This window comes from Enoplosus armatus, chromosome 5 (genome assembly GCF_043641665.1).
Source record: "Enoplosus armatus isolate fEnoArm2 chromosome 5, fEnoArm2.hap1, whole genome shotgun sequence".
Classification (NCBI taxonomy): domain Eukaryota; kingdom Metazoa; phylum Chordata; class Actinopteri; order Centrarchiformes; family Enoplosidae; genus Enoplosus; species Enoplosus armatus.
Window position 1 is genome coordinate 25,222,360 of NC_092184.1, and position 144,179 is coordinate 25,366,538.

At 41.2% G+C, this 144,179-nt stretch overlaps 1 non-coding gene across 1 annotated transcript; it reads right to left on the bottom strand.

Annotated features, from left to right (window-relative positions):
• Positions 1-54,478: 54,478 nt before the first annotated feature.
• trnak-uuu (transfer RNA lysine (anticodon UUU)) lies at positions 54,479-54,551 on the bottom strand. The gene has a single exon. It is a non-coding gene; the product is annotated as a tRNA-Lys (tRNA).
• Positions 54,552-144,179: the final 89,628 nt, after the last annotated feature.

Below are 144,179 nucleotides of genomic sequence, written 5' to 3' on the forward strand. Positions count from 1 at the left end.
TCTACAACACTACTTACATTAACATCATCTTATCCTGAGAGAGAAACAGTCACGGCAGTCGGAGGCAGTCATGGCAACGGAGGCGGATTAGAAGGAACAAAAGCCTAAATGTTTTAACACAGCAGGTGATGCAGCACGGCAGATGTCAGTCTCACACGTGACACCGCTGAATAAAGGTTCAAGCACGCACTTTATTAATGTGTCCAAATAGTTTGCAGCAGACTCAGCTGCTTTAACATTGTGTTCTATACAGTGTTGAGTTGAAATGATGCAGGGCAACACATATCAGAAGCGGACGACGTGTGGAAACACTTGCTTCTTGTTTTCTATGTAAGCATGTTATCATGGGTCGACGTGTAAGCATAGCCGGAGTCCTATTTCCCAGTGTCCGTGAGTGTCTAGGCTCCAAAAAACACCACCATTTTATCACATTCCCTCCCTGGATAAGCCTAGCCATTGTACTTTAACTGCTTCTTCTGCGTGTGTGAAATGAAATGAAATGCTGGCATCTGATGGCCTTCAGAGACCGATATAAAAAGAGATGGAAATTATGAAATGTGAAAAAGACAAAATGGTCATGGTCAGAGTGCTGTGGTCCACACAGAAGCACCTCAGAGCTGCTCCAGCAGCTTCTTAATGACCCCCCCCACAGTAATGGAGCCCTGAACACCTGCAGCACTGAGCCAACGCAGACATGGTTTCCCCATTAGTTCCCGACCAGCAGACGTGTTCAACTTGGCACAGGCTGTGGGGCAAAGCTTAATGCATTACATGGGACACAGTCCTGTAAAGGCCGGTGGTCCCACAGATTCAGTCCCCTCACGAGGTGCTAGAAGCTGTTTAATGTTAAAGTCCAGACAATTCTCATTGAGTTCTTTTGCTTCTTCTGAAAGACGTTCTTCGTTGCTCTGATGTAACACTGTCCTTCCAAACGTTAGAAAGTGAAGCAGCCTTTTATAAACGTCCAGAGTTTGCAGTTTGCAGTTTGCAGCTCAACGGAAGCAAAAGACGAAGACAGATTAATTTGACATGGACTGTGTTTAAAATGTCCAGACACACTTAAATTGGATATTTTTTCTTCTATTAATTATTAAATCAATTCAGAATACATTAAATAAATGCATTAGTACTCTCCCTGAGAAGGCTTACTGAAAGCTGTCAAACCTGCTGTTTTTTAGTCTCCCCACATCTTACTGTGAATTGAGGCTTTTAGAAACCTGTTCATTTGAAAGGGATGAGAACTCAGTACCTGCAGCTAAACCCCTGGAGCGATCGGCATGAAATGCTGCTATTCTCCTTGTTTCACAGAAAAAAAATAAATGGGTTTATTGTTCTAGTGTTCTCAGTTGTTTAATGAACCACAGTCATATGACTAGTTCTAATTAGTTTAGTACCTTCAGCAAAAGTGTGCAAAAGTACCAATAATTTAACATCCTCAAGGGTTTTATGGCTTTTATATTTAACAGCCATCAATATGTGTGTACTGACTGTCCTCGAGGTGGTGAACATGAATAATAAACAGCAGGAGAGAGCGAGGAGGAGAGCAGATCAGCTCATCACTTATCACAAGATGAAACATAAAAACCAATAACCTTAGCTGTGAATACTTTAGAGGGGTTATCAGCATGGTTGGAGAGAGTCTTTATAAGATTCATCACTCAGAACACTCAATGTGTAAATCAGTTCTGCAGCTGATATAAATATATGAATGAATAGGAGAAGGAAGCGTGTGGTTTCAAATTGGATTTGAACAGGTTGTGCACAAGCATGAGCGGTGGAGGAAACCTGTGGTTTAAAACAGGTTTAGCATATGAAAAAATAATAACACTGTGGTCTTAAATGGGTTTAGGTGCTAGAAGGTCTAAATGTAGTGAGTTGAGGTGAGTGGCTTCTTGTGCTGGCAGGCCCTGCGGTCTGAGTCTCACAGTCAAACCAGCCTTTAACGGTTTCCATTTAGCTAAAAGGAGGCGATAGCTACATTAAGATTAGTGCACAGTGGGAGGATTAATTAAAGAATTATCTGGTTGAGCTTGATGAGAGGGGAGATAGCTTCCCCCAGCTGACCACGCAGAGGCTTTTAACAGGGACTATAACATCCCGTCCTGTCTGCGCTCCAACCTCTTCAGCTGTTTTATTACTTTAGCTGACATATTTCTTTAAGACCATGCATGGTCACACCCCTGGCAGTGTTTGCTTTCCTTCCAAACTGCTTGTTCACTTAACATGTTTCCACATATTTTGTCCACAATGTTCACTCCTGTCAACTAGAGATGGTTTAAGGTTTTTATTAGCCATGCTAGCAGCAGCTCTACGGGTGGCAGAGTCCACCACTTTGCTCCCGGCTGAAATATCTCAACAATTATCATATGGATGGCCATAAAATGTTGTACAGATGTTCACGTCCCATCAGGATGAATTGCAATCATTTTGGAGATGTCTTAACTGTTAATCTAGCAAAATTAAATTGTGTGCAATACTTTAGTTTATGAGTAAACAAAACTAATGACGTCCTCATTAGTCTCAGCTGTGCTTTGTGTCTTGTGCTAATTAGCAACTGTTAGCATGCTAACATGCTAAACTAAGATGGTGAACTGGTGCTGATGTTAGCATTTAGCTCAAAGAACCACTGTGCTAAAATAAGGCTGAGAGAGCTGCTAGCTTAGCTGTAGACTCTTGCGTGCACTTTTTTATGGTTATATTTAGGCAGCTCAAAGCAGTTTAAGTTGATATTAAGGTTCAAGAAATGTCAGACAAATACACACATCTAAAGTTGTTATAAAGGTGCTGAGCAGGTACGTACAGTGGGTTCATCAGAGCCTGTTTGATGGCACCTTCTGTGTTGGAGTGTGAATCAGAACGGTTGGAAGGGACGAATCAAGACCCTTCGTTTTTACAGAGTCTCTGTGATTGGCTAGTTACGGGCTAGCTAACCCTGATTGGTTAGTTTATTTGTTTAAAAAATCTAAATACAAAGGGACGGGTGTTTAGACACACATTTTTTTAAAGGAACCCTTCAATTAAATGTTGTGAGTGACATGCAATGATAAAAAAAACAACATTTCCTACAGTAGCTTTAAGGCAGCCTTTCGAAAGTGACACTTGAAACACAGAAAGTTCTTATGAAGAATAGAAGATAGTAGCTGCACAGTCTACAGAGGACCAGACATGTTATTTTACTTCCCCCAGGGGAGCTAGAAAAATGTAAAAACCAGAGGAAAGAAACTTATCAAAAGCACTCTGGGCCTCCTCACTAAAGGCTAATCTCTCCACTGTGCAGCTCTGCACTCTTATCCCCTGCACAGTACAGCAGTAATCACTCGCCTCCTGAACACAGACCAGATCCTGATGTGTCATACCTTAACCTCCTTCAACAAAGAGCCCTTTAGAGAAGCGCTTTCTGCCGTTCCTCCGGTAGTTTAAGACCCCCATCAGTCACTCCCTGTGTGGTCTGGCTCTAACTTCCCAGTCCCTGTGGTGTACAGTAAGTCTCTTTAACTCCCTGTGGTCTAATGTCCTATTCTGTCTGTGCTCTGTGTAGTAACACTCAAACACATTTATGAGTTTAATTCCCACTTTCATTGTTGCCAATTCTTGACAAATTGGCTCATTTTGGCTTTTTGTGTGTGTGCATGCGGAGTGTGATATTACAGGGGAGACTTTTCCTCATCTCAAAGACAACTTTCACACAGCAGCTGAATGCAGTTTTCATCTTTTCTCCTTCACACTGATCTTTCATAAGCAGTATGAAAAATCTGAAAAACACCTGATGTCTGATCCGTTTTTCCAGGGAAAAGCACGGACACAGGACTTACAGATGCCAAAGTACAGCCCACGCTGTTTGATTGACATGTGAGGTGCAGTGACGAAATACCACAGCAATGAGCACTTAAAGGTACCTTGTGGAGTTTCTGACCTCTAGTAGCACTGATCCATAGGTGGTGGTAATGTGCCAGGAAACGCTGCAATGCACCAGCAAAGGTGAGCTAGAAGAAGACTGCAAGCTAGTAAACGTGGATATAAATAATGCAGGATTCAAAATACTTAAAAATCTGCATTGCAATTTTTTTCATGAGGAATGCAATGCATTCAACAATTTTGTTAGACCTCAAGTAATCCATTAGTGTGGAATTACAGTTACAGTTACCAAAAGATGCCTGTAAATGTTTCTGCAGGTCTACACCAAAAACATTTTGGGTAATGTTGGTAGCACATGCTCACAGAGGAGCAGGTTTCTCAAACCTGAGATAAGGGCTTATAGTCCTATATATGTATCTGTATCTATAGATACATATATAGGAAATATTCATAAAGTAAATCAAAATAACCAATAAGAGTCCTCCTTAATGTTGCTGAAGGTTGTTCCTGAGAGCAACTTTTACTGAGGAACTAAGTAAGGAATTCTGCCCCTTGGAGGTAAACCCTTTACGATGGACAAGCTAACTCATGTCTGCAGTGATTGGTTAATGGGACCCCTCTGTGTCAGCGAAATAAGAATATGAGAAGAATAAGAAACCCCAATGCCGGACCGTCGAGACAGACGTCTGGTGTGTGACACGTCCATCACTGGACGCACAACAAGTGATGCGATGCGACGTTACGCGGCCGCTGTGTGTCGCTCTTTGGTCCAAAAACTTGGGAAGCTTGAAGGTGACCATTTCTGAATAGCAGCTCCAGCCGAGCAGGAGCAGAAAACAAGGTGAAAGACGGAAGGAGGAAATTAAATTAGCCTCACTCATCCCTCGAAATGGTTTTAGGCCTCGTGGGTTCAAGCTAATCTTTCAGTTTTCATTGGTCTGTTGTTTCTGCTAGTATTGTCCTGTCATGTCCACTCTTCATTTATTTATTGAGTTAGATTTGCATGTCTTAGTTTTCTCAGATGCCCGTACTGAAAAGGGTGCTCCACTTGTGTACTCTGTGTGCAAACTCAACATAATTTAGGATTTTAAACTGAACTGAATTCCAATGGAAACCGAGTCTCTCTGGAACACAGCAGCATGGTTTGATCAGTAGTTTGCAGTCCAGAAACACAAGTAACTGCTTCCAGTGTGGTGCCAGCTGATATTCACGGAGTAAAGTAAAGTAAGTACGACTGCGACTGCTCCGATACCATCATCTCCTTTTGTTTTTCTTCAATCAAGCAGCAGCCGTCATATGACTGAATGATAACACCAGTGGGCCTTAAGCTGTAGTTCTTCTAACGGCCACTAGATAGAAAAGTCAGACTGCGCTGAAGTGACCGCACCTCCACCTTCTCTTCTTAAATATTTCTTTACATAACTAATGTGTGTCTTTTACATATTTATGACATGCTTTTTTTCCCTTTAAGCCTGCTTTAATTGGTTTTTGTGGCCACTTGGGGGCAGCGCAGCACTGACAGATCACCTGATAAAGTTGATATTGCCGGCATGCGAGAAAACAGTACTCATCCAGCAGACACATTAGCATTTATTTTGAGTCCTGTTTCTCGCCACCAGACAAGTATAAGTTCAATATTCACTCTGCTTCTAGCTCTGTTCTAGCTCATTACCTTTGTGCACTAAAACAATCCATAGAGCGGACGGGAACTTCAGAGTTGGATTCGACACCTTTCACATTACAAGTAGTCCCTTAATCCATTGTTCATATAAAAAATATTGATTTGAGCAACTTTAAAGAGATTTGAAGGGATAAAGAGCAATGCACTGCTCATCCTAACTTATCTCCAACAGTGACTTTCAGTCCTCCTGTGCTCCGTACCACCGTTATATCTTTTTCACCTCCTCTCTTTCCTTGGATACTTAATTAGAGGTGAATGGCTGCTTTATTGAATTGTTGCTTAAAGTCTATGATATTAGCATTAAGCCTGTATTCTATTTACCACCTCAGTAATAAAGCTTATTAATTTCGAGTTCTCAGCGAGACCGAAGGTTTAAACAGGGATTTGAGTAAAGCCCACAGCGTGTACACAGCCACATCAGGAGTTTTTGGGAAGCTTAGCGTTGTGTTATTTCAGCTCTGACCACTATGTGTGTGTGTGTGTGTGTGTGTGTGTGTGTGTGTGAGTCACTAAGCTGTCTCCCATGTAATGAGAAATTGATTTAGTCATTCTGGTATTTATGCCTTTTCACTCTTTAAGAGTGTCATGGAAAGATGGACAGATGAGAAGTCAGTCCTGAACCTGTTTTAGCTTCACACAGTTGAACTGTCTGAGAGAGAAAATATTCATTTTGTTTATTTGTTCTATCTTTTTGGAGTTTGAATAAACAGTCCATCACAGTGTTGCAGTGAGGCAGCAGACTGGTCGATGGGTCGAAGTCTAATCCTGCTGTTTTATCTAAAACTCGATGTCGCACAATTTATGCACATAACAGCAACCAGCATCTTTTTATTCTTCAAGTTTATTTTGTCCAGCTTACTCATGGAATTACAGTGATTCTAGTTAATATCAGCGCAACACTGCAGCTGCTGCTGTGCGACATGGCTGGTGTGGACAAGGCACACATTTTGAATGTTAAAAAAAAGTTACTTTAGTTACTCAAACATTTTGTTCTAATTGAAACATTTAACACTGACCTTCAGAGCACATCGTACATTCAGCCTTTAGCATGTTTCTCTTGCTTGGAAGTTGCCCACAGTTAAGCATTTAAATTTGACAGACATGTATTATGGATGTAAAGTTTCCTCCTCTGAGCTGTGAAGCTTTTCTGAAGTGACCTTATTAAGAGCCTCCCTGCTGAGAGAGATAGAGGGAGAGAGAGAGGGAGATTTGGAAGTAGAAATGAAAGACAAATGAGAGAAAAAGAAAGTAAAGAAATATAAAGGCGAAGAGTCAGAAATAGAGCAGACTCTGAGGGCTTCATGAGTTCTTTAATGGACCAAATGCTGCTGACTGACGCATTTATTACACCAGGACTCGTCTTGATTCTGCTCTGCTGAGAGGGATGGAGAGATGAAGAGAGAGACACGGAGTAATAAAACAGAAAAAAAGATGTACAGAGAACGATTTTAAAGGCCAGACAACTATTACTGCATTTTTTCTTCTGCTGAAAGACAGAAAGATGGAGCCACGGGTGGATAAACACCACTGACTTTACATGTTCACTCATGAAATATCACACAGAAACACAACAGAAAAGCTGACAATGAAAATACTTCTGCAGGAAGAAAAGGACAGAGTAGACAGAATAGCAAAAACAGATGGAGGGCAGTTTGTCACTTTCTTATCAGTGTGTTTAAGCCAGCGTACACCGTCTTCATGACATGCTTTTTGCTCTAAGTAGTTGTGCATTGCTTGATATGACCTCAATTTTCTTAATTCTACCTTTCACCTGTTATGTTTGCAACCTGTGTTAACATTTGCAACCTTTCAAATGCTTTATTGAAAGTGAAAAAATAACCTGACCTCTAAGGGTAAGGGAGTTTGGTCACAGTTAGCAAAAAGCTAATGTTAACCGTTGGACTGTGATGGGACAGAAAACTTTGGTCTTGTGCATGAAATTCTGTCCGTCCATCCAGCACTGCACCGGCACTGACAGTTGTCACTGGATGTAAATCATGCATAATCGTCGCAGTAGAAAGCTGCATGCAGCAGCATGTCTGCTGAACACATGAACCAGAAGATACCAGACGAATGACTAAATGAACTACAAGACAACTGGAGAAACCCGCATTAACATCAGTGTCTTCCAGTAGAAACACTCAAATCTGTAGCGGTGGAAGTAAACGCAGAGTTGCTGATGCGTCGCCCTCTGTTGACTCTTAACACTCACACACACATATGCATCATTACTAACAATAACCCCAAGATTGTGCCGACTGCTTCGTTTCACACAGGCTAAATATTTGCTTTGAAAAGATTTTGTCGGGTGACAAGCTCATCAGTTTGCAGTTAATTTCATATCCAACATGCATCATTAGATACGGTTCACTGAGCTTCGCTTTCAGTTCAGCGTTCTTTGTTCTGGCACGATGATGTCGACTTGCTGCTGGCTGTCCTCCAGCACCAACATGCTGATTACCTGCACAGATTTAAGACTAATTAATGTAGGTCACTGTAGAAAGACAGCATTTATTGCCTCTCCGAAACTTTCCTCGAAATATCTTTATTTCTGTATCGAGTTGTGTTCATGTATTAATCCAATTTAAAAATGTGTCTGCAGCCATAAACACACAGTAGCTCATTAACTAAAAGAACCAGTAACGTTAGAGTGTATGTAAAGGAAAGAAAGACAGAGAAAGACAGAGAAGAGCAGTATTTTCTACATACATATTTACATACATGCTGATGTCTGAAATACTGTATGCCAGCTCTGAAAGACTGCATACACCTTCCTGGTGAGCAAATCAAACATGGCAGTGTGCTAAGCAGCCACCATCTGTCAAACAACATGCTTTCAGATCCTAAACAGCTGGGGAGGAAGTGAATTTGTAGTGAGAAAGAATAATTTGATCTCAACATGTGCAAGAGTTTTTTTTATTCACCAACAAGCATGTCCACCACGTCAGGTGCTAGAGGGGTTGATGTAAGAGGTAAGATAATGTGCAGTAACAGCTTTGAACAACAAATCATACATCAAAACTTCGTCGTTGTCTGCCTCACAAGAGAGAGCTGGTCAGAACAGCAGAGAACCAGCACATTATTCTCTGACAAGGCTGCAGTGACATTTTATGATATTCCAAACTGGCGGATTCCTCAGCCGGTGTTCACGGAGCTCCAAGAGAGGCAGCGAGAGATTACTGTAACTTCCACTGGAAGCTCATTGGTATTCTGCTCCTTCCCCGACTGTGGAAGTAGGCACAAATATAATGAAACTTCTGGTTGTGTGCAGGCATAATGAATGAAGCAGATGGAGGAGAGAAGAAGAGATGGACGAAGGAAGGAGGAGAACTATAAAATATAGAGAACTAAAAAAAAGATCACAAAGAGAGAAAGCGGACGGAGAAGAGAATGGAAAAATGTGATGAATGGACATAGGAAGGAAGGAGTAAAAGATGGCGGAAAAGAGCAAGGGAGAGATAAAGCATGGTATGAAAAATGGAAAGAATGGAAGAAGAGGGGAAGTGGACGGAGGGGTGGAAGGAGAGGAGATAATGAGTGAGAGAGGGAAAGAAAGTGGGAAGAAAACACGAGGAATAAAGGAGAACAGGAGGAATAAAAATGGTGACACGTGAAGAACCAAGGAGAGAGGAAGGGAAGATGAGAGTGAAAGATGAAAAATGAATGAGGAGGAAGAAAATGAAAAACAAGAGATTCGGGTGAAAGAGAGATGGATGCAGAGGAGCGGAGGAGGAGAAGGAGGAGCTGGCCTTGGCTCGTGTCCTTGTTTCCTTGTTTCTCTCCTGCAGATGAATAATTAATGGCAGGTTTAGCTTCCCATTACCTGCTGCCACACACACACACACACACACACACGCAAGCAAAGGCAGTGTGTGGACCGCATGTACAAACACATGTACACACACACACACACACACACACACACACACACACACACACACATATGCTTATATATCACACTAACTGAACATGCGATGAGACAGTCATCCTATGTGCTAATTCCTTGTTAATCACCGCTAATCTCTTTAACACTCAGCAATACTCACTCCTGCTCCCAGTACTGCTGTCATCCCAGCACACACACACACACACACACACACACACACACACACACACACACACTGTACAGCCTCACCAGCAGCCTCTAGAGGCTCATAACATTAAACATGGAGCATACGACATACTACACAGAGACATTTCATATTTTTATAAATAAAAAAGTTCCATTCCGTGAATCAACGTCCCAAATATTACAATACGTCTCCCACTGCTGGACCGTATCTTTTTATTAGTTTAGGCATCAGGAAACTCTTGAATTCTGGTCTGTGTGTAATGACTTATGGCTTATCTGTGTGCAAGGTTTTGATTCACTATAAGTGATCGTTTATCGCTGTAACCTGCTCATCACTATTGGCCTCCGCCCAGGGACTACAGAAGTGCATTATCCCTGCTAGATAAACAATAAATAAATAAAATAACTACATCAACTAATAACATTTAAATTCAATTCCTGAAACTGAAAACCCCGGCCCCCTGGTTGGGCTCAGTGATGTGACATGTGACCTGCTCTATATGAACATCTGTTATGATTGTCGCTATATGAATAAAATTTAATTGAGTTGATTGAATTCGATTGAGGTTTTGATGTATTTTGATGGAGGTTTCAAATCTGTTGTAGTTGGAAACGTTTTATTTGTTGTGTTTGCAGCTGAATCTAGAACAAAGCATCTACTTTTATCGTTTGATATTAAAAACATATTTTCCTCTCTTCATGGATGAACATCAGAATACAGAGTTTACAGAGTTTAGAAGTTGTAACTAATGGCCTCATTCATGTCAACAAATCAGTAATGCGTCATAGACCAGTTGTAAGCCATATGAGGAAGCCGTTTAAGCCCGACCCCCCCTGTGATCAGGACCTGAGATGTCTCTGGGAAACTGTTTGTTTTACTGCTGACTGTCTGACTGCTTCACTGATTTGTTGTTTGGAGGCCAACAGACTGGCCGGCATGATGAATGACGCCTCACTTTGACACTCTGGATGATTGTAAACCTGTGTATGTGTGTGCGACTGTGTGTAGGTGTGTGTAAGTCAAATCCATTATTGTGTTGTGGTCTGGGAGGTCCCACGTCCCCCTGGAAATCACTGCTAACTCCTGTTCATATATATACTGAACTGCAGTTTATTATACCCTGTTCTTCTGTCACACACACACACACACACACACGCAGCCTGCAGGATGAGGGTGCAGCTAATGTTTCACCCTAAAGAAACTTCAGCTCACAACAGTGGAAACTCCTGTCACAAACTTTTACAACGTTCCTAAATTTATTAACATCCATCAGTGATCACAGTTTATTGTAGTGCTCAAAAGATGTTGCAAACCTTCTAACTCAGCACAGAGATCCTCAAACGAAGACTTGCTCTTTGTTCTGTGATGCTTTTGAATAAAGTCAACATTTCACTGACATCTTTGGAGTCATTACTGGAAACTCATTAAGCTGCTTTCAAGCACATTCAAGTCTCTTTCACATTGTTTTTGATATTTTCTAAATGAGCCTATCGTCATTCTCATCTCGTGTTTTTTGTTGTCATTCTAGTGTTGAAATGAAATGTTCTGTATAAATAATCTATGACTTTCATGAGATTAAGAATGAAGAATTAAGTGAATAAACACAGTCTCAAAGCGTGAAGTATCATCGCCCTGCAGATGTTCCAGACTGTTTATTTGAGGCTGTGAGGCGTCGTATCTGCTGAAGGCCAACACTGGCCTGATATATCGGTCTATCAGCCTCATTAGCATTAACACAGAGTGAAAGATAAGAGAGCGACAATCATCTCTCATTCATGGCTTAATTAATTATTCGGAACTAATTCTCATATTAGTCCAGTGTCTGCGTTCTCTGTGTCGATCGCTCTCTCTCTTTAGCCAACACTTTGTATATTCTATCTCTCCCTTACACTCACTTTTATCTCCAACTGTGAGAATATATGCAGTATCTTTACCCAGCGCCCTCTCCAGCTCCTCCTCCTGCCTGTTCTTCTTCACTCTTTCCTTGCAGACCTCACTGCTTGGGTCCGTCTGCGCTTCCTATTGGCTCACAACTTGCTGCCACTGATGTATAAAACAACATAAGTTTAATGTCAAGGTTTATTCTTGAATTTGGAAGCAGTAGAAAAATAATAATCTTCATAAAATGAAGATAACTTGGTCGCCACCACGTGACAAATAGGTTTATAGTTGATACTGTAGCTTTAGTGTGAGAAATATTCTTCAGGTGAAATTAAATCCTGGCCTAATGATCAGACTGACCTGCCATGTTGTCTCACTTAGGGGGGGTTCTGTAATGACTAGTTAGTGAGGTATCCAGCTGCAGGACTGCAGCCCATTGAAGATGTAACATATTTAAAGGGGAATCCCTGCAATTCATAATGGGGGAGTCACAAGTCACACATTAAAAAAAGAATAGATGCAACAGAGGCCAAGACATGTCGACTCTTAGCTCCTAGCATGGTTCAAGCTTAAAGTCAGTGCAGTGCCCCTTTAACTGTCGCCATTTCTGTAAGTTGGATCACAACAACCTGTACAGCTGCATCCGTCTGGCAATTCATCTGTCGCCATGTTTCCTCTCCATTCTTAACTCCACCTACAAAGCTGCTGGTTTGTTCGAGCACTATGGGGCATATTTAACTTAATCTTCGGTCTTTTATGAGGAAGTTTGTAACTAATGTTAGTATTTAACAATTGTAACTTCAACCACAGACACTGACAACATGAGAGGTGTGTGTTTTCAGTTTTATTCCAGAGGGTATACATTTATTATTATTATACACATGGTTCCACAGCCTTAGACTAACATGAAAGCTACCTTGACCAACAGGCTAACATCCTGTCCCCAGGAGTGAGTTCTGCAGTTGGACCCGACCCCCCCCCCCCCCCTCTCTCTTCTTATTATTTTGTATTTATTTTCTCTCTCAGCATCTCTTCATTCTACCTGCTGGCAGACAGTCCAGCTGGTGACTATGGGAGGACGAGATAGAGAGAGAGAGATGAGGATTAGTGACAATCAATTAACTGTGGATAAAATGCAGTGAGTGGGAAGAGGACAGAAAGATTCAAAGAGAGAGTGACAACCAGCAGGGATGAGATGGAAGGAGGACACAGGTCAGAGACAGCAGACTATAAATAGAGCAATAAGAGGAGAGAGAACACAGTTGACACTTCTGAGCTATAAAAAGTCCTCTTCACCTCCATCATCCACTCACAGGTTCGCAAGAAAATGTTAGTTCTTTGCATCTAGATCAGCACGTCAGTCTACAAAGAGACCTGATCCTGCACCTGCCCAGTGTTAGCAGCTACTGTGCACAGTGATGATCACCATGGCGGGCCTGACTTACAGGGGACTTTTGCTTATTGCAGATTCTTCTTGTGACTCCGGTGTTTTGATGACACACCCGGATGCCAGTCATACGTGTAGGTGGAAACAGCGGTTCAGATACTGATTGTAATTTCCCACATGTCTTGAGGCCGTCTGCTCCTTTAGGTGTCAAAGTCACCCCTATGTTCAGTGACATTTCAAACGTTAAATGCCAATGATTTTCCATTGATTATTCCTCAAAAATAGAGGTTCAAATGAAGCACATTTCTTTGTGAAGTAGCAGAGGGATTCTGTAATTCCACCTGTTTCACTCTAACAAACAAACATAAGCTGAAGCCCTTTGGGCCAGTGTTCCCTGGCACTTGTACGTTATTCTTTATTGCTGTATTCTGCTGTGATGTTTTTGCCTAGACATCGTTATGATTTATTAAGACACACACTAATCAGTCGGTAATGAATGAATTAAAGCAAAATTATAGCCTCAGTTCTCGGGTTCTAACGGATCGGGTGAGACGCAGATATGGACTGGTTTTCGGATAATAAAGTTAATCAATCAAATCAGCAATGAGAGCAGACACATACCGTTTGATCCATTTTTAGATCAATAGATAGAGTTATAGTAGTGCACTGCATGAGGTGCCCAGGTGGTGCAGGAGAAAAAGGTCCAGCCCTTCAACACTGGGAAGTCAGTGAGGGATCATTGACTCATTCTAGTTGGTCTTCTAGTTCTTCAGTCTGCACCTTTATAGTCCAACAAGTGCTGCAGTGAAAATGAGGGAAATATAAAAGTAGGACTCTCAATATTAATTATGTCATTGTTTAACCTTCTTCTGCAGAAGCTGTTTTGGGCTTATTTCCGTTTCATTTCCTGATTTTACATACCTCTATTTAAAAGAAACAAAAACAAAATTGCCCACAAATGTTTTGTTTCACAGTGAACCCACTAAAATATGATTTTTTCAGGCTGATATGTAAAAGTTCTTTGGTTTTACAGGGCAATTAGTAAAACGTGTACTGGCTTTCAAATGGTAGAGAAAGAAAATGCTCAAAGAGCTTTTGAGCTTTTGCACTCAGTTGTAATAAAAAAGGAAGGAAAGTTGGAGGATATTTTCATTAATTACATATTAACAGCACATATAAACTTCTAATTTCACTTTTTCAGTCCTGCAGGGAAAAGAAATGTGAGTGCATTAACTAAAATGTAATTAAAACACATCATTTCTACACACAAGACTAGACACACACTTGTGTACATGTAGCCACACATTTCCTCACATAAACACACACACATTCCTTATTCAGAATTCTCCAGTTTTTGTCTCTCTGGAGTTTCTTTGTCTCTCGTCTCCCTCATTAGTCGTGACGAGGCGGAGGAACGCGACAAGGTGCCGATGATTAGCTGAAACTCTCAGTGTCAGGCGGGTTGAACAGCTGGGAATCGAACCATTGGCTACTTCAGTTTTAGGAATGGAAAGTGGACAGAAGGATGAGGAAAGGTGACAATAAAGTGAGTAGACTTATGAAGGGGAGGAGAGCGAAGGAATGGAGGAAGGAAGAGTAAGGAAGGAAGGGAGGAGGGGAGAAGGACATTAGATGGATTGGAAAGGAGGAAAGGTGTGGAAGATAGCAGAAGAGAGGAGAATAAGAACAAAGAGGGGTGAGGTAAGGAGGATGGAGTCAAGGAAAAGTACAGATGAGGTGAGCAGAGACGAGAGAAAAACTGCAGAAAAAGAGTGCCGGTGATTAAAGGAGGGAGGGAAGGTAAAGGGGGGAGGGAGCAGAGGGAGTGAGAAGGGAAAGCAGGCAGACTGTGAGAGGTTACATTAAAACACCATTTATAAGACTGAGAGAGAGAAATTGACATTAAAATAGCACTTATATTTATGAAATGTAGATATGAAAGATGGGGAGAGAGAAAGAAAGGGCTGTTGACATTAAAATATGTCATTTACATTTCTGTGCACAAGGAAAGAGAGGAGGGAGAAAAGGCATGAAACAAACATACTGGGTGGGGGAGTGGAGAGAGAAGAAAAATAAAACCAGTATTTTGTTTTAAAGAGCTATTAAACATTTCCCATCACTGATGAAAATGAGGAGGAGAGACAGGCTGAGATATACTCACTATTCAGTCTCTCGTAACAGTCAAGCTCCAAACACACTGGATTCCACAATTCCCACATCGGGATTCGATAACATCGCTTCATTAGACCCCCCCATTGCTGGTACACATCCATGTGTTTCATTTCTTCACACACTCAGATACAAAACGCAGACCCTCGAAGGGTCACCAGCTACTTTTGATATTACCTCGTAATACTTTTTGCAATACCTCAGATACATATACCTGCAGGAAGCAGGAAATAAGGGTTGAGTGATGTGAAGTGTTCAATCCACCCACTATAAAATATGCTGAAACATTTACATCTTCAGTAGAACTGAGAGTCATTACACACCGGCTAGTATTAACTGCTGGTTGCCTCTAAAACCACTTCTCACTTCATCAGAATTTTGCCTGAACCACAAAGCAGCCAAAGCAGCGTATCTACATCTACATCTCCCGGCCTCACTGATATGAATTGCAACTGTTGGGCTCATGGGCTCAATTTCTCAAGCTGTCATTGAAAATGCAGGAGCACTCACACGAACATGACCCTCACCATGTCTGATTCATGACATTTCTCACACAACTAGTGTAAGCCTATACCTGTAAGCCAGCTGATCAAATGCATGTCTGTGTCTTCATACTGAACTGATGCATCTTCAGTAGGGATATATATACATATTTTTTAATACACTTGAGGCAAAAAAAACAGTGTAAACACTGAGCGTTAGGTATGAAATCATCAGATGCTGTGAGAGTGTTCTGGAGATGCATACAATCAAAGCACGGCCTGCCTGAAGCGAGCTGCACTGGGGCAGAAAAGAGGCATTGCTCAACATAGGAAAAAGATGAAAACCTAAGAAAGATAAAAACCTTTCCACTGACACCATAGAAACTTTATTTGATTATTTCTCTTAAAGAGAAACCGAGTCCTGATGCAGCAAAAGACATCACAGCTTGAGTGTTTTAAGCAACCGCTGCTGTACATTACTGGCTCGTCCTAGTGCTGTCAGACTGAATTCTGGTTCCTCTGTGCTTCTCTGAACCCTGCTGTGGTTTAAAGCCAGATCTCTGAGTCCTTAATGCAGAGGGGATGTTATAAACAGTCTGCGATGAGTCTAAAAGCTCCTGCGAGGCTTCGTCTTTATTGAAGTCATCCCTGAATGTCCCTGTACTGTCAGGCTGCATTTACACATCTCCTCAGCTCTCTGCACCCCCACATGACTTTTAAATATTTGTCTTCCTGTCTTTCCTCTCTTCCTCTTTCATTTCAGCTCTCTCGCATGGTGATTCAAGGAACACGTTCATTTTTTCCTTAAGTTTAGCATTTAACTGATTTTAGTTTGGTTATCCCCCCAAAATATCTTACCCCTAGTGATGTCCAGCCATGCAGAGAATGTGCGTTAGGGATTTTGGTCGCTACTCAAAGGAGATGCATGGAATTTTGTGGACGGTCTATGGTCAAAAGTATTTCAATCTGACGTTCAAACCAGCAGTCTTCCCATTACTCTTCTATCCTCTGACCATACTGTCAGCATGGGGACTGTTTCCTCAGTGGAAAGAAGTTCCAGTGAAAACCGTCGACTACCAATGAGCTCTTTGCACAGTTTGGGACCCACATACCTGTGTTTTGTTTTGTTTTGTCTCAGCTTTTTCCCACCGCTGCTGTTGTATCTTTGCCAAACACAAACAGCATGGGATGAACATTTTTAGTAAGTCTCTCCCAATTGAATCCCGACACCCACTCGCACACCTGCTACTTATTCCCCAATCACCTGCCGACTGTAGTACGAGCTGCACACCGGCCCATTTCAACCTTCATCTTTTCAGATCCATCCCAGGCTTTTACTCTGCTCTACTACTACTTTTTCTGCCTGCCCAGTTTTTGACCCCTACCTTCCTTTTTCGACACTCTGCCTGCTTGTTTATGCTCCTTTGGACTCGGTTGCCTGTTTTGACCGTTTACTTGTAGCTGACCTTTGCCTGCCTTTATGATCGAGTAAAGTTTATTTTCATTTTGCTTTCCTTTTTTCCTCTTCCAAAGATTAAGTTTATTCACCGTATTGACACGGAGGCCATTTTCCCCTGACGTCACGCTCAGGGTGGGAAGCTCAAATGCTGTTATCACGTCGTACTGTTGTGTTCCAGGCAGCAAGTCTTACCAACTATTGTCTTTTCAGTTGCTGATCAATCGAGAAGCAGTGAAATGACAACGATTTTATACGACTTGCAACCTGGAACACAGCAGCACGACACTTAGATGTGCAATACATACATATATATATATATATATATAGACATACATATACATTGCTGTTGGATATATTTTTCTATTTCTAATTTTTATATTTTGTACATACTTTTATTTCTAAATTTATGCTGCTTTCTACTCTTGAATGGGAGCACCGGTACTGTACAATTTCCCCCCCTGATTCTGATTCTGATTTCAGGTATCTAATTAAGATAATACATCTTAGTCATATCGATAGTGATATATTCTTTATCTAGTAGTAACTCGTGATGTTCCTCTACATAAGACTCTTTAATAATTGCATTCATACAGAAAGTGGGAGTCTGTGGAGAAACCATGGTGAGTCTAAATCCTACAGTAACAATATCGCTGCTGTATGCTTTGTGTAATGACAGTGCTCAATCTCTTTACATAGCGATTATGTTGACGGATTTTGTTATTAAAGCATGTTTTGTAAAGCCCTAATGAGATTTGTAATCAAATGAGCACTGGCCTTATTTAACAGGCTCCACATCAATAATTTATTACAGCATCCGAACATCAAACAGCTCTTTGAGCTGGTGTTGGTGATTCTAACCTCCACTCCTCCCTTCCTCCCTCCCTCCTCTCTCTCTCCCTCCCTCCTTGTTTCAGACTTGTCATGACCAGTTATTTCTTTCTTGAAGATGGAAAATAACATCAGCAACATTTTCCAAGGCTGTGATCAAGCAGCGACCTTCCGGAAAATGTTCGAGCCCTGTTGTTTTTCTCTTGCTCTCAGGCTAAAGTGTTTGTCCGATTTCCGGCTCGTTATAAATACATTAACAGGCGAATCTGCAGCACTCAGATGCTCCTGATGGGTCTCGTCTCCACCTCCGACAATCTCAACTCATCCAGATGGTTTGATTGCACTAGAAGTCCACAGCCTCACCTACACACCAGAACATTACGCTGGTGGGAGGATGCACATGTTTGGTGGTCTTACTGTAGACCGTCATGATTGTGGCCCCAGGGGAAAGGCCGTGTCGTTACCTAAATCAAGACGGTTTCTTCTCCGTACAGGCAATTTCATTCCGAAATCAGGCTACTCTATATTTTTGTCTTTCAAGATGTCTCTCAGTTGGATAAACCGATCATAAAGTCAGAATTCTTGCCATGACTTGACCTTGAGACATTGGCAGACTACCCGACTACCCGGATCGTATCTAATGATAGCACCCCGAAATAAACCTGGTCTGAACTCTGTGACATATTGTTCACACTGTATTAATCACAACCCCCATTTACATAGAGCGATCCATGACACCATCAAGCAGAAATGAATTCAATCATTTATACATTTTGTAACAGCAGTGGAAGAAGCTGCTCAGTTCTGCTTTGAGATCTGCTCTGAACAGCAGCAGTTCAGCTTGTGACATCTTTTCCAAAAATCACATTGCTCCTCTCTGAGTGCAGACGTTTTTGGCAGAAACCTCTACCTTACTTACTTAAGCTTGTAATAAATGACTGTCTGTGTAAACAGCTGTGTAATAAAGCAGATAATGTACAGAGAGCAGCCTTTACTGCAAACCCGAATTCCTACACGGCCGGTTCTGAATCAACCTGTGAGGCCTTATTTAACCATAATGACCAATCTGCTGCACATTTCCCATTACATAATATAGTGGGAACAGCATTTAAAAATGTGCTTGCCTCATCATTAGTCCGGTTACTGCTGATGGCCATCAGCACTCATCTATTTATTTGTTTTAGCATTTCTGATTTTATTGAATAGTTGAGATTTAATAGTGGAGAGTGACTGGAAAGCTAAGAGAGGAATGACATGCGACAAAGGTCCTTTGACATGAACTGGATGTTTTGGTTACATAATAACACTCACGGTAGACTGTGTGTCCAAACTTGACTGGTACTGTATATACATATATTTTTATCTAAATCCTGTAACAGTACAAGTAAAGAGTTGTATTATTGAGTGTGACAGTTCAGGGACATTCAGGGATGACTTCAGTAAGGAGGAAGCCTCGCAGGAGCTTTTAGACTCATCACAGACTGTTTATAACATCCTCTCTACATTAGGGAACCAGAGATCGGGCTTTAAACCACAGGAGGGTTCAGAGAGGGACACGGGAACCAGGATTCAGCCTGGCAGCGCTGGGACGAGCCAGTAATGTACAGCAGCGGTTACTTAAAACACTCCGGCTGTGTTGCATTTTGCTGCATCAGGACTCACAAAGAGCTTCTTGAACAATAAAACAAAGCACTCCAAATCCTCCACGTTCAGTTACAACATGTTAGGTCATACCGTAATCCAAACAGGGTTTAGATCATCTGCCGGGTTGGTTGGTAGTCTTTTGTTCCAAAATCAGGGATTGTCCTTACAGAAAAAGAAGTGACAACTGAAGGAAAATGACATTCTTTTTGTAGTTTGGGATTTTAGTTATAAGTTGAATATTGAGGTCCAGTGGCATTTCTGTGTTCGCCTTTTGTTATTGCTGTGAAGATATCATAACTAAAACTCAACACTTCCTGCACACACGTTTCACACTGAAAGTCTCACAGGACGTAATCCCTGCTGTTACTGAAAGAACAGTCACGCTAAGAAGGCATTGCTTCACAGCCTGTCTGGAGAAGAGGAATAGTTATATAACTAATATATATAACTTTCAACGTACATGTGGGCATGTGACTTCGATTCATGCTTTCATCTCATGTCAGTCTGGTCGGTGGTCTTGCTTTTGAAAAAAACAAATGCTGAATAAACATCATGATTGTAAGTCAGTTCAGTAGTGGAACCACAGCATGTCCTTTTCAAAACAAGGAGACGTGCAAATTGCAAATATAATGTAACGCGACACAAAAATGGAAAGCAATGCTGAGTGATGTAAAAAAGGAATAACTGAAAAACTCAAACCAGCTGAACCTTATTTCTCTTCTTTTTTATGTTCAGTTTCTTTCGCATTCATTCATGACCAAAGAATCAAGCACACACACTGAAATTCTCTGACTTTCTAATGACAATGCTGTCAAGACTTAATTATTGTATGCCCCTTTAATTTTAGGCTGTCAATCAAAAATTAAAAGGGCAAGTAATCTAACTTCTATCAACTTGCATCGTCAATGAACGGAGAGCATCAAGCATCTCCATTCCTGTCCACATGAGAAACACAAGCTTGTATTAGATATTATCATTATCCATTAATAAAATATTTTCCTGAAACTGATTCAAACCACGGCAAGGAAAAAGTACTGTTAGACATTTACACACATAAAATATTTAAAAAAAAATTATACAGTAATTATACAGTATTTAAGCATTTTAGTTTGTGGCAAATACATTTCAGAATAAAAGACTCAATATAAATATGTATGTTCTTAAAAATGGGCTTTAAATTCTGCAACAACAGCAGCTGCAGATCTCTGGTGAGAACACGAGAGAGGAACATTCAGGGGTTTGTGTTTCAGTGCGGAGCCGCAGGGATTCAGACAACCTTGTAGGTACAGTAGAGGACATGGGCTGGGATATGTTACAGTGGGCTGGCAGAGTTGTTGAAAAGTGCTCCCCCCCCCCCCCCCCCCCATCTCAACCAGGTGCTGTCCTTTAAGATTGCATGAGGGCTTTTATTTCAGATACCCCCCACTTTGGGATTCAGAGGCGCTTGTAGAAACACGACAGTACATGTTCCAATGGGAGGGCAGACTTATTAAAAAGGGAAAAAAATCAAACAGTCCAGTCTTTCTAGACTACACAGTCTTCCTCCAGCATTACATACTTCAAAATAAGAAATAGGAGTTTCTCAGGCACTTGGTGAGTCTTGTTGATCAGGAACAAAACAGCAGGAACAGAGAGGGTGGAGATAAAGGACAGATGAGCAACACAGTGCAGCTCTGCTTTAGATTTCTTATTTCATTTTATCATTTTCCGTAAATCCATCATTTTTATGGTCTTTGTTTCAGGGGAATAAAACATAAAGTAACACCATCAATGTGTGCATACACGCACAGACACACACACACACACACACACACATAACTGGACCTTAGGGATTATGCAGAAAGTCAAATGAGTCCCTGGAGATACAGTTTAATAATCCAGAACCTTCCTGCAAGCAGACATACAGTACATTTACAGTCTTTCCATATAACATAAATGTACACCTACTTTGAAGGACTAGGTGTTCAAAGTAATGCACATCCAAATATGCTGTATATAAGGAATAAATTACAGGTTTCCTGATCAATTCTGTGTCCACCTGATAAAGAAAAACAGCAGAGATGTTCTGCATAAACACAGTTTCACTGTTTCTGGTTGAATATAAAATTTAGTGCTGAAATTATTAGATTAATCTCAATTTAAATGTGAGGATGTTCTCTGTTTTATGTCATTGTAAACTGAATATCATTGGGTTATGGGCGGCTGGTAGGACAAGTAACTCAAGACATCACCGTGGGCTTATTTTTTAACATTTTATACAATATTGATTGATTACAAATATCAGATTAAAAGATAATGAAAATCAGTTGCTACCTTAAAATTTTGGATGTTAACAGATGATTAGTTTGGTCATTTTAGGAACGTGATGAAGCAGCTGCAGTAGATGTCAGGTATAAAAGAAGCTAAACTCGGTTTATGGTTCAAGAATCTCTTTTCAACAGACAAATCTGCTGCCTGACAACATACATCACGACCATACTATTATTCACACATGCCAATTTCAAACTATTACTCAAAATAGCTCTTTATTCCCATCAACACCCACATGGTCTGAATGGGTAGTCATGGCTGCAGGGACATCACACTTTTCCACACTGACGAGGCGAATGCTGTCATCAAAAACAGGAAAAATATGCTTTCAATTCACACTTCCATCCGGACCTCAAGATTATAAAGATTCAATAAACAAATCTCCTTATTGTCCTGGTTTATTTGCTATTTTTACAGCCTCGAAGAGCACATCTTTGTTCCTGTTATCAAGTCATCATTGACCCTCTATTGGCACCAACACAGTAGTATAGTAATGCAGTAGTAGTTCCTGTATTGACACTTGCATTATTTATATCTGACACACGTCTTCAGGAAGAAAGAACCAGTATGTGTTTTTCCTCTGTTCAATCTGTCCTTCTGTTCAGGGTTTAAAATACTAGCTGTATGTGTCACATACAGCAACATAACTCCTCCATTCACACAGCCTATTTTAAACCTTATTTCACACTTTACATCCACTGAGTGCTTGACATCTGTTGAAAAGATGCATCTTCTGCTTTAGTTAAACGTTCACTCACTGCAGTTACAACTGTAAATCTGCCAGGATCCACACAAAGAGCCTGAATTAGATGTCGTGACTATGCAGCGTACAGTGTGAGTCCTTATGATCATGTGTGTATGTGCAGCCCGTCTAAGCTTATTTATCCTGAAGGAAGTGAGTCAGTGTGCATTATGTCTGCATGGACAGTTGTACGGCAGTTTATGTGAATGCATGTGTTTGGTATAGTCCATGTATTTTGTGTATGTGTGTAGTTCAGGGTGGACATGAGACACTCCCACACCACCCAAACAAAGGTCACTTTCAAAGAGAGCCACTGTCAAATAAGACTAAGCCTTGTCTTGATGAAAACTGTACAACAGCTATAATATATATTAGCAGAATTGGTTTTATATTCTAATCTGACAGGTTAATATAGGCCTCACAGGGCAACGTCTGAACGTCAAGACTGGTCCATAAACATGAGGCTACAGAGAGTACAAAAGGCAGTGTCCCTCGCTCATGTGACTTTAGTTTGCTCCACAATCTCTTATTTACTGCAGCTGTCCATCATTATTCCAGTTTCAGGCTCAACTGATGCCCTTTACCAAATATTTCTTCATGAGAGATTAAAGCTTTCCAGCATTTTGGGCAGCAAAGCTGCAGGAAAAACCACCCTTCATCACAAGCTCTGTGACAACATGGAGATTAATAAACGTTAGGTTATAAAGGTTATTCATTTCATGCAGCACAATCAGGATCTCCACTTCACCCTGCTTGGAGGATTGTGTGTGTGTGTTTGTGTGTGTTTGTGTGTCCTTCTGTCTTATTGAATTCAAATATGTATTCGAGTTATGCACATTTTTATGTTAATGGAGGCATTTGTCGTGAATGTGTCTCTTATTTCTAGCAGTAGCTTTCATAACCAATGATAAGCAGAAAAATGTCATAGTACCAGTACATTAGTGCGCTACGTGTGTGTGTGTGTGATTGAATAATTGTAATGACTTGTACAGCTCCTGATATAGAGAGAAAAATTAGACCTTTGTGAGTGTCCTTCCTACAACAGAGATGATTTTCATTGCCCATGATAAGCATAATAAAATGTCAACTTATCCATAAATCCTGCTTGTGTTGCCTGTGTGTCTGCTGAGATAGCAGCACAGCTCACATGGATAAAATGTGCAGTAAACAAAGTGGAGAGGCTTAGGTTTGGATTGCTGTGTGCTATTGTAATGTGTTTTCCTGTAGAATTAGTAATATTAATTGTGGTAAATGGAAAGTTGGCTAATAGACTAAGGTGCAGACAAACAAACAAATGTCAGGCATGTGTGTGTGATTAGCATGTTAGCTTTGCATTTGTTTTTCCTGCTCTTGCTTAGTTTGGCAATGTCCATGATGATGATTGAGATGGATATTGACATTCCTCCCCAGTCACCTTAGCATCAGGTTGTAATGATTAGTCGTGGTTCATCGGGCAGTTTGACATCTCTGACATGGTGCCCATCTTGAAAAATACAGTCTAGTCTTATCCTGGCAACAGTTTTAGTGTTGACATTGACGTCTAAAACACATCCAGAGATAATTAACATGTTAGACCAATAAAATAAATATGGAAGCTGTTGAGACATCGAAGCGACTTGTCATTTTTTGAAATGCCCAAATTTCATCAACATTAAACTTGAAAATGTTAACCCTCCCTGGTAAAGCTCATGCCAGGATACTGCAGGGTCATGGGAGTCTTTGCAGACTGGAACAAGGCTTATGATGTGTCCCCTGGGACGTTCCAAGCCATTGGGTCTTTGTATAACTGGAGTGAGAGCTGTATCCACATTCTCGGCAGGAAGTCAAGCATGTTTTCTTGGACTTTGCCAGGGTTGTGCCTTGTCACTGATTCTGTTTGTGATTTTTATGGACAGGTGCAGCCAAGGTTTGGAGAGTGTCTGTTACAGTAGCCTCAAGATTGCTTCTCTGCTTTTTGCAGATGATGTAGTTCTGCAGACATCCACACGGAGCTTGGAGTTGAGATCAGCATTTGATCACAATGCCTCCTGGACACCTCCCTGCAGAGGTGTTCTGGGCCCGTCCAATAAGCCACTAACAGGCCACAACATACACTGAATGCCTTGGCTGCCACCAACAAGAAAAGGACGCAGGCCTTACATGACACCCCAGCTTCAGCCGCTTCACTCTTCTTCACCCCGCAGCGTTACTCGCAGTCATTGAGTGGTGGAGGGGCAGCCCGGCATCCTCATCTGGTGTTAACAACTGCACTGAGCTCTGCGCTGGTTTTAGTTCATTTGGGTTAACACATAGATGCAGAAAGAAATGAACCCCACTCTCCTCTCTGCTATCTGCCCTCTGACAGGATCATAGTAGATAAGACCCGCCTTCTTGACGGTTGGCAACCAATCAATACACAAATGACAACCTGTGACCGTGACTCCATATATACATATATAGATATATGTAGATATATATCTATATATCTATATATATATCTATATATACAGCGTCTGGCCTGGGAATGCGCTGGATCCCCAAGGAAAGGTGGATCTGGATTAACTGCAGAAAATGGATGGATGGTTGGATACAGAAATGTATTTTGGTTGATCATGTTTTTCAAGTTTAAAAGACGCAGCGATGGGTTTGTCTAATCAGAAAGGATTTATTTTGATGTGTGAATGAAAGGGAGAGCTATCTCTCATCTATTGTGCAACCTACTGGAAAGGGTGTCTTGTCTCGGCTCTTGCCTCCGGAGCCTTGTCAGATCACAATGAGAGAAGTGAAAATTGTGTGTAATCTTACTCGCTTCTTAAACTATGAGCATTCAGATTTCCTTGTGCTCACTAAAATAAGGCTGCTGTGAGGAAACCGAAATGCACACATCCTTCCACTCCTTGTTTGAAAAACAACTTTTCTCTTGACTCCCTGTCCTCTTCCAATCCTTCTCTCCTCTTCTCAGACATTAAGAAGAATGTCAGTGCCCTTTCTTCCTCTCTGTTGCCTCCATGTCTGAGATGCACCTCCAGTGGCTCCCTATTGGCTGAATAACCTGTATAAGATCATTTTTGCCTAAGATCGAATTTGCCTCCTCTTTCTCTGCTTCCTTCCCTTTCATTTCTTCCTCTCCTTTACTTCGCCTATTGTTTACAGAGTTTCTCTCATCTCTTGGGTTTAGGCCGGTGTGCTGGGCTGTGTTTCGTGTCAAACCTTAGCGTGCTGAGGCGAATGGCATTCTGGGATTTAAGACCATGTCACTGCTTCAGAACACACATTAGATGAGGAGGGAAGCTACCCAGTCGAACGTTTTATCATTACAACTTCATGATATATTAAAAGCATCATATACAGGTTATTCAGGTAAGGTACATCTCAGACATGGAGGCAAACAGGAAGGAAGGACACTGACATTCTTCTTAAAGACCTGCTCAAATCAACTACTCATAAAACACTTGTATTATAATACAATAAGTCTTCAGCCATGCTAGCAGCTCTGTGAGGCTGTTAGTTGCTGAAATGTTAACAAAGTGAAAGTAAAGATACCACGTCTACCATGCTAGTTAGCATGCTAACATTTTCTTTCCACTCCTCCTTCCTTCCTTCCTTCCTCTCTCTTCCTTCCTTCCTTCCTTCCTTCCTTCCTTCCTTCCACAGCTGCCAGCAGCAGCTTTGTGCTTTTCGTGTTGAATGCTCACGTGTCGCAGCAAGTGGCACCATGGGAGATGAGACCAGGGCATTAGTCACTCACACTCACACACACACTCACACTCACACACACACTCACACACACACACACACTCACACACACACTCACACAGACACTCACACTCACACACACACACTCACACTCACACACACACTCACACACACACTCACACAGTCACTATTCTGAGTCACACATGCAGACATGCACATTTTCAGTAACACGCACACACAGGACTCAGAGTGGCTTCAATGCTTCAACACCACTCATCTCTCAAATATTTATGTGTTCTTTTACAGGTAAAGGGGGAGAGGGTGGGGGGGGGGGGGGGGGGGGCAGGAGGAGATCAGAGGAGACAGGAGACAAAGAACAGAGGAGAAAGAGAGAGAGCGAGGACAGAAAGAAGACAAGGAAAGCTGGGGGAATGTGAACGGAGGAGGTTCAGAAATGAGACAGAATAAAAGAGAAGTTGGGAGAAAAGAAGAATGAAACCAGATCAAACTGTTTAGTTGCTCTGTAAACAGACCCATTGCTCTTCTGTTGCACTTCTAACTCCTCAACGAGGGTTTGCTCTGGCGTTATGCTGCACTTGCTGTTACCACGGTAACCAGGGGTGTTGCCAAATCAACCAGGACTGAAATCTGAAAACTTTAAGCTTTGCAAAATATTTTTTAATGATCCATTTTAATGCCTATACTGAACTCCTGACCTCATGTGAGCTTGATGCCAGTCTGAGATCCTCCATTAGGGTTTTAGAGTTTCACCTGAGACTAGGCCGCCACCGTCATCTCTCCTGTCTACAGGAACGTTGTCTTCTGCCGTGGTGTTCCAGTGGCTGTCGTAGCCAGTTGATTTTGGATAGGATGTTTTGATTTCGGAGCGGTGAGGAGCCGCCTCTCTCTTGATTCGGAGCCGGCAAAAGTCCGTCAGATGGCGCGTGGTGAGCGGGGAGTTAAACATTGTTCATTTGCACATACTGCGCACATTGTAATGATACACAAAGCTGGTTGAAAATCAGCAAAGTTTCCCTTTAAGGAGATGAAAGGGTTGCCTGAGCAGTGACAGAGGGGCTGGCTGTGTATTGCTCAGATTCTGGCCAATTTACTGTGTTTTCTGCAGAGCACGTTAACGGTGCCAGATTATCTCACAGAGACGGCGAGTGAAGATAAGTGACAAGTGTTACAGAGGAGGAGGGCAGGACTAACAATTCGCTTAGCTGCCTAAAGATCAAAAGTTGCATTTTGTAGCTGTGAAGTCTTACATCACTGACATTGTAAACAACTCAAAGAGGACAGAGGGAGGAATCAGCAGAGAGTGCAAGAAGAGATGAAAGAGTGATGAAGATATTGCCGACTGCAGATGAGCAGCAGCGATGTGTGCAGCCGAGGTGAGAATAAACCAAAGCAGAGCTCAGTTGAAGTCTTTAAATCCATTGAAGTGTCACTCTCGACAGAACATAAACACATATTTTGCAGCACTTGTCCTGTCCCGTGCTGCTTGATGTGCTTTTGAAGCAGTGAGACTTGGTGTTGTGACTGAGTCTCTGTTGAGCAGAGGGGCTGCGGAGCTCCACCTGACCTGCTCTCAAATGTTCTGTTGTCAGCTGAGTCACTTCTTTACTGCTGAGCAAAGATGAGCGGAGGCAGCCAGGAGGGATTTAGTTCATCCCTAGCAAATAGATACCCCCCCACACATATACACACACACACACACAGAACAATGACTCACACATCACGTTTCTATGGCTGAGCCTTTCTGTAGTACATCACTAGATCAAGAAATAGATGTTTGAATTATAGTAAATGTAATAGTGGTAATATTGTGGTTGAGTATATACCGTGCAAATATGTGCTGAAACTGAATTTACAGATGTTCAGCCTAGCTGCTCTTTGAATGAAGTTATTTTAAAAACATGTGTAAAGAGCTTCTGCTGACTTTCTGTCTTCCATTCTGTGTGAATTCGTACGTCAATGTACAGGACAACATCACACAACTGGCACATCCAGGAGGTGGTGTTGGTGCAACACAGGTATTTTCTTTAGAAACGTTTTGCTTTTTTTGGGATGTAAGAGATCTTGTGCCACTCAAGAAGTTCAACAAAACGTATACTTATATAAAAATCAGAGCTATCTGAACGACTTGCTTGCTGTGGCCAGACTGGACAGTAGAACCAGTGGCCTCCATACAGTACCGAATCCCAATATGCTTCAGAAGGCAATGTTCTCGACTAATGTTGACGACTGCAGATGCAACAAACATTGTTTTTCATACTTTTTCTGTATGTTTGCATGCTGGTTTGGGCGGGTCTGTGGGTGCCACATTCAGATCGGATTAGCAAGTACACCAGCTGGAAGGGCTGCCAGACTGCATCCTGTGAAAAATGACCTGAATTGAAAGTATGAAAGTGCCTGTCAGACTTATGGCTGAATCAGTCAAAGGTGGTGAAAACCTTTCCCAGATCATTCTGGCCCAGTTTAATCCTGTGTATATTTATCAAGAACACAAACACCCTCCTCTTTAATGGCATTATTTTAACTCATCAAGAAAACACAGACAACCACACTCACAACTGTAGACACACTCATCTTGCCGATGTGCTTGAAGCGATGTATTGCAGTATAAAAGGAGTAAAAATAGACAGAGAAATGAAAGGGAATGTTTAATCTTGTGTTAAATCTGGAAAACACAAAAGGTGTTTTATCTTCTGAGGGCTTTTTATTCACTTATGAAACTCAAAGCTGAGCCTCAGATTCAGGACTTTTGTACAGAGCTCCTCTGTCTGCTGTGTTCAGTCACTCAGTAAAGTGAATGGACTGTCATTTGTCAAGGTGACGGTGGTGCAGACAGTGAAACGGGGGCAGCTAATGAGCAGATGCTGGCACACATGATAAAGAAACAAACAGGAAGTATTATTCAGTGCAGCATAAAAAATACATTACATTTAAACATGGTAACAGGGAAGTGGATGAGGGTGAATTTGTCTGCTAAACGTTGAAACGCCACGTTGGCGACGGAGCTTTTCAACGTCAAAAACCCTTCAATGAACACTAAAAGCTCTTTGGTTCTGGCTGTATTAGATTGAGCATTAGAAATGACTTGTTTCAACTTTTCTATCAGCAGTTCAGTTATTTCAGACACTAAAGTCTCTCCAGTCTAGTTTCAGCTGATGGATTTGCAAATATAGGTCATTAATATGCTTTAACTTCATTCCTGAAGTTTTGTTTCAAACTACATGGATCAGTGTTGTTCCTCGTAAATAACAGACTAAATGTTTCAGACGTTGATTTGAGCTAAACATTCTTGTGTGTGAGCTCAGAGTTTAGCTGCTGTCAAACTGTTTGCAGAGTTTTATCAGGACAGCAAACACCACAGCAGCTGATTTCACTAATTATCCTCAATCAAAGAGGGAGGCTTCTAATTAGTGAACTCAGCTGCTGAAATGCATGGCTGGAACAAAAACCTGCGGACTGTTTCATGGCAGAGGACCGGACCCTGCAGGGAAGATGGATCTGCTCTGACAGGCCTTTATTGCTCCAGATTCAGTACAGATGCTTTCACAGACTTTAAGTCAAAAAGATGTTAAACTCAAAAACCCTCATCTCTGACCTCAAAATGACCCTGAATTCAAAGACGAAGCATTAATAAATACATTTCTATGCCCCTAAGAGAAGCATAATTAAGCTTTTCTTCTTCCTCTTAACATAAATACAAAAACACACAAGCATGCATCCTCACACACACACACACACACACACACATACGTTCATCCTTCCAGCTTCCTTTTTCGACATCTACACACTAAAACAAAACAACTCAATTCACAGCTACTGGCGGCACATCTCTCTGTTTGGAGCGCGTCAGCTTTGGGAGGCGTCAGCAGCCGGTAAGCCTTCGCTGTGAGGAGTGTTTCGTCGGCGAGGATGTGAGGAAGCGCCTTCTCAATGCAGAAACAAACACAAAAAGTAAAAATGAAAAAGCTCGTCTTGGAAGTGGCGCTCTTATCTGCCACCTCAGAAAGCTTAATCTCATTTCCACACTTGAGTGTGTGTGTGTGTGCGGCTAACTAGTCTGTACTGTTTCCTCTTGTTCTGCCTCTTCAGAAGTCAACCAGGGAGAAGTTTATGAAGAGGCAGAAGGGGAAGGGGTGGGGGACCAAAAAGAGATGAAGGGCTTTACGTCTGCACTGTGTAACTTTTCTAATAACAAACAAACAAACAGGATGTTTTTATGAGTCTCTTAAGACGTAAATTCCTGTTATATGAATAGTCTACAGATGTCAGGGTTCATGTGACTGACAGAGGTCACATCATACTCGAACGTAATGTGTCATAGCTGAGGCGTCTTCCATTTGAAGTGGTCAGAAACTCTGCGTCCCAAAAAATGGATTCTCTTAAACTTAACTTAAACTGTAATGGTGCTTGTTGTAGCCATGAAGTTACTTTCTGCAAAACATTTGTTTGGGCTGAGCGTTATCCATGAAGATGGGTGACTGAATGGCTTGTTGCACCTGTCAAAGTTAAAAAACATCAAGGCTTCTGGTGACTAAATGATGATGGTTAGCAGTTTAAGGCCGAGTGCCTCTTTCTATCTCTTCTCTTGCTTCAAATTGACAACTTGCAGCAGCCACAAAGCTTTTGTTTTGTTTTGTTTTTGTTTTGTTTTTTTACAAAAAACAAGAGTTAATGAAAGCAGGCCAACAATAGAGCATGTATCTGTTCAGAACAATGCAGTGAATCAGGCTAATGGAAAAACTATTATCAGGCAACAGTGGAGAAGTCTGACAATCAATAGCCTAAATGTTAATGATGTAAATGAATCAATATGACACTGAGAGGGAGAAACAGAAGCAGTAATTGTGTTTAGACGTCAGCACAGCGAGGGAGGAAACTGTCAACTTTGCATGCACAAAATCCCCTGGGTAACAGGAAAATACACATTTGTACATTCTTTGTGAGAACCCTCAATGACATAATGCATTCCCTAAACTCGAACCACGTCTCAACCCTTGAACAGCACAAAGAATTGAGAACCTCTCTGAAATGTCTAAAATTGGTCCTCACAAAGAAGAAGCTCATAAACACTCACAATCAACCATGATGACCCAATATATTTGGATATATATATATATATCGTATGTGTCGGTTAAGGTTAGAGATAGGCTCAGGTTAAAGTCAGGTCAAGGCTAAGGCTTAAGCAACAGTTGTGGGTAACATTATGGTGAACCTCCTGTGGTTGAATGAAAGTCAATGATGAGATGCAATGGAGCATCATCCCGTCATGATGGGGATGCTAAGGTGCCCTAACGTAAACTGCTTTTTCTGTTCGGGGGGGATCAAGAGAACTCAAACTGGATCCTGACTGGGATCAGTTTAAACTCAAACTGAAACCGGTTTTTGAAGAGGACTCAGTCATGTAGTCATGAATGATCCGGAGCTTCCTGTTTTATGGTGCTTTATCTGTGTAGTCTGTCTAGTGTACTTGCATGGTTATCTCCACATCTACGTGGACAGGACATTGACATAGAGAGGCGTGTGTGTGTTGCCGTCGGTATTTTTCTCTTTGTGTGTATTTAATGTCCTTGTGTACAGCACTTAGGACACTGAGATTCGGTTACAGAGCAGCAACTTATACCCACTACCGACGAGGAGAAAGAAAGCACTGACGGGGGCTGATTCTGAAGCGATACAGACTAGACAGACAAGATGAACATCTGGCAATATAAAAAAGATGTGTTGGAAGAAACAGGTAAGTAGCAATGATCCCTTAAGTCTAGTTTAAAATGCCCTGTTATGTTAGATCTTTTTGTTTTTTCAAATATCCTCCAACTTATCGGTCGTATTTATCTCCAACTGCTGAAATCATAAGCATGTAAATTTCGGGTTAAATTTCAGAGAATTAGAAGATTCTACATTTATCAGTGTTGTAGTTTTCTATGACAACAAGGTTGAAACTGGTCTTTCCTCCTCTGAACTGACTCTGGTGCTCTGGTTGCAGACTTAGCGAGGGGAAGACGTCAACAACAGACACTCATCAAATAAACATTATTCAGAGCTCCAGCTTCAATGGGATATTAAAAGATCATTTCTCCCTGGCAATGATAACAAACACTAAATGCTTAATTAGGAAAATACTGAATGTTATGAGAATATGGAGTTATGGGCCTCTCTCTCTGCAGCTACTTAGGAAATAGTGATAATGATGTAGGAAATATTTATCATCATACAGCACAGCAGAACTGCGCTTAAAATTGTGAGTGAATGTTATCACTATGATGTAATACCACATGTTCAATGCTTTAATACTAGGAGAAATTACAAAAATAGAGCAGATATTAAAGCTGCATTTATTTTCAATGACTCAAATGATGAATGAATTATCACAGTAACACCACCTCTGCAGCTCTACACAGCTGTTTAGCCTTTTACCTAAAATAGTTTGGGTTTTCCAGCAGACAGACGAAGTTAGAGACAAGCCGGTGAAGAAGCCAAAACAGAGCTGAAGTGAGTTGTAGTCATAAAGGTGTTAATATGTCAGACCTGAGCGTCTGAAGCGGCCTTGAAAACGTAATCAGTGCAGTTTTGTGTTACGCTCCAGTGCACAAATGTTGTTTTTGAAAAGGTTGTGCTTTTACAAAGTATTTCTCTCTTAGAAACTGATCGAGGAACTGAAAGATATTCTGCCGTTCGCTCTCTGCTGAAATGCTGTTGCTCCAAAATAGAATCAAGACCAAACACATGTTCGGACAAATGCTATCAGTTACACAATAAAGTCTGTTAAAATCCTACTCCTCTTTTCTCTCCTGTCTTAGTAACTGATGTTTATGTACTCTTAAACTGACTGTGAGTTACAGCAGATAAACAAATCATCTAAATACCTCAAATGTAAAATGCAAATGAGCTACTTAAAGCTCATCCTACTGTTGCGCTCATTGTAAGTCTCCCTGCATAAAAATCCTAAAATGTAAATGTATAACAACCATAAAACCCCTTTGCTCTCCTGAGAAACACAGCAGCTTATCTGCGCTCATGGAAGCCTCAGTGACTTATGAAATAAACATTAGTAACAGCCACGGCTACATGAAGATATATTGGCCTACATACAATATGTGATGAATGCACTTTCCTCCTAGGCATGAAAATTTAGCCCTTTTTAAAAGTTTTGGAAGAACACTAGAGGGTGTATACACACACACACACACACACATTCACTTTTTGTCTTTCTAACCCAGTTGCTTACAACTACTCCTCCATACCCTGTAACATATTACAGCTTTTTTTTCAACCTATATTTGCTTTTTCCCTAAAATTGCAGGTCTGATTCACACTTTATTCCTCGGGGTTCACAAATCAAAACAAATGAGCCCTGCATTTCAAAGAATCAAGGCCACTCTCAAACTGTCGGTGAGGCTGATATCTTCAGTGAGCTTCAGTGCCTGATTTTCAGCGCTTTTCCTGTGAGGAGCTGTGGCGCAGTGTGGTGCTTCACACAAAACAGCCGTCTTGAAGTGCTGCCCCTCTGAAACCCCAAATCAAACACATTCAAATGCGGGAGATAAAGTGGAAGCGAACCTCCAGGACGTCGCTTTAACACAGCGTGAGCCCGAACCCTCCATCCCTCTGCTCTTTCCAACGAAGCAGATCTGACACGTTCAGGGGCCGGCCGCTCGTTTAATGATCAGACAAATCAGAATTGAATGATTGGGCAGATTATGTGCTAATGAGGGCTGCTGATGGTAATGAAGGAGGATATTTTAGATGCTCCTAATGAGGCTTTCCCCCTAACGACATTTTGCTGGGAGTTTCCTTTATCTGACTCTGGGTCTGAAGTTTAGGATGCCTTTAAAGAGGAGTGCTATTCAGCTCCTTTGAATGTTAATGTCTGTTAAAGTGACACTCCTCCCACAATCTATCTTAACTATCCTTTATGCTTGAAAGATGACTGTAAAAGATTTCTTAATGGGGAACAGCAGCCTGAGATTCATGTGAGAAAAGTATAAAACATCCACTGAAACGTCTAAAACTACTCCTCGAGAATAATCCACCTCTCCGCAGTCCATCGGCATAATCAGTTTGTTCCAAACACTCATAAACACTTCACACGTGGAATACGTACCATTGCTGGCTTCATCTATCTGTTACAGTGAGGCTTTTTGTAAATCAGACATAGGTGTCTTTTACGCTAATGTTCATCACGGCTTCATTCAGACATGACAGCACATGTATGGAAAGAGCTGCATGCTCACGCTATGTGGCACCCAGAACACCTTGTGTGTGAAAGTACGCAACAACTACTTATGTCACTTTTTTATATGTAAAAACAAGTGCAACACCAAGAAACACGGTCTGAAAGTGTGCATAAGGTACACACACTTTGCCTTTAGACACTGCCGCTCATTATGTCGTACGAATTTGGTTGTTTCGAGCATGTCCCACAGCCGTGCTAGCGCCTACTTTGAGCTAAATGCTAACATCAATATGCTAACATGCTCACAATGAGAATGTTAGCATGCCGATGGTATAACTTTCACCATCTTATTTTAGATTTGTGAATTAGGGAACATGAATGTCCAAATGAATCCAATAGTTGTTGATCTCATTCAAAACCACAACTCTCACTGGCATAAAGGAAAAGTCAGTAGGATATATCACGAATGGCTAAACAAATATTTATGCCAATCCATCTATTAGATGTTAACTCATTTCACTGGATAATTGAAAAGCGTATGCTGCTGTTGATGTGGGGGCAAAAGTCCTCTGAGGACCATATCTGTCCAACACAGGTGTGACATCTGTACACTATTCACAGATCAATTTAAAATACACTGTTGAGGTTGTGTGTTCTTCTTCTTCTCAGACTTGGTTGACTACAAGTTTGCTGTCTGCACTAAATGGGAGAAACAAAACAACATGTCTAAATGTCTTCGACTTCTTTGATAAATGGTGCAGAACCACCGGCACCAGATCGAGCTCAGGTGTGTTTGGGTGGATCGACAGATGTGAAAAACAGCTGGATAGTCTCACTGGTCTGGGACGGGGAGTGTCAAATGTAAAAATATGAGTAAATAAATAAAGACCTTAATGAGCTTCCTTTTTGTATTATCAGGCGAGTGTGACTGTCACAGCTAGAAGAAAAACAAAGAAACAAACTAAAAATAGAACAGCTTCAACAATAATGAACACAATTAATAAAATCAGCCTCCCATTAAATGTCAGCCGGGTTTTAGATCCTGCTGACATTACTAATAGCTTCATTTAACACCTAAATACAACTTGTGTGGGAAGAAAATGTGACAAGGGGAAATAAATGAATCATAATGCAAAACACTTGAGATAAACAGAGACTGAATTAATTAATGAAGCCTGCTGTGACACGCACTGCAGTGGAAAGGTGTCAAATTAAGACAGTAAGAAACTAAAATGTCGACATTCATTTCTTCTTTGAAGATGTGCTTAGCAGTTTGTTTTACCAGTTGTGCTTCTTGTAGCATCCAGACACTTTAATGCATCCAGACAGTTTAAAGAACACTTGAGTCGTTCCGTAGAGTCTCAATAAAGACCGGCTTCTCTGTTTGGTTGTGTGGGGGGGGGGCAGCAGCAAGGACATCCTCAATGCACTATGCAATCGGCAGTCTCTCTTATAGTGATACATCCACAAGGTGAAGTCAGTTCAGCAAAGAGTTTTACAGTAAATGCTTTGGGACTTACCATAAAAAAAAAGGTCATTTCTCACTCATAATTCTGCTGCTGCTGTTTCTGCTTCTGAAGAATCTGTCAGTGTTCGTCTGTCTGAACAATCTGACAGCCACTGCAACCTGTGTGTGTGTGTGTGTGTGTGTGTGTGTGTGTGTGTGTGAGAGAGAGAGAGGATAAAGAAAAAGGAGAGAGAAAGGGAGCTCAGGCTATCAAAGGAAAGGCAGCCAGCTGTTTCAGCTCAGCAGCTCCAACACAACTCAATCACTGAAATGGGTAAGTGTGTGTGTGTGTGTGTGTGTGTGTGTGTGTGTGTGTGTGTGTGTGTGTTGATGGACAACAGAAAGAGAAGAAGCTGAGAGAAAGGATGATGGAGAGAAAGAGAACTTGTATCAAAAGTCGGCTCACAACTCACAGCAGCAGATTGTTTTATTGTATGTTTGTCTGCTCAGCCGTCTGCCTGTCTGTCTGTCTGCCTGTCTGTCTGTCTGTCTGCCTGTCTGTCTGCCTGTCTGTCTGTCTGTCTGCCTGTCTGCCTGTCTGTCTGTCAGTGTTGATTCACTGAGAAGTTACTGAAGGCTAATACTGCTATATGTTTCTTGTACTGACGCTGCTGATATATTAGGCCTCTATTCGAAGTTAACAATTATAGACACTAAACTTGACAAATCCCCAAATTCTGCACTTTTGGTGAACACAGACGACGACAGCTACCTGGACTAAGCTAGGGTTAGGATTTATTAAGATTTGCATCTAAGAGTTGGTTAGTCCATCCTAATTCAAACAATCACAAATATTATTGAAGATAAGATTTCATGCTAACATGATAAACACCAGTATAATCTAACAGGGAGTAAATAATGACACGAACACACTCTCGGGCAGAGCGGGGGGTAAAACAGGGCTGTTAGAGCGAATCAGGAGGGGCGACACAGTGAGGAGAGGAGGAGGGAAAGGTTAAGTGGAGGGTAAATGAAACACGTGACGCTCCAGCTGTTCCATTCACAGCAGTGCGTCTGTGGCTCTCTGCTCTCCGTCACTCTGCCCTTCCTCTCCTGCTCACATTCGTCTTTCCTGTTTACTCTCCGTCTTCCTCACTGTTTTCCTCTGCTTAGTGACGCACAGACCGGTCGCCTCAGTGATCAGGGCGATTGATCGATTGTCATTTAGGAGCAACAGCAGCCTCTGGTTTTTGGTCCACAGGCACAAATCAAATCAATCGCATCACGTTTAAAGTCAGTGAATGATGGACACTGAAGTTAGTGGTCACCAACATCATTAACATTTAAAGCCCACTGTTTTAACCCCCTAAGACAAAATGTTCCAGCCAACTGTGCCCTGTTGTTTGGCCCCCAGGCCACGCGCCCTCTCCTCTGTGGCTGCATGTGCACTGTCCAAAACACTTAATGTGTCCATACTCTGGCTATCCGTGTTCGCATCCTTGCAGAAGTTAACCATTGCCGCTGTGATGTCTTTCTGTCCATACATACGCAGACAGAATAATGCACAGGCACACACGCACTCGACGTCTTTGAAGGGTAGAAACTTGAAAGCACTCATCTAAGATGGACAGCTGGCTGGAAGGACAAAGCAACCTTTTGGTTCAGGAGCCTCAAGACAATTTGAGCCAAACAAATCATATTAAGACTTCACAGCTGCGTCCAACGGAGAGCTGAGAGGAAACTTATGAAAAACACCCTGCTCTCATCGGCCCTCGAAGAAAAGTGAAGCAACAAGATGTCAGATTTTCAAGACATTACTAAACGCAACCGGCTGTGTGATGGCTGGGCACACACACACACACACACACACACACACACACACACACACACACACTCAGTGATCAGCTTCCTCTGAGTTACACACACTCAGCAAAACATACACATCACACCACCGCATCAGTTTTTTCCATCAGCAGTTTCTCCATCCACTTTGCTCTCTCTCTCTCATCACAAATACAGCTGACATGTGAGGACAGACGGGGAGGCAGATAGCAGTGTTCTTCTTTTCTTATGTTTGCTAGTTTTCTCAGTTTTCCTCTGAATGGATGTACACATATGTACATGTATGCAGATGTTGCCTGTAAATCTTTCCCTCTAATTCTAAGTATTGTATGTCTCTACCTCTGTCTGTCCCTTTGAACCAATGAACCAAGACATAAAACTATACATAAATACATATATATATATACATACATAACTTCATTACAAAATAAGATCATGGGATGTGAATATTAGTATCAGTAATTGGTGGAATGAATGGATGAGCAGGAATGGTGTATGTGCTGCAGACAGCAAAATGTTGGACCAAACCAACATAAAAAGCTGGGCGGTGTATATCATATAGGAGAGAGAGAGGTTCGCCCCCCCCACCCCCGACTGCAAACTCCTGCAGGAAAAGGGCCAATCTAACCACTGCAGGCAGAAAGTAGGGAGGGGTCGTAACACATTTGACAAATCTTGTGCGTTTGTGTGTAATTGTCTTCTTTGATTCATTTCGTTCTGCTATCTGCAAGTCTTGGATACATTAAAAACCTGCTTTTGCTTTTGTGCGCAAACCTTATTGGTGGTAATGAGAGCTTTGAAGTGGAGGCATACTTGTCACGCTGACGATAAAGCAAACAAATTAACTTCCACCACATCAAACAAAAACATATCTATGTGGAAAGTGGAGAATGTCTTTTGAGAGCTGATAAGTATTTGGGTACGTTTCTATTCTTTCTTGTCAGGTAACAGCCATATTTCATGCTTTCATGTGAAGACAAAAACAACGGAAATGGGCTTTATAAGATCCCAATATTGCACATCAGTTCCTGCTGGAACTAAAATACTTTTAAATTATTTTAGAAATATCTTAGAGAAACTTTTCATAAAGTCCGGAGTCACTTTTCAATTAGTTGTGGAAAAAAATGGACAGACTGCACCAAGCCTGTGGTTACTTCTGCAACACATGCATTTCCATAACTGTTTATCACATCATTCCTTTTAATGACGAGTGTGTAGAACTTTCTCGCAGCTTTGATATTCGCCAGCTTTCCTCCACTTTTCCAAATTCGCCACATCATAATTGGCAAGAAATTCCTTGGATGGAAACCAAGCAACAGACAGAGAAAGAGAGAATCTCAGGAAGAAAGAGAGAAATAACTTGAAATGTGGAGAGGGGGGAAAACGGGGAGAATTTGAAGCATCTGAGAGTTGGGCCGGCTAATTAATTTCCCAGTAGAGCAGCACATTTGCTGAAGGCCATGTAAACACTCTCCTCCCCTCCGTAGCATGGCTTTTAAAGGGATCAGCTGTCTATTTAGCTACAGATTATCGCTCTGTGGGTTTATCTCCTACCCTGAGAGCAGAGGAGAAGGAAGATGAGGACAATGGTACAGAGGGAAGAAGGGAGATAAGGAGCAAGTGAGAAGGGAGGGGGGGTGAAGGAGAGAAAGGAGAATAAAGAATAAGTGAGACGGGAAAATACAAAATAAAAGAAAGCAAATAGAACAGAAGAGTGAGGTAAAGGGGAGGCGATCAGACTGTGGAAATGGAGGGGAACTAAAAGAGCTAAAAGAACTAAAAGTGAGGAGAAGAAAGCAGGGGAAAAGTTAAATAAGGAGAGGCAGAGTACCCAAAATATATATATATATATATATATATATATATATATACAGTAGTATGCTTTCTCAAATGTACTTTCTACATAAAAGGCTTTGGACTGTGTTGTTACACCACCAACAGCCAAGCAAGAGAAAGCACAGGATGAGATTCTCCTGTGTGTTGACAGAGATGACTACAGAAGTACAAAATACAGTTTAAGGTCACCAACAATTTTGTTCATTAAACACTGGAAACTTGCTGGAGCATTTTTCAGGCCGGACGGCATAACTTTAAAAGACCTGGAGGAATAATGAAGGCAGCTATCCATGCATGGAAGAGGACATGGTTTTGTCATATTTGCCAAAATTATGCATTAGCTGCACATTGAGCCTGATGTGTCGTGTACTACTAACTTAGATGTGAATATTATGGTTTTGATAAATTAATATAACAGGGCTGGTTTTGCTTTTTGAGATGCGGGTTGAAATGAAGTAGTTTTCTTCAGACACTTGTTTTATTAGTGTGTGCGGACCAGTACATTTTGCTTGAAAAGCAGAGTGGACAACTGGCAGTGAATGATTGTTTGTGTTTGTGGCCTCTTTTTAAAAAAAGTGTAGGCTTAGGCTAAAGATCGATGATCAACTTTGTGGTCATATCATCAGATCTGCGGCTGTATGTCTTGGACAACTGTCAACTGATCACAACCCACCGTTGCTACGAGCCCTCCGATCCTTATATAACCAAAGTGAGAGCTGTGTCCATATTCATGGCACAAAGTCAAACACGTTTTCAGTGGCTGTTGGCCTCCGCCAGGGTTGTTCCTTGTCCCAACTCTGTTTTGGATCTTCATGGACACAATCTCCAGGTGGGGCCAGGGGGAGGAAAGTGTCCTGTTTGTGGACTTCAGAATTTCATCTCTGCTCTTTGATCTGTTGTCTTCATCAGACTGTGACCTTCAGCACACACTGGGGTGGTTTGCAGTCAAGTTTGAAGCGGTCAGGATTATATTTACCAGCAGATCTACGTTCCAACCCTCACCTATGGCCACAAGCTTTCGGAAACAGCGGAAAGGAGTCTTAATATAGTGGTTGGGCTCAACCTTAGAAGGAGGATAAGGAGCTCAAACATCCGTAGAGACCTTGAATTAGAGCTACTGCTTATTCACATTATTCACATCTGATCAGGATGCTTCCTGGGTGACTTCCTCTGGGAGTTGGGGTAGACCCAGAACATGCTGGAGGGATTATATATCTCATCCAGTTTGGGAATGCCTCAGGATTCCCAAGGAGGAGCTGGAAAAATGTTCCTGGGGAGCGGGTTAGGGATATGGATGAATTTATTTACAATGTCATGCTTCCTAACCTGTCCTTGCCTCTATCTCTCTCTATCCCTACATAAAGCAAAAAGTCAGAGAGACAGAGAGAGAGAGAAAGGAGTAGATGGGAGAGTTGCACAGGGAGGGGCTCTGGTTGGAGCAGATGTGCCATTTTTCCATCAAAGCCTCGCTGTACAACAGGAAATGAAAGACAACAAGACTGAACAAACAAATGGCAGATAAACAAACGAACAAACTGGTGCAAAAACAAACGCAGCAGGGGGGCTCTCATCCCTGCTGTGACAGCTGACATCCCTCCATCTGCACCCGCACTCCTCCATCCACTCCTCGGTTCATCAGTTCCACCTCGATCTGTCAGCTACACCACCATCTACACCCATCTAAGTCTCAGTCCATCATCTACAGTATGCCCCCAGTTTACTCCTTTATTATCTTCCCTTCAAGTCACTAAGAATAGGAAAGAGAAAAAAACAGACAAACAACAACTAGAATAAAACAGGTTGCAGTATGAGTACTCATGCTAGCAGCAGTTTTAGCAGTATTAACAGTAGTAGTATTTGCATTAATCGCAGTAGTTTTATGGTTGCTTTTAAGCCATCATGTTACTGTAATTTAAACTTTACTGTGGGTCAGTGGGCCAGTCTTTACAAAGTAATTATGCACAGTTAACTTCGTTCAAACCCACAATAGTTTATCTTAAATTCTTGTGGAAATCTCAAAGATAACAATTGTTAAGCTGACTTTGAGGTAAATGTGTATAAAATGATGCACTTCTGGCATATGTTTTCATAAACATTTCTGGCATACGTTTTCACCACTACCTTATAGGGTAACCTTTGAAATAAAGCTCCATCCACAGTCCCTACATTTACATTAATACAATCACCATCTTTGCCCAAAACAATAAAAGTTAACGAATTCAGTGCCCCGATTGGCAGCATAAAATCAACCTTTACGCAGATGACATATTGTTTTATTTACAAGTCTACCCTACACGTCATTACATAAATATTTTAACTCATTTAGCAACACCGTTTCTATAGTTTCAATTTACACAATAAACTGGAATATCAACTAGAAATCAACTATACACCCACTCACCCACTCAACACTTGTATATCACAAGACTGGCTGTGTGAGGCAGTGGTGTATTCTACTAGAGCATACAGTCTTTTTCAGTGATGAAATTGTTCCAGTTTTAAATTTTAATTGACAGTAAGCACTTTAGATACTATTTTTTTTTGTCTTTACAAACTGGCTAGCTAACACCAACTGATTTGGTAACATCTGTGAGAATGGGTGGAAACAGCAAGTGCATTTTAATTATACAAGTCTCAGAGTCCAGTTTGCTGCCCCCTCTGGTCAGTTTCCTTCCCGTATCTGGCATGTTATTTAACCAACAAGAATAAGCCAGGATGTGGGCAGTGTACTGGCTTCCAAATGTTAGTTTCTTGAATGAAATATTACTGAATATGACCTGTGTTCTTAAAACCTTTGTAAAAAGACAGAACTGCAGCAGGGACAGTTGTTGAACCTCAGGCTAGAGATTGCTGTGCCCTCCTCATTCCTTGCTCTTTTATTCCTCCCCTCCATCTCTCCTCATCCTCTTCCTTTGTTTTCTTATCCTCTGTTCTCAAGTTGAACTCCTACCTGAAGCTTAGAACTGAGACAGGGTATTTGTCTTGAACTTTCCTTTTCTCCTTCTCTTCTCTTTATATTTCTAATCTAGCTATTCCTTCCTTCATCTGGCTATAGGCACCTTTCCATCTTCTGTACTTTCCTCTCTTACCCTCCCTCTCTCCTTGTCTCTCCATCATCCAAACTCTCTAGCGTTTCTCTCTACTTTTACTCTGTTTTATCATCATAGTCTTTTGAAAACCTATTTCTCTCATCTCCTCTGTTCTGTCCTTCAATCTTTCATGCTTTATGTCTTTGCGTCTTTGTTTATTTACTTCTTCGGCTTTCCTTTCCTTCCTCGTGTTATTCCGTCCATCCTTTCTTTCTCATGTTCTTCCTTCTTTCTTTGCGTCACTCTTCTTTCCTTCCTGCTTTCACTCTTTCCTTCCTCGTATTCCTTCCTTTCTTTCTGTCTGTTTCTCTCTTTGTTTAAATCGGGAATTAACCTGGACTACACACAAACACACACAACCATTTACTCCTATACTTGTGAGGACCTGCACTGACATAATACATTCCCTAGCCCCTTACCCTAACCATAACCATCACAACTAAATGCCTAACCCCAACCCTTCCCCTAAACTTAACCTAAACCTAATTCTTACCTGGCCCTCAAAACAAAGTCTGAACCCTCAAACAGCACTTTGAAGGTTTGTCCAAAATGCCCTCCCTTTCCAAAAAATGTCCTCACTCTCAAGGTCTAAACTCAAATTGGTTCTCACAAAGATAGCTGTACAAGTGCACACACACACACTGTGTGGTTTTCTATCCCTCTCTAGAGGGAAGGAATACAAACTTTTTGCTGTTTCCTGCCGATAACAACCTGCAGAAAGGATATGTGTGTTTATGTGTGTATGTATAACTGTAAGCCTGTGAATGATGCATTTAAACTGCTCTCTTTTTGCTTTCCTCATTCCTTCTCCTTCATGAAGCCTGACCACAGACGTCCTCCACATGAAGTGCTGAAGACGCTTCAGGAAGGTATTTAACCCCAGAACCCCTTGGCATGATGGGATCACACGCTGAGAGACAGATCTGGAGCTCTAATTCAAATTCACATCTCATCCTCCTCTACCTAACCTCTCTCCTACAGTTACATTTTCGGCATTTTACTTGACAGTTTATAGAGTCACCTTTGGCAGGTATGGCAGTAAAATCAATCTTTCTTAAATTCTTATATGGACAACATTACAAGAGATGGTATGGGGAGGTTAAGACCATTACAAAGCTGCAGTGTGGTACCACCAGCCAAGCATGAAAATGTGAACTCAGTGTTGCAAGGTGCCAAAAACCAAATAATCATACAAGACTCCAGAATGATTGTATTTCAGGACAAAATATCATACATTCAAATGTAGACTGAGATGCACCCATGTACATTATGTCCTGCAGTTACTGCAATACATCCATGGATTTACAAAATGTTTTGACTACTGCCAGAATTTAGGCTACACACTATGCTAGCTAGCATCTAAGCAAATAGGTATTAGAGCTGCCACTTTTTTTTTCAGATTTCACAGTGTGTTAGCGCAGCAGGCTGTGCCTTGTATTCCAGGAGGGTGTAAAATGGGTTGCCACTCTGATCTATTGCATGACCCTATCAGTAAATTAGGCTATTGTTGTTCTCTTTGTAAACGTAAAATGGTGAAAACTAGTGAGTGATGGTGAATCATGACACTAAAGTGTCCTAAATCCATTTGACGTGTAGTTCTGTGCTTCTGTGTGTGATCTGCAGGCTCTCGGCTGAAACACTGAAGGAAAATCACGAGACACATGAGGCCACATCTATAGGAATGGGTATTTTGTCCAAACTTGTATATGGAATTTGTATAGTGGACTTACTGTAGCTCAGAGTTTTATTTCATACTTACAAACACACACACACACACACACACCACCACACAGTCTTGCCACCTGGGAATGTCCAGTAATTTCTGCACATATGTATACTGCCAGCACACATATAGGAACAGTTGAATGCACACAATCTGCCAAGTATGTAAAAATGCACACATATACACAGTGTGGCCCCCTGAGAAAAGCCCACTTGAGATTTTCCACACTGTTTGAGTCCAGGGGGAACGATTCTGGACGTAGGAAATACTTCGCCCCCCTTGTTCTCTATATTCTGTGCAGACCATTAAAAACAGGCCTGTGCTTGGAGTTTAGGATCAGTTTTATTCTCCATCATTCAATCATAGATCTTTTGCAAATGAATCATATGATAAACTGGAGCCTCTAAGCATCCTAAATGTAGTAGTGCCAAACTAGGAATAGCATATATGCAAGTTTAAACAAACACTACTCTAAAATCCTCTCCACATATCTGTTGCACACATGAAAGGAAAGCAGTTTTCCTTTCATGTGTCTCCAATATTGTTTGTATCATATATATAATACATAGCATTTACAAAATATAATACATGTGTATAGCTAAAGCTGTAGTGATGATATGGGGGGAATTGGATGTTGGCAACATGCATATAGCTCCTAAGAAACAAGCTGTCAAAACCACAGTGACACATCTCCCCACCTGAGAATATTCACAACTCAGAGGTTGTACCAACTCGCTGGTATTTTTAACTTTGACTTGAAAAGGCAAAATGATCCATTTAAAAACACTTAAAAAAAAAGTTGTGAGGCACTTGAGCACTCAAGTTCGTGATTCAAGCTAAAAACCCTGCTAAAATGAGAGATTAAGATGGATTTACAGTATGGAATTCATAATTGTGATGGTACAGACAAGTGTGTAAACACACACACACACACACACTCTCTCTCTCTGGCTCTCATTTACAGGAGCTCACATATACTCAGAGTTGCATGTAAATCTCCTCGGGGAACTTGTGGTCCTCACTGAGAAACATGATTTGGTTTTATTGGTGTTTCAGGAATCCACAGAGAATACTTCTGACAGGAAATACTTCTCCTCCACTCCTCGGTGTATATTCATAATAAACAAAGGATGTGCTGACGCTCTGATATTCAAAATGAACTCATTATACTGCACACTCAAATATCTCTGTGTTGGTACTCTTAGTTGATCTGATTGGTTGCCCCCCCCCTTACTTCCCTTCCCTTACATTTCCTGTTTCGTTTTTAAATAGTTTTATCTCTTTCATTTCACAATGCATTCAATCCTTTATCTCACTTTTTACCACCACCTTCCTACCTTCAGCTCTTTCCTCCTGTTCCATCTTCTCGGATAAACAGACTTTGTAAACTATTAAATACACAACAAGCAGGCGTTTTCTTTTTTCAAGCTTATTTCAAGATCTGCAGAGTGAAGCTCTTATCTCTGAGTGACTGCAGCCTCGAGCAATCTCTAACAGCAGTTCCACTTAAACCCTTTCAAATTAACTTAATCTCAAGATTGTTTGCTTTAATAAATTTGCATTTTATCTACAAGTCAAGATACCTTTGTGTTCTCCCACATTGATTCAAGATTTCTGCTTTTTATAACATTCAACAAAAGTTGTGGAGGGGATCATTCTGATAGGATTTTGGACATTATCTGCATCTGTTGCTGTGGGAACAAATGCAAATCAGGTTTTTACTCTTGAGTATAATACACCCCGAATTCCCACCTGCTCGCACACAGCAAGCTACTCTGGATAAGAGTGACGTGTAAGGGCAATCAATGGAACAAGGCAAAACAAAGCAACTCTTCCCCCAAACTATTAAAGTCTGTTAGTTGTCAATATTTCTCTGTATTTCCTGTACTTGACTATGTTTGAACCTTACAGAGAACCACCACATGTAGGCTAGGTCATCAAATCCTTCTGACGGCATACGTTTTTATGAATCTTATGAATAAAGTTGGTATGGGTGTGCGATCCTTGTGTCATTCTTAATACTACCACTGCATGGCAGTAATATTGGAAATCCTACACATTGTGGGACAATAACTTAACAACCCATTTCGGCTTCAGCACGCCCCCTTCGTATATCAAAAAAAAATGCACTCAAGTCCAGTTACGCAACCACAGTTCTTTGAAGTAAAAAAGTAATACTTGGATTTCCACAGTCTGTGTCAGTCAGGAAGAATGACATGGTTCCCGTTATGTCGTGATCGGGGGATTTGCCCAGATTGATACGAACGTGTAGCACAAACACACATCCAGAGCCAGTTAATGATAAATGACTGTATTGGCAGGAATACAAGATACCCTGATTAAAAGACGATCCCGATTCCAACAATGTGAATCCCACGCTGTAGCTTGTCCGGGTACTGCTTCAGGTGCATTTCTCTCTTCATTCTGTTCATCTGTCACATTCGCACACTCTCTTGTCAGGCTCCAGGACGTGGTCAGAATGGTGCTCGACAGATGATTCAGTCCATGGTCCATTTATGCGGTAAAGACATTTGGGAGACGCTTTGACTCATTTTCACTTGTTTCCTCTGTGGCAGCAAAACACGAGTCATCAAAAACCTCCCGTAGGTTTAACTGGGCTTCCTGAACACTTTTAGGGCTGACTAACTCTCAAGCACACAATAAATGGCCTTTAACTTACTAAGAACAGCAAGCCAAGGCTACGAACGTAATTACCCAGAAAAAATATCTTATATTCAGGTCAATATGGCAAATTCAACCTTACATTTCAATACACACTGCATATGTTTTTAATCAGTCTTCTTTGTGTTTCATTGGATTTTATGTAAATCTAACTGTTGGCCATGGTGGATTTGCAGCCATTTGTGTTGTTTTTCTTTTCTGTACATATTTTGCACTCTCTGCGACCAGGCTGCAGCGTGATGAAGTTCGCTTTTCATTTCCTTTCAAGGGCATTCCTGCCTCAAAACTCTTATTTGTTGGTGTCCTTGGTCCAGACTAGTTAATATGGCACGTTCTTTATGTTTGATTAAAATGACTCTTTACATTTTTACAATTCAGTGTCATGAACGTTTTCAGAATTGTTGTGAACTGTGTACTGAGTATCTTGAATTCTTGAATGGAACAGATTTGAAGAAATGTTCCAGGCTCCATCTGTAAAGTCTCATTAAAACAAGCTTTCGACCCAAAAGCATGACTTCACAGACAGGAAAGTTTACTTGATGTGTCAAAACAGACCAGGTCCAAAGGGGCATTAACAAGCAGACATAGAGTCCATAAAGGTAGGGAAGGGTTGAAAAACTGGGGAGGCAGAAAAACAAGCAGAAAGACTGGAACGCTATGGCTGAACAGACAATCTTGCAAAGGGTGGGTGGAGGAGGTATGTACAGTATATATACTAGGAGGCTAACTGGGGATTGACTGCCTGGTGTGCAAGTGGGAGTGGGGATCAGGTAACTGGTGGGAATACACTGAGGGCTTCTGCTGGTTGGATTGGGAACACTGAAACCAATCTCTCATGTAAAGCTAATAAGTGGTATTTGTGAATTTACAGTATACTGTATGTATTCTGTTCAGTAAATCTGCAAGCAGATCGAAGTTTAATTCACCAAACTACAAATGGAAGATCAGACACCAACAAGGATGAAAAATAAGTAAATACATGACTTGGTTCATTTTCCTCTTATAGGACAACATTTTTAATATCAGTGTGGTTTGTAAAACAAGTCATAATGCATGTAGAATAAGTACCTGAGCAGCAGTGATGTTGAAGATGGGATTTAAAAGATTTTTGTGATTCAGGCAGCCTGAGCTCCTTCCACGGTCCAGCAGCAACACAGGAGGAAGACGAAGAGAATCAGTGTGAAGTGTCTCTTGACAGGAAGTTTTGCCAGCGCACGATTGTGAATTATACTTAAATCAAAAGGGAAATTCTACCGTGGGATGATATTTGTTTTATAGAGACAGACTCAGTGAGCAGAACCTGCAGCGTTCTGGTTGGTAAGTTTCCATTCTAACCTCAACTGAGCACTGACCTGATTTGTAAACCTAATAAATTGAAATTTCAGACCCCTGGGTATACACTGCAGCAAAGCGTAACTGATTTATTGCCATATTTATGGAATATGAAAGCATAATCCTAAACAGAATTCACTCTGTGGTCTGGTCTGCCACTCAGAAGACAGAGCTTGGAAACATGAGTGTGAAAAATCCTTCCTGACTCTGGGACGCTGGCAGCCTGGGGAGGCTATCTGAGCTGCATTTAGAGTTTCATTTGTTTTCACTGAACGAAGCCCAGTTCAGCCAAGACCAGTGAAGAACCAAAAGGAGAGAGAATGAAGAACTTCCCCCGGCTGACGAGTTTCAGAACAGAAATGTATTCCACGTATTCGATGTCACAACTTTCCCAAGATGCTTCAAAGCAAGCCAATGAAATAATTCTGCTCTTGGAATAGAATAATGTTTAAAACGTAACTGTTACACATTTTACATGCTGCTATCTTACAGACTTTTCAGAGTACTCCTTTAATCACCCTTTAAAGTCAGTGCTCAAGGTATTATATTTAACTACAGGTAACTATAGCAACAATACAAATTTGAAACGTACCCAACCATAAATTAAAACAACTATTGGCAGAATTTGAAAATTTCCAGCCAAGACACTGTGCCAGACAGCAATGCACTGATAACATGTGAAGAGTCCTGAAATAGAAAAACATCAGACTTGGCAGAGGAAAAGTTATTCACCGCTTCCTTTATCCAGTTTTATATATCAGGAGAGCTTGTCATCCAGTTTATCATCACGTACTTAAACATGATAAAGCAAATATTCATCACAGAGGTTGTTCACCATTGCAGCAACATTACTTACCCTGTTGGAGGTCCAAGCAGTAAGGGGACACATTTTTATTAGTTCTCAGACAGCATTAATAGATCACAAAGACCATAAAGAAGGGGGACACACCGCTACACACTAATCTGTGCGACAGTCACCTCCAAACATTTTCTGTGTGTTCCCAGACCGCTGCTCTAAATAAGTCTGTACGGTTGCCTGATTAGCTTAAAAATAAAACGACATCTCTGTGTGGGCTGTAACACACAGGTACGTGTAAGTGTGTGTATTTGTGTGCAAGTGTGTGATTGATGGGGAGAGGTGGAAACCCTGGTGGCTTCTGGGCATTAATGTGAGGTATACTGCTACACACACACACGGCAGGCATGTTAAGCCTTCTCTGTGAACACTAAATATTCAGTGTAAGCTCTACCCTTGCCACAGGCTGGTCACACAAACAAACACAAGAAACACACACACACACACACACACACACACACAGCCATTGCTCCTGACAAACAGTTGTGATTGTCTGAAAAATGTTAGACAAATCTCAGCAGATAACTCCTCTCTGAATCCAGCCCTCTTTTTTTCTCTCTGTATCCATCTCCCTCCTTTCTCTCGCTCGCTCTCTGAGGAGGTTTAGTGTTTTGCTCAAGGACACTTCAGCAACAGGAACGGGCGCCTACGGCATCGCGCGTCTGGATGATCGAGAATATAGAATCAGAAGCGAGTCAACAACTGAAGCTCGCGGGAGTTGAGGATTCACTTCTTGTGGGGTCAAACATCCACCAAAGCTTCATTGTCAGACCAGGAACATCTGCTGTAAATGGATCTGATAATCCTCTTGTTTGTGTCCTCAGTTTTACCAGATTGCAGCCAAAGTTCCTAAATATATAAAGGTGCAAACATGAGCTAATCCAGGTCTTAACAGGGTTTATGTTTTACTGTTGCTGATTACGCTGCCTGTTAAATCATGGTGTGTTGATACAGTGAATATCTGAAGTGTCTGAAGAAAACACTGAGCAAGTCTGTGAAGGTCAAAGTCAACTTGTCTTTTTTTGTTTTTGTCAGGTCTGAAATATATTCAAGACTCCAATCTGACACAAGTCTACGAGTCTCACAGTTTGAGTTAGGAAGCAAGTCACATCCATGTGTCCGCCATGAAAGGACATCAGATGTTCGTAAGAACATTCATCACGCTTAACTGACAATAGCAGGTCTGGCAGTGTAAATATGGCAGAGTAAATCCATCCATCCATATATTTTCTGCTATTTATCAGAGTTGTGGTGGTAGGACGCTAACCCCCCCCCCCCCCCTGTTCACACATATTGACTCCAAATTGGCAAATGGAAGCACAGAGTTGTTTTGAACTCCACATCACCACATTAACAGCTTCTGAAATCTCTACAATAACTTTAACAAACTACAAGGCCTTAAATAAAATAAATGACACATTTATTTTGATTCCTTGGAAAATGTCCAGTTGGAGCTGAGTCTCAAGAGACAGCCTGCGGACACAGTTATCCTTAACTTCCAGCTCCTCCTGAGGGGTCCTGAGTACGTATCCTCATGGCACCATGTGACAGTGGTGATTCTGGACAGCTTGACAGACTGACTAAGACAAAAAATACAGTCCAGGGTTCTGGGCGTGTCCAAGTCTTACCTTTGGTCATAGGCTCAGCCTTAGTCTTAAGGACAGGGTGAGGAGCTGAGAGATCCAGGAGGAGGCCAGAGGAGAACAGCTGCTCCTTCATGTTGAAGAGAGACAGTTGAGGTGGTTTTGCATCTGATCAGGATGTGTCCTGGACGCCTCCCTGTGGATCTAATATGGACGCGTCCAACTGGGAGGAGACCTGAGTAAAATGGCCCCTCCATATTGACTTTGCCACACACAATGAGTGTGAATGGTTTCCGGTGGACGTCAGCCTCTCCCCCTTCCCCCCCCCCCTCTCTCTCCTGTTTGCAGGTCAGGATGAAGTACATGAATCATGGATGGAGTGCTTGGACTCACACCTGCTGCCCCACTGAGGGGCCCAGGTACACACACACACACACACACACACGCACACACACACACACACACACACACGCACACACACACACTCTTTCCACAACCCTCCACAGTATAAATTATTCAGCGTGTTATCAGAGAAAGGTCTTTCTGAGAGTGTGAGGCTGCGTTTACACCCCAGCTGCTCTGACCTCAGCATGCAACATGTGATTCTCCTTCTGTCTGTCGGTGTGTGTCGGTATGCGCCTGTTTGTGTGTCTTGATATAAACATTTTAAACATGTGTGTATGCATGTTTGTGTAAATCAATGTTTTCTTTCATCTGTGTGTTTGTGTGTCATTCAGAATTCAACCTGTGGGTCTCGAGGAGGCCGACGTGGCCTTAACAGAACATTAACCGCAGGTTGACATTACTGATGACATATTTCAAAGCTGAAAATCAGCAGGATCCAGAGTCATAATGAAAATAACACATTTCAAAGCTCACTTCATGTGGCATTTCTTAAAGAGCCATCGCATGTTTCCATCAAATGCTGTTATAGAAGTATGCTGTAGAGGACATGCCATGCTAACACACTTGATTGAGTTACATTGAGATGTATTGTGCTTACTAGATGATGGCATTTGTGTTTTCATGAATGCTTTGTTGCACAGAGATGTAGACTTATGTGGAAGTAGCCTAAACTAACATTAGCTCCTCAGTGTTTTCTTCCCGTCAGCCACTAAGCTGCTTGCCTTTACTGAGTTTGAATGTGTAATAAAATCTTACAGTCTTTGTCCACTCAGCGTTTCAAATGACTTCACAACGAAAAGTGCAGGAAATTCAAAAACGATCAGCTGTTTCTATTGATGGACTCCCAATATGTCCATAACAGTAGTGGATGGAAACATGCACTCATTTGTATTTTGTCAGGATTGTTTTCTGGACTGCAACTAGACAAACCAGCTACACATTTCTTACAGAGTAACAGGAGAAACTCTCCAAAGTAAACGGACTGTTTTTAGTGTTTGACCACACTCCACCATAACTGAGCTTTTACTGTAAAGCAGCTGCAGGAGGTCTTCAGTCAAAGTCACTGAGGTTAGCTTAGCTTAGGTGAGTTTGCCTATAACTCTGGGTAGACGATCTATCTAGTTGGACATTTTGTTTTCTTCTGCTTCAGATTGATCTTATGATGTTTTACATTTAAAATCCTTTCCTTCGCTGTATCCCAGTATGTGCTGTGGTGACAACCAGTTTACCCACATTAGGGAAATTCATTGGGGATTCTTCTGTCTATACATTTCTGTACTCACTCTGCCCCTCTCTCCCTCCCTTTCATCCATCTGGCCCCGTCTAGGATCTGTATTCATATATTCCCAGCTCTTGCAAAGCCAGGACTGCTGTCTTTTTGATCTCCTCTGTGGCACCCAAGGGTCCCGCAGCTCCCATCTTTGTTGTCTGCCACCTCTAACTGGGATCACCCTCCTCCTACAAAACCTCACCCAGTAGGCGTCAGCATCAGTGCTGGACAACATGTTGGATCTATTATTCAAACATCTCTACAAAGAGGAATGACTGTATAAATTAAGAGCGCGTATGTGATGGACAGATGGGAAGCTGCTAAATATACCTTCAGCTTCCAGTTTTACCAGCTGCACCTTCCTGTACCAGATTAGCTACTAGCCACTCTCCACCTGCAGTCCCTGGGTCTGGTTTCCTTCAGACAGGGAGAGTGACGTATGAATCAAACACCTGTCGTCATGAGCACGGGGTAGTGAAAGAATAAGATCGCTCAAGCAGCTGAATCGAGTCTCCTTCGCAGGGTGGCTCGGCTCAGCCTTAGGGACAAGCTAAGCTCAGACTTTCAGGAGCTCAGAGGAGAGAACTGCTGCTCATTCATGTTGAAAGGAGGTGGTTCAGCATCTTATCAGGAGGCCCCATGGATGCCTCCCTGAGGAGGTATTCTATATACGTCCAACTGGAAGGAGACGCAAGGCAGAACCAGAACACATTGGATGAATTGAACTCACAGTTTCCAGTTTATTAGGTACACGTAGCTAATGAATCCTATGTTCAGTTTGTGTTGAAATGGTTGTATAGAGGTGTTGATTCAACTGTAGTTTGTAGTGCTGTTGAACTGCATTGTGTTGTGTTGACCGGTGTTGTGCAATACAGAATCAACACATCTCTGATGTCGCGTTTAATTCATCTTCTGTCTGTCTTTGGTGCTGTAATCTTCCTCCTCTGCACTTCCTATGGATCATCTGTCTTTCAAACAGTTAGACAACACAAATGTCCTTTTTCTTGGTATTTCCACTGGAGAACTTTAAGTGGGTGGCACTCTTCTTCTCTGTCTGTCCCGACACATAAATTGCACCACTTCCTGAACACCACAGGGTTTTTAATGGGGAGACCTTACGGGCACCTGCTGTTCAGAACATCAGGTGTAATAGTTTTCATTTAATCATTATGCTACATTAGTCGGCATCAGAGAGTAGCAAAACAGAAATGTCATGATTATTACTCTTAACACCCTAAAATGACTCATAACTGTAACAGTCAGCCGTAATGTGCTCTGCCTCCTTGCTAGCAGTCATTTGTAAAAGGTGGCAGGATTTTATTTTTAATGGCTGATGCTTCATTTTAAAAGTCAATTCTGAAACAACAAGCACAGAAGGCAGGGCAGTGAGTAAAGAGATGTCCCTGTACCCAGGAGATCTCACTGTCAGTCTCTGTAACAGCCAAGTGTCCTTGAGCAAGACATCAAGCCCCTGCTTGATTACTCACGGTGAGCCTATCTGCTTAAAAACATCAGTGGAAATCCAGTGGAACTAATACATTCCTACTGCAGACTAACATGTTGTGGTGGCACTCCACGTAACCATTATCTGGTATTCCCACCTTACCTCATGCAATGTTCCCCATCTGTCAAGTTTTTCCTTTGTGATGCAGAACGCCTGGCTTCCCCAGGTTATCAGCCAGATCTTGGCGCTAAATGTGACAGTAGAGCTAAACATTATGTGACGGGGAAACTATGTCAGCCTGAGAGCGCTAGACTCTGTAGGGTGCTCGCTGGGCTGGTTTAGATAGTCAGCAGTCAGTGCTGATGGACACTAATGTGCACAGTAGTGTGGTGCTACTGTTGGAGTGAAAACAGAAGAACTTTTTGTGATGGGTTTTTAGTAAAGTAGTTTTCAGAATCAGAATCAGAAATCTGGGGGGAAATTATACAAAAAAGAAATCTTACAGTCTCCCATCCAAGTCCTAACCAGGTACGACGCTGCTCAGCTTCCAAGTATAGACGAGATTGGGTGTGTTAAGAGCCAAAACCTTACTCGCCTGAACAGGGACTTGAACCCTGGACCCTCAGATTAAAAGTCTGATGCTCTACCGACTGAGCTATCCAGGCCTTATAAATGTGTCATCCTTTTGATTAAAAAATGATTAGTCTTTCCTCCACCTGGAGGTCAGAGCGGGATCGGATACAGATTCAGTGGCCCTGTCTCACTGTGCATCCTGTGCTGTTCAAGGGCATGGGTTTTGTTTCGACATTGACGAGGCTACATTAAACGGGACAATGACTGTCCACAGCTAGCCCCCCCTATCAGCTCACTCTGGGCCATTTCAATGCGGCTGCACTCGATGACTCGATGCGTGACAGCAGGCTTCGTGCAGTATGGTTATCACCTGTGCATACTTGCTTAGTCTTCTTTCCATTTTATGGCAGATTGCAGCCAGTGCTTTTGAGGTTGCCACCACCTACTTTACTGGAGGCATTGTTGCGTCTATGAGGCGGTTCGTCAAAATAAAATAAATCCACGCCTTTGGTGGTGTTAACACTGAAACCTAACAAACGCATCAAGAGCAACAGCCTGGTCACAAAAAAGCTGAATTAAGCCATCTTTGTAAACTAAAATGTAAACTCCTTTATTAAAATTCAAGGTATAGTTCAACATTTTGGGAAATACACTTTATCGCTGAGAGTTAGATGAGAAGACACATGGAAGTGGTATCGATCTTCTCTCTGTAACAAAGCAAATAAGTGTGTTTACCAAAATGTTACTTTCAAAAGGTTTAACTTGGTGCCAGGACCATGACACATTTTAAATTACATGTAGGACATAACAGGCATCAGTCTTTCTAATAACAGCAGTGGGCACAATCCTACATTTTCGGCTTAAAGGAGGCCCAAATTTGCCAGGCCAAAAATATTAGCCTTCACCACCTGGCACTGTTATTATGATGGCTACTGTTATATCCACAGTGGCCTGTCGGCTGTAATGCTGCAGTTTGGCTCTGAATAAAGACAGACTGATGGGGCTAAGCTGTTATTTTGAGAGTGTTAATGGGAAAACTTGGCCTCTCTGGACATCCTTTAGAGAGGTCTCTCTCTTTTTTACTCAATGTTTCTTTTCATTTCCCTTTTTTATATTTCCATTTTATCTCAAACATTATGTTTTCCTGTTGGACCATCCTCCTTTTTCTTTCTAGCTTCCTCCTCTTTCTGTCTTCCCCTTTTCCTAATTTTCCTGTTTCTTTATTTTTCTACCTCCCTTTTCACTCTCCCGCTCCGTCATGCTCCCTTTGGTCTCTGATTTGCAGTATTTGGAAACCGTTGCAGCCATGACTGCTGTTATTGTAGAGCGTCAATGCTAATATGCTGCATTTGTCCCTATGGCAGACTGTGATAAGATTTACACAGATGCAGACACGCCGGCTCTGTTCTAGCCAGCGGTTGGCACTGCTATAAAGGACGCTGAGTACCATATCAGTGCTAATATGAAAAGCTTGGCCCTGTTGGTAAACAGTTGGTGACATATTTACACACACATAGAGGACCTGGCAGTGTTATCGAAATTATTGGCTCAGCTATAAAGAAATTTGAGCAGGGTTAGATTTGTGCCGGTGTGATGTGAAATTTCGCCTCCTGTGGAAACGCTCCCCTCTGGCAAGCCTGCGACTGTGCAGCTGATGATAATAGAAGAAAATAAAACACTGTAAGACATTAACAACATGTTGGAAGCTGAACAGGTTCAATGTTGAGCCATGTGGGAAACTTTATTTTTTCTCGTGCAGGGTCATGGGGTCAACTGTAGCACAACAAGTCTCAGTGACTCAGCTTCAAGTTCTATGAAGAACAAAAGCCCATTGTTGGAGTATATTCATTAAAGAGTAACTTGACACAAGGCTGAAAAGCAGGTTTTACTGGCCTCTTTCACCTCTGACCACACCCAACAGTGACACGGTCCTGCTTTCTAGTTTTGGGCTGATGTTATGGTAATGAACATTATTGAATCCAGTTTAACATAGAGTAGTTGCATTCACCATGGCTTGGTCCAGGGCAGGAATTGGCCTTGATGCCCCGCCCCGCACTGCCCCAGCTGATTCCGCTGTTTTCTCCTCAGCCTCTTTCCTGTCAATATGGGTTTTAGACACCAGTGTCTTTGAGCTGTTTATGACAATAGTTTGACAGTGACACAAACATTTCCTACTGCTGCAGCTTCACATTGTGTGTCAGTGAGAGTAGCACTGGCCGCTATCTTTCAAAATCCAAATACATTTTCAACATTTTTTGCCAGCGGGTCACTTTGAAATATTGCAGGGCATAATGGAACAAGAGGGAACAGCCACAGTGAGCTGTTAGATGGTGACCCTGCTCTGCACAGACTCATGCTGTGTGCAGCAGAAAATCAGATCACGGTTGCTCACAGAATGATGGGAAAAGGCCAATTATTTCCTGACTTCTTTAATAGTTTGATTTGCTGCCCCCAGAATTCTGTGACTTGTATTGTATTAAACCGCACTTGCTGTTAGACCTAACACCAGTAAAAACAGGTGCCGCCAAATCAACCAGGACTGAAATCTTAGGGATTACAACTTAAACATTGTTTTATTCGATGGCCTTGCTGCCCTGGCATTTGGCCTTTGTCCCCTCAAAAAATTGACAACACAAAAGGCCAAGTGGCCTTGCCCCTAAAATGATGAAATTCCAGGCCTGGCTTGGTCTGAGTTACACTTTACACATAGAAGCTCTCAGGCGATCAGGTCTGTTGTTCGAGGGCTGACTTGCAGTCAGTGGATATGGTTGTTTTTGTTCGGTGCAGTGTCGTACATACAACTTTTCATTATCAATCTTGACTTTTCCTACGCCTGATGCGCTATACGTATTCATTTAAGACAGATTAACGCAATATGTTTGAATGTTTGTACTGACACTCTATCACTTAATAAAGCGCTGGTAATATACAGTGGGTTTCTGTGCCGTCATGGTGGTAAAGCAAAGCTGAGCTGATACTGGAAAAGAAGAGAAAAGAGAAAGAGAGAGATGGTGAGGCTGAAACACGAACAGGAGGAAAGACAGTGAAAATGTGATGAAAAGCAACATTTTCAAACTTATAATGACTGAACTCCAACTAACCTCAGGCTTGTGTAGCTTAGAGACAAAGAAAGGAAGAGCTGCTCTCAACTGTATGAGTTTTAGGTTTTAGTGGGAGTTAAAGAAAGAAAGAGGGAGTTGAGTTTCAGTGTGAGAGTCGTCCAATCCGCTGATTTCCCCCGAGAGTCGACCAAAATAAAATGTCGTAGTTGCTTAATTATTCATAGGAGTTAACTCATCGGTCTCGCTGATGTGTTTCTGTGCAGTAGGAGAGCTGACTCACGAGTGTGTATTTATGTGCGAACCCAAAAGTTGAATTGAGAGTTGAGAGAGAAGGAGAATGACAGGGAGTCAGACTTTAACATGTAGATTCAAGTGTGAGTCAGAGACACTGAAGAACCTCTCTGACCCCACGCCTTGTTTTTCACATTCATCCAACAACCTTTTTCTGATACTTCTAACAATTCTTTAATGGAATTTGATTTATTTCACGGGAATTTCACAGATCCACTGATAGCTGTGATTACATGACGTGGTAGCAGATGGTTGATCTTTTTCAGACTCCATTTACTGATGAAGACTGTGAGAGGTGGTTGAAAACCCCCAGAAAAGACAGTAGACCTTCAAGACACAGAAAGTATAACTGTCCCAGTGTTTTCCCATGTGTTTCTTTGAGTTGATCGTTGTCTCTTTCCTTGTTCTTTGCGTTCACCTCATACCTACCTGCCTGTTTGTCTCCACCCATCTTCCTCTCCACTCCACCTTCGGCCCCTGTAAACCCTTCAGTTAAACTCATCTTATTGACTTCATCCCTGTCTCTGTGTCCTGCGCTTGGGTCCTCCCTGCAAACCCTAACAATAATTTAAAGTTCCCACTAAATGGGCACTTGAACTTCTCTGAAAATTGCTAGCTACTGAATAATAGTGCCTTTTCAGTGATGACCTCATGCCGTATTAGTGGGTAACTGAAAGTCTAACACATTTACTTTCAGCAATCCTGACTTTCCACCTGTTCTGTCAACTCAAGCCGCCTTTTACAACCAAACACCACAGCAGTTTGCAGCCAAATCATCAGAAAAACATATAATATTTAATCACAAATACAAAGGAAGGGGGGCTTTGTGTATGGTCTACAGTCTTTGACTGAGAACAAGGACGGTCTGCTGATTACACAGGGACCAGTTTTATAAATGTTGAGAGTCCTTCAATTCTAACAATCACTTAAGGGTTCCAGATGTCAGCCTCAGTGGATTAGCCTCAGTGCCAAGACACGAATGTCTTCTTCAGCCACAGATGAAAGGCTCTTACTGCTTTGGACCACAGCTTGATTTGCATACATTTCTAGTAAATAAGAAACAAATTCTAAAGTCAGTCAAATCATAAAAATGCACATATTTCTCTGCTGACACTGTTCCTGAATGTGCACTTTAATGTGTTACTGTGTTATTCATGTCACTGCTGTGCTTGCTAAAAGTGTTTTGAGACTGGGACACTTTTTCTCTGATATAATGTAATATGTTCTCTATTGGTTTTGGCCAAAAGGTTAACAAAGCTGAGGCTCTGAACCTCCCACGCGGGTTTGGTAAATCTTGGCGGGTTAACAGAGTACAATGAATGTGACCTTCCTGTTATGTCACCACCAACCATTTCCACACAAATATAATTCAGACCTTTACTGAGAGCTGCGTCAGTACTGTGGTTGGCAGAAATCCAGATTGAATCGTATCAAAGAAATCATTTGAGGTACTTTACTTCTTGATGACTGCAGTTTTCGAGACATCAAGAAAATGACCAGAGAGCTATTGACTATCTGCAGTAAATCTTTTGCCAAACAGCTGAAAACATTTTCAGCTAACCCCAAAAGAGGTGAGGCAGGGGAAAGGACGGGGCGAAGGGAGGAGGAAATGGAAGACTGATCCGTGAGCCGGTTATCAGCATGTTGACTTTGAGGCTGTGATGTTTTATCTCTGCGGCGTCGAGGCTACTGTGTGTCAGGGTGCATCATCTTAGGCCTGGCCGATGGGTGTCGCAGGCTGACCCAAACATGGTCCATCAGTACTTTAAGATTCCAGTACTTCCAGATCTGTTTGGGAGGAGGCCATCTGCCCTGAAAAGATGCCAACACTGTTGAAGGTATGGGGTGAATTTGTTTTCTGAGGTCGTCGGCCAACAGCCTACAGCAGACAGGTCTATGCTTCTGTACCGCTTTCAAATGGCTGTAACTGTACCTGACCAACATATCAAGGTGAAATGAAGAGAAGGCTTCACCTAAATGACTTCTGTGGGCTTTTCTCAGTTACATTCTCTGAGCTCCATCACCTCCCCTCTGGCTGTGCTGAAAGAGCTGCTGATGGGCAGGAAATGACTCAAAAGATTCATCTCCAAGATCTGCGGCGTGTGCGAAAACTGTGAGTGGAAAAGCAATTTTTGGAGCATTCATACCTGCACAACGGTGAAGTTGTCTCATTTTTGCAGACGATGCCTGTCCACCTCCCTCGCTGCTGCCGCCCTTACAGTTCCAGTAGTTTGACATTCTGCCTTTAAGACTAGAATGAAATAGTGACAAGCTCAGAGACGTACTGAGACTGTCCTTCTGGACTGTGTTTACGACTAATGACTGTTGTTTCAACTGCATTTTAACTACATTTCCGCATGTAGTTTAGAGATGCTTCACATTCGAATATATAGTCATTTAAATACTGTTGAAAGAATGGTTATATGCAATTTATCCATATTATTCCATCACAAGTTACCAGTAGCTAAACAGATGTCTTAAAATAGTTTGTTTTGTTTGACTCACAGTCAAAAAAACATATGAACGGCTACAAGCGAGAGGCTGTAACCAATCAATGAAGAACTGAAATGATCACAAATACAGACATAAGGAAATGTTAATGTTTGATCTGCGTGTTGTATTTGTATACATTTATGTGCATGTGTGAAGGTGTGTTACAGTGTCCTCACGGCCGGGGAATGTGCAGGTGTGAAGGCCGTAAAAGAGCCGGAAGGAAAGAAAAAGAAAGTATCTATGAATTGGAGGCTCATCCTTGACCTCTGGAACAGAAGGGGGGTGAATATTATCAGTTATCAGGCCTTCTGACTTTCATATACTCTTATAGTGAAACAACTCTGGCTCAATCAGCACATTCATTTACTTTATGAACCGGTTATTTCAAGCAAGGAAAATATAAACACCAAAATACTGAGACTCAGAGCTGCAGATTTCTTCTCAGATGAAACTCTTTAGAGCGACAGATGTGCAAAACAACATGGAGAAAAAGAACGCCCCACAAATAGCCCCGTTTCTCACCACTGGTGCAAAACAATTAACTCTGTAACTTAGCCTTTAACTATAATTACCAAAGCTACAAAACATCAGCGGGATAAACACGATTGTGGTAAAAACCCACCATGCTGTTCTGCTGTTAATTTAGAACTCCAAATAAAAACCAATAATCTGCTGAGCCTTCTGGGCCTTGTTCCATTATGAAAGAGCGGTCATGCTTCCTTCCTGCATTACCCTCCAAACTTTAATCCACAGCTATTTCATTACAGCCATTTCCAGGCATTTTAATATGCATAAACCAAGACGGCGACATTAGCAGCCTCGCTGGCTCCGTCCCTGAAGCCCTTCAGCTGAACTGTGACAACTCAAAATGTGCGTGTTTGTGTGTGTTGGACTGTGTGTGTTGTTGCTGTGAGTTTGCAGTTGTTTGTGTAATTGCGAGACGTGGGTGTACAAGTGTTTTTGTTTTTTTTGTATGCAAGTCATACATTTATTTGACAGGAACCATACATGCAGGCATTGTTAGGTTTGAATAAAATGCCATTAATGCGTTTCTGGTTAGGAATAAAACAAATGATACAACACCCTAATAGAGACTAACAATAAAATAGAGATAACAAACCACCATTACAGTACTTGAGACGCGCGTGTGTGTGTGTGTGTGTGTGTGTGTGTGTGTGTGTGCACGCTGGTCAATCACGGCAGCAGGAACTTTCTCTGCATGTTAATTCCGCTTTTCCCTGAGAAGTCATTACAGAAACCATTGCTCCAGCAATTAGCCACCAGTGTGTAATGTAATTGAAACGCCAGAGTGTGTGTGTGCGTGTGTGTGTGTGTGTGTGTGTGAGATTGAATTGCGTCTCTCTGAGTCTCACAATCCTGACCCTGAGTGTTTTCATTAGTGGTTCATTTATTTTGCAAAGGAGACTGAGGTAAGTGTGTGTGTGTGTGTGTGTGTGTGTGTGTGTGTGTGTGTTTTAAGTGCACACGTTATGTGTGAGGAATGATTTTCATGTTGGCATACATGTGTGTTCCTCTGCTTTTGAGAGTCTATGTTATCTGTATGTGTGTGTGTGTGAGTGTGTGTGTGAGAGTGTGTGTGAGTGTGTGTGAGTGTGTGTGAGTGTGTGTGTGTGTGTGTGAGTGTGTGTGTGTGTGTGAGTGTGTGTGCTATGACAGGGCTTGAATTTGAGTAATTGTATTTATTCATGCTTGTGTGTATCTGTTCACCTCTGTGAGTGAATACGTGTGTGTACTTGTGTATGTGTACCTGCTGATGCTGTTTGTGTGTAAGTTGAGCCCCTGCCTGTGTGTGTGTGTGTGTGTGTGTGTGTGTGTTGTACAGGTCAGTGGTGATTCAGATTCAGCAGCAGATTCCGTCTTTTGATTAGAGGGGAAATTACAGCGAGACCCTGAATATTAATAACTCTGTTCTCTCATCCACATGGTAACAGCCCATACTATTTATAGATCTTTTTGGAAGTGTGTGTGTGTGTGTGTGTGTGAGAGAGAGAGATCGTCCATACTCTCCATGACTAATAACCACCATACATTACCAAGCTGTTAATGGTATATTACTAATGGTCAAATATAGATAGATTTTTGTGTCCAGACTCTGTGTATGTGTGTGTGTGTGTGTGTGTGTTTTATAATTTCTTTTAAACTTAATGATCAACATATTTTACCATTTTTTGCCAGCAGCAATCATTTTTCCACCTGAGAGATCTATATTAAATATGAATATATATATATATTTTTTGTAACATCCACCCATTGATGTTGTTGTTTGGCAGATAACTGCACGACTTTCTGAATGAACAGAGTAAACCCAAATATAATCTGAACAAGTTCCAGTTTTTCTTTGAGGGGGTTGCTAAAGTAGGAAACCCGACCCCTCCAAGGATCTTATCTTACCACTAGGAGTCCTCCTAAAACCTTTAAAAGTTCCTAGCTACGCGTTTCCTCTTAAGAGCATCGGCTTCGTCAACATCAGGCTTCCGGGGCTTCAGCCGGGAATGTTTTTGACCAGCCCCGAATCTTTCTGACAGAGGGAAAAATCTATAATCATCACAAAGTGTAAATAATTGATTTCCCGTCCACCCCCAACCCCTCTGCTGCCTGTGTGTGGATGCATGGTGTGCAATAACAACATCACACCATATCTGTTTGGTAAGGTAGGGTAACATATCAACCGTAACGATTTAAATTACATTTTTAGTAACTTCAACTAACCTGCGTCATTGTGTTAAACCCATTGCATCGTGCAGACTTCCCAAAGTGATCCAAAAGAAAGGCTATGCTTGGAAATATCCTTGAGATTCTTATTTACAGCACAATTTATAAGATTGATTGCTTTGTGAATATGAAAAACGTGTTATGGGAATAGTGTTTAAGGTAAAACATTTGTACATTTTGTCCTGCAGGCTCAGATGACATGAGTTAGAGGATATAGGGTTAGGGTTAGGAGAGTTGGTGCAGAATAACAGTTTGGAGACAAGTGAGATGGTCGAAACACCTGATATTTCAATTCAGTCTAGTGTCAACAGGCTGCTGGTTTATCTTATTTGTACAACACCAAGTGCCAAACATCACAGCAGTCAAACAAAAATATAAAAACAGAACAAAAAAGTAAAGTAGCCATTAAACACGGGCGCCAAAGGTTTGAGAATTCTCTGCTCTGTTTGTTCAGAGCAATCGTCTCGACGTCACCTTCCTAAAATAATGGCCTAAATCACCTCTGGTAAAATCGCCTGCATCCTCAGCTGAACAGATCATGCGATGTAGTATAATGACCTGAGTGTCAAGAGTGTGACTGAGGCTAAAAGACAATGTGAATTTTACAAGCTTTTCAAGATGGCGGCTGCTTCAAGAAGAACCAAAATCTACCAAGCCACTGAGGTTATTTCCATGATTCAGGGCTCGTCCCCTATTGGTAAGTGATGAGGTTTACTATAATATAGGCTAGGCTATAAATATTGCATAGTTATTTAGTCTTTTTAGTCAGCAAAATAGCTAAGTCCATGAAGCTAGCATTTAGCAAAGAGTGGAAAGGCTCCAGAATCTCTGGCTGTTACAAGTGAAAGGCTTTCTGTTAACTCTTTTCTGTCTTTTCAAACAATATTTCATCTACAGCTTTTGTCTCATTTTTTTCCACATTACATGATCTAATTAAGAAAGATCTGAATACCGTATTATAATCTAACAGCTAGAAATTATGTATAACTAAGAAATGACAAAGGATCCTCTTTACTTTTGTTTTTATTTAATGAAAATCTCACTTGAACATAATATTAGTAATCAGAGTTGAAGGTTTAAAATTGCTAAAGTCACAAAGGCATGTTCAAAACCCTTTTTTGACACGTGACATTGTGGATGTATAAAGAAGCACTTAACAGTAAACACCTGTCATTACTGTTATCCGACAGGCAAAGATAACTCGAAAATTCAACAGTGGCCACTTTGACCGATCCAACCATCCAACCATAATACTGTGGGCAAGGATCAGAGGCTCGAGCACACCAACAGTTAAGAGAAGACTTTTTGTGTTTAGTCAAAGAGACGAGAACGTAGGCGAAGGAGAAATGGGAATTTCTCAGGGGTAGAGACAAACTTGATGCTAGCCACAGGAGAAGGGCAAGAAATAGTTGAGGAAAACATTACTCTCCCTTTCAGAGAGGACTGTATGTACGTTTCTGCCTCGTTTCAAAGAAAGTTAGCTCTGCTGGGACGTAAGACAGCAGGCAGAAGTTCATCCAGAAACACCATCCTGGGGCAACAGAGAGTTCAACCTGAAGACGAGAGCTCAGTGTTGGAGGAGACGGGAAGCGGCAGCAGCGGCGAGGACAGATGATGGTCGAGGAACTCCCCAGCAGAACAGGCGTCTGAGGTGTTAACAGCTGCAGGTGAGTTTTACGTGTAGATACACCTGAAGCTGAAACAGGATGCAGAGCTGCAGCATGTGACAGTTCTGTCCTTTACAAACCAGACAAGGTAGAGTCTCATTGTGCTACCATATCACAGTAATAGCCAGAACCTCTCCACAACCTTTGATCCGATCTCTGAGGCTGGATCAGCTCCACTGAGGAGGGCTTCGTAAATGCAGCACCACACAGCAATAATGTTAGTTTGACAAAAAAGAAAAATGTTCACCGTGACATTTTACTTATCTAAAGATAGTTTCAAGGCGCTGCAAGTTGATGCTCACATTGTGAAATGAGGAGAAAGCAGTGGCTGCCTGCAAGGGAAGAAATAATGATTTCAAGTAAAAACAAAAAAGAATGGAGTTTTACATCAGGGAATTGCTCCAAAAGGAAATTAGATATTCTATATGTTTTTTCTTAGTTAATAAACGCAACAGACTAAAACCAGCAATGTATTAGTCAATACTGTCTGACTTTCCTACCCTGTCTGTGGCACTCAGCCCCGAGCCCATTGGTTTCCTTTCTTTTAAAAAGGCTCAGTAATTTCCTGAAACAGCTGGGCGCTGTAATCTTTAGCAAAATTTACTCAAACGGGGAAATAGCGCATTTGTTGGGGACTATTTTTAGCTGTGGATTAATACACATTTCATCATGTGAGTATATGGGGCAGCAGGACGGTGTAGGTGGGATTGAGTCAAGATAAACTACAGTGTGTGTGTTCATGCTAATGAAGGAACATGTCACCCAGTGCAACAGTGTGGCTCATTCATGTGTTTAATAGTTTTAGGGCAACAATGGAGCTCTATGGCACAGAGGAAGAAGATATATCAGGCTCTGATACACACATGAAGCGTGCTTGTAGGATCTATTCATTGTTGGTTTTGGTCCTTTCACGGGATTTGTTGACAATAAGAAAAATATAGAATATCAGACATACCCTTTAATATCAGTATCAATAATGTTAAAGGTCTGTGTTAAAAATGCGAGGAAAATAAAATGAAAAGCCCTGTAGTGTAACCTGTCATTGTGTTTCCTTGCAGGTCATATTAACAGCCGGTAACGTGTCCCTTTCACTACTGAAGTGATCTTTGGAGCTGTCCCCGCCATGTGAGGACCTCATTTGGCTCTAGGGATGGTCAGTGTTGGTCAGCCGGTTGGTCAGTCCAGTAAAACATTTTCACAAATTGTGGGCATGTTTGCGTGACGACTTGAACCAGCGCTGTGCCTAAATACAGCTGAGGGCTTACAGTGTGGCTGCAGACTCTGTATCCCTTTATGAATGAGTTCCTTTGTTGAAGCGTTGTGAGTTCATGATGTGATGTGGGCTGTGGAAGCTGATAGAACCATGTGTCAATATTGTCCTACAGAATTATTAGAGAAGCATGATCCGACGTTTTGCCCTTCCAGTCTGAAACTTACAGTGATAAAAAAAGGCAGTATCACGTATCAGGGACTGCTGGATGAAGGTAACTGATAACAAAAACAATGATATTTATAGTGACACTGATAAAGAGACTATTTAATGTGGATTGGTCACATCAGTCTGATGCCCAACCCCCTTAATAAGGTTCGTATTGGCACCACGATCCGGTGGATCAAATCAACACGTCTCATAGAATTATCTTCCTTTCTTCAGATACAGATACTTCTCTTGTACATTCTGCTCTTTTGTCATTTTAATCTCTCTTTTCTCCCTGGGTTCCTCTAACACACACACACACACACACACACACACACACTCAGCAGCAGCCTAATGAACCCATGTTGGGTTTGCTGAAGCACCTCATTCCTGATTCATTTGGATGCATTATTTGTGCTGCTGAAGCGTCTGAGAGGCACAAAAACTGCAGGAGAGAGACGGAGGTGATGAAGTTTGATGTCGTAAGTCTTTTTGATGTCCCTCCACCGTGACACACAGCATGAAGGAGAGTATTTTGACAAGGTGACAACAATACGCCATAGAACCGTCATGCTAACGGCACAGTTGCCCCTGCAGAGTGGATGATCTGATTAACGTGCATAAATGTGCATTTTAATGTGGAGACAAATGATTTTGTTGCAACCACACAATGAATATCCTACATGTACAACTAATTAATTGTTAGAAGATAAAAATGTTGTAAATATGTATGTACAAAGATACATTTGCAAATTATTGATTCAACTAGCCTGATCATTTGCCTAATTAGCAGAACCATGATGTTGTATGTATTGGCGTACTTCTGATGTATTGAATAAGTAACACGCAGCTGAGTATTGGAAACATTTCACAACTCCACCTTCTTCTATCTCTGCAAGTTAAAAGAGACAAACGGTTATTATTTATGTGTGTCAGGTAACAGTGTGGTTGTTTTTCACAATCAGTAAAAGACGCTGAATATAGCTGCTGCATACGTATCATTATCTCAAAAGAAAGACTGCAAAGCTATCAATATATATAAAACAATCAAGTGAATGTCTTACACTTTTGCTGCTGAAAGTAGATATTTTAACAAACCAAAGTCAATTCTAATCTTGTCATTATGTTGCATTACGTTGCATCCTGTCCGTGCAGACTGAAACTCTGTGGAAAGGCTCATTTGAATATAGAAGCTTCTTATATAAAAGTACGACAGCACATAAATGCACACTTGGAAATGTTCAGGTACCTGCCGTCTCTACCTGCAGGATGTGTACTATTAGGATTCTCTGAAAAACTGTTCTCGGTTCACAGATTGCTGCATCAACATGCCGACATATTCACATGGTGAGAGTTGATTTATGTGACTTTGTTGTTAAAATAGTGCATGTTATTAGTTACACCTGTAAGTAGCAAATCATCTCCCGGTGCCCTGACGTCACTGTTGTATTGAAGATGTAACTGACAGAGTGACAGCAGCTGATGACCGTGGACCACCGACAGCAACTAATAATTTAAACATTTGTAAGCCTAATATATTATCAATAATATTATCATATTATTGACACAGACAACACCACTTCCACAAAGTCAGATGCTAAGCAAACACAGAGTATAATGAAGGCAGTTCAATCCTGCATTATGCAGCTCAGGCAGACCTGCTCCCAGACGCTCACTGAGTTGTACTTGTGGCCAGTATCCTCGGGGTAGAAAGGACTTAAATATGCAGCGTGATGGCATTAGTGCATGAGGTCTCTCTTTCCAGTGTTGGAGAAAGTCAGTGGCAGAATTCCAATAACAACTCGCCACTCGTTGCTCTCAATTTAAAAAGTTGGCTCAGTGAGCGGAATCCTCCAAATAACATCAGCTCTTCAACACCGGACTGAGAGTGTTCCCCACTAGCACTAAAGCCAAAAACAAGGACAGGAAACTACAGGGAAGCTTTGAAAGCATGAGGCAGCCCAGACTGGGCAAAACTGAAATGAGGTCCAGTAGAAACAGACTGACACGCAGAGCCAACACAATAACATTCAGTGAATCTGTACCCAGTGAGCTGCAGACACAAGAATCTCAAAACAAAGAACAAAGTAATGCTCTTTCATTACATCCCAGTTTCCCTGCTTCAAATTGTTCTTTGTAAATTAGAATAGAATAGAATACTACTTTATTAATGACTGTGGGGAAATGAATCTCCTGCATTTAACCCATCCAAACACCCCATACACAAACACAGCCATAAACTGGAGACAATGGCAGGAGCTTGCAGCGGATCTTCACTCTGACAACCCTCCGGCAACCTTCGGGCTACTAGTCCACTTTTCCCAACTTTCTACTAGCCCACCATAACGTAGCAGGCTAAACCTGGCTCTGTTAAAAGACCTGTTGTTGTTGTTTTCTTTTATTTGCATCAATACATTTATTTTATGTGAATATATGTAACAGTATAAATCAATAGTCCCCTCTCAAAACTGGTATTGGTAGAAAGAGAAAAGAATGCTTAAAGTATAATGAAAATTACAAAGATTATTATTATTACCTTCAATAATAAGCAGTATTTTCAGTTTACAGTATGAATAGACAGGAGAGGGTGTGGGAAAACAAAGAAAAAGCTGACGTGACAATATGAGAAGACAGATGAGGGGGGAAAGGGGACAGGCGGAAATAAGAGGAGGGATAGATATGAGGAAGAGACGTTCATGAATGATATTTTAATGAGGCGATGATGACATGTTTAGCATCCTGTTATCTGCTCTCTGATGTGCCAGAATATTCTGGTACAACCTAAACACACACCACAGCGTACACCCACCGCCTTATCTAACAAGCTCGCTAATAAATGTACACACATACACGGTGAAGTCGACAGTAAAGTTTGACAGTTCATTAAATCTCCTGGTTAATACCGAGCGCCTGGGCATGTCAAGGTTAATGAGGCCATTCAGGCTGCAATAAAGGTTTGACTACAGGCTGGTAGATGCCATAAAAGAAGCTATTTGGTCTGCTATCAAGCTACAGCCATCATTTCTGATACCTCACTGTTCAGCAGTCACCACAGCACAATGAAGAGTTTTCATTGTGTCAAGGAAGGAAACAAATTAGCCTCATTAGACCAACATTTTAGTTTGGATTAGAGCAGGACTATTAATATTTTAAGCAGCGGGTTGACACTTTCATCTGACTCAGGGGGAGTGAAGAGGGGGGGGGGGGGGGGGGGGGCTGTATGGTGCCAGAACTCATCTCACACTTTGGATTTAATATTTGTGTGTGTGACTGTGTAGGTATATATATGGACAGTCTCACTCATCCTAGTATGAACAGATTTGTTGATTTTCTGGTCAAATTACATCTAGTCGAGTCAGTTTATTTATAGAGCACATTTAAACCAACAAGCGTTGACCAAAGTGCTTTACACAGAGATTGAACTGTGGGATTATTCGATTGATGATTACAATCAAATATGAATACAGTATAAAAGCACACATAAATAAGAGGATAGAATATCTTGATAAAGTCATAACACAAACAGCTTTGAGTCTGGTCAGGCACGTCTTCATGATGACAATGAAGAGGCTAAAGAGTTGGGTCTTTAGATGGGTTTTAAAAGTGTCAATGGAGGGAAGATCTAATCATTAGTGGCAGACTATTCAACCATTTCTATTTACTGAAAATGAGCCTGTAAGCGGACTCATCCCCACTACAGATGAGCCCGACGAGGGTGGTGTCATCCGCGAACTTCAGGAGCTCGACTGACTGAACACACTTTCACTTTTCAACCACATTTAGCCTGTTTATCCTTTTTAGCATGTTTTCCACTCAGTCTCTAACTCACACCTTCATCTCTCCAAACAAGAGGAGGACTCTGAGGTCTGCAACCTGAAGACAATCTTGACAAACAGAAGCTCTGTTGTTGAAGTAAATCGCAGGTCTCCGTGTCACCAACATTTCCTTCTTTCCTCTCTGCATCTTCAACATGGTGTGTAGAATACTACTGACAGCGGCCAGACTGTCCAGACTTCAGGTCAAGGTTTACCCCCATACTGGGGACATGGGCTTTATCTGAAATGCTTCCCTTGTTCACAGAGTTCACTCAATAGTTTAATATGCTCAATGTTTTGACACTTTGGACACGTATAAATAATCATTTTGCATCATCACTCACAGGTGTAATCTTGTAACAATAAAATGAAACACGTTGAATTGTGGGATTATTAGCAAACAGAAAGTAGTAGTATTTTTTGTTCCATTGTATGAATTGTTGAGGGCGCACTATAGAGTATACAGATTCAGACACTCAAATAAAATGGCATTAAATATAGTGCACTGCATGGTAAACAGGGAGTCATTTCACTTGTCTTGGTTTCAATGTTTATTATTATATATGTCATATTACTATAAACATAATTTAACTGTCAAAATTTAACTTCTGCTCAAAGTCAACCTGAGCAGAACACAGGGTGTTTAACTTAGATGCCTTTTCACCTGCAAATGAATAAATCATGCTTTCTGGGGTGTTATAGGCCACACACTAAATCAACAATAATGTATTGTTTATATGTCTAAAAAAAACATGGGTGCTGATGGCAAAGTAAACCTGTGATATGCACCATTCCTGAAAAAGCTGTGTTTGGAGGAGACTGACAGTATGCATTATTCAACATTTAGGTGCCACTTCAGGGTCCATCCTGGGAATACAGAGCTGTCAATCAAGCTGCTAGCTTGCGGGTTGGGAAACAGCTTAGTCATGCATAGGATGAAGCTGCAGCCATACAATCACATGTGATCATAAATACTGTACAGGCACTTGAAACAGTTCCTCACACCGTATAATAGCTTGTCACAATGTTTTGCCGTCCTTCGCCTTGTTTGACAGCTTCTGTGATGTTGACCCGTAGGAACACAAAGTGTTCTTCAACTGTAAATGTGTAAACATGGCGAAGCAAAAGAGGACCGTGAACAGTGAGGTTTGTGTCTCTGTAGGTCATTAAAGATGGCAAGCTATGATTGATCGAGGTCCAACGTGTCGTCGGCCAAGCCACGGGACAAATGGTCGATTCTGACACAGTGGCCACGACGACAGACTGAAATATTGTAGAGTCTGATCCGAGAAAGATTCTCCAAGCAGCCAGGAAGTGTACTGTGTGACACACACTGATCTATCAATGGAACCACCGCGGGGTTCCTCAGGTCTTCATCAGCATATAGGTAATAATTTGACATGTACAGGAAGTGTCAAGGCAGCGAGTACGTACAGGAGCTTCTCACCAGCATGCAAATTGAGTGGAGTACACAGCAGTCAGTAGCCAGTCTGTAGTCACACTGAAGGCTCTCAGCAGGGTGTGCACAGTTTGCTATATTTGCTATTTTAAGCGTACCAGTGCAGATCTGTCACCTATCAAACTGAAAAAAGGCACAGTTGAAAAGATTTACTTCATGTTTTGCCAGCAGTAGTCTGAAGTCTTGCTCGTGCTTCTAGAGTGTTGGAGGAAACAAACAGGTACTGCCTGTACGTACCTCTCCTGAGGAAAGGCTGTCGTTAAAATATAAATGGTTCCTCCTCTGGGGAGCGTGCATGTGCTCAGTGAACGTCGGCAATGTGCAGAGTTTGAAATTTCTTTTGCACATTTGGCATGAAGAAATATTTTGTGGTTATCTTTTTTGTCTGTGATGTTGAGAGCGTGCATGATAACGCACAACTTTATGTGTGTGCGTTCTTTGAGCTTGTTGACTGAACTCAGTGACTTTTTTCAGGTCACAACCTGACTAGCACCCCAGAAAACAAGCAACAACATAAGTGACACTATCGCAATGTGTCTGTTTCTGTGTGTGTGTGTGTGTGTGTGTGTGTGTGTGTGTGTGTGTGTGTGTGTAAGAGAGAGAGAGACATTGAGGCTGGTTTTACACCAGAGAGTTATGTGTGTGTTCAAGCCGGTGGCGATTAAGAGCTCTTTGACATTTTTAGAGGACATTCAAAGGTTTTCACTGAGGAAAAAAAAGTTTAATAACAACTTTCACAGTAAGAAATAAAAGGCTGGTCTACAATTTAATTTGACCTTGTTATCACAAGCCAACCACTGTTACTAAGCTCACATAAAAATCTAATGAATTCTTATAACCATCATTTTGCCAAATTAAGCTCAGCGTGCCCAGAAATATTAGCTGCCGTTCTCCTCCTTCCCATGTTACGCAGACATTACAGAGCTTAACACATATTTTCAGTGCTATATGATATACAGCTATAGCTTTACAGTATAAATATGGTTTGTTAATGCATGTGTTTTTCTAATTTGTATTTTCAAGAAAAGTGGTCTTTAAGAGTAGACGTTTCATCAGTATGTATCTGTATTAAACATATGAAGAACAGTTACTGAAGAATCTGACGATGTAATGCCTCGAAGGAGCAGCGTGAAAACATTTACAGCGTGTTAATCGTTGCCCAAAAGAAAATGAAATAAAAGCAGACCAGGTAGGTCTTTAGATTGGATTAGGGAAGTAGTCAGCATTGTCTCAAGTCTTAGCTCTTCTGGAAGTTAAAGGCAGCGTCATCAAATTAAAAACTATTTTCATTTTAACCCTAATATCACAAACAAAATCATTGCTGAAACTTGTAGGAAACTGCTGTTGTAAAAAAAATCCATGATGAAAAATACTATATGCTTTCTGATTGGTTGGTCTATAGATACTGTAGGTTTGCTTCAAAAACTAAATACAATACAATTACACAAGGAACTTCTGCACGAGGTGCATATTATTGGATTTTGGAATTAAAAAATGTGTCAAAATATAAAGTCAGCAATGGGTGTGAAGAGGTCAAAGGTCAACAAGGTAACCTTTCGCCACCACTCGGACGACAGCTGCTGTGGCAGTAATGATCTTGATCATGACGGGCTGCAGTCTTTGATCTGATGCTTCATCACGTGGAACTGATCTGCAGGACCCCCAGAGGACCCGTAATCACTCATTAATGTCTCCTCTGAGGCTTTTTACAAACCAGTGTGGACCAACGCTGCCAGTAAAACCTCACCTGACTGGACAGCTGGTCTGTCAGTCGTGTCACTGTGACTGATCTGAAATCAATATTTCACATCTTTATTACACACAAACACTACGGTCAGCACTACCTGCGGGCTCCACTGAGTGGAAAAACAACCCGGTGGAATAATGATTATCACCAATCAATACGGAAATGATTATTAATCAGCACCTTGCTAGAATCATTATTTATTTGTGTGCAGTAAAAGTTTATTTTTTGCCACGATAGCAGCGCGGCTTTAGGGACGGCAATGATGGCCGGTGGGTCAGTCCACTTTGGTTCAGGCTGAACAATCTTAACAACTAAATCTGGTACATTCATGGTCCTCAGAAGATGAACCAGCACCTGCTGCTGCATCAGTTACAATTAAAAATATTATTATTAAAAAAGTGCATCACATGTTTATGTCACCAAGTATTTTGTTTAAATACGGACCAAAGGAAATGAACAATACCAACAGGAACAAGAGTGCAGTTGTGCAGCTAGCTGCTGAGTCGTGCTGCTTTCACACTAAAAGTCAGTGGGAGGCTGCGCTTTGCGGAGCCTCCTCATTGCCACATGCATTGCAGTCATTTCCTGTTAAAATAAGAGGGGTACATTTTGAGCCCTAAATACCCTGACCTCCATGACATGACCTGCGACCGTTAATAGGAGGCAGAAGTTCATCGTGCATATCCTGAGGAAAGAATGAATGAATGAATGACCTGGCTCTGGACATCAGGTGTAGATACGTGACGTTTGGTAAAGGCTGCATGCATTTATCACCTGAGGTCACTGCTGACTGCTGGGTGGGCCACAGGGAGCTCAGCTCAGTACGGATAACCTGGGATCAGCTCCAGCCCACCGCGACCCTCTGAAGGATAAGCGGTTATAGATAATGGATGGATGGGTGTTTGGATTGGCTTTGGACGCTAAATCTAATTATTTGGTTAAACAATTACGATATTATCTCCCTTCCTTGTTCAAACAGGGCTTGTGTGAGTTCATCACATAGATCGTTTTTGTCACTGGACGTGTTTAACTCTTTACACTGTGATACAGGACCTGACCGGCAGCTGCTCTTCACATGAAAATATAACAACAGGAAATGAACTAGTAAAATAAATAAAAGTAATGAGACATTTGATGATTGTCAGATGATTCACACAGACTTCAGATAGTTCTTCTGTAAATATAATACATCCATGGTACATACAGAGAGACAGAACTGCAGTTCAGTAAGTAGTTAGAGAACAGAGTTGACGCAACTCTCTCTCCACATCGCTCTGGGCTACAAAAAAAAACCTGTGGGCATACATCAGAGGGGGGAGACAAAAGTCAATAATCATAGTGATTGATAAACTGAGTAACAAGTAACTTCACTTTAAAATATGCATGTGTGGATTGAAGGTGGCCTCAAACATTTTTTACTTTAATTTAATTGACATACACTTCATGCACAAGCACTTTTCTCCCTTTTTATTAAAACGTCTATTTAAGCATTAAAATGCTTAATGCCCATTAAGTGAATAATACACTTATAGACATGTTTAAAGGTTCACTATTTATTATACAATAATAATGTTTTTTTCCTCCTCCTTAATATTTTTTTTTCCTCCGTGCCCCGAGGCTTGTCTCTGTATTTTTAACCTGAGCTAACCTAACAAGGGAAAAGCCTGGTGACTCATTGTGTGTGTGTGTGTGTGTGTGTGGGCGACATCACAGGAACTTGTGTCTGTGAATTGGTGCAGGGACGAATTAATAAGTTAGAGTCTGAGCAAGAGAAATAGAGGATACTTGACTGAATCAAAGTCCTGCAGTCCTTCACAGCTAGAAACAGGAGCGTTGCCACCATGAATAACTGGCTCTCAGGCAGAGGAGAAAACTACAGAGAACACTTATTATTATTATGTAAGCAGCAATGTTTTCTTTCACCGGATCATTCAATGCAGACTGTTATCGGTACTGCTTTATTGCTAACTTTAGTTTCTGTGTTTTGACCACTCTCTGTAGGCCAATGGCTTCGTCCTGTTTGGACTGTCCCAGAAGACACCATGTTGAAAACGTTGTGAAGCGGCTGTGACCTGGTGTTTATCAGAGGTTTCCAAACCAACCACTTGGTCCTCATCATTGAAGTGTTTTCTTTTGTAAATTATAATAATACATTGCCTCATGCCAAGCCGTCATTGGCTCTTTAGTGCCCCCTGCAGTTGGTTAGAACAGCGGTTGTAGTGGTGTTCTTCCCCTATCGGCCACAAGGGGATTCAAAAACAAACCTCTGGTGACTGATTCCTACATGGCAACAAGGAGACTAAGTTTTAAATCTGCAAAGCTTCATGTAAACTACTTTTCTCTTTTTTCCCATTTTCTCCCCAATTTAGAACATCCAGATCGATGGGGCTACCACTGAGGACATGAAGGCCATGGAGGCCATGTCCTCTCTATTTCTTTTCTGGGGACCTGAATTCTTTCTAATACCTGGAGTTACAGTACGTAACTAACGTTTGCGCCTGTTTTAAAGAGCAACGACCAACGGTGTAACTTTCGCGTCTATAGGGCTGACCTCCGCTTTGCTGCAGTCCAGCCAGAAAATGGACACTGAATGTAAATTGTGGCTTTGCGGTGACCCTAAAGCTGCCATGTTTGTTTTCATTGAAGGTGTCTCCAGCTCCTGCCTGCTTTTTATAGTCTGTGCTAAAATATAGGCTCATTATCAGATCAGCAGATGACAAAAATGCGGAAGTGACAAGGCATAAATGCAGAGCACATAATCAGATTTATCAATATTCACATAGCGTATCGGCGTACAGACCACACTTTGATAAGAGGTATAAATGCAGCCTCTCAGTTCCACGCTCTCTCATCCCCACCACCTCAGCATCAGATCAATCACCCTGCAGACCCTCCATTTAAGGCCACTCAGCACTGAGGCACAAATTGCAGGGCGCTCTTTTTATATTCTGTGTGCTTCTGTCTCTCGCGCTCGGCCATCACCTCTCTTGTTTTTGACAGACATACAGGGAGAAAACATCATTTTTCAGCAATTGCAATGTAGAGCTGGCCAAACATGTTATTTCCTGCAAGCGCTAAATGAACAGAGGGATCATTTCAAGCTGTGAGAAAGTGTCGTATACTGCAAAAAGCTTCCACATTGCGTGAGCAATGACTCAGGATCTGAAGCAGACGAGTCTGTAAACGATGTCAGTTTGTTAACTATGGACAGCAGGACTGTACTTAACTGTTCATTTGTTTTAATGTAATGCTGTTAATTGATTTTTTCCATGTGGAACAAAACTCGTCACCTTTATGCTACACACTGTAGACCTATTTAATTTTCTCCTCACAAACCCGTCATGGTACACATAGGTCAAATGCTCCCGTAATGCCGTTCAGTTCCACTGGGACCTGATCCGGCGTGGGGATAAGACCATCATTACGGGCTGCAGCTGCTCTAATCCTTTGATCGGAGGTTTGAGATCCACTGGATGCCCAGTAATCACTAAAAAAACCTTTAAGGAATTAAACTTGATGGTTAAACCTCAGGTGATTGGAGGACTTGTATGTCAGTCATGTCACACTGAGCTCAGGTCAATATTTGGCAGGTTGCATTAAGTTCACGCCTTCATAAGACAAAAGACCACAGAATGAAGTTACACTCAAGTTTTATGGACAAGTGTTAGTTGTCTTAGCATCCTCTGTCTTCAAACTATTCTTGCACTCCAATGCACCTGGCTGTCTTATCCGTCCTCCTTCCTCCAGAGACAGTTTCCTAGAGTTTCCTAATTGTCTCTGTGAGAGAGAAAAGATGGAGCTTCTCAGAGGAAGAAGGGAGGATGCTTGCACACAAACAGGAGAAAGGGAGGCACAACCCTGTACTGTACAATATAAGCATAATATGTGGGATTTCCGTCACACTTACCAAGTCATTTTTGTACCTAAACCTTAACCAAAGTGTTGTCACATCATATATCAAATATATTTTTCAACAATGACTTACCAGATAATGATGTTTTCCTGCCGATGGGGGCGTCAGATCAGAAAACGTCTTTACGTATCTTTAAAGACGGCTTGGTTGGTTGTTGGTTATGTAACTTGGTAATTAGTTTTCTTAACATTCATTTAAAATTTCAGCATTGGTTTTATGGACACATAAAACTAATGGTAGAAACATTGTGGCTGCCTACTTCTGACTACAACTAGGACATCGACATGATTCAATACAACATGAACATTGATGTGGTGGAAAGTAACTTTTACTCAAGTACTTTACTTAAGTTCAGTTGTGAGCTTCTTGCACTTTCTACATATACTTATTGCACGTATACTATGCACATTTACAGGCAAACATCGTACTTTTAATCCATTTTACTATTACTATAGTTACTTCAGTGGTTCTATTCAAAACCTATGACCCTGTAAACATTGCTTTACATGTTTGTCCAAAGTACTACTACTCTCACAAGTGAAACTCATTTTGTATTTGAATAAAATTAAAACCTCTGATTAAGTTTTCACTCTGAAAAAAGGGCAGAAGTACAGTTCTTTGTTTTTTTCAAATGGCTGGGTTACATTCCTGAACAAAAGCCTTCGAGTGTCCCTTTGTGCCTGTGTCATGCCTGAACAGAGGAGTGCCAGGTAAAGAAGCCAGGCAGTGTGTGGTATAACAGAAGCATTTCTTGGCTCTTCTTTCACAAAAGCTCTTGATCCTCTTTTCAGCGGTGGGCTGGGGAGCTTTAGACGGTTGCTCTATTTTAGCGACAACAGACAAAGTGTTGGAAGTGCAGCCAAACATCCCACAGCTGTCACTTCACCGCGCAGATGATGGCCTTGTTTTCTGTTCCCACGTGGTTCGCAGGAAGCTGACACATGCTCGTCTCTCCCCTCTCCTCCCCCCCCCCCCCCCCCCCCCGACATCCCCGCTCGTCTCCAGTCCTCTCTGTGCGCCCTTTTATGTCGACTTCACTCCTCTTAGCCTTTCATCCTAAGGTTTTTCCTCAAAGGTTTTTGATGCCCACTGTAAAAGGTTTTGTGATTTACATTTTTGTTTTGCCTCCGTAAAATCTCTTACTCCATTTAGCATCAGTAGGTGGCAGTACCGTCTCGCAATGTCTCTGGGGAGCTGAATGAATGTGCGCAGGGTGCTGATCATAAATCCCTCTCATCATCATCACTCTGCACTGTCTCACTGCTCCTTGAAACCGTATTACAGCTTTGTTGTGACACCGCCGCTCTAAAGCAACATCAGAACCTGTGAACTAATGTTTGCTTAAAGGATAAAGGTGTTTATGTTGTCAGGCACTTTTTAAAAAGAAACTAGAATATCTGTTGCCAAGTGTGCTGGTAAACGGTATCTGTGAGCCCCCCCTTTGCTACGACTAAACATCAGTTAATCTCATGGATCCCATTTTATCATGTTGTTCTTTGCATTGCTTTCAATGAAAGTATTTAATCACTTAAGATAGCAAACAGCATCAGCCTGGTTAACTTTGAAGCTCCACTAATCAGTAACTAGTCAGTATTTTCTTGGCTCGGCCACTTAAACGGGGAGCTGGTGAACATACTGGAGCATTTAGCAGCTAGAGTCAGATATTTTTTCTCAGGAGTTGGTGGAGACCAAACTGGAGCTAAAAGGAGAGTAAATATGAGACTTACATTCAGCAGGTGGACACAAACACAACTCCAAGGCAGCTGCTAGCGACACAAACTTTAAAGGCTGTAATATCTCTGTCTGCTGGTTGTGAGCATTTTCTGATGATGCAGGTGTTGAAATATTGTTACGTGGGTTTTTAGTCTTGTATTTTAAAAGGAAAGTAATGACTAAACTATTGCTACAACATGATATCCAGTACAAAAACCTCTTCTAGTGTCTCCCCTTCTTTCTTTGATCTCTCAACTTTCTTATTCCCTGATCTCTCTCCTCTTGTTCTTCCTCCTCCAGTTTTCTTCTACTTTCCTTCCAATGTCTTACATCTAGTCGACTCATTTCCTTCTCTTGTCCGTTGATCTTTTCCCATGCAGCTTTCTCATCTCCTCCTGTTCTGCAGTAAGGGTACCTGGGATGTCATTTGGTGATTAAAAGCCATATGAAGTTCACAAGGGATCCTTTCCTTTAACATTTTCTACACTCGTATCTTTTACAAATCCAGATGTAATGGTGTTCCTCCCCTTTTGTAAGCTTTTACATGATTTAAAAAAAACTATAAAAGGAGAATGGAGAGAGCTGGTGCTGTATGTCATATGTCCATGTATGAATACAACTGCAGCTAGTTTACAGCACATAGCGTCATATTAAAAGGTCAAAGACGGCTGTGACAGAAGCGAGCGGTCCTCTAAACGACACTTTGAAAACAGTTTAGTTTGGGGAAGTGAATGAATAATTAACACAGTGCCAAGGTGACACTGAGCAAGACACTTCAACTACATGGAGGTAACTCCACTGGGGCAGTTTAGGATTAAATTTAAACCAGACTCAGACAGCACAGATGCCAAAGGAGTTCAGGCTCACCAGAGACGAGGACTTCCCCAACCGGTGTTGACATTTGAGGTGGAAACTTTGTGCTGAAAAGCTTTTATTATCAAAGCTTTAAGCTACTGCTGTCACCAGGACAGGCACATGCTAATCTAGTCGTCCCCTGTTCGTACCGTCCCATGCAGTGACACGCGTGATCTGCCTTTTATTATGAAGAATGTTTGACAGTTAAAAGTGTTCAAATTGCGTCAAACGTAACTCGAAACGTAAACCTAACCCTAACGACAAAGAGGCTGTTTAAGCGACATGTTCTGAACACAATCAAAACGCAGTTTAAATACTGCACTTTGCTGATCCTCCCATTGTAAGACATTTACTGGTAATCAGACCTTCATCCTGCCCTCTCCCTTAATGAGTCTTCTGTCTCCCTTAATGGATGTTAACTATAAGTGGAGCATGAGCACAGTGTAACTGTTACAATCAGTGAGACTGGACCCAAACGCAGACCAGAGGGATTTAATGTAGAAAGGTTTATTACAAAGTTCAGAGTTGAGACCAGGAGGCTGTGATCCTGGAGGCTCTAATTGTCTGTCATCTCTCCACTGTTGCTGATCTAATAAAATCCATGTTGCACTTTTTCATTTAGTTTTCATTCATTGACTAAAATTGTAATACATCTTGATTAAGTCTGTGTCGTCGAGAAAAGGTCAAAGTTAAACCTGTGTTGAGGTTCTGTGACTTTAAGAAGGCTGAAGATCATCTGTTTTCCTAAATATGAGATTTGCTGTAAATTGGAATAATGAGATGCGAAGTCATAAGTAAGAGAATATTAGTATCTATGAAGCATTAGCAAACAATTTATTAACCATTATTGAAGCTATTAGTTACAACCTATAAACATGAGTCTTCCACATTACCAGCCTGACTTGAAAGTGTAGTTATCTTGGCTTTATGGGAATTTATTAGCTTGTAATTGACACCATTGCTGCTTAATAATCACCATCATTGTCGCTTGAGGAGAAACGCAAAGTAATTTATTAAAAAATGACTTTTAATGGACACGTTTGGCAGCAGAATGAAAGGCTTATGTTGTTTCTGCTCAGCTTCTAATTTGTGCAAAATGCGCATTGGCACTTTAAATAATAATAATCACTGCTGTGCACTGCAGTACATGGTCAGACCATTAAAACATTTGCATGATATATTAGCAATACGGAGCAAAGGAGCTCTGACGTGTGAAAATGTCATGAAATGGATTTGAATGATGTTTTATAATCATAGTTAGCAGCATCAAGTGTTCTCGTGCCTCCAGGAACAGACTGCGATCCACAGTCCAGTTCATTTAGAGTTTGTCTCTGTATGATTCCTCTCAAAGTTTCCGGCCCCCACTGCCTGCAGCTGTGAACATTCACAACATTTAAAACTCTAATCCAAGTGCAAAGTTCTTTAATTCTTAAATCAAATGAAACAGAAAAACAAGTCGTCCCCCATGAATGACACACACATTTTGAGCCAGTGTGCTCAAAAAGTAGCATAAAACGACACTGACAGTGGTGAACAACAGAGGACCTTGGCAATGATCTGAAATCCTTTATGATGTGACGGACAGATGGATGGACATCTGATGAATCTGTGAATTCAACCCTCCCCCTCAGTCCGAGTGCAGGATGATTATTGGTTGCTATGCAAATGTTTGTTTGCTGGATGCAGTGCCCATTATCTTGGATAAATGCACCTGCGTTTCTGTGTTATTTAAGAGGCATCTATGGTTTTGACCAGACATCATTAAACACGTCCAGGAGAAGACATGCAAACCTTTTCAGGCAACTGAGGTATCCCACTGACGCTGTATGTGTTGTTATTGGGTTAGCAGCCACAGATGGATGAGCTGTTGTCATATTTTATGATCACATGCCCAGAAACACACACTGACATACATTACAACACAGAAACATATTTCTCTATTACTGTACTTGAGAGGATCCTAACACAGATGTGCTCATACACACAGTGCAGCGCTTGTGTGTTGTGACACTATTAGTGGCCTTGTTCACTGTGAGCATGCGTGTGCATTCTCTCATGTGTTGACGTTTCAGTGCAGCAACCTTTCAACAATAAAACCACATTCAGACGTAGAAAAGAAAGTGTCAGAATCATGTGTAGATATGTGCTCTGCTGTGATTGGCCGGTGTGTTCAGTGTCACTGGTTGACATGGACACTGAGGAGAGGAAGCTTTATCACCCTTAAAGGTCATAAAGATTAAGTTTCACCAAGAGAGGTAAAAGAATCTTAATGGTTCTTGAATCTTTGAGTCTTACGTGTCCCCCCCCCCCCCCCCCCCCGAAAATCTTTTTCCAAATGGGAACCTAAGTTTTAATTGGGAATCTCTCTGCCAGAAAGAATCATGCATCACTTGCTGAGATTATTTTCATTTCTAACTGAATGGAGTTCAGTAAAATAGAGTGGGGTGATGATGGGGTCGCAAGATAACAGCTTTAAAAGTAATTACGCATTTTTATTTCACTCTGTCTCCATCTCTTTGTATTAATTTGCTTTAGAAACATTCTGCAGTGCCGTCTGTGCACCCTTTTAGAGTTTTGAAGTCGCTTTAGGGTGACAATGTGGATTTCAGCTCTTCACAGCAGGGAGTCTCAATCCTTTCTTGTCTCGGGGACATGAAAACAATGCTGTTATTATATATCTTTCAGGCACTGGCAGACAGTGGCACAGTGAGGGACAACTAACATTCAAATATGATGAAAAAGTATAAAAAAGAATCTGATCTTTGTTGAGAGAGAGACACTGAGGCTGTGACAAGAAGATCATCAAGTGTGTTCTGATGGTCTGGTTCGGTTTAGCAAACTAAATCAACTTGGTTAGGGTTAGGGGAAACATGATTTCATGGTTAAAAGAAGCTAAGATGGAATCCAGTTTTTTAGGTGCAACAACAATCCACCCTGATGTTTTTTTTTAATGTGTTTATACCATCAGAATCATTTGTAAAATACTTTGAAGTTATAATCTTTAAGATTTCCATGAAATCAAACCCCATTTTGGATACTATTTATGGTCATAACATTTGTTTTATACCTTGAATATCTTCCAAATTCTTCTATTGTGTTAAATTAGTGCGGTACCAATTAATCATTAAACATTAAATCCTATCATCTACATAACAGGATGTGTTATGTTCAACATCATGATATTGGAACCTTTAATGTTAATGCTGTCTCTTGTATGTGACACTGCAGGTTAAATGCAAACAGCATCAGTGATAAAGGACAACTGTCTCGTTTCTCTGTCTACAGAAGCAAGGCTGAAGTTTGTCACGACTCAGGAAATGCAGGATTGGAAAAGGAGGGAAAGTCCAAGAACATCTATTGTTGGGAATAGCACCAATATTGATCCACTGTTAAAACAAGAACATGGTGCAACAAGAACAAGAATTTCTGCATTATTTGACAGTCAAATTGTAAAAGTACATAAAAAGTAGAGAGAAACGATGAGGAGGGATATATAAAAAGTGTTATCAAGGAAACTCAAAAATATAGAGGCACACTTGAGGGCAGGTCTATTATTTTCTCTCTCGGTCTCTCTAACGCACAACCAGCAAGCTAAGGTATCCACACCTTCAGGGAGTTTTGACTTTAAAAATATGATCACAGAACTGCCTGCTCCGAATCTGTTGAAGCAGAACTGCCACAGAAAATCGTCTTTATTTAAGGCTACACTTGCAGAAAGTGACAGGAATGATCGCAGAGGGGAGCGGTGACATGAATGTGAGATGACATGAATCTGTTATGAGGCAGATTCTGGCTGCCAAGTCAGAAGGAGTTTGTGGTTTGAGGACTTGAGGACACATGGACCCCTATGTGTTGTTAAACTTCTTGATTTCAGAACCTTTAAAACTCTTATTTTGTTTTTGTTTTCCTCTTTCACGGACCACGTAGAGATGATATCGACCCCTGAAGGGTACTTAAATAAAATTCATGTATTAACATAGAACAGCCCATTTCTTCCTCTTTACGTCATACGCTGACAGACTAGATCTGCGTACATTTTGTTCTCTTCTTTTGTATTAAATCTTATTTTCTGCAGGTGTTTTTGCAGTCCAAAACTCTTCAGATACATGCCATGGATCTTTGGAGATGTGACATATGACAACAGCAGAGTGACAGGAAGGATAGAAGCAGGGAAAACAGAGCACATGTTATTTCAGGCAGATCCAAACCTTCAGTCTCGGGTCTGGAAACACTGAGATGCTGGTCTTAGCTTCATCTGTCTGTGGTCCTGAAGACCTCTATGGAATGTATATGCAATATGTTTTTAAATGTAATGCTGCCTGGATTATTGATTTATATAATCTTTATCTTTACATATCTGAGAAACATTCACTGCATCGTTCCTCATTTGTTTCCCTACAATAACAGCTCCTGGCAACCGAAGCATAACTAATGTTTGAATGGTTATATTTGGACAAAACAAAGCACTTGGTTGAGGTTCATCTTTGTTAAATGCTAAAATTCAACACTGACATGAGGCACAGGACAGGACCAGACCCACCTTTCGTTAAACTTAACGAAATATTTTAGTAACCTGAACCTAACATCAGGGATGTCTCCGATCATGCCAACCACCAATCACCATCCAATCCAACCACTTCCCTATGACTTCTGTGACTTATAGGGATGTCACATGACCTGTGTTGGAAAAAGAAAGTTGCCAGTGAACATAATCAAGGCTGAAGTTACATTTCCTCCGAAACGTATTTGTCATCATGTTTGTAGTTAAAAACAAGCAAAAATCAAAACAATTTCAAGTTGTGAAACAAGTCATGAAAATGTTTTGTTCAATTTATAAATGATGAATTTTCTGAGAGGCCTAACTCGTCTTTGGAGAAAACAATCCGCATGAGCAAAGGCAAAAATAGCCACGGATTCAAACAGTTAAATATGCGCAGGGTCGGACAGATTTCAGGCTGTGGGTGGTGTCTACATGTCGGAGGCAGACGGACAGCAACGAAGGAGGAGGGGAAGCACAATGAGACAGAGGGAGGTTAAGGGTGAGAGAGAAGGAGGAACAAACAAGTTGTGACTTGTCTTCTCTCGCTGTGCATCAACACGTCGGCGTGGGAAGCGCTCACTAGTCGACCTGTTTCATCTTTGGTATTTATGAAGAGCTACTTAACATTTACCATAGAAGCAGCGTCTGAGGAAAAACCTGTACACAGGATCCATCTAAGAAGAAGATCAGCTGTAAGATAGATGAGAAAAAATCCCTTTCTGACACCCAAAGTGGATGAGAACTTTGAGAGCAGCGTTTCCTCCTCAGCCGAAGGGAAAACAGTCTCCTCCTCCGGTGAGACGACACGTTGTCATCCTCGTGTCATCTCGGAGGCGAGATTGACGGCGTCAGTTTGTCATCTGAAATGTAGGACGACTCACTTCAGTTTGACACTGCTGTTTGTTCAGACAAACGTGGGCTGGTGCAGAGGTGATCATCCTGGCCGCAGGTTCAAAGCCTGATTCAGACAACTGCAGTCCAGAGGCGAACCGCTGACTCAGCGTTAACTCGTACTTTTAATAATCATGAAGTTTTAATCAGTTGAACCATTGCTTTTATTTGAGACATGGAGAAAACCAAGAGGTATTAGATGAGAAAAGATAAACAGGGTGAAAAAGTCGTGTTAATTCGCTTAGTTAGTCGGATTAGGACGTGCGCAGGATGAGATCGACTGATGTCACACATGCTGCTGCTGATGCAAAGCACCTGAGAAACACCGGGTCTGATGTCTGCAACAGACCTTTTCCACAGCAGACGTTTTGGCTCGTCACAGCAGGAAGCACACAGGAGCTGGTTCCACACGGAGCAGGACTTTATTTTTATTAGACTTCAGTAGATTGTGAATATATTCTTAAATCTGGGACGTTTAATTGGCATTAAAGAAGCTGCACTGAGCTGGTTTCAGTCCTTTTTATCAGATCGATCTCAGTTAACGATGAATCCTCCTTCTCCTCACCTACAAAGCTCTTACTGGTCGGATGACCGCCCACCTACAGTCTGGTTCTCCTCGAGGTTTCTGCCTCTTATAGGAAGTCTCTCCTTGCTTACGATGGGAACTGTTGGGTCTCTGTAATAACATTATGAAGAGTCGGTCTGCTCTATTTGTAAAGTGTCATGAGATGACTTTTGTTGTGATTTGGCGCTATATAAATAAAATTGAATTGAACGTTAATATTTAAACTTCATTCATCCATCATCATGCATCCGTCCGTCATTCATTTCTTTCTTTCTTTGACAGGTAAAATAAACAAATAGAAAAGGGCAAAACAGTTTATTTCTGATCAAATGAAGACGAGGAGAGTGTGCCAGTGTTCAGGCGGAGCTGGTTTGTTTTTTTATCTCTCTGGGGAAACAGCGGATGGAGAGATGAACTGTTGACCTCTTTACTCTAAAAGCCAGCATGATAAATGTAAATGTCAGTGGTTCCTGTGATGGAGAGAGCCACAAATAAAGGAGGTAAAGACCAGTCTGGTTTTACATGAGGAGGACAGCCAGACGATCAGACTATCAACAGACAGAAATAAAAGGAAACTATTTTGAAAAACTCCTTTGTGGTGCATTCAAGGACAATCAGGCACCCACAACTTGAGGTTCAACTGCAGGAAGGCATTGCAGTCATGAGCTCTGCTGTTATTAAAATGCAAGCCACACAAGGATGTTGTGAAAACGTTTGTGAGAATGCTGTCACTTCTGTTTGGCAGCTCAATATGACGTGTCAGGGCTTTATTGTTCACATCAACAGTGTCACAGCAGGTTCAACACCTCTGCAAGATGTTTTTAATCATTTAATAGTGAACGGAAATGAACTGAGAGCAATGGCTGGCTGGAAGGAAAGAAATGTATACGACCTGGAGAATGGACAGCAGACGTGTAAAGTATACACATGTTAGTATCTCTAAGTATATACATGTAGTATACATAGACACAGATGATGATATTTTCTCTTTTTTGACATTGAAAACACAGCTGCTGGCTGATGGACACGTTTTCATTCTAAAATGTAAGAAATATATGAAAAATAAAGGCAGAGAGACAGAGAAAGGGATGGAGGTGTAATTGTCTTCCCTGCTCTGCTCTGTCACCCATCTCTTTCTATTTATAGGTTGACATTTTACCATCTACAGAACAAGCCCTAACAACACAGTGATGGATAGATGGTGTGTGAGTGTGTGTGTGTGAGTGTGTGTGTGTACATTCACAAAAAGAAGAGTGATGGATAGCATCTGTTTGTGCATTTAACAGTTCATTGCAGACTTTGTGTGTGTGTGTGTGTGTGTGTGTGTGTGTGTAAAGGTCAATGAGCTGCATTTCTCACAGTGTTGATCCACTTTAACTGCAGAAGTTAATCTGTTATAAAGGACCATAACACTTGCTGCTACACATAACATGTCCACATTACATGCTTCAAGTCGGGTTGTTAATGAGGTGTGAGTGTCCAGATGAGGAAAGTATATCCATGTATATATTTATAACTTCATATATTCACCCAAGTAAATAACTAATAACCTTGGATGCATCATTTTCTGTACCCACTGTCAGCCCTGAACAGCCTCAAGCAAGTGAAAGCAGATCCACAGAGTTTTCCAAAAAGTAACTAAGTTCATTGCTTCTGTTTGTCATGGGCTGACAAGTGTGTGCACTCATGAGCCTGAGGCAGACCAACGTTTCTAATAGCACAGGCTTATTTTTAATATTTAAGCTTGGGGAGGGTATCGAGACAAGTGAGGTCACGTCACGTTTTTTCAATTTTAGTTTTCTTTCAAGTTTGTTTTTCAAGTCATGTGACGTGAGACTAAATTGATGAAAAGGAAATGAAAACGAGGCTCAAGACTACATCACATTCATTTGGTAACCACTTTTGTCCAAAGCAGCTTACGATTTCAGTGAATGTCTGACGACATATTTGGTCGTTGCAGCACAGCTGCGTTGACCAGTGAGCGTACGTCCCATAATCTTGTATTAGTTTGATAACAAAAAGGTCTGTACTGCAACATACTGCAGCGGAGTATCGTTCCTGGGTTGTTTTTGAGTTATGCACCTTGGAGGAGCTGCAACATGTCGAATTAATATTTATGACAACAGCAGCGCTCTCATTAAAATATTATGTAGTGATACCTGAAGCACCTGAGAGAGAAACAAACAAGTCTTATTTTGGCTGCATTATTTTCTATAATTGTTCTTAAAATTAGAAGTTGACAACTTTATTGGCCAAGAGGGACAGAAGAGGTGACAGCAAACTGCCAAAATGTAAAATACATTTATATAAGGAGGGATATTGAAAGAAAACTGTTCATTTGAAGCCAGTTTCGAGTAAGTCTTTCGATCCTGGTGACCGCATTATTATTTTCTTGTAAATCAGGACTGAGTTTGTCAAAGTTTCTCTGTGTTTCCTTCTACAGACTCACTCATACATACTCGTATTTCTGCGCGAGCTTCTTTTCCACCAGCATTCACTGCTCCGTGTGAAGAAGATTTATTTAGTTTAAAAACTTTGTGAAAAGCTGGTGAGCGTGTTACTACTGTGTACTATGTGTACTGGACAGTAAAATGTTATCACCTCATGATTTCTTGATTTGATTTGATTATTCTGTTTAAGACATTTAATATGTTAGCGGTAAATGCTAACAGTGGTTGTTTGCATATTTGACTCTGTGGTAGAGGGTACATGTACCCATTTAGCTTAGAATATGAACATGATCAACTTTTCAGAAACAGATGTAAGAAGCCACAAAGTTACAGAACATAGCTGAACGAAGACGGTCAAGGTCAGAAATGAACATGAAAATATATTTTTTCCCCATAAATGCGTCAGGTACCATAAAAAATGGCATGACATGTCTGAGATCTGGTTTCTACACAACACAGACATGAAAAACAAAAGTTCTAAAAATCGACCCTGTCAACCACACACTTACATAACCCTCTATTTCATCTAAGTTTGGTCTATTTTTTGTTCTGCCATGATGTGTGATGTGTGCTAATTTTACGATATCAACCATTTTGTCAGAGAGGCACTTCTTCCCAGGGTCGAGTGTCTTTGGAAGTTTTTAAATATCCCTTCACTGCTCAGTCACAACATGCATTCAGGCTGCAGAGTGCCATACAGCACCACTGCAGCTGCAGCTCATTCAGGACGAGTGTGAGTTAAACACTCATCTGATATCAAACTGAATATTTAATCAACCCGTCTCCTCGCTGAAGTGATGAGTAGCAGATCCCCATTCTTTCCCCGCTCTCATATCAACCCCTGTTCCCCTTTCATCATCCTCTGGTGGGATTCTGAAGCGTTTCCAAACTTTTGTACCCTCTCCTTACTTAAAGTACCTGAAACGACATCAAAAGATGAGCCTCCCCTGTCAAAGGACTTAATATTTCCTTTTACATTTCCTGCTCTGTTTTAATCCTCTTGAAACATAATGTTCTGTATGTGCCGCTGAAAACCAGACATAAAGCGAGTCAGTGCTGTTCGACTGAGTAATCGGAAAATAAAAGGAGAAACTGATTTTCAGACAGAGATCCAAGAAAGTTTCCAGTAACAATGTCCGATATATATATTTCTTTGTACACTGTCTGCTGCTTTAATTATTTTGGCTTTTTGAGGCCTCTTCTGTTCTGCCATTTTGGGTTGGGGTTTGATAGCATTTTATTGAATCTGAGTCGGACACAGATCTGATATCAGAATCAGATCCCCTCTTTGAATCAGGATCGTTTCAAGCCCACCTCATTTAATCTATTTAAATTCAGATTTAAACATTTGTATGCTCACTTCAAATCACATTCAAAATCACAATCACAGTGTTGCTACAGCATCTTTCCATCTTTCCCCCCGACTGACTGCATGTCAGCCATGTTTGTCAGTCGTGTGTTCCAGTTTTATTCCATACAGCTGTATACTGGAAGCATACTGGGCTGCAACTGATGATTTCTCCAGGCCCCAAAGGCTTGTACGACTTTAATCAATTATCCAAAATGTTATTATTCTTTTGGTCGATTAATTCATCAAGTTATTGTTTCAGCTCTTGCAGCTCCAAAGAAATGTTAAATATGTGCGAAGGTGATGTTTACTGATACTTCACAGGTGGTGAGATATTACACAGATTATTATTGTGGTCTAAAGGCAAATAATTGGATTTTCTCTGGAAAAATAGTTAATTTTGGACTTTGAGCCGGTTATTTACAGATTTCTGTAAAATAACCAGTAAAAGTGACGGACAATGCCAGCTAAAATTACAAGTGTACTGAATGAATGTTTTATAAATCACTAAGTGAGTGAGAAGAGATAAAATATTCTAAAAGGGATTCATGAGCATCAGAGTTTAACAAATCCAGCTATTTTATCAACCTGGAACCAGATCCAGACTTAATTTCCTGATTATTCCCTGTATAAACTCACATGGAGCTTGTTATGCACAGTGTCTCACAGATGGAGGGATGGCTGTCCTCCATTAGGTCCTCCAGTGGAGTGACACATTGAAATGAAAGTGAAACCAAACACTCGTCTCACTGACACGCAGACAGACAGCTGGAAATGAACATGTCATCTTTTAATTTGCTTTCATTCTCCACCTGCCTGCCTGTCTGTCTCCCCGTCCGTCTGCTTCTGTCGCCATCACTCACTTTCCTTTTATCTGCCATTCAGATAGACAGATGGTTGGTCCGTCTCTGCCTCTTTGCCTGTCTCTCACACTTTGTCTTTAATTACCTGTTTGTGTCTCACTTCTCTGTAAAACAGCCATAATCTCTTCGTCTTCTTGTCTTCACTTGCTGCTTTTTGTTTTTCTTTCTCTATTTGACGTCTTTATCTTTAGTCTCAGTCAGTCTTTCCATCCTTTCTTGCATTCTGTTCTTCTCTGTCACGCAGGTCAAACCACAGATGTACAGATCCGTAGACTCGTCCGCTGAAACAAAGCATCTGGTTCTTGTTTATTTCAGATGATGACTGGGAAACAAGGAGTTCAGATTTAGAGTTTGTTCCTGTTAATCCATCTTTAGTGAAAGGACAGTCAGAGAGACAGAGAGAGGGCGGTGGGTAGACACAGAGATTATAATGGTCCTCCACTGTACAGCACCTTTTTTAAATGATGACTAATAATGACGACTGGATTACATTTTTATTGGCATAATGAGGAAACATTGTAAGGACATACCTGCAAAGTGCCCAAATGTTCACGCTGAATGTATTTCGTTTTCTTACAATATCCAATATTTTATTAACATTTAACAATTCCACAATTAATGTTTCATGTTTCTGTGTAGACAATTCAAACCCTTAAAGTTGGGGACAGATTATGGTTTTGGTTAAATACTGAAAAAGTCAACAGAGACATGAGGATGTATTCACTTTCTCAATATTGAACAAACGTCACAATCCTAACCTTACAGTGTTTTTGTTGCCTAACCTTCACAACACGCGAGACGCCGGGAACAAACCCGTCTCTGTCGAGGCTGCCGCTACCTGGACTTCTATAAGCAACAGAAAAAAGATGGAAGGAAGATCATCATCAGTGACATACTCAGTGACCCGAGGTGGGCTGTCAACAACTTACTAAAGATTCCCCGTCCAAAGAGGTCATCATCATCATCATCATCACAGAGAGAAAGAGCCAAAAGGTCCATGGAAATGATTGAAAGTTAGAAACATTCTCAGTAGAGTACACACACATACAAGAAGTAAACTTCTTTATGGCAACACCCAGAAGATTGTTTATATATATATATATATATATCTCCTCCAGGAGTACCCAGTGTTTATATGGTATATAATTACACTGCCCTGCATTGACTATATAATAAGACAACAAGACAATAATAGTATATGAATTATAGGGACAAACTGTCATCGTGTACTCGCTACTGTTAAGTTTAGACATTGCACATAAAGCCTGACAGAAACAACACAAACATTATTTATTGGCTCTTATAAAGTTCAGATATTGAACACAAACATCTCAAGCACCCTTGACGTGAAATCAACAAGTAACAACAGTGAAATACAGATGGATAAAGTTATTTATCTCCTGTGGTAAAGTTTTGATAATGAGCAGAAGACAGCGAAACACCCAGAGAGACACACAGCTGTTAGTGAACACTTTCAATGAAGTGCCTCACTGTAAGAAACCGCAGTGACGAGGGGCCTTCTGATCTCGAGAATCTGTTGCCACCAACGGCCTCTGACTGGGTGGATGTTGGTACAAAACTGGACAAGACTGCAGCTCTCTGACTGGCTCGCATGATGGAGCTCACAGACATCTGCCTTGATTTTACTACAACATGAAAATGAGTCTAAATCTGGGTCTTCAGGTTCCACAGGGGAGAAATAAATGGGGTTTATTTCTTGGCAGTGGTGGTTCTGGCTTGGCTGGGTGCCCTATTGAACACATTTAGTCTTTAACCCTCCCAAGGTCCATGTGGGAGTTAGCAGTGAACATGAGGAGCTTACAACTACATGGGGAAGTACTCCAATACAAGCAAAAGTCCTGCACTCAAAATGTTGCTGATAATAATTAAGTAAAAGTATTTATCAGCGAAATGTTCTTAAAATGATTTTGTAAAAGTACTTATTATGCATGAGAAAGGCCCCTGTCAGTGGCATATTATTATATCTGTACAGAGATATAAGAGCATAAAATATGGCTAACGTTCACACTGAAAGCTGCAGCACGGCGACACTTCAATCCATTCTCCACAGCAGTACTGTCAGGTGTTTGCTGGCTTGCAGCAGGTCTCAAGTCCCTCAAGTCCCAGTGGTAAATGAACTATTTAATATAAACAAATGGTGACATTAAGTCCAAAGAGCAGACAGTGAAGAACGTGGTCTAAACTTCCTGCAAAGTTCAGTTTGAAGTTGAGGAGGCGAGTCAATGAGGCGGGAGGCCGTGGTATTCAGAGCCGCTGCTGCTGCAAAGGTCTGTTGATACCACATGACATTAACTGTGAACACCATCCATTCGTCCCATTGGATGTCAGCCCACATGAGACAGAGGAAGTGTGTGCGTTTGTGCATGTATGTGTGAGTGACTCAGAAAGCTGTATTTTACAGACTAGTACAGTCTGAACGTCCTTCTAAGAACTGGACTTCCCTTCAATGGACAGGATCAGTGATGGGCAAAGCAGTTCTTTTCAGTGTACTGAATCATCATAGAATTAGGTTTAGGTTACGGTTAGACTCTTTCTGTAAACAAGCCGTCAAGTCTGAATGAAGTCGTGAGGAACATTAACGCAAAAGTCATTTCTGAATATCACAAAGCCATCACTTTAACAGATAGATGAACCAGCAATGTTATGCATTCCAGGTCTGAAAGGGGCTTTATAATACAGGCACAACACATAGTCGACCAATTACACGCTAACAGAATGTCAAATCTATAAAACAGTGTGTGTCACTGTTGTGACCCTGTTGGCAGATAAAGGTTAGCACTGAGACTGAGCAGCAAATAACACACTAATGAAAAGCAAAATGAATAAGAATGTGTGTGTGTCCATCTGTTTTTGTGTGGTCTTTAAAGTGAGGTTGGGTTCTGTTAGCAGATGGTTGACTCTGGGATCAGCACACGGGACACAGAGGGATGACATGCTGATTATATAAACTACACAAAAAAACATTAGTTGTTTTTCAACAGCACAAACTTTTCCAGGAACCCTTTCAGGTACTCTTCACCCACATTTTGACCAGAGAAACCTCGTCCACTTTAAGTTCATAAACAGTGCTCCTACTCCACAGTGGTGCCATGTTCTTGAAACGGTGACTGGTCAAACACAAGCCTCCAGACTTTGAAGCCCAAACTCTTCCTCTGGGCGATGCAGCCGAGTGAAGCAGACGCTCAGCAAAGACGCAGTAAAGATGGATCCTTTTACATTGGCTCCATCTGAGACTGTAGATCAATGCAAAGTGTTGCAGAAAAAAGAGACAATACAGCTCAGTCCGCTTCTGCAGGTTAAAAAGCAGCACTTCCCTGCTCCTCATTTACTTCTGCTACTGGATTTGTACTCCACATCTTTACAAATGTTTCATACTTGTGTTTGTGTCTGTAAATACAAGGCCTCCCTTCTTTGTATTAGAGATTTGACCTTGGAAAATGAGGTTTATTGCAGCGGAAAACACAACAGGGAGTCTGCCTTAGTCATTAGATAACCGGGAGGCAGCTGCCATAATGAGCATTGAAAGCACTTTGAATGGTCAGGTTGGGTGATGTTTTTCCACTAAGTACTTTTTAGAAAGTAGGTTGGGAACAATGTGCCTTTCAGAACGACACAAGGCATACTCTGAATTACAGATTTAAAAGCCTGTTGATCTTACTTTCACATCCAAATAAGAAATGAAGCCCAGGAGTCATTATCATTGGTTCTTTATTCAAGTGTAGCAGAAGGACAATATAAATGTACTTTTTCAAGGCCTAAGAATTATCATGTAACTTGGTTTGCTGTCTACCAAACACTAACTGCTGTCGACATAGAAGTGACATTTGCTTTTCAAGATGATTCTTCATTAAATGGCCTTGACCTTTCCAACCACCGTCAAGTCAAAACTTCCTTTTTACCTTTAATGAGCTTCAAACTGATGCTGGTGCATCAAACATACAAAGATTTCTTCCTGAGAAAAACTGAAGCAGTATTCAGTCTGAACATACAACACTGAATAACATCCTTCTTCAAGGCAACACAGTTTCACATATTGCAGTCTACAAGTGCTGAACCAGGTCTTTTTTTGTCATTTTATTTGAGCAGTTGTGGGTAAAAGTCTTTGTACACGACCACTGTAGTGAAAGTTGAAAGGGATAGGGAGTGTAGCTCTGCCCTGTCTGTATCTTTTCAGTCCCTCCCAGGTTTGAGACTTTAACTATAGATCAGAGAGTGCAGTAGCCTTAAGGTTGTCATTTAACCAGAGCTGTTCTTTGAGTTAGATCTATTCTTCAGAGGAGCTATGAGATCTGAGGTTGAGGAACACAGGGAATTAAAATATTCAACCAAATCATTGGTGTAGGAGAATTTAGAGGCACTATGCTCATTAAAGACCCAGGACAAGACAGTACAGTGCAGACAGTACAATGCACTGGTGATCAAATACAAACGTCCATGACTTCCACAGACGACATTCTCGGACCTTGACTCATGACTAGGTCTGCAGTATAGGTTATGAGTTGACTAATATCTAAATATTTCTGTTAAGGCATTTGTTTGTGGGAATTTAAGTGTGAGGTTGATGCTAATTAATGTCAATAACACTGAAGCTTCGAAGCTTCTACTGATTTGTTAAAGAGTAAGAAGACCTTGTCTCACGTTTCCACCGTCGTCTTCCTGCGACAGCTCACCTCTCAGGAGATTTCAGAGCCAGACTTCTGCTTCTGGTTAAGCAGAAAGGATCTCACTGTTTAACGAAAGGCCTCTCTCTGTAGGGATCCTCTCCATAATGTTGTCAGACACTTAGAATAACACAATGAGCTTGGCAAAAACGAGCACTATTGCCCGCAAGCATTACGATGTAGCCACTGCAGCTGCTGGCTGAGGCAATCTACTAGACCAATTCCAAAAGTTTGGTGACGATTAGTCATTTAAATAAAAAAAAAACAAAGGGCCCAGGTTTAAAAATACCAGAATTACCCTTTCATAGTTTTGGAGAGCGCCTTTATGTCTGACATGCAAATCTTTTCAACGCTGCATTTCATTATGCTGCTGACGACACCCCGTTTTATCTTCTCTTACATTCTATCTATCCATCTGTTCTTTGCTTAGTTATCTCTCCGCATCTCTCTATTCATCTCCCTCACTCTCTTGTGCTCACTTGGCTGTCAAGCAGCCATCTAAACCTCTTCAGAGAAGAAATAATCTTTTCTGTCACACACCCAGCAGTCCATTGTCATGCCATATGGTGTAAACAAACGTTAAACACTGGAGACGATACTGCAAATGACTGTAAATGATGCACAACACAGGACACGCAGAGGAAAAGGAAGCCTGAGTGTTTGTCTCGGCTGCTCACCTGTTGAGTTGAGAAAAGAGCGTCAGACATACCTGAGTGGTGATGATGGACAAGCCACCATGTTGGAAGAGTGACAGCGCCAATTAAGACTCAAACATCCTCGTGGCGAGAAAAAGTGAGCAGTTCCTGCTTCAGGTTCAGGTTGCAGAGATAGGGAAGAATCAAGAATCCAATTCTGTAAAATAACAGAAAAGAATAAAAGATTAAAGATTACCACGTGGCAGATATTGCAACTGTCACACATTCCCAACTGTATGTAGGTTAATCTAAAGCTCCTCCAACAAACTGTACGTTTTAGTCCTGCTGATCTGGAAATTAAACTGCTGTCTAAATCTTTCCTGGAAGTTGACTTGTGGGAGATTAAATGTTTTTTTGTCCAACACCAGCAAAATGTAAAACTACAACAAAGAGTTGCATAACAACACGCAGATTCAGCGAGTGGCCAGGCTCTTGTTGGTTATTCTGTTGGGGGGTTTTTTATCGCAACACGCTGGGGAACACAGAGCACCATGAAATATTTAATTCATCAAAAAGCATCAGTGGTATAACTCCCTGGGTTGTTGTGGACAGGTAAAAATAAATGAATTCCAACGTTCTGATGAATGACTTTGTTCTCAGGAGCATTTCTCTTCACACTGGGCAGGTTTTTGTCATTTTGATGCGACTGTCTTTGTTGTCCGAGAAATATTCACATGACATTTCTAGCACAACGCCGTGAGTTGTTTGGGGCAAGAAATTCACGTTTCCATTACTTTCTCCATTGATCAGACTTTAGGGGCATTTTGTATTTCATATCTACACAAGCGAGTGATGTCATAGATTTGGTACAAAAGAAGAAGAAGCTGCTAGAAGCTGATTTTATTTTTGGTTATTTTGGTTTATTCTCCTCACCTGCACTCTGTGGTCACCTGTGTTCACCTGTGTTCACCTGTCCCAGCTGTACCCAATAGCTTTTTTCAAAACAACCCAGGCAATGATAGGAGTATACGAGGTTATATGACTGTACAAATCGCACACAAAGACCAGGGTTTTGCATCCTGTGTGTGGTCGGGTTTACACTTTGGTTAAAGATGGAGGAAACATCTTGGTTTTGGATAAATACTGTTCAGTAAAAAACATTTCCTCATAATGTTAATGAAAACATAACCCAGGCAGCATCCGTCTCTTTCAGAGTGTGTATCCTTCTGAACTGGACCTGTCGACCGTGCGGGAATATTGCTAATAAAGCCACTGGGAGCTTGTGCAGGAGGGATTATATTTCAGGGACCCCACACAGCTGTCGGCTCCTGAAGTAGCAGCCTTGTGGGTCTCTCTCTGGAAGGGTGGACACTGTTTAACCCCCCCCCCCAGTAGCAGCAGATAAACATTATTAGATCATGTTGAACAGATAACAAATTATAATAACAAATTATTAATGCTGTGATGTGATAAACTGTTAGTCCTGAGGAAAGCCCCTGAAGAACTCTTCATACCAACCGGCTGCATGTCAAACACAGACACAACAATGTGTTCCCTACACGCCTAACCTTCACCCTGACGTTAAACTAAACACGATACCGTATCTTAACCCTCAGACAGCCCTTTAAACAACTGACAACATGCACATTGTCCCTCACAAAGATAGAAGTACAAGAACACACACACACAAAGAGGTACCGCTGGTAATGTCCAAGTGCTCACTTTGGAAGCTATTGTTGAACTTCCCTGCAAAGGTTCCATGAAATGAAAAAACAAAGCTGTAATCTCCTGTCCCTGGACTGATTGTTCCAGCACCTGTTGTTATCTGCCACAAATAAAAAATGCCTTTTTGTTTTTTGTCAGAGGCCCTGATGGCATACTGGTTCGGACATATACCACACAATCACACTGTCCACAGTTCGATTCTGGCCAGGTTCCATTTTGTTGCACGTTTCCTGTCTCTCTGCACTTTCAACTATCAAATGAAGGCAAAAAAGTTCCATCTTTTCTCAATAAAAACAACCAGTTTTGCACCTTAGACAAACATGCAATCTGTATCTGGGTATCTTCTCTTGATCAGGAAAAACACATTGTAATCAGAATGTGGTAGGATCATCCGGACCACATCTGGAAGTGGTCGCGTACATAATTACATATGTAGCTACACATTAAAGCCCCTGCGTTTAGCAGTTTTATGTGATTGTAACGTAATTCAAATTATTCTGATGGCACGGATGTTTAGTTTGTTTAAATATGAAATAAACCTGGTAAAAATGTGGGCAGCGTTTGCAGCTTTGATGCTCAGTTTCTCAAGGATTCATTGCAGGAGATGAGCGGGTCACCGTCTTCTTCAGGGTGGCCAGTAGGAGTCACCAAAGTCAGGACTTTCAACTCTGCACGTAGTAGCTTTAAATATCTGATATTTCTCCTCTGGGTTTACAGCGACATGTTCACTGTGCGACCAGAGGTTTCTTTATTGCGTGTTCGTTCAGTCAATCTCCCATTAGCCTGCTGATGCTGTTAATGTGGCCCCTGCTACTTCACGTTGAATTAAACACGTTCCCGTTAGTTCTGGATGAAGTGGTGCAAAAATTGATGGTAATTCCATCAACACACTATATTATTCTACCACTAAATTCTGTTTCCATAGACTGTTCATTTGGATTTAATATCATATCTCCAGATTTAAACAGTTCTCTCCCTCTGTCTTTACTTCTTTTCTTTCGCTGTCCATTGCATTGATGGGAATCATAACGTAAGGGAAGAGGAGTATATTTATTTATTTATATATTTAGTATTTATTAAAAAAGTTTTATAGAAAGAGGACATAAGTGGGGTAATTAATCAGAAAGGGGCATCCTCTTGAACGCCTGACACTGTAGTTAATTTAACAGCAAACTGCAAAGTGGATTTAGATATTTCTTGTGTAAAAGGAGAAATGGTGTAAAACATTAAATCAGAGGATTACTGAAACCATTAGGGAATAATCTTCTGAAATCCACAAATATCTGCGAAAACAAATTCAGGAATTCCACCGAACGAAAATCCATAATTCATTAACAAGACTAAAAAGTTGTTCACCACATAATCCATAATAACAACGATGGAGACAAGTGAAGAGTAAACAGCTCACTCTCTGTTGTACGTCACAGTCTGTAGGACTGGAAATTAGGCCCACACCAACACAAATACCAGTTTGTTTGTCGTCTTGTAATGAAGTAGTGCTTGAAGTTAAACATGCAAATGATTGTAACCAAAGTTTCAGTTCATCCTGAAGGGGACACAAACGTGTGCACTAAACTTCATGGCAATCCATCCAATAGTTCTTTCAGTCTGCTCTGGCTTCAACTTCTCTGCTCGTTCAGTCTTTAAGTACAATATAACCAGTCGAGTCAACCTCTCTGTCCCACTTCTGTGTCCCACTGTCTTTTAACACTTTGAGCTGAGAGATGCTCCGTAGTCTCAACTGTGTTTGTGACTTAAGTCTGACTCAAATAAGGCTCAGCTTGTTGCAAAGTTACTCTTTAAATGCAGCAGTTCTTGTTTTTGTGTCTTCCATCTAACCGTGTTTCTTTCTATACACCGCTTTTCATGAGTGGGCCTCTGTGGACGTTTGTCTCGATGTGCATAAGATATTCAGTTTTTCTATAATGTGACTTGAGTTTCAGACGTGGATGTTTCATCATATTTTATTCCTGTTTATTTCACTTCCAAAGAGATGTAATGTGTTGATTTTCAGTGTAATGACCTGCTTTCTACTTCACATTTTAATATGCCTCACTCTATTCTCATTCTGCGTCTCACTTTGTTTTCCACTGAATGTTTGTGTGTTGTTTTGAGTTATGGTTTTGGGACACACATGGCCCAGTAATTCTTTGTTTATATGCTGTATTTGCATATTCTAATAATATTTTTTTTTTTTTTTAGAGTTTTTGGACCATTTCTTTCTCTGTTGGGTAAGTGTCCCAAAAATCGTATTCATGTATAATGTGTTTTGTTCTTGTGTTTTCCAAAAGTTACAGACAGGTTTCAGCAGTTTTAATACACCTCAGTGTAACTTGTGAAACTTATTTAGCACCTGACTGGACATAAAGCAATAAAAGTGTGTGATATGATCTTAAATGATGTCAATTCAAAGAATTCTTTTTGTTTCTTTGCCATGTATGCCAGTTATTATGGTGACTGAGCCGGACAGTAAAGGTGCTGTGAAACCAAAACCAGGTGCTGAAGAGTTGGTGATAATTCTCTATGAGTTGGTCACTGTGAGCAACCCCTCTCACATTACACACAGTCACTTCAAGCCTTTGAAAAGTTCCTTAACATGTATTAAAATGTTTAAGCAGTTCAGTTCATTTTTTCATTTTAAATTAAGTTAATTTCCTTTTTCAGTCTTCCAGCTCAACAAGGTTATTTTAAGGCACTAAATTTGGTTGAGATACCTGCTTTTCTCCCCTACTATTACCATTTCAGACATTTACTACTTTCATTTTGGTTTTCTCTCTCAGGCTCAAACTTGTATTGCACCATGGGTACATTTTTACGTCAGTAAAAAGCCTGACAGTAGGCAGTACTTACTGTTCCTCTCATTCCCCGCCTGTACTGGTCCTCAGTTAAAGAGGGAGCTGGTTTATTCGTGGTAACAAGGAAACTCGATCCCATGACACCAAAGGTTCATGTAAATATCTGAACCTGAATTAAAGCTGAACTGGCAGCTGAATGAATCTGACCACCGACAGTGTCCTCTTATATCTGCTTCGCTTTGGCTCTGTTACTTTTCTGGCAGGCATGTTTTCTGGGAACATGCAGTATATGAAGTGTGCTGTGTGTGTATATGTATTTTAAGCCTGTACTTAATCTCCAGTGTGTGTGTGTGTGTGTGTTGATGTGTTTATTTTGAGTCTAATGACATGTTATCTCCTGTGTCCTCATTAGTAGTTATCACAGCCCTGTCATGTCAAGCAGCGACAGCTTCCAACCTAGAAAACTCCCACCGGCTCTGCAAGCACGTGCATACACTGCGCACACACACACACACACACACACGCACACACACACACACACACACACACACACACACACAATCATATTTGTACACTGACACCATCACATACAAAGCCACTCTCCCTCTGGCTTTGTTTCTCTGTCCTCCATATTCACATGCATCAAATATACACATATCTGATCCATCATCTTTTCTTTTTTTACAACACAGCCTTGTGTGTGTGTGTGTGTGTGTGTGTGTGTGTGTGTGTGTGTGTGTGTGTGTCTGGGGATTTGAACTGGTCTCCAAGATAAGGAAAAATAAAACACAATTCAGCCCTCTACCACTTAGCCTATGGTTTAAAGCACAACAAAGACTTCTGATTAGACATTAAGAGAATCAGGGTGCTCATGCAGGTTGTTGTTAGTGCTCGAGACACTTCTTTCCAACAGTCCCTTGTGAAAGTCTGGGAACTTTATGCATAATTAGCTCTGGAATTGGGAATAAATGATTTCTGTCATGAAAAAGAATATCTACAGCTGGAGGAAATAGCAACTCAATTTTGTACAGTAACTGTAAGACAGGAAAGACATTTAAAAACTGTCTGCGTTTAAAGAACTGTGTGTAATTTAAGCCTTTGGATGAAAAACTTCTGATCTTTGTTTTCTCTGTTTATATTTTTAATTTTACACTGTGATGCAGTGTCAATAAACACAGTAAACACACTTTTATATCTGTATTTATTATATGTATATTGTTTTTAAAAAATACTTCTGGTTTTTTATTGACACATTGCTGTCTGCTGTGTGTTTCTGCACCTTTCTGTCTTTGCTGCTGTGACTTGTAAATGTCCCCGCTGTGGGATGAATGAAGTCAAAGTCTAAAGTCTAAAAGTTTTAAAGCATAAGGCAGGTTATGTTTCTGAGATATTTTCTTATTGTCAACAAATCCCACCACGCGTTAGTCCGTCTCTTAATGCAGGCTGTCGTCCTGGCTTGTGTGTGGCACTCACCTCCAAGCTCAAAATGGCTTACAAAACTTTAGAAGCACATTTTCGAGGTGGCACAATGACCAGCACAAACAGCGCTCCAGCAGTTTTCTCCTGGCGTTGAAATTGACTTGCCTGTCTGTGTGGTGTTTTGGTGCAGAGCCCGCGGTGAACAGGTGGGAGTTGTTGGTATTTTAAATAATAAATGGTTCTTAGACGATGCGCTGGGAACAGACGTCTCAGAAACTGTCTGTTTCTGGTGCGAACATGATGATTGTGTCAGTAAGAGCAAACTAAGTACTTGGAGCAGATGAGCAGAAACACCAGTGTGATTGGAGAGTGTATTTATTAATCACCACACGCTCTGATCTGTATTCACCTTCACCCGGCCCTTTTGCGCTGCTGCAGCTGCTATATATGCTGCACCCTCATAGTGTCATTTTTTAAGAAGCCTCCTGAACAGCTGCTCACTGCAGTTTCTAGCAAACGTTTCTCGAACAGGAGCAAATAGTGCTCTTGTTGGGGACTATTTTCAGCGGCAGATTCATCCACATTCGGTGCTGTAGTGAGTATTTGGGGCAGCAGCACGGTGTCTGTGGGATTGAGTCACAATAAACTACAGTGCGTGTGTTCATGGTGATGAAGGAACATGTCACCCAGTGCAACAGTGTGGCTCAATGGTTGTCGGACAACAATGGAGCTCTCTGGCACAGAGGAAGAAGGTATATCAAGCTTTGATACACAGACGATACTTGTTAGTGGGATCAAGTCATTCTTGGTTTGTAACAAGGTTTGTCGACAATAAGAAAAGTATAGAATATCAGCAGACGTATCCTTTAATGTTTGGTAGTGTGAGTGGGCGTCACTGTGTGTCAGGCCTTCATCTAATCACACATTCAGTCTGTAACAAAAACAATGCACATGCAGTCAAAGCTTTGAGTCAATAGAAAAGACAGGCTCAGTCACCCACGTATATAACAAACAAACAAACCCTTTCACTGTATGAGGCACATGATCTGACTGCTTGTGTGTCACTATTAGCATGGCGATGCTCCTGTACGTGCTTATTGAATATGTATAGCTGTCAATCAGCTTGCAGATGCCAAACATCACCTGTATTATTTATGCACATACATCATGTCTGCTGCTGGTAGATTCAACCTACAGTGCTGTCTGATCAGTTCTCTATTTAGTTCAATGCGCTGTAACAGAAATGACGTTCTCTGTACTACATAATATTCTATGTATCCTCAGAATTGTCTTATTCTTTGTACAGATTTAAAATAACGAGCTGTGACGTGTTCATTAGTATGTTCGAGGTGCTTGTTGATTGGATTTTCTTCCCTTTGGACGGAGCCATGCTAACAGTTTCCTCTTGTTTCCAGTCTTTACTGACCTGATTACAAGCTGATGAACATTTTTTTGTCAAAACCCTGATTCAAAATATTTAACATCATGAACACATGTCTATAATAATCGTTCACATACAGGGCACGCAAACTATGACAGCTTCACTATCAATCAACAACCTATTGTTTTATTGAGATCTGATAAAAACGGTTTAATTCCTCACTCATAGTGTCCTTGATGGAGATACTTTAACACCCAGTTTTTCCAGTTCAGCTGCTCAGTATCCAGCAGTAGACCTGTGGCTGTGCTGGCAGCTCGTCTGCCGGCGTACATGTGTGTAAGTGCATGAATATAAAGCAGGGCACTCCTGGAAAAGAGCATGAAGCTCAGCGGAAAAAAAAAAAACCTTAATATGGGCTGACAGTGAGCTGATTCCACCAAGAGCAACACACAAGACACATGCATATATAAAACTGTAGATGTGTTTTTTTTTTACATTATGCCACCAGTGCAGTGTGCGTGTCCCTACAATGAAGACATGCACCAAAACATGGCAGCTTAGAGCATTTATCCTCAAATCCTCGTATGATGTATGTGATTGTATGTGACACTAAAGTCTGGTGCCTGAGGCGCAGCCATGTTTACAGGACGCACAGTGTACAGTATGTGTAGCTTAGCAGTGATATCTGTGACTTTACATACCAAATGCTGAAGGCGCATATAGTGGTCGGTGGTCAAATATTTTATTCCTGTTCTGCATGACAGTTTAGTTTGAGTTCATTCCCCCGAGGCTACACAGTTTGTGTCATCATCGGTCCTGATGACGCAACTCGTGGAGATACTCACTCTTCAGACGGAGACGTGATTGTAAATCTCCCTGTAGAGCTGATTCCATTTTATACATTTTAGCATTTTTACATGATTCACAGTGTTGCTCAGAAGTTACAGCGTGACAGTGTATCTGTGCTTTGTAGGTTTCATTCATATTAGAGTCAGCTCCTACAGTAGCATAACAACATCTAGACGCAGATTATTTCAAATCTTCACATATTGAGCGACTGAGTAAATACAGAGGACAACGCGATTAGAGTCGTGTCACTTGGCAACCCTCAAAATCCCAGAGAAATCTCACCGTACCAAAAGGAAGCATCCAACAAAACACTTGCTAATATATGCTGTAAAAAATGAACTGAGAGAAAATGTTAAATTGGGATGACGTTACCCTCAACAGACAGCTGGAGGTGAGAGAAGCTGTGGCTGTTTTGGCTGCTCACACGTGATGTTGACAGTCGAGTTGATTTAATAAACATTAAACATGTTTGAGAATGATTCCAATTTTTAAATAAGACACTGTCTGATTTTCTTGAATGCAGTTTCATATTTGTGACATTATTACACGTGAAATGGAGTTTCATAAACTGAAATAAAGTGAATTCATCGCATGTGTTTCCACATGTGGTAAACACGTGAAATGTGTGTGTTTTTTCTGTTACGTGTAAGAAATCTATTTCAAACCAACACAAAACGATATAATACTTGTACGTTGGATGTCAATCAAACTGCGACTTAACAAAAAGAAAACGAAATGTTTAATGTTTAAAAAATATATATTTTGAGGCGTTCCTGAAGCTGTTCGCGTCCACAATTAGCATGTTTCTGCAGCTACGAGCAGCTCTTTCTTTTCCTTCTGTTTCCATCAACATCACACTCAAATATCAAGAGTTTTTCAGTCTTCATACCAACTGCTTTGGGTTTACTTTATTTTGTCACGTTTGCAGTGAGAACACACAACGTGCTCAAATCCTGCTTACAGACGCAGAAATCAAAATCAGTGAGAATCGTCAAAACAAGCCGGAGTTAACACAGGAAGGAAAGGCAGAGAGAGGAGGGAGGCGATCGCTGTCAACTCCTGTTGGCCGAAAACACCATTTGATGTGTGCACATCTGAGTGTGTGTGTGTGTGTGTGTGTGTGTGTGTGGTGTGTGTGTGTGTGTGTGTGTGTGCATGAGGGAGAGATAGTGAGGCAAAAAGACATTGAGATGAAGTGACAGAGAGGGCGAGCGTGAGGATACCTGTCTACTGTGGGCAGCTGCACCTTCATGTGGAAAGTGTGTGTGTGTGTGTGTGTGTGTGTGTGTGTGTGTGTGAGAGAGAGACAGAGGGAGAAACACCCGTCTCCTGTTGTTAGCGATACATCTTACACACTTGGTTGTGTTCAGAGAAACAAAGCCTGTCAACTGTTTGTGACACTCAGGTCTATTTTGGTTGAATTTTGGACATTTTGGTGTGTGTGTGTGTGTGTGTGTGTGTGTGTGTGTGTGTGTGTGCGTGTGTGTGTGTGTCAGAGTTAAAAAGGGTAGCTGTCCACAGGAATTGGCAGTGCTGTCACCTGATGTGTGTGTGAGAGAGTGAGTGTGCAGAAAAAGTGAGTAGGAGTTTAAAAGGCTACCTGTCCACTGTAGTTAGAGGTGCTTTTACCTGATGTGAACGTGAGAGCAAAACAAACCGTGTGTGTGTGTGCGTGCATGACTGTGTGTGTGTGTGTGTGTGTGTGTGTAGGAATACTTGTCAGCTATAATGTCCCCTCTTTTCTTTCAGCTTCCGGTCATCAGCTGCTGCACTGTCACACCACACAAGATAATCACACACACACAGAGTTTGAGTTTCATATTCTTTGCCCATTCTGTGTAGGAGAACAAACCACAGCTTCTCTTCATGTCTGCATAATAACCAAAGAAGCAGTTTAATAAATGATGCTCATTGAAGGTCACATAATTGAACTAATGCCTCACTCTGATTATTGTCCATAATGGGATCATTATGTGCATGTTAATGTGGGCAGTGGTTAGAAGAGCGAAGCATCATTTGAACATTTCATGGATGGTAACTTGAAGTAATAGTTGGGTCTGTTGGTGTGAGTCACAGGTCTGTTTTATGTGCAGCAGAGAGAGAAAACTGTGGGTGATAGTCTCTTATTCTGTCCTCCAAGGTGTTAAAAGGGGACAGTTGTTTCCCAGATGTAGCTGTGGATAAATGTTGAGTACTCTCTGTAATTGAAGTCTGATCATTTATAATAACTGTATGTCCTTCTTGAAGTTCATTCCTCACAAATTTGTAACTATAATGAAGAGTGTCCCTTTTCCCCAGAAGGCTTATCTGTGCTTCTGACAAGTGTTTTAGATTGAGGTTTAATATATTAGGAGGGGTCAGAGGAGTTTTTATTGCTCAATAAATCTCCCTGATAGTTTATCATAGATGAAGAGGGTCTTGGATTTGGTTTGTCGTCTTCACAGATGTAGTCGTTTATGCCAATTTTCAAAACTGTTATCAGCTGTATTGTTGGTCCTGTGTCTTGTTAGGTTCTCTGAAGCAGCATTTCTAGTAAACACAGGAAGTGAATGATGATACACCATTAAGTGGGCAAAGAACATACAAACTGATATATGTTTGTTTGAGGCTTTTAGCAAGTAAAAGTTCTTTGTTAAGGTTTGGGAAAGACTGATTGTTTTCATGGTTGAAAGAAACCAGTGCTGTCAGTCGGTAGGAGACGCAAATCACATCTCTGGTGGTGACGCTGTCACACTCAACCTCCTCCCTAATGACAATCACAAAGAGTTTGGCTATCATCCATCACAGGTTGCCTTTAGGTCACATTACAGCCAACTGTCTTCTCTTCCATTGCACACTGAAAGGCCACTGACAAACATTGAGGGGGCAACACCTGAGCTAGCACTGCCACAAGGTCCGGCGTCTTTGCTGTCTCTGCAGGAAAACAAATGATTACGCCAAATGATTCTGCTACCAATCACGTAAAGAGCGTCTCAGACATTTTGTGGCAGTGTAACAACGTCAACCTCCACCTTTGCTGCGTGAGAGGACGGTCATTATTCACAGAGTAAGATTAGATAACTTAATACCCCAAGAAGGGAAACTGGTTTCGGTCTCCCACCTCAGTAACATACAAACTTCTAAAGTTGTTAAGGGATAAGCCTTGCATTATTCTACATTTGTCTTGTTGTCAACACAACCTCATAAAAAGACCAAACCCCCTGTGTTAGTCTGTGGGAGTCAAGATAAACTACAGTGTGTGTGTTCATGGTAATGAAGGAACATGTCACCCAGTGCAACAGTGGGGCTCATTGATGTATTTTTAATAACTTTGGACAAAATGGAGCTCTATGGCACAGAGGATGAGGATATATCAGGCTTTGCATACACACACAATACTTAAACACAATGCATTCGTCTTTGGTTTGGATCTGAAATGGGATGTAGTGTCAATAAGAAAAGCACAGAATGCTATCAGAGTTACCTGTTTAAACCTGTTTTTTTATTGAGGGCAATCTTTGATCTTCATTCGTTGGAGCCAAACTTGTGATTAAATAGTAAAGCGTTACCCTCAGGTCGTGTGTGGACTGAGTTCATTTAAGAATTCTATAAAGATTGAAATCCACTGCCGACACGTTTGACACCAGCGAATCTTCAGTATTCACACAGCACTTGACTTTGAAATACAGCAGTTTAAATCTTGTTTGAAGAGTCGGAGGGCAGCCTGTAGAACCAGTCAGAGGTCCTGAAGCATCTACAGGGTGGTTTAGATTGGACAGGCTCTGCCAATGGTAATATTATTAATGTTTTATCATCTATATTATTAACTTAAAATAAACACATAAATATTCCCAGATTTCATGGGAAACCAATAATAATAAGAGCAGACAACATACAATCTTTTTCTTGGACCAATCTCCAGGATGCAGTCTGTCTCTCTTCCATTGGCCAAGACTCACAAACATAGTATTTTTTTCTTTTTGGGCTCTACACTGAACTGCCTGAAGGCACACGTGGGACTATGATATGCAGATGGCTGACCTACAGAAGGAAACACGTGTTTAAAAGTCCAGAGGGTACAATTCTCTTTACTGCAGACATTAAAATCTGTATTAGACAAAAATAAAAAAAACAGAAAGAGAAAAGAGAAAAAATGACCAAAGATAATAGATGAGAAACATATATACATATTGGACCATGATGGCTTCAGGTGTTACATCAACAAGGGACAATAGTGTCTTTATGTTCAGACAGTGGAGCTGAAGGTAAGCTAGCGGTTAGATGAAATGGCTGGCTGGTAATTACTGGAATAAACCGTTTCTTGCTTTAGATGGCACAAGCGGAATGATATTTTTATGTGTTTGGGATGAAATGACTGGAGGGTAATGACTGCGTTTCATTATCTTACGCTTTATGTGTGCTGTGCTGAGAAGAAGAGTTTTTCTTTATGTTTGTTGGCATACAGAGAGACGGCTGGAGGGTAATCACTGGATTGAAGTGTCTCTTAAGATGGTCGAGCTGAGAGCACAAGTTGTGTTTTGATATGTTTGGCGTTCGATGCTGCCTCCAGAAGGCCCATATTGTATTGTGATGACTTTGGCCCCGAATGATACAGCTGGGATGAACACGTTGGACCGGGACGACTTTGGCTTCATGTGGTGCAGCTGGGAGGTAGATTCTGGATGGAGATGTCACACTGCAGCAGCCTGTTTTCTGTGGCCATGTCATCCAAAGCCAGGACACTTCACTATCTTTGCATGCACAGTCATGCATGCACACACGCACATACTCAGAGGACATTACACTGACTTACAATAATTTCCTGGAGAATTACCCGACCCCTAACCCTGAACTAAGTCTCCATCCTTGCATTTAATGATTTACGTTATGGGGACTTGTCCCCAAAAGGAAAGCGAGTCCCCACAACGTGACTGGGTAAACGGATTTATGTCCCCACAACATGAGTAATACATGCCCACACACACACACACACACATATATACATGCACAGGCTGGATGGCCTCCAAACCCATGTGTCTGTCATTCTGTCTTCCCCTCTAAGCCCTATTATACTGGGCTGCCTTCCATCTCTCGGGCTGCATCCTTATTCTCATCCATTACCAGACACCCCTGGTGTGAAAACTGCTCTCCTCCTCGGGGCTGGAAGGCACACAACTGATTAAGTTGGTTTATTGCAAGGGCAACTGATTTTCTCTTCTTCCAACTGTTGTATTTCCAACAGCACATACTTCAGTGTTCTGAGCTACTCATGAAAAATATATGTATGTGTGGATTTCCCTTCCCTGTAGTTTCACACCAACAGTAACCACCATGCAGCATTATGACTTTTTTTTTTTTAATCTAAGAGGTTCTAGATCAGCACTCTGTTTTTTCTGGCTTCTCCAGCAGTAAACTTATCTGGATTAAACTCTGAGTAGCATATAGCAAAAGAATATCCATAGAAAAGAAAACAACCCACCCAAAAAACATGATTATTGCTGCTACAGCTATTGGTGTTTTGTTTTCTTTCCTGTATTCTACAAATTAAAGGATAAAGCTCATAATGATCCATTTATCATTATGAGCAAATCCCATTAAAAAGATCCAAAACAACAACGAATGGATCCGAATAACGAGCATCTTCTGTCATCGTCAGTCATAGAACTCTGTTGTCTCTGACTCTTAAAAACACAGGAAAGAGCCACTCCGCGTGACATGTTCCTCCATCGTGATGAACACGCCCAGCTGAGTTTCTGTAAGCTCGTCAAACAAGCTAAGTAGTGTAAAAGAGACCAGTTCTCCGTACTCGTCCCTAAAGACCCTTTGTAAATCATTCTGGAAAGGTTATTCTGTTATATGCCCAACAACTGAAAGTGTAAAAGTATAGCCTGCACTCATGAACTCATAAACGGTTTTAAACTACGCTCTGCTATCCACAGAGGACCTGACCCAGATTGAGGACAACCTTTTAGCAACTGTCCCATTTCAATAAGGACAGTAAGGACAAAGGTTGTTTGTTTGTGAATGGTCAACTGGGATATCACACTGATGATGAGGAGAAGAGGCAGGATGAAGATGGAGAGGTGATGGTACATAACAACCTTTCATAGCAGCGTAAAGAAGCAGTACAAGAGAGTCAGAAATACTTTATTGGTCCTGGTGGCGGGGGGGGGGGGGGGGTTACACAAGTAACAGGTGCTCCCATTCAAGAATTGAAAAGTAGCACAAATTTAGAAATGAGAAGTTTGCACAAATATGATACAAAAAATAAAATATACACAATTTACAATATCTAAGTGAAAAATAAAAGACAAATTCCTCAAAGACAACAGGAGGAGGGGGACCAGGATCAGAGACTGGTCACATGTTGTTTTTCTATTGGGACCAGAGGCTGTCCATGTATGTTTGGAGACAGTTTGGAGAAAACAGAAATCCAGAGGCTGAAATTAAGGTTTTGAGAGAGGAAGAGGTCGTGGACTGAAGGGGTTGTATGAGGGGTTGGTATGTGTGTGTTGGGGGGTGGTGTTAGTAGAAACAGCAGTGACCAGCTCTGTCCTCAGAGCCTCTAAAACAACTTTACACTACCTGCTATCTGTCTAGTCCATTTACACTGGAACATCACACCCTTTACAGAGTGCCATTACAGTGAGTACCACTAAAACCATTATAAGTCTGGCATCGCTGCCGGCACTTAGGTCCTGGTCCTGGTCAGAGTCGGAGACTAGTGCATTACAGTAAGGTGAATTTATTTTAATACAGAGTGTCGTAAGAGATTACAATTTAAAATGATGTAATTAAATAACAGTCACTAATCTGCAAAATGCTTAATTACTTCAAGAAATGTTTTGGTGGGGGGGGGGGGGGGGGGGGGTCAAGACGGGGGTTACTGGGTATGAAGCTGTAAGACCATTGAACCACATTATCTGCCTATATGGTCAGCAAATAGCTCCACTGCATATCCTGGCAGCTCGCTGAGCCACAGTGCCCAGTTTTAACATGTGTGGATTATAGAAGTTGCAGTATTTGGGATGCTGTGATTGAGCTGGACTGAGTACTGGAAGGTCATGTAACAAAACTACTTACAACACTGGTCCTGGACACACCAGAGAGTGGCTAGCTGGCTAGCAAGCTCACACCTCTTTAAATGAAAACAAGACTCGTGTCATCATTTGGTTTGTGGTAGTAATTTCCTCAGCGCTTCTTAGGAAACACAAAATCCTGAGGTTGAAATTTACATTTGGGTGGACGTGTTGTCATAATGCTGGTGGGACCAAGACATGACATGAAGGTTGACCCAATGTATGATGTAACACTCAATCACACTTAGTTTTGAATTTGTTTTTCTTTCTTTTATTAATTTGATTATCATTGTAGTCGGGACAGGGGAGAGGAGGCACTCCGAGTCCTGAAGCTGAGTGACAAATTTGGGATTGAGAGGGAGAGCAGAGGGAGAGAGAGAAGAGGATCAGCTGCATTTGAAATCAGATGCAGGTATATTATCAGACACCCTGAGGGAGGGGGTGGACTTTATTATAAGTACGGGGTCATACCGCGGTCAGAGCTCAGGCTGGGACTCGACATTTTACAGTGATGTCTGTGCGTGAAGGAGGAGTAGCACAGAGGCCATGCAGTCCTCTCTAAACACTAAATAAATGATCACAAATGTGAGGTTGTTAGCTTATGAATGTGCTGTCTTTTCTTTTTGGCAGACTAGCAAAAGGGCCTGAGGATGGTAATGTAGCAGCCATATTTCAATGAGAAAGAAGGCCATGAAATTTGATTGGAACATTGATGGACAACTTTAAATGATTTAGGCGACCCCCTGACCTTTTGTCTGGCGTCACCATCAGGTCAAATTACCACATAGTGCCTCAGAGCCTTTTTAAAATCATGCAATACAAGTGTTTGTACGCTACGGGTGTCTCATTCTGGAGCCATCCTGCTCTTTAAATGTTGAATTAACTGGGCCCTGTTTTGAATTCAAACACGCCTAGCTTGGGTCACACACTCTTTGCTGATACACGTTTGGCCTCATCTTGCTTTTCATTTCCTGAAGCATTTTGGAGCCCGGCTCTTTTCGGGCAGCACCCTGCTTCACATTAATGCAGCCAAACATTCACACCTGCTGCCCAGCATTGTTGGCCGCTGGAAGCTGCCCAGTATAACCAGACCACTGCTGGCTCCTAAACAGCCCAGTAATGATTGTTTTGGTTCAGGGCAGGATTAAAATGGGTCGAATAGATTTTCAAATTCAAGTTTGAAAGGTAAAAGGAGAAGACACAAAAGTAATGACTTGAAAATGAAAAACAATCTTAATAAAATTGGAATCATAATTGTGCAAATGCTTATTCGGAAATAAGTAAATCCCTAAATGACCTAGTTCGTATTTGACCTTGGGGGCAGTTTGTTTGCTGGTGACTTAATGTGGAGAATCTGTCACATGATTGGTCACGTTTGGGACAGACTTTGTGTCTGTTCAAAGATGGTCTCTGGCATCAGATGGGAACGTCTCTCTTGATCTCTCTCTGGCCGCACACTGACTCCTGGTCGATGACCTTTGACCCCTCTCCAGTCTGCGCTCTGAGCGGTTTGGTCTAGTGTTATTGTTCAGTGCAGACGCCCAGGGGGGGGTCGTGTCTTCAGGGTGCATCAGCAGAGATTAGGGCTGTCGCTTGTTAATATGAACTACTGTTCGAATGTTGGAAAAAGTTAAATATTTGATCTGTGATGACTACTGTCATTATGTCACTAGGCTATTGCTGTTCTCCTCTTTCTTGATGCAAAAAAAAGAGAAAAGCCACGCTGAATGGTTAACCGTCTGAGGCCAAAACATCTGAGAAGTCGTGTGAGGAAGCATTCCACAGCAACTGAAGGTTTCTGCCTGAGGGCTCATTCACAATTAAAACATTCAGGAAATAGCTTGGGGTCATTCAAAGCCTTAAAAACATAACCAGGACAGTCTCAATTCTCAATCATTTGCGTAACAAACAGGGAATCTATAAGATGGCAGGGAAAAGAAGCGTTACAGTGGTCAGGTGAGATGAAATGTACATACTTATGATCCTCTCCATAGATACATTAAAGGAACAGGACAATCCAGAGAAGATGGTTGATCATTATGTCCCTGATCAGTACAACATCTGATATAACAACCAGTCCACCATGACTAGCTTTGCCTCTTGGCATTTAGCTACTTTGACCAATTAGATTACTCAGATGAAAACAGTGGTTGTAGGTAATAGAAAACTTCCTGCACTGATTTTATTTGAAAGTGAGTTCAAGCCTGCCCTGGTAAACAGGCTGCGTTACATAATAGTTCCCATCAGGACAGCAGCACAGCTAATAGCATCACCCCTTGTTTCCCTACCACAATGAAAGAGAAGGGAAGTCGAAGGTCTTAACGCGTCCGTGTTCCTGCATATACTCCATGCTGAACAAATTCATCAGAGCTGTCAGACCTTCACTTAATCATCTTTCTTCTAACCTGGGTGAGTTAACCCAGACAGCTCCAAACATTTCAGCAGACTGCGGCTCTTTGAACTCTCTGCTGTCTCCCAGCTCTGCCTCTTTGAGTCTTGTCTAGTCTTGAGCTATTTCTGTTTTTCCTCTCTCTGAATGTGTCCACACAAAACCTTTGTTGTTAAGATCTGCCCATTAAAGTATTTTACACATTGGGATGTGTATTTTCGTCAAAAGGAGTGCTCAGGCAGTGAATCGGTCGTATCGTGTCTGCTGCGGCTCTGGAGGGCGTGATGAGATAAACCTGGTTTGTGCCTGAAGATTGCGGATTCTTAATGGAAAGCCTGAACCACTGTTTATGAAGGTTGAATGGGGGTCTAATGAAAGAGGTTATCAGGTTGCATTATGTGAAGTGTAGGATCACACCAGTTCATTGGAAGTGCAATTCTAAATTGCTGGAGTACCGTACAGCTGTAATGCACATTTTAAATGTGCACACAAAGTGTAACAGAAATACTGATCATTCCAAACCCCTAAATATCACTTAGATGGAAGACTATAGATAAAATGCCAGTATGTAATAGTGTGACAACGTGGACAAGTAAACATAAATAGACCTGAATAGCACATTACAATATGGACAAAATTATAGATAGATTGTAACATATAGGAAGAAGGACATCAGGGAACTTCCTGGTTGCTCCACCATCTGAGAATATTCGCATAACACTAGTTGACTGAAAAACACTGATTTGACATTTTCTCTTAACAATCTTTGGGACATTTTATTAAAAAGTACCCAGCATTTAGGTGGAAACGATCCTCAACCCAGGAAGTTGTACTTTCTAGTTCCATTGTTGTATTTTGACGTTGAACTCTGGAAGACCAGGATTCTTAAACTGTTTGAGCCAGAGGCCCAAAGTCTGCTGTTGTTGAGTAGACTCACCAGAGACAGGCCACTCTGGTGCAGCGGCGCAGTCGGACTCAGGCGGCGTAGGAGAGTAGCGGCAGGTTCATCCCGGGCCAGACGTATGGCTGCAAGGAAGAGGAAGTTGAGGGGCCACAAACAGACACACAGCGGTTTTTCATAAACATGCTTCCCAGCGCTCTGAGGCTGTGAGCCGGCTGGGAGTTAAAAGAAGGAAAAGGACATTAACTGTAACAGCTTGAGAGCATGTTCATAACTACATTGTACTGCATATCGTCAGATATTCATCCTAACAGCGTGCAGCCAGCCCTCACAGTGCTGCTGTGTTCATATGGTTTAACATTCTGAAACATTAAAATCAGTGTTTATGTATTTATGTGTATTAGCAGTATCTGTCAACTGACATGAGCATATCTTACCAAAAGATATACTCCATAAATTATATTGTGTACCTCAGAATCTATTATGTAAGAAAAGAGTAGATGAATAATAAATATCTGTCAAGCTTGTCAGTGTTTAGCCTGAAGGCAGAGCGTCTTCTTTGACACAAAGACAGGAGGCTTAATTATCCTTGAGAAAGAGGAAAACCTGCCAAGATGGACTGCATTTGAATTTTCATGAAACATATCCTTGAAACTTATTTGAGGAGTTTCAACCAGTTACTTGGTTTTGGAAAATGTGGCCAGGAAAAACAAAATATTAATGGATTGTCAAAACTATGAGAACCCAAATCAAACATTTAATGTCATTACAGGGAGTCAAAATGTTCACTTTCATGATTATAGCTTCTGTCTAAATTATGAGATAGTCAAAATTCAAAATTATAACTTTTAAGTTCAAAATCATAACATAAGTTACACTTTAGACTAATTTAAAATTATGATATTAAGTCAAAAAGTTACTCATTATCATAAATTACAAAGTTCTGACACACTACTTCATTATTCTGAAGATCATCATCGCATATTCAAGTTTCTCATAATTTATCTAAGTCCAAATATCTCAAGCTGAATTATAGAAGAATGCGTACAAAATGATGTACAAGACATGTTGAATATTTCCATTTAATGTCGAAGGAGCGCTTTCATAATTAATGCAAATGCGAAAAGTGTGTTTTATTTTAATAATTAACGCAAAGGCCAAGCTGTAAAAAGAATACATCGTGGGTCCTGATTGTCTGAATGTGCAGCTCATACACTCGAACACACAGAGAAGTCTTGGGAGAAGGAGTGAGAGAATGATAATAACTAAGCCGAACGGTGGAAGTGAGCCATATTTTAATGTCAAGGCTGGAATTTATTCCAGTGAAGAGTAGAGGGAGATATGGAGAGGAGCTTGTAATTCAAGAGGAAGGAAGTTGAGATCTCCTTTTTCTTTTTGTCCTTTCTCTCTCTCTAACATCACTCTAACACCATCTGCCTTCCTCGGCCTCTTCTTCTTCTTCTGACTCTCTCATCGCTGCCTCTCTGGCTCTTACTCTCAGTCTAATGTTGGTTTTATTTCAAGCCCTTGGCTGCGCCCTCTCTCTCTGTCTCCGTCGGATCATAATTACTGGATCATACACAAGACAGACGACTGCAATATGCTGCATGGATATATGCACGCGCTCACACACGGTTCTTAATGTACTTCTGCACGGTCGGGTGACATTATTATGGTCATATTAACACATACATATAAAGAGAGAGCACCCAGGAGATCAGTATAGGACCGGTTTATTATGCTGATGACAGAAGTCTCCACCTCAACACTTTCAGTTAAATTGTTTAAAAGTACTTTAAAAACATTCACAATAATTGCTCACAGTGAGGTCTGTGGATAGTTCAGATTCACAGAACTTCTGAACTTCTGTTTTTGTTGAGCGTTTCCTGATTTTGCTCATTTCGTACTTTTACAGGCTGAAGGGTTCATGCTGGAAACAAACCTGCGGGTTATGACATGTCATTCGTGACTTTTAGGTGTCGTTGTAGTCTTGACCAATCTTTGGCAGTTAGGAGTTCATTGTTAATGTTTCTCTAATGGAGCAATAATAAATAAATAAATATGTTTGGGGAAACTGTGCATTATATTTGTATTGGAGATCTTCACCTGTGGAAACCCAGCGCAGACATAACATTTAAAGTGACCTGATGTGTAACAGATCAAAGGCCAGTGAGACCCCATTTGGATCATTAGACCTGATCCAAAGAGAGAGAACGTTTGATATTTCAGCATTCACTTTTACGTTACGTTGATTTGACTTTGTGACACTTTGTACTGTGTAAAAAAAGCCTCAACAAGATGTCTGGTGGAAGGACTGAATGAAACAGAGGAAGAAGTAAGAGTGTGATCGAGCAGGAGAGAAGGCTGGAGGGCGCAGTGGAGGGTGAGCGGGGGGGGGGGGGGGGGGGGGGGGAGCCCAGCTTTGACGGGAGCTGTCAGTTTTGATGATGTGATGAGCAGCAAAGCAGAGTGAGAGCCGGCAGTTCGATTCCCTGTCAGAAGTCAGCAGAAGTCAGGGACTCTGCTAGGGCAAGATAACTCCACACACACACACACACACACACACACACACACACACACACACACTCACACACACCAAAGAGTAAAGAGATGAGCTTAAAAAAGAAAGAAAACTCACTTCGATGACACACACGTACATACTGTTTATGTAAAGACATAAAACTGCAGAAAACTGCGTCTTTCACTCACACATTTTCATGCTGATAAATTAATAAATAAAGTGTGGTGACATTACGCACAGCCGTCCACCACACACACACACACACACACACACACACCAGACGGGTCCATTAGAACTGTATTCTGCTCTGCAATATTTTGGCTGAGAGCGTATGTATTATTATTATATATATATTATATCACCACACCCTCTGATCTATAGTCACCTTCACCCAGCCCTTTGCTGCTGCACCTACATGAACCAAAACAGCAGATGTGCTTGGCGGTGACACCAGTTGTCTCTCCCCTGTGTCTCTATAGATAATCAACTATGTTTTATATATCTGACCACGTGTAGTCGGGCTATTGTTTATTCTTACATGCCCATTTCATTTCCTTTATTGTTTCCCATCTCATGTTAATAGAAATATTTGTAAATAGTAGTACTGTTATAATTGGACTTGATGTAATCTAAAGTACAGTTTCCTGGTAATACTGTTAACAACATTGCTGGGAAACTCTCCCAGAAAAGTCCATCCACTTTATTGAGCGTCTGTGTAGCTGGCACAGACTCTGCTGTTAAGAATCCATTTCCAGATTATTAATGAATTAGTGAGTCCTGTCCTCTGTGTAATGGAGCGAACCAGCTGATTTGGCAAATAAAAGCGTCCCCTCCCTGCTTTGGGTTTATGCATTTTTGTATTTTTTTATAAACACCTTCCACTGAGTTTCTGTCATTCAATTATTCATTCATTTTCTCTGTCTGTCATTCTTCCCTCTACAACACTGTTACCATCGCAACATGATCACCAAGAGGCGTAATCATTTCAGTCAGCGGACTCTTTAATCTGCGCTCAGTTGGAGGCTTCTAGTTACATTGAATAAAGCAATTAACAGCATTGTCCAGGGGACAGATATTCTGTCCACGTAAATGTGCTCCTTGTGGACGAGCACTTGAGTGAATTTGTTGAATGAAGCTAATAAACAGAAGGTTCAAAATGTAAAATTAATCTTCAGACACAAGCTGTGAATTCTCATTACACATCCAGTTCATATGCAAATGACCTCCAGTCGTTATCACACTGTACAATCACTTCCCCATGACAAGGCCATACGTTTCCTGTAACGTACTGTAATATGTAAAAGTTCTTTTCATAGGATTGTAATATAATATACGATACGTTTTATATGTTGTATACTAGATTTGTTATTATAAAATGTTTCTGCGGTATTTCACTTTAACAAATATCACTTGTGAGGTTTTGACACAACTTGCAAACTTGCTTATTTTGTTTATATTTTCATTTCACTATTCCACAGCAAAATGAATGAGTTACTTTACTTCCTGTTTCTCAGCACAACTCAGTCACACATCTTAGAATAGAAAATAGAAAATGAGATGCAGTGTCGCCCGCTCTGTCCCCAGGAACACATCTCACTATGGTCGCTGGTGTCGCTAACCTCACGTTTCTGACTGTGGAGCTGCCAGTTACCAAAATCTGCTTCTCAGCGGGGGTGTCGCTGAGTGGGGAGAACCTGTCGAGAATCGTGGTGAACTGTGGGCTTCTGCCGAGGGCTATGCCTCCTTCGGGCAGTCACCCAGCCTCCCTGGCTTCCCGGCTGCTCGGGAGCTGCCGGGGGACGGCTAGCAGGAGCTACACTGAGTCGATCCGCACCGGCTGCTGGGGGCTGGCTGACTACAGCCGTCTCCATGGTGCGGAACTGCACCTTTTGGGACTATTTACTGACCATCAAGAATTAGCTTAGTCCCAGTCGAAGTGAAGCTTCCTCCAACTCTGAACAAAACCTAGCAGTTGCTAGCTAGCCTTTAAGAAAACACAACTTGTCAATGACACATATTTGGAGTTACCAGAGAGAGTATTGGTCCTTGTCTCCTGAAGCTAGCCGTCTCCCTCCACCTAACCTCCTGCTCCTGCATGACCCAGATCAGTCTGTCCACTGAATGGTGATGATGAAATTAGATGAATGATATCAACTGACCCATACCAACAAGTTGAAGTAACAGTGTTAATGGGATTTGTAATTACTGAAAAGTAATATCGCATCACTTTTAACGCATTAAACTGGAATTATGGATTTCACACAAATGTCTGTACGGGCAGGAACGGATGTAGATGATGACTGTAGATAACTCCCAAATCTCAATAACAGGTTGTACAAAAGTTTGTCCGTCTGTTTGGCTACATGCAGCTCATCAATGCACGTTCCAGCTTTTTACTCAGCAGTGTGTTACAGGCCAATGCACATTCACTTCACACATTCACACAATCCCGTTTTAGAGATTTGATCACGGGTTGATGTCACAAGTCATATTACTACCTTACAGACAGTACAGTGCAACTTATTTTGGCATCTTTCCTGCCACTGTGCTGAAGAGAACAGCCGACGGCAGCTGATGTTTTAATGAGCCAGAGAGCTGAGATCTCATTAAATAAACTGATAATTATGTTTATGCATCATTGCCACAAATATATCAGGGGATTTTACACAATCTGCACTTGCCTCTTCTCTCTCTTGTCGCTGCATTATCATTCCCTTTATTTTGTCCCTCGTTGCCTTCATCAACACACTGCAGTCTGTCGGGAGGAGGTTTATTAAGACAACACAGTGTTTACACCGACTCAGGTGCACAGACGTTTTTTTGCTGGACTCTCTGTCCTTCAACGCCTCAGGGAAATCACAAGATGCAGCGAGTCTCCAGTCATTTGAAAAGGTAAGATAAGTGCTAAAGGTTCACTGTGTTTACAAGACAGGATACAACTCCTTCTGTGTCAGTGTCAGAGGAGGCAATTTGTAATCAGCAGTGTTTTCATGCAATCATACAGTGCGGATCACACAGTACTGCTGATTCTGACAAGACATTTTTACCACTGATTTTGAATTTGAAGTACTTTCTTTTAATGAAGCATTGAGCATCCATCCATGTATGACAAGCCAGTTTTGTCACATCTTTTTGTTGCCTTTTGTTTATGTAAAATACATAATTCTGGACGGCCCTGATGGCTTTCCATCAACAGCCATGCGTCATTAGTTCTGTCTTGGTATCTTACAGGTAGTTCTAAGCAGGGCTGCTGCACATAAGCTTTCTTATTCAACAAATGAAACATTTATATTTTCAACGGACTGGTAAGTGGAGCCTCTTAGGGGAGGAGGAGATATGTAGTCTACAGTGATCATTTCCGGACTATTGATGGGTTATTATATTCAGTGACCAATTGCAGCAATTTGTATGAAAAATCGTACAAAAATCTCCTTCACAAACTGCTAATTCAGCATACTTTTATTTTCCACAATGCACAGGGATCAAGCTGCATAACTCACTGAATCCATAATTGACAGGATTTGGGGAGGTGTTGGGGGGGCATAGTAGTCTCAGGTTTGTCTGAAGGGGGCCTCACAGTATCAGACTTTGAAAACCCCTGACATCAGACATACAGTAGACTGATCAATTCAATTTACACAAAATTAAATGGAGTCATATTTCTTCAGTGAAGACAGAAGCCATTAAATAAATATCCCTACAGGTATCAGTCAGTATCAGTATCATAGTATTAAAAGTAATATTTCCTATGTAGATTCTGTCTGCCAATGATGAGGGACCCTCTAGCTAATCACTGATGTCACTGTCACTGATTTAATTTTGTTTAGTAACCAGTGCTGTTTAAAATTCCTTCGTGACCCAGATCTCATCTGCTCATTGCTGGTGAAACATGGAAAAAGATGAGTCACATTGGCTTGAAAATCAGATGCTCTGTTGCTGCATTCGTTTTGGCGAAGACAGAGAGAGAACAAGAGAGTCAGTTACAAAAGAAAAGGCAGGGATAAAGACAAAACATTGTCTTTAAGTAAAAGAGCCAACTTTGTCTCTTGCTGAATCTGATGTTTGGGTGTATAAATGTAAGATGTTTTTAACATGCAGTACTGACACTACTACTACTTAATGGGGACTAAAGCACTCGATTTATAACAGATGCATATTATGCAACTTTGATCAAACTGGGTGCCAAGAACCAAATGGGAGCATTTTTGTTATTGTTGATTTACTGGAGTGTTTGATTGTACAATTATCTGCAGTGTATGTGGGGAGATAATTGAGTGACAGGAGTGAAACCAATCCTTTCTGTTAAATAGTCATTCTCTAATAGCGTTTCTTCTCTGTAAAAACAAATTAAACTGAGATTAAACAATTTGTCATTATGTTGGGGGACCCTGGGATACCAATTTCAAGTATCCTTGGGGGTCCCAGACTGCAATCCTAACTGGTTTGCAGTTACACTACAGAACAACTGACAGAAGACTTGTGTAACAGAGCAGTTACACAAACAACCAATGGGAAGATGAGATGTAAGAAAGATCAACACAAGGATAAGGGTGAAATATAAAGCAAGAAAACAAAGATATTTGACATAACTAGGATCTGAGATCTAAGAGCTTCAGGCAGCTGAGGGGCCCAAAAACAGCAACGGTCAGAAGATGAGAGTTGGGAATGTCCTATAAATAATAATAATAAACTTATGAAATCAATTCCCAAGCCTTAGTAAACCAATAAAGGGCAGCAATTATCAGTGTACTGTGATCTTAACTCTGTGATATTTCTATCTGTGATATGCCACTGACAGGCTTTAAACAAACTCTCTTACTGAGCCCAGAATAAAGTGAATTTGAATTACAGTAACCAAGCCTCAGTGGGATAAAAGCAAGACTGGCCTGTTTAAGGTCTTAGTTTAGATTTTTCCAAATAATATGCCTATTGATTATATTTCTAAGCAAGCATTATGCAGATGGAAAACATTAATGGCCCCAGGATTGAACCCTGAGCAATCCCACAAGAGCAAAAGGCACAAGATCAACAGGATAGAAGAACAAAACTATAGAAGAACAGATCCAGAGCCACATCTTGATGCTTGCCTACATTTTCAGATGGTTGGTGAAAATATTTGAGTCATTGATGTCAAATCAGACATTCATTAATTCAACTGTTTATTTCACCAGAAAACCACAACACACCACCAAAAGTTAGCCTGCTTACATATCGCTGAATAACTGCACACAGAAATTCAAAAGGGTCTGTCAGATTCAGGACCACTGCCTCAAAGCCTGTGTAGTTGTTCCGAATAACTCTGTGTATCTCTGTTGCACAAATGTACACTTGCTTATGTTGATAGCTAGCAACAGATTTAAACAGCTAACCTTGCTAGGTGTGTATTTAGACTCAGTCAGTGGACATTTTGTCTTTTTTTTTTTTATCTCTCACTGTAACTATTTTTCCTCTGTGGATTTGAACCAGCAAACCTTTTGTGACAAACACCCTTTCACCCACCATCTTACCAAAATCTGTTGGCAGGGAACTCCTGGTCGTTCAGCACCCAGCTCTGTTTAAAATTTCTGTGTGACCTAATTCTCAATTCTCCTAATTCTCATTAATTCACTCAGCACGAAAAGAGACATCATATCTGACTCACATGTAGTTCACACATCAGATGTTGCTGCGTAAATTTAGTCAGAAGTGGGGGGGGGGTAGAAGATTTAAAGTAAGTGGCCTAGTGGCATCCACACAGGCACTGTTACCAGTCTGCTCTCCAGTCGTCTACACCGGAGTATCATTTGTCACAGCTAATTTAACAATGTCTTACTGTTGCATAAAAATGTTCCACAGACAGAGCACCTTTTAACCTGTCACAGACTGTAAGTTAACAGTGGAGAAACATTTTGTCTGATGAATCTGTATATTTCTGTAGTATTAGATTCATTTATTTTCCATCCATTTGCTGTTGTTAATGTCACGCTGTCACGGTGGGTAATTAATGTTTACTATCTTATTTATGCTTTGACAAAAAAGTACTTTGGTGTTTTTAAGCTAATAGAGCACATTGGAAATTAAAATTGATAAAGTGAGGACGACACAAACAGAAAGAACGAGATAATAGGGAGTTTGATGTGTGTGTGTGTGTGTGTGGAGCCTACAGGACAGGCAGTCCTATTAGTGCTGATCCAGTGTCACCCAGTGGGCCATGCAGACTGTGATTATTCAGATGAGAGTGTTTGTTAAGGCAGCTCACTGATCAGATGTGTCAGTTGCTGTGACTGCAACACTGATAATAGACTGCGTGTGTTACTTTTGCAGTTAACTTGCTGTGGAGACCAAATCTGGCTGAAGACAGGGCTGCACTGTTGGTGCAGTTGGTCTAAAATACAATTGTTGTATTTTTTCCTTATGGGGAACATCTGTTTGATTTCTTTGTGTGTGTCCAGATGTTACCTTTGTTTACATCTTTGTAGTAACAGCTGCTCCTCAAAACTGCTTGGTTTTCCAGACAGAATCAGCCTGATAATGGCCCGAGCTGACAGACGTGGACAACAGAGGTAAATGAGCGTGTGGCGCGACAGTTTTTTGGTTTTATCCCACTTAAAGTGTCACAGTGAAAGAAAACCGACAGAGCATCTTGGATGCCTCATAACATTGTGTCAAAAAAGACTAACATGTCTTCTTATGACATATTTAAACAAGTACACCACGTTCTGTGACGTTGACCCACGAGAGAGCTATGCAGGAATGCCATGCAGGAATTTATGACTGTGAAAGTCTAATCTCACACAATTACCATCTCCAAAGCAAATCTATCATGCAGTCAGACCCTGACACAAGAGGCAATGAAAAGCAAGCTATTTTAACATTTAGGTATGAAGACTTTGGGGTTTTTCACGTATTTTTACTCAGAATTATACTTTTTCTAAACAAAGCACTCAGATTATACATTCCCATGCATCCAAAGGTTGTTCCATTTCCTGCTCCAAGAAATTACATTTCACGGTCGGCACCTCAGAATAGACAGATGAGATATGATGTGATATATGTGATAGAATATGAAGAACAAACTGCTGTGAGAAAATGCTAATATGCTTTTTACTGAGGCCTGCAGCTTTTTAAATTCTAATTTTGATTTTGTTTCAAAATAAATGCAAATAAAGTCCCCCAATAATGAGCCTACGTGCAGTTGCATACTTGTACATGTTTACACACATGCACACAGTGGATCAACGACCTATAACAACCCACACATGATGTGATATATTTAGTACAACCAGGTGCAGACACATACACTTTTACACACTCCCTCAAAGCACACGCACACATATGGTTGATTTGTTGTAACTTAACAAGGGTCACAGTGGGAGGCTGGAATATTATTTCCCCTTCGTTCAGTCTGCAGCAGGTGGGTTGTGGAAGAGTCTGATTCTAACAAGAAGCATACGACTGCTGTCATCTCCAGTCACAGCATTTACTGAGAACACACACAAACACACATACTAAATCTGATGATGTAAATATAGTATTTACACTTGCAAAACACTTTTACACAGACACAAAACATTACATACAGTCTTTTCTAAAGGGTGGAAAACATGTACAGGCACCCTGTGACTATTGTAGATTATTACCAACAAGGACATTTAAAGGAATACTTCGCTGAATATCCACTGAACGCTTCATGAAGAAGCAGCAGTTGGATTCAGAAAACTTACAACAGTCACTACAAAATATATACCAATCTTCCTTTTAAGTGTGCCTTTAACTAAAGCCTATAATACTGCATTTAAATCTGAAGTATACACACACATTTCCTTTCTCATTGGCTTACTCACACAGAGACACACACATATGTGATATAGGGCAACCAGAAATAGCAGCAGATTCTCTGCTGTGTGTTGAGGATCTTAGTAAATGAGGCATTGTGTGGAGCTGTCATATCTGGAGCATCACTCTGCGGAGTGTTAGGGGTGTAGCAGACATATGCAGAGAGCCATTCACTCAGTGTTGTAGCTGTACTTTGTCTTCTACAACACAAGGTGCTTATTAAGGTGCTCATCCCAACACCAACGTGAGAGGCTCAGGTGATACTTCGCTCATGTTTTGTGAATCTAAGAGGCTTGAAACCTGAATATCTAGTTATGTCATATGAACATTTGGTATGATATTATAGTAATAAAAGTGTAAAAACAGAGAGGTAGATGGAGGATAGGGGAGTGTCGATAATCCAATGGATAGAGAATTATTGTTCCAAAAAACACGGCAGGCCAGAAGGTGGCCAGAAATCTCAGCAGCATTCAGGTCAATAAAACAGATTGTTTTTGGTATTTATCAGCGCTCTATAACCCATCTGCGGACGCACTGCAGCCATTTTGTACGAGCGAGCAGCATAAATCTGAATTTTCGCCCATTTACAACTGCTTCAGTCACAGAGGGGGCATGTGAAGATGAAATCCCGAGCCATCTCAAATGTTTTTGTTTTGTGATTGTGCAGCAGGGCAGTTACCCAACACTCAGAGGATGTTATGGATGTTGTGTTTATTGAATACTTTTATCCACCAGAGTTCCACGTATTAAGCGTTTTATCACGTGAGCTCCCACTGTGTGCCCTCCTTCCAACATGGATGGGCTTTGGACAGATGAGGATGACCTAGAAATGTGATTATTGTGCTGACTGGACACTTTCAAAGCAAATATGAAAAAAAGAATTCATTGTTATGGGAACTCCCTGAGACTCTCCAGGCCCCAGGAGTGTCACGGAGCTGTATTTTGGGAACCACTGGGGTTGATAATGTAGGAAACAGCAAGCTCAGCACCCCATTATAAACTCCACCTGGGTGCTGAATCCACCAAATAAACATCCCCGTAATAACAAATCCAGTCCCACACTACTTATTATGTAATACTGGCCTGGATTCTCTGCTGTTCAATAGTACAGAATGAGCTGAGGAACAGATGCATGCAGAGTGTAGGAGCATGAAAAACAGCGCATCACAACATGCAGAAACCTTTCCTGAAGATCGCTGTGAAGGACAAATTAGCCTGCAGAGGACAGTTAGGGAACGCCTCTTCCCATTAGAGCCTTAATTTATTCTTTGAATGTGCAGGAACGAAATAAGATACATGTGCCCGTCATGGGTAAGCGAGTTGTCACTTAACTAATCAAGTCACAAGCTCTGGTGCGTTCCAGTCGGTGAGGCTTCTTATCTATAATCACAGACTGGAGGAATAATGGTTTGTCCGTCCTGTTTGAGGGACTCTGTCTATCTTCAATCTTACCTGTCCGTCAGTTCATCTGAGTTCTACTTAATACAGTGACGCTCATGAGATAGAATAAGGCCTCAAAAAGACATTATAACCTTTTAGGATTACTGCTGACAACACAATGTCTAAAGTTCACCTGCTGTACCTCACTGGTCAGGACCACTGCGACGTTTTGTGTGGACTTTGTGTGGACTGCATAAACACAAAATGTTGATTGGTAGAAGAGCATTTACGGGTTGTCAGTACCACAATGATCAAGTTTTTTTACACTTATTGATCATGCTGCAGCAACACCTAAACTAAATAAGCAACAGTTACGTTGAAAAAGTTCATCTGTTTCAACAGGGCTGTGGGTGCGTTTTGATCAGATTTGACTGACAGTGACTAAACAACTCACCAACTCTTATCTGATTCTGATTCAAATGTTGTTCAATCCTGATTGGTGCATTGAAGTACGTGACATTGTGTTTTATGACAAGAACACAGAAAAAAAACACTAATACAGAATAAACCAAACTGTTCTGACTTGTTTGGTCATACCATCACTCACAGTAAGAAGCTGATTGAGAACATTGGTTTTTAAGGCCTTTTAATGAAGACTAACTGGAGTTAACTGATAACTTTCTTCATGAAATACTCACATGGCATATGTTCACTTTAAATAAACCTGTTAGAAGAGCCAGATGTTCCGTGGCAACCACAGGAGGGACACATCTACAGTCATTAATTGAAATCATCCGTGCAAATCAAGAGATCTGTATACGCCCGGTCCTCTAGGGCTCATAATTGGACAACACTGACCAGGACAAAAAGTGTGTTAGTGAATTGATAGGAATAACTTTCAGTGATGAATCATGTACCATTCAGCTCCAGCAGCACCTTTTATCCTTTATCCAGGCTATTTGCAGTAATGATTTGTGGGCTTCCCCCGGCCAGTGGGCGCATTGTTTAACAAGTGGCATTTGGCATCCAGAATGACTTGTACATTGATGGAATGGTCTTGTTTTTGGCTGAGCAAATGGAAACGTATCTGGGGGAGGACACCTTGATGTGTAATCTGCTGCTCTGGTGACATTTGGAAACCAGCAACTGCAGGAAATTGTTAATTTGCATCTGAAGGGCAACAGTGTAAAGAAAGCGAAGGCGGTGGGTTGGCTTATAGAAACACTGCTGTCGTGTCTTTAAAATGCTTCTCTGGTCAAAAAACCTGATTCTGTGAGATAAAGGGTTTGACTGGTGAGTTTCTCCTCTTATAAAACTCATCATTCATCTGTCTCTACAAATAGATCAGTGTCTCATAAAAGGACATTATAGCCAGAAAGCCAGTTCAGCAACATCATCAGAAAATCATTGGGAGGACGTAAGTTGCATAACATATCACTTTCATAACTTTTCTTCAATGAGACTTCATATTTCACTTATTGATGTATTGGTGTCAGTAGCAGTACCAACTGTATGAATCTGATCACATATACAGAAAGGCTGTTTGTCCACTGACATTCAAAGAGTATAAAGAATATGGTATATGAAGATCTCTAAGCTTTTAGGGTTCAGTATGCTTCACATTAGCTAGTTTGTTCAAAAGTGTTGGAGTGATGGTCCCAATGAGTTTGATGTGCTTTGAGGTTTACAGCTGTTTAAATTCAAAGAGGAGTGAGTACTTGTATCTGTTGGGATTTTAGTATCAGATTTGGCATCATGAGACAAAAAGTGTGAACCCCAATTCATTTTGGTCTCCAAACCAAGTGAACAAGCCACTGTGGGAGAAAATCTAGGGAAGTCATACATGATGACGTCTGTGCTTCGGTGTCAGAAGCCTCAGCACTGCAGGCTCACGTAAACAGGAATTGACTATGCAGAACAATATCTAGGATTTAAGATTAAAAGGTGGGTGGGTGGTGGGATGTAAAGTTAAATTAAGCCCACAACACCTCCAGAGGGCTCAACAGGAACTTCTGGCACCAGAACCACCCACCTTCACATCAGCTCTCATTACAATGAGAGAAAACGGAGTGGGCACCTCTGGATGCATTGTGGTAATCTCCGTCAGGACCCCTCTCTACACTGACACACTGATTTAATGTCCTCCTGGAGACGAGCATGTTTTCTTCTGTGGCCAGCAGGTCTGCTGGATGTTATGTGGTGCCTCTAAATAACGTCAACCATCATCCATTTTATTATTGGTATGTTTGTCTGTTCCTGTCTTCAGCAACAGAACTGCATATTATCTCATTAACTGTTTAAAGAACGGCTCAGGTGGGCAAAAACAGGGCGAAAGGCAAATCAGTGTGTTTCCATCAACTAGTGCCGTACAAACACAGTGAAGAGGGGATGGGATTACATAATTAACAGATCCAACAACATGACATTTCATGTGACTTCTATTCTAGTCTTTTCCATGTTATTTCAATTTGTGAATGTGTCCCATCTGTTTGCGCTGACTCTCTTAATTCTTTATTTCTCTGAGATTTATGATGCGCCTCCAGCATGATGCAGCATGCGTTATATGTGATGCAGTTGTGAGAGATTGGAGAGATACTGGTTAGCTCAGTAACTTATTAAACAGACATTGAGGTGGACCCAGGGATGGCTCTTTTACATCTAACTGAGAGTCAATTGATCTTACTTGCTCAATTGGAGAATTTGCAGAACTGCAGTAGAATTTGAAATAAAGTGATTTGTACCAGATAACGTTTTGACACTGAATACAATCTTAAAATTAAAGCCCAGATGTAGCTGTGAAGTGGGTGTACAGATAAATACATGGTACCTTACTCTGCATGAGAGCATGAGCTGAATACTGAAATGTAAAAGGAATTAATAGGTGTATACATGTAGACCCCCCCCCCCCACACACACACACACACACACACACAGATGCTGACTCCTGTGGGGTCTGCCAGCTCTTCAGGAAATGATGCTCCTCATAAATAAGAAAATCATGAGCTCCTATAAATCTGCACATAAAGTGGGTTTTATAGACGGGCGGACCTCTGCAGGGGGACTGCAGTCACACACACACACACACACACACACACACACACACACACTCACAGGGACTCATTAACCTGCACTCAAACACAGAGTCACACACACACACACACACTGGAGCACACACACCATTAGGTCTCTGTCTATTTCCATTTGTTTGGATTCATTATGTTTGCAGCCTGCAGCATTTATTTACTTTGCATTGAAAGTGCATCAAATAAAAATGTATGATTTATTGTTATTTATTATAAAATTGTTTGAAGGAAATTTCTCTGCAGTCCCTCTGAGTCCTGAGGTTAGTGAGTCAGTGCTGCTGCTGCAGAGCATCATTTTCCCTTTGTGAAATACGTATTCTTCTGACTCCATCTCCGCCCTTTGTCTGTCTTATTGCTTCCCTAAAACATCATTTATAACTGTAACATTTCGGACTGAAATGAATTCATTTCATGGGAATCACCATTGTTAACGTGCTGTCCATTAGTGATTGAGAGAACTAGTAATCACTACGTCTCCAAGCTTCTAGCACTTCAAATACATTTCAGCTTTGTTCACGGGTGGAATGCCTTTAATGTGGAGCAGCAGCAGCAATAGATGCAGCAGCTTAATACAGCTTTGGTCATGGGACAGTTACCTCAGTCACTTCCAGGATATCAGATCATGAATGCTATGCGAGATGCCAGAACTGGTCAATGAAACAGTACCAGCTGTTTGTCCCATTTTCTGAACATTTATCACCAGAGGGTTTTTTTGCTGAGCATGCAGGTCTCGTTCTGCTTCACCTTCACATTCACACCTGCTGCACAACACAACAACACGAGGGGGTAACAGAGGAGGGTGATGGGTGGTAGGGGAGACAAATGGGGTTTGAAGCAGAGACAGTATTTTGTGCTTATTTATCTTGATACTTATATGGGTCATTTCCTCTTTTTATTGGGTAACAAGTAGCTTCTTCAGTCAATTAGTTAATAATGAGTTAATAATTAACTGTGTGTTTGTGAAATAGTGGATATAGTTTTCCATGTTTTATTAATGGCCACTTAACAGTTCAGCAATCATTGAAACTGAGGACAAGTTAAAACAAAGATTCTACAGCCGCGCTAGCAGCTCTGTGAGGCTCACTGATATATCTAAAGCAAAGAATTGGACAAACAGAAACTCTTACCATATGACAAGTCTGTACTTTATTATTATACCACTTTGTCTCTTAATGAAGCTTCACACGTCAAACAATGCTAATGTTGATCAGATGTACCTGCAGTGCACTTAGGCCAACTTTCCCTCTCTTGTAGCTCACTTTAGATTTACTCTTAGAGACAAATGTGTTCAGCTGACAGAACATATCATTGCTTTTAAACTGTAAGAAAATGTTATATATAATTAATTCCATTTTTCCATTAGTATTCTCTCGAGTCATTAAATCTCTCCTAGTTAGCTAAGTAGCTGTGCTGCTGTTGCTGCAAATCATTGGGCTCGAGAGCCTCATTTCCTCTGTGTGTAACATGCTTTTAGTATTTAGGTCAATGCTACCTCCATCTCGCAACCAAAAAAAAAGCTCTTCATCTCACTGCATGGCTTCTTTTCTTCACATACATCCATGGAAATGCATTCAGGAGCTCATGCACACGTATAGCAGCATGCACACAGAATTCACAAGCTGCAACACACATACTGTATAAGGAAATACGCACACAGACACACAAACATACATAGAGCACATTCTGTTCTGTTCTCCGTCCTCTGTCAGCTGAGCAGCTGCAGACACAAAACACTCTCTTTCCCTCCTACTCTCTCCTTTCCTCTCGCTCTCATACAGCATCTCATCGCCTCTCCTTCTGTCTCCCTCTGCCCTCCTCCTCTCCTTGCTTTCTTCCTCTCTCCTGCCTGTCAGCTGAGCAGCAGCGTGAAGCAGCGATCGACGCCCACGCTCTCGGTCCTTTTTTATTGCTTCGTAGAGTCGAGGGAGAGAGAATGAGAGAGCGGCACAGATAATAAAGGGAGAGCGAGAAAGGATGAGAGCGAAGAAGAGCACAAATATTGCCAGCAGGCACTAATTACATTGACAAGATTTGACAGCCGACACAAACCATACAACATCCACATATGGAAGCTAGATAGATGGATGGATGGATGGATGGATGCTGGATAGATGTATAGAAGAAGAAGCATATTCTTGTTCACTTATGGTTGTGTTATGTATTTGTACCAACCAACAGTCCAAATCCCAAACATATTTCATTTACAATGACATAAAAGATAAAAAATACTCAAATCTAAGAAGCTGGTATAATCAAATGTTTGGAATTTCTGCTTGAAAAGTGAAGTGATTAATCGGTTATTAAAGTTATTATTCAACCAGTTGTTTCAGCTCTCATTTGTTGCATCTTGTCATGCTGGCTGTAAAGAAATCCCTTGGCATTGTGTCTCCACTGTAACACACAGTCCTCACTGTGTGTAAAAATGCATTCGACAGTTCTGCAGAATCTGGTATGAGGCTTCAGTCGTCACACAAAGTTACACAAATCAAGGGGGTATCTTCCAAAGTGACAGTATTTTCACCACAAAATTCCCCAGACAGTGATTCCTTGCTGAGCCGCAGCGGAGGGATACGTCGCATGTGGATTTGTTGCCAGGTCACAGCAATAAATCTACATAGATCTGATTTGCCTAATTCAGTGGAAGAATTTGACTGGTCTGCCCAAAGCCGTGACTTCGAGCCCGTCCAACACCTTTGGGATTAACTTGCTGCAGCTAGATTCCAAAAAAATGCTGATGAAATCAATAAGATTGAACCAAAACAATAGAATTCTGGGCCCATAAAGTCTATGTCAATGTAAAGTCAATGTAGTCTGAAAAATAGGTCATGTGGCGTATGTAAACTTATTAAAAGGACACAGAGATCCAGAGGGACATGGAACGATACTGTGCCTGGTTTCACAGAGCGGATGTCTTTGAATAAAAGCTTGAGCTAAAGGATGTAGTATGAGTCAGAGAGAGACAGAAATGTATGTACTGACGACCACGTGGAGGGCAGCGAATGATGAGAGAGACAGACGGACTGGCCTGACCCTGACCTTCCCGCTGGGACGTCTAACCAGGGACAGCATCACCCATCTGATCCAGCAGTACCAAAAGGTTGACAGCTTTTAGTGTGCGAAAAAACAGGACAGTGTTCAGACTGGCTGTTATATAGATGGGGCCCACAATGCACCAGCCACATACACAGTGTCCAGAGACTGGAAAGTTCTACAAGCAAACAAATGGCAGCTGTTGTTGTTGATTTGTTTGTGGTACATACTGTATACCCTGAAAAATCCATTTATGAAATATGAATCTATGTCTATAATGATCACATCAACAATCACAATCACACTCACAGCATCTTACTAAAACCATGTGATCGCATTTCGCCATTTTCATTTCATATGGTTATGTGCAACTTTTGTTTGGCGTGGTTTGCGGTACATATTCAATGCTGCCCTATAATTAGCGACGATTGCCGTCAACTCTGTGAACCCATGGATGTATTGTTAACCGCCGAGCAGACATGAACACCTGTACACGAACACCCAGTCCTGACTTGGAGACTTGTCGATGAACACAATGAGTTTGGAGTCTGCTGGCCTCGGGACTGCATCTCTGCTCTTTGCAGATGATGTGGCACTGCTGGCTTCATCAGACTGTGATTTCCTGTGTGCACTGAGCAAGTGTGAAACAGTGGGGATGATCATTGCGGCAGCTTAAGGCAAAGGTTATTGATTGTTAAGCCAAAATATCACACTTTAATTACTTAAATATTAATACTTCCGAAGACCTGTTCATGGAACTGAAAAGTGCCAATATTTAAGATTAGATGATGACACTTTTCTACAAGGATTTTAGAGAAGAACAGTCTTCAAGGATGTAATGGAGAGAAAAGTGTGAATGAAAGACAAGACTGACAAAAGCCTTTACACTGGCAACATTTCCAGAACATAGCCAGGTTTGTCAGAATTGGACCACTGGTGAACCCGTCTGTGAAGTGATGCCCGTATCCTCTGGCAGATTACAGGCTTCAGTGGTCCATGCCAACACTTAAGGTTGAGTGGTAGAGTCTTGCTGTGGCTACGTTCTTATCACTTAATAGGTCAAGTCCAAGCAAAAGGTAATTTGTGCTTTCACGAATAGTCTAATTTAGAGTGATTTCCATTACGCAGCAGTGTTTTCCTCAAGGACTCTCTGAATGGACATGTAGCTGTTGAGTGACACGTTGGCTCTTCTGCTCTGCCTGAAACAAAGAAAAAGAGTAAAGTAAAAAATAAAAAAGAGACAAGGTATCGAACAAAAGAAGAAGTGCTTGAAGGCACAACGACACATTACTGATAGCTGCCCAACTATTTAGAAGAACAAATGAGGTTATTTGTGCCTCTTTGTGGTAGTGAAGTGAAACACTACCACAAATCTAACATTTACCTTATCAGCTTCAAACACTTCAAAAGTCACTATACATAGACATATATATATATATATATATATATATATATATATATATATATATATATATATATATAGAGAGAGAGAGAGAGAGAGAGTACAGTCTAGACCTGCTCTATTTGTAGTTGTATTGAATATATTAAAACCGCATTTTCCTCAATGACAGCGGATACTACGCCTCTGGTCAGCGGCAATTTTGTCAGTTACAAAGGACTCAATTCAAAAGCAACTAGTTTTCACAGTCCAAGTGTCCATGAGAACTTATTAGTCTTATTTATTTATAAAGACAGAAGCATCCTATCTTTTTCACTTGAACATAAACAAAACTATTGATATATTTCTTATATGTTGTGATTGAAGTATATATAATGTCCCATAGATCTACCAGTCCTATTCTTCAGAGTAAAGCTTACATCTCTAACTGAATACCACAGCGTGTGATGCACACTAGGATTCTGGGTCAAATATGCTTTATCTGTTGTATATTTACCACTTTTCTGGCAGAATGATTAAACTACATGACATCATAATGTGTTGCTTGTACATAGCTGTGAATATGATAAAAGCATGTAGAAATGGTCCCCCAGACACCTCGCTACAAGCTCACTTTGAGCAGAAAAGGCAGTTTTCACACACGTTATGTGTATTGTTGGAAGATCATCTGTATTAATATAATATGGCAACAAGAATCTGAGATTATGCGTACAGTACAAAGATTATTATAATTCTATTACACAGCGATCAGACAACAGAGTCAGATGGAAATTCTAACTTTATTAGATGGCAGACTCAAAAACATTCACTGCAGCCTGGATTTGAAAATGTGCTGTATGGTTGCATGAACAGGAGATCAAAGCAGGAAAAACAGACTTACTCTTCTAATCTGTGGCTCTCAGGGGGAGATATATGTCTGCCGTGGGGCGAAAAAAAAAGCTGACGGAACCTAAAATGGAGACAGGTTGTGCTGTCAAACTAGCTGTTAGCCTTACTGGCTGTATTCCTGTGAGCAGCTAAGTGTGAGACGAGATAGTTGCAGATAAAAACAAGCCAGCAGACGTCTCTTCGATGGTATTGGCAAGAATCAGTTAGGGGGTTGATGTTGACAAGCCTTGAACCATCAAAAACACTGCAATTCACTTGTTGTTTGACCACAATATTGTTCATCTGAACTCTTTTTCTCTCTCTTGAATGTAGTTTGGTTTAGATTTTTGATGGAGAAGCATGGACATATTTGTATTTTACCTGTTTGGTTAAATATTTGTCATTAAATCTGCTCAACACATCCAGCGAGCGCAAACACAACCATGTGTAATTAAAGAGCAGGGTGGACTGAGCGTGTGCTTTCCTATCCGCTGCACAAATACTGGAGCAAACTTCATTATTTTTCTGAAGCAGTGTGCTGTTTGCCACCGTCTTTCTTTTATTGGCAATGGGATAAACACAGGCTTTACTCATTATTCCCATAATTCCCCTGCATGTGATATACTGAATACACTGCTGACCACAGATGGCTTGCCAAGTTGGTAAACGGCAGCGCTGGGGAAAGATGTCCCAGATGCCAGGAACATGTGAAAAAAAAACAACAAAAGAATGAAGTATGTGATCAGGAAAAGTTTCTAAATATTTTATTCAAAGCAACATCTGATGAATTCACACAGTATTTCATCCATCCAGTTGAAAAGAAAGAGATGTGTGTAGCACCACAGCACAGTTGTAAATCAATCACTGTTTATGTGTATGAGAAACACAACCCACAAAGCCACGATCACCTAAACCTAATTAGGAAGTGATGTTCGTTAGTTGCCTCACTCAGGGACGAGCTGAAGGGTGACTGCAGGTTTGTTTGTTGATGTTTCTGGGAGGAAGCTGTAAGCTAGCAAACAGCCTTTGTTTTATCAACGATTTCACATTTCAAATTCAAAACACTTCCTCACATCACCTCTCAGGTGGTTTGTTGTTAAGATTATAAATTCAGCGTGGCTCCTGGACTGTGGGGAACCTGTGTTTGGCATTTTACACCAATTTCTTACATCAATTAATTGAAAAATGTGATTAGTGTGTTGCTCAATGACACTTCAGCGGAGCACACCCATTGCTTTAATTGTGTGTGTAACTACAAGGTGGTATTTTCTGTTATTTCATCTTATCTTTTTTTTTCAGTCAAGCGTGAAAGGGCAGCTAATGGCATGTAATAATGTAACAGTGATGCAATTGTCTTCTACTGATACACGTGATGTAAATTGTTGGTGCAGGGGTAGCTAAGGGGGCTAAATTAAACGCATGGGTTAAATTGAATTCAGTGTTTAGGAAAAAAAAAAGAAGTGGCATTTCATAAGAAAGCGACCAATACAAAAAGCATATGTAACGTTATTTAATTGAAAAACTATGCTGGGTTTGATTTCATTCTGCCTTCGTGTGTGTGTGTTTAATTTTTGTGTTCCATAGTATCCACAGTTAAAATTAAACAACAGCATCAGACCTATTTGGAGCCTTGCCAAATTGCCAGCAACGTGCAAAGCAAAATTCACCAGTGGTCAGCTAAGGCCACCGTCCTTGTCCCCAAGTTGAATGAGCGCTCACAGCTACAGCTGCTAACTGGTTTGGTTAGTGCAGCCTGAACGGTCAGCATACATGCTGGATTCTGTCAGTTCATTACTCTGTTACTTCTTCAGTGAATCACGAAATCACTTCATTCTGTGATATGTTTAACAGGTATGTTAGAGGACATACTGTATGATGCTGCTGCAGAAAGTACATTCATGCATTCTTTGTATTCACTTGCCTCACTTTCATCATGGCCGTGAAATGCAATGTTTTCCTAGAAAAGAAGTTACCTCAGCAACGCCCTGGATACTGTCTTCTGTTTAATGTTTCCTTTTCTGGTTCGGTGTGGAGCTGCTGAATTACATCTCCATGTTCCCTACTACCCTTGAAAGAGGCGCATGCTATCATGCAGGCTGCGTGTGTCTCATATTTCATGTTCTTTAAAAGTGGCCAGCGTTCTCTTCCAATTTTTAAAACTTATCAAACCATCCATGTGAGACCTCGGCCTGTTTGAGGCCTGACCAGAACAGAGGACACTCTGTTATTGAATATTCTAACCAGCCATATCTCTGGAACCAATTATGCTGAAATGACCTTTTTAGGATGCCAAATGTTTCTTTTTGGTACGGCACCAGCGGTCGACTACAGCCACCTTACCTGATTCCCAAGTCTGCTGCAGCCATGCTCTCTCCCTGTGCTCCGCCTGTGTTGCCTTGCTGTCCTCTCACATGCTGTTTCTGGAAAAAGTGTCTAATGTCCATTTAGAAAAGACAGAGTTCTTGTGTAAAGGTTTTCATAATGTCTAAATAGATGTATTTAATTTCAGATCTCTTTAGAAACATCTTTATTAAACAAAAACTGTTAATATTATGTGCTACTGTATCTCTGCATTGTTCACATTTTAATTAAATTTCATCAAGTTCAATGTGGAAACAATTATAAACACGACGTATTCACTGTCTGGCTAAAACTGAAGCTTTATATCTGATATGTTACCTTTTAGCACAGTAGCTAGGCCCTAAAATGGTAAGTGGATAACGAGCTGTGCGTCAGAAAAGCCCTTCCAGACACTCTGGATGTTTATGACAGCAAATGGAAAGCTTGAGTCACAGCTGATGGAGATGGATACCTGCACAGTGTGGCTGTAATGGCAAAACTATTCATATGTTAAACATGCAACATGATTGAGTGCGTAACACCGCCTTAAACCAGAAGAGTGGAGGCTGTTATATACATACATATACACATGTTATATACATTATATATACCAGGCGGCAACACAAAGTGAAATGATGAAGTAGTGATAACATAGAGTCAAACTTCAGGATCATTTTCATGATTCTGGTGAATAGTTGGTGATCTAATCTCTACTCTTTATTCGCACTTTGTATTTTTCTACACTTTTCACTTAAGATGCAATCAGAAATGTGGAAATGCAGTATATGAATAGACATGGTGGAGGTGCCTTGTCCACTATGTCCTCGTGAGGCGTTACGACAGACATAACTGCTTGGCTGACTCTGAACTTCCTGCGTCTCTCCCATTTGCCCTGAGCCAGACTTTGCACCACACAGTTCTTCCTCTCTTTGTCCTCTTCTTTCATCTCTGTGCTATTACTCAAATGTATGAATTTGCCAGCTACTCATCTGGACATTAGCGCAAATTGGTTTTAATGATCTTAATAACTCTCCCTTTAGTAATGCGTTAATGGACATCTGTGTCTTTGTGGAGAGAGCAGCACTCATTTCTCCATAAAGGAGGTCAGTTCATTTGGATTGCAGGTAGCTCTCTCTCTCTCTCTCTCTGTAATGTTGTGTAATTGTCCCTCTATGAGGCACTAATGAACAGGGAGTATGTTTTAAGTGTATGCCAGAGGCTGTTAAAGTGTTCATGTGAGACACAGAGAGACAAGTTCTATATGTGTGTGTGTGTGTGTGTGTGTGTGTGTACATGCACTTATGTTTGTGTGCTACGGTCCAGATGAAAAATGAGCAAACAAGGCCACAGTGATTTTCTCTTGTCATGTCAGTGCAGACGCAGCTCTGTCTGCAGGATTTCATTAGTGCTCATTAATTGGATAACAGAAGCTAATTAGGCTATTAATCATTAGCTTATGTGAACATGAGCCCACCTCCTCCGACTCCCTTCCTCTGTTGTCTCTGGTTTTTCTTCGCTGCTGCCTCCATTCCTTCTTTTACATGTCAAGAGCTTCATCTCTTCATCTCCAGAGGTTCACAGCACAGCTTAAACAACAGTTCCCACCATGAGCAAGCACCCCCCCCCCCCCCCCCACCCCTCTCATCCTGCTCTCATACTTTTGCAGATCTCTCCTCCCTATCATACCACCCTCTCGTTACTATCAGCTGTACAATAAAGACGAAAGGGGTTCCTTTTTCAGCATACTCTGCTCTGAGTGGTTGACGGGATTGCAGGATTATCGTAGTGCTAACCTGATACTCTGAGAGAAGGACCATCTGTCAGTACTGTCAAACTGCCAGTTTGGTACATTGTTTTAGTGGTTTGAGGTGCTGGACATTTGTTCATGTATGTTTCATTAGGCTTAGTTAGTTCGTAGGTCATGTTAGGGCACTGCACTCGATGTCCACTTGTTGAACGCTGTTTATTACTCTGATATGGGGAAGAAACAGCCACCTGCCTGCATAGAGTCTGTTTACAAATGTTGCACTCCGTTAGATTTACGTGTATTCTTCTTCTTCAGACATGTGACATTCATGATGGCATTAATGTGTGGAGATTCAATCAGTCTGTGGTTTCACTTCAACTTCCCCCCAATGACTGAACATACAGTGTGTATAAACAACTGAAGTGAAAAATGTACTTCTTGTTGTGTTGGAGGGAACAGCCTTCAGGTGCGCGCTGTGCTGCGGTCTCGTTTTCCTGTTGAGAGGCTGTGAAATTACCAGCAGCCAGTTCTGATCAAGTCTGACCACAGAGAATAAGTCTGACTGCTGTAACATAAAGTCAGCGCCGGTTACATCATGTCAGCAGCACATCAACAACATCCAAGACTGCCACTTGTGTCCAACAGTGCTTCTGTTATAGCTGCGTTTTCAAAACATACATTTAAACACATATTTATGAGACTGGTATATCTGACAAAGCCTTGTAGTTATATTTGTCAAATCACAAGATTTTCACAGTTACAGCGGGTAGACAGTGTCTCCTCCTTGAACACCGTAACAAGTCTTCAGTGCTGCGCGAGCGAGGGATGAACCCACGAGCGTCAGCACCTACAGCTGCTGTAACTAACATTCTGTGTCGTATAGACTTCACCCGTTAAAGCTATCACTAGCAAGATATGGGCGAAGCAGGATGTGGGTCCGTCCGGTACCCACAAGCACAAACACCCACCGACTTCACGAGAAATCAATAATCAGTCCGTACCTCGCCAATGCGTCACAGCAAAGTACACCACATGGCACAGAGACACTACAACACCTGATATTCACCATGAGGGGACCAAGCTGGACAACATAACAGCTGCTGCTGTGGGAAGTAGAGACGATGGTTACGCACTGAAACAGTCCAGCAGAGAGCAGAGTGGGAGAGAAAACAGCTCTCCATGCGTCGAGAGGCCTGAGGGAGAGCGTACACTCAATACAGAGTGAGTCAGAGACAGCAAATGAAAGAGCAGGGGGAGTTAATAGATAATTATAATCGTTAGAATTATAATAAGTTCTCTTTTAGTGGAGAGAGAGTAGAAAGTTTAATTTATTTTCTTACTCAAACGTAGCTTAGATATGCCGTGTGATGTTCTACCTCAGTTCACTTTGAGACCTATATTACTGCGACCACTACAGAAAATTGCAGATGAACATTTAATATCCAGGAATTCACGTTATAGACACTACCACTGACTATCCCTGTAACAATCTGGCCACAACACAGCACATTGATCATCCAGCCGTATACTAGGTTTCGACCTGCTCCTGTTAAAGTTCTGGGATTCAGGATCTGTATTTATTGTGGTACGTCTAATCACGCCTCCATCTCTGCACCTTTAATTCTGTCACAAAAGATGGATTGTAAGGTCATGATCATCATGTTTTTGTGTTTGGCCGAGGCTACTCGGCTTATTATCTGCTCTCTTCCCCTGATGACACGAGCCGCTAGGTTTTTCTCTGTGTTTCTCTGTTTCCTGTTCAGTAGTTCAGAGGTCTTTAACCACAGCTGTGCATCAGTTTCCTTTGCCCTGAACCCTCTCTGGTGTGCTGAGGTTCTTTATTCTTCATTACCTCTTCAATCAAGCAGAAAAAAGACCTCTTCCCCTCTGAGATCAAAGGTGGGAGGGGTTGGTCGTAGATGGTGAAACTTTGCCACACTTTCTGTCACAGTCCTCTGTCCACAGTAAACAATGATAAAAGGAAAGCAACACTTTAAGGGGAAGTTCCCAGTGGACACACAGCCTGACTTATCTTGTTGCTGCTTTCTTGGCCGGTTATCCTTTGAAAAGAACTTCTTAATCTCAGTGGAGCCCAGTGGCTAAATAAGTAAATAAATGTCATTTCTCTTATCTGTCCTCTGCTCTTCTCCCCAGTCCTCTGAATCACAAAGTATTTGTACTCCATCTTCACTTTTCTTCAACTCCATTGTTACCTCTCATTTCGTATCCTCTTAATGAGTATTCATGTGCTGTCAGAACTATCTGATAAAATTCTTTCCCACTGTGGAGTAAGTCAGAAACAGATTTCAGAAGGAGAATGAGGCCAAATACAACCAGGCTGGCTCACATGACAATAATGAGTAAGTAAAATGAAAATCCTTCTGAACTGTGAAAAGCGGCAACTTTGAGAAGTGTGTGTTCATGTGAAGACATGAATCACTGCTTATTTCGTGATCTTCACAGTTGGTTCACTTATCAATCATATTTTTGACTGTGACCGGTCTTTCCTCTCAGCATCGCTGTGCTGTGTATGTGTAAAGGTTGCCTTTGTGCTTGACGATTCTGTAAAAATGCAGCTGTAGGACCAGGATCGGTGGTTTACTGCCATGTAGATTTTCACATACAAGCAATTTGTTTGGTACTTTGATGCATAACAATAAACATAGTAAGAGAAAAAGTTTGTACAGTTTGTGCAGGAATGTGCAAAGTATTGACTAAGTAATGTGCAAAGATTATGAAGAATAATATATAGTATGAAGAATAAGAAATATGGAATATGTGTGAATATGTGAATACAGAGATAATAGTCCATAATAAGACTAAGTTTAGCATGCTAACATGCTAAACTAAGATGGCAAACATGGTAAACCTTATACCTGCTTAGCATCAGCATGTTACCATTGTTGTTTTAAGCATGTTAGCATGCTGGTGTTAGCATTTAGCTCAAAGCCTTGCTGTGCCAATGTGCAGCCTGGCTGTACACTCTTGCTGCTGATGCAGATTTGTAGTTTTTAAATGTCATTTCTAGGAGACAGAGTTGCTCTGACCCACAGCAGTAGTTCTCTTCGCTCATCCATTATATCAACAGCAGGACTATGAGAAGTAAAGTTGGACCCAAGCTGTTTCCTAGCAACAAAGGTCGAATAAAAGTGTCTCTAGAGATCAAGAAACTGACATATTAAAGTTCAGTGTCCTTGCTGTTCAGATTTGCCATTAGTCATTGCCTTCATATCTCTATGACCATGCTGATCAAAGACCAGCTCTGCGAACGCCTTGTAAAACAGTGACATCAATGTCGGCGTCACAGAGTTACCCTGCTAGTATTTGCATGTTTTAGTCCATTTACTACAAATCGTATTTTACATTACTGCTATGTACGATGGTAAGCCTTTCTTTTCTGTGTCACAGAACTTCTTTCCTGCTGCTTTCCTTTTATTATTGTCTCCTGGGGACAGAGGAGTGTGTCAGAGAAAGTGATGCAAACCTTCACCATCTCAGACCAATAGCATAGTATTTTAGATTGTGTTATGTGTTTTTTTACACTATGAAAATCAGTATTTAGTAACCTGGAACCGAACTAAAATTTGACATCACAATGAACACTATGGGTGCTTTTACTTTTGTCAGCTTTATGTTGCCATTGCACGATAATTCATAGCAGAATTCTTAAACCAACACACCCACCCACCCATTCCATGTTCTAATGCATGTGTTGGAATAGATTAGATCAGTATTGACATCTGATTTTAACGTGTCGTCAGATATTTCTAGGTGTCACTGCCTGTCTGTTGTTGATGGTGCTTTGGGGGACAGGTGGAATATGCCTGAAATCAGTGCACATTCTTTGTTTATGACATATTTAGCTGAAGGAACGCCTTGTCACATCAGTCAGTGTCACCCTCAACAGGACCTTGACAAATTCCATTTTCGTCTCAATGACAGTGAGTGCCGCCTCGCTCAACGCACAACACTCCTCCTCTGAATTTCACCCCACTTGACTGTGGTACTAAACTGTGGCTCTGTAAAGACGCCATTGCTTTTTTGATTTCTTTGAAGGTGAATTATCTGGAACTGTTGTGATAAGATGTGTCAATGTCCATATTCAGCAATTCAACGTACCTGAATGACAAAAAGGGTCGTTTGTCACTGTGTCTCATTTTCGAAACAAAAGCATTGGTTTTACTACCAATTATTTATATTTCAGTTTAAAAGCAAAGGCAGAACGTAGCATAACGTTCTTGTGCTGCCATAAAGCGTCCTAGGGAAGAGAAATGGCTAAATAGTTAACAGTTTGTGACTTTGACATGTAACTGACTCCAATGAACAAAAAAAGTCTTCATACCTTAACAACGTAATACGCTTTTTGTTGGTGCCTTCCAAAAATGTCCCATATGAGCATCTCTGATCTCTGCCCCTTTCATTAACACACTAAGAAGGTCTGTACATAGACTTCACCTGATTAAACCCAGGAGTGAATCCCAAGTTGAGCCAATCAATTCCATCAAAAAATAATATATAATATTTACAACACGAAACTCAATTAGTTATCAATTCCATATCAATGCAAGCAACTCCTTAACTCCCTGAAAGAAAGGTTATCTGATTTAGTTTAATTAATATAGTAGGCTACATTACTATGACAATTTGAAAACGTACGATACAATAAGGAAAGGACCAGTGGTTTAAGAGACCATGACCTGAATAGATTTTGTCTGATTGGTCCCTTTAAGTTCGATTTTTTGGCACCATCTATGTCCTTTATGTGAACAAGAACTATTGGCTCCATCAACTGTCAGGTGAACAGCTCCTACATTTTGAGGACATATTCTATCATCTATTATGCATGCATACTGTAAGTTCTGTGTTAGTGCTTGGTTTGAAAGTTTGGTAACACCACACTAGTCCTCAACACTCGCAGTACAGTACTAGAACTTCTTCAGAGTTCTCTAACTACTTCAGTATTTCTGTCTTTGTGCTGTCGAGTTGTAAAAAGAGATCCAATAGCCGTTAAAAGTTAAAGTACAAATGTAACCGTTCCCAAATCAAAAGGTTCAGACTTCCATCTCGTCTCACTCAGGGAAGGATTCAGTCTTTGCAGGTTTCGGGGAGGCTGATTGTGCTCCATTCATTACCCTCCCAATAAGTCAGTGAGACAGACCTAGTGGAGCGTTTGTACACGAATCAGCCACGAGTCAACTTCTATTCACTTGAGGCATTGAAAGTGAACTCCTTGACTGTGTGTTGTGTGCGTATGTGCTTCTGTCGTTGTGAGGACTGTGTGTTTCAGACCTTGAGAGTGAGGACATTTTTGGAAAGTGAGGACACTTTGGTGGGTCCTCATTCAGAGGATGTGTTTAGGTAAGGGAGGATGTTTTCTTTTCTGAAAGTAAGAGGACATCTTAGCCGGTCATTGCTTCCGCAAAGTAAGGACATTTTGTCTCGTCTTTGATTTATTTTGAAGAGTGAGAATGTTTTGGTCAGTTCTCACTTCTTTGGGTAAAGTGCCAAAATGTTTTTACCACTCCTGACTTCTTTAAATTATATTTCTGTTAGAGGTTTTCTTCCCTCTGCCGTTGCCCATATTAAGACACATATGTAACCATGGTATTGTTGCACTAGTATGGCACTTTAGATAAAAGCATCTCTGAAATGGCAGATGGTATTTCAGAGAGAGATGGGGTTGTCCGTACTAAGGTTTTGTTTATTTTTAGGAAATCTTAAAAGGGCTCACTATGCCTTGCAAATACTAGTCATTATATCACAAACACACACACAGGATGACCTTCCAGCCTTGCGTGATCTCCAGACTTATTCATATTTATGTGTCTCTATTGGCGTTGTGGAATGAGTTTATCATACTTCTATGATTTTTAACATTATTT